Here is a 109,918-nt window from a genome sequence, read left to right on the forward strand (position 1 = left end):
TTATTTAAGAGAAGATGTATAGGAAGAATCCAGAGGACAATGATGGAGAGTTTAAATTTGTAATTTAAGTAACACCATTGTAATTATTTCTTAAAAATAAATAAAAAGAAAATGTCTTCATGGAGATCAGAAAAAAAACAATAGAAAACTTTTTATAGCTTTCCACACTACCACCGTGCCTGGGCCAGAAAGGGCTGCTCCAAAGATGTCATCCCTAGTGTAAGGGACTTTCCCCACTTCTTTTATTCCTCTTTCCAAGTAGAAACTGGAAATGATCTTGTTTCATCTAAATTCCAAGAACAAGGTGGGGGAATCATAGAATCCAAGATGAAACCAGAGAGACTCTTGGAAGAAATCAATTCCAATCCCTCTCATTTTAGAGAAGGCCCAGAGAGATTAAGCAATGGTCCAGGCTCACATAAACAATAAGCATTAGGGATGGCATTCGGACCCAAGTCCTGTCATTCTAGGGCCAGCATTCTTTCCACTGTTAGTCCTACAAGGTATATTGTATTCATTTCTAGGCATCTTTTTTTTTCTTTAAATTTTTTCTTTCTTTTTTGTCTAAAGTATAGGTTTGAGTTAAATATATTCATTCAATAAAGGCGTAATTCCTTGTCCAAGTCTCCTCCCCTCCCAGTCCCGAAGTGATTTAAAACACTGGAACACACAGCTAGGGTCACACAACTAGTAAGTGTCTAAAGTCACCTTTGAACTCAGATTTTCCTGACTCTGAACCACCTAGCTAATAATAATAATAACATTTATGTAGCACTTATTATTAAAAATTGCTTTATAATTATCATTTCATTTTATTCTCACTATAGCCCTCGGAGGGAGATGCTGTTATTAACCCCTTTAGATGAACTCTAAGCTCCCTACTAAACCTCTAAATTTATGCTGCAATGACAAATTCAAGGTTATAAATATGATAACAATAGTTGGCATTTATGCAATATTTAGGGTTTGCTCAGTATTTTACACATAATATTTGATACTTTTAATATGGGAATTACGTGCTATTATTATCCAAATTTATAGTAAGGAAACGGAGGCAAGAATGAAGTGCCTTCTCCGAGGTCATAAAACTACTAAGTGTCTGAGGCTGGATTTGAGTTCAGGTCTTCCTGATTCTACTCCCAGAGAGAGTCCCAGAACTCTATCCACTTTGCCACCTAGTTGCCTGCCTAACAGCCTTAGAGATCATTTTATCCAATTCTCTTATTTTACAAATGAGGAAACTGAGGCAGAGATGTTAAATGACTTGCCTGATGCCCCACAGATAGTAAGTGGCAAGACCAGAATTTGATCTTAAGTCCTGTGACCCCTAAATTCAGTGTTCTTTCTTCTATGTTATAAATTATTTTTATAGATGTCCCAGTAAATAGCATTAAAGAGAGCTAAGTAATAATAGAAATACTTCATGAGTAGAACTAAGAGAACATTGAATACAGCAACACCAAAATTATGTGATGATCAACTCTGATAGATGTGACTTTTTCAATAATGAGGTGATTCAGGCCAGTTCCAATAGACTTGTAATGAAGAGAGCCATCTGCATTCAGAAAGCGAAATCTGGATCACAACATAGTATTTTCACCTTTTGTTGTTGTTGTTGTTTGCTGGCTTTTTTTTCTCATTTTTTCTTTTGAACTGATTTTTCTTGTTCAGTGTGCTAAATGTGCTTATGCTTAGAAGAGTTGCACATGTTTAACCTATATTGGATTACTTGCTGTCTAGAGGAGGGGGGAAGGTGAGGGGGGAGAGAGAAAAATTTGGAACAGAAGGTTTTGCAAGGGTGAATGATGAAAACTATCTTTGCGTGTATTTCAAAAATAAAAAGCTATTATTAAAAAGTTTTAAAGAAATCTTTTACATTTATACAGTGGTTTAAAACATAGGATAGATTAAAATAGCCCTTTATTCAAAGAGGATCTTATAGACTGAATGTACCTTTTGGGTCAGGGTGGATCATGAGGGGCATCTCTTCCCTTAAGGAAGTCAGTGGATAGCTTCATTCACTGGAAGGAAATCACAGTTGGATCAACTGAGTCCCTGGAAACCAATTAACAGTCCATTAAGCAAGGAGAGGACAGTGGCTAGAGAATGGGCACCCTGCTGTAGACAATTACCAGTGTGGACTAGGGACAGAGATGTAGGTCAGTTCTCAGCGAGGGGAGAGGCCATACAAGAGCCAAATGTACCCTTCTGGAGCAATTTCAGCAAAGATTTTTCTTCTATATTTGAACTGAGGGCCACCTGCTTGTCCTGGAATTCTAGTCCAAAAGGCCGCTGAGCTATTTGGCTTTGGTTTCTTTGCTCACCTTCCACTCAAGAAAAGTTCCCTTATAGACTGACCTTCTAATTGAAGTCATAAGGGAGGCTCCTTCTGGTCTCCATTCAGAGGCAATTTATAAGAGTTGAGCTCCCTAACAGATACAATTTTTTTAAAAACTATGAACTTTTATAATGAACATATTAATGAACATAATAACTTGTCCTCTAGTCCCCATTCAGAAGACTAGGATCAGAGTGCTGGTGATTTGTGAGAATTGGGTTCCCTTTTGAGGACATGACTTTTTTTAATTAAAATGCTCATTATGAACATAATAGCTTTCTCAGCAAACACAAATCAATTGAAAATTGGAATAAATCCTCCAACAAAATCTTAAAACTTGAACTATTTAAATATTAATGGATAAATGGAATCATGTGTAGAGAACCATTCTCAGGGTCAGGGAAGTATGGGATCAAGTCCTTTCTCTGACACATCATCTTGGCTGTAGGATGATGGGTAAATTACTTTTCAACCTCCCCAGATGACTCGGGATGCAAATTGTCAGAACAAGTGCCTATCTGCATCAGTAGGAATTTTCTTGTCAGGTATTATCTATACCAGGGAAATCCCAGGTTCAGGTCAATAGTTAGTGGCAGTACACTGGAAAGAGGGCTTAATTTTTAGGCAGAAGAAATTTGAATTTGAATCCCACTTCTGACATTTCTGTCTTCTCTGAATCTTAATTTCCTCCCTATAAAATGGGAACAATTATTCCTCTAGCACTTAATTCACAGGGTTGGTAAGATTCAAATGACATAATTCAGGTAAAACATTTTGCAAACCCTACAGTATGATTTTTATTGTTGTTCAATCATGTCTAACTCTCACTGACCCATTTGAGGTTTTCTTGGTAGAGATACTGAAGTAGTTTACCATTTCCTTCTCTAGATCATTTTAGGGATGAGGAAATTGAGACAAAATAGGATTAAGTGACTTGCCTAAGGTCATACAACCACAAAATTTCTAAAGTCATGTTGAACTCATGAAGATAAATCTTCCTAATTCCAAACACTGCACCAACAATATATTATTTAATTGGTAGTGGGAGTCTCCACATGTCTAGATTCTGAACGTACCTGCCATCATCTGTGGCATCCTTCCTAGAACACATGTAGTATCCTCCATTTAGATCTGGAAGATCATCTAACTAACCCATTTACAGACGAGGAAACTAAGGCTTAGAAAATTTGCCCAAGCCCACCCAGGTCTTGAGTAGCCAATGGTTTCCAGCTAAGTTCTTGGAAGCTGGAATGGCTCACTTTTGGGTGTAAGGTATAATTAGGAGCAAAGACTTAAAGCCTGAGGGGCCTATGGAGCCTAATGCCTTGTCCTGTAAGCAAGCTCATCAGTGCTTTCAACATGAGTATTGAGAGTTGGGTGAGTGCTCTAATGATACACGTAAGACTTCAAGTGAGAGCCCTACAGAGTGAGGCTACCATAAAGTGTAAGAGCCTTTAATGACAGAGCTGCTTAGAACATAGGATGTCAGTGCTAGAAAGGGTATTAGAAGCCAGGATGTCAGAGCTAAGAGGGTCCTTAAAATACTATCAGAGCTGGGAGGGCCCTTAGAACACAGAATGTCAGAGCTGGGAGGGCCCTTAGAACCCAGGAGGTCAGGGCTGGGAGGGCTCTTAGGAACAAGGAGGCCAGAGCTGGGAGGGCCCTTAGAACCCAGGAGATCAGAGCTGGGAGGGCCCTTAGGACACAGGATGTCAGAGCTGGGAGGGCCTTAGAACCCAGGAGGTCAGAGCTGAGAAAAACCGTAGAACATAGAATGTTGGAACTGGAAGAGATCTTAGAATGCATAGTATCAGGGCTAGGAAAGTCCAACTCTCCATTATCTCATTTGGGGTTTTCTAAGCAAATATACTGGAGTAGTTTGCCATTTTTTTGTCCAGCTCATTTTACAGATGAGAAAACTGAAGTAAACTTGGTGAAGTGACTTGCCTGGGATCACAGAACTTGTGACTGTCTGAGGCCAAATTTGAACTCAGATTCTCCTGACTTCAGACCAGCACTCTATCCACTGTGCCACCCAGCTGTTCCACATTTATCCATTTCCTCCCACAAATCCACCATAGGGAGCCTACCCAATATGTTGAGGGCCTTCCTGGAGTTCTCTCAATACTAATGGAGCACAGGGGCTGTCCTTGTAATGCCACAGGACATCTGCCTTCCTCCTCCACTCCCCTCTCCTATATTTCCTTGATGTAATTCTTTCTGCCATTGCTCATAACATCCTGGAGCCTGCCTCATGCCCACCCTAAAGACCTCCATTGTCCTTTGGGAGAGCCATCATTTCAGTGCTTTGCAGCCAGTAATCACAGCTATGAATCACAGCTCCAGAACATCATGAAAAGACTAATCGACCAGGACTGTGTGTGCCTGGCATGTGAACAGTTCCCACCTCTTGGAAGCATCTCATTAGATTATAGAATCACAGATGTGTTGCTGGAAGGGACTTCTCTGAAACCATTTAATTCAACTCATTCACACATGAAAAAGTCACCGCTGTAACATATCCAACAAATGGTCATTGTGTGAGGACCTGAACCCCCACAGGGACAGTGGCTTGCTGAAGTTACACAGCTAATAAATGCTTAGGGCAGTATTTGAACCCAGGTTTCTTATATCTGAGTTCATTGAACCAGGAATAGATCTTTCTGATCTATATCTGGCCTCTGGACTCAGATGGTTCCAAAGGTGACCTTGCAGAGCCCTCCCTCACTTAAATCCAATTCATTTGCATGTTACAGCATTACCTCCCTGATGTCATGGTCCTCTTGTGTAATGGGCCAGAACTCTGGAGAAACATACTGGATTTTTATAACAAGGTGTTAAGTGAGTGGAATTGCTAATACAATGGTTAGCTAGTTCAGGATGGTGATTAATAGTTTTCTAGTTCAGTACATGTACTTAGTACTTAATATAGTTCTACAAGATTCACACCTATGATGATATAATTATAATAGAGTAGATAAGCTGGGACAAACTCAGCCAGAGACACTCATTCCATCTCTCACCTTTGTGGTGGCGGCTGGCCTGTTCTCCTTCACAGTCTGTCTCCTTGCCTGGGGCCCAGCTAGCTTTCTTGTGGCCTTCAGACAGGCCTTAGTCTCAGTGGAGAAATGCAGGAGCCAGCCACCACAATGGTGTGAGATGGAATGAATCCTCTCCTTGGCTCCGAGACTTTGAGCTCCCGCCTCCAGTTCTCTGTTTTCCCCGAATCTGTTTCCCAGCCCTCTGACTCTGACCTCTTAAATACTCTATTATAATTACATCATCATAGGTAAGTACATGTACCGAACTAGAGGATTATTAATCATCATGCTAAACTAGATAACCTTTGTCTTATCAATTCCACTGAGTTAACACCTTTCTCCAGAGTTCTGGTTTATTACACTCTTGGATAACGAAGGACAAGCAACAATAACAAAAACCACTGCACTAATTAAAATACTACTTTTGTCTCTTATTCCTTGTTCCTTATTTTCAGGAAATGAGTGGGTAAAAATAAATGTTTCTCATCACTGCATTTATCAAATTCCTAGTCATTTTTTTTTTTATTTTTTAAAAAGAGAGATGGAGAAATTTGTGTTGATACTGTTTACTTTTATGTCACAGTCAGTAAATTTATTAAGCATTCATTAAGCTCTATTTGTATGCTAAGCACTGTACTAAGTACTGGGGATACCAATGAAAGCAAAAAGACAGTTGATGCCCATATGGATCTTATAATTCCAGTGGGAAAAGACACACATAAAAGGGAAGCTGAAAAGTGAGAAGTGGTAGGGGGAGAGAAGAGCTATCTGCATAGGAATATGGCAGCTAAATCTGGACTATCAGAGATGGCTGGGTTAGGGTCCTTCCCTCAAACAAAGGTGCTCTCATCAAGTTCTCTCATCAATGAGAGAAGGGGTCCACAAAAGAGGCCATTTCAATGAAACATAATAAATATCATCTACACTTTTCATTGCTTCCCCTCCCAGAGAGTCGTCCCTTAAAATAAAGTTGTTGGTTTTTTAAAATAAAGAAACAAAAAACTGTTCAGCAATACTAATCAATATAATGAACAAGTTTGATATTGTATGCGGTGTTTTACACTCACAGTCCCCTACCTCCTCAAAGAAGTGGGGAGAGTATCTTCTCATAGATTTTCTTTGGAGTAATCTTGGTCATTATAATTGCACCACATTCAATTTCTGTTATTTTGTGATTCTCTCCATTCACATAGTTGCGGTCATTGCCCAATGAATAAATGAAAAAGCATGTATTAAGTACTTATTTTTTCCAAGAACAAAGTATGCATGAACAAAAACAAAGACAGTCCCTGTCTTTAAGCAACACATATAGGAGAGTGATGACTAGAGAGGAACATGTTGCTCCAAAAATTTACAAGGCTGGAGAGTGGAATATTAGAGAAGTAAATTGACATGCCCCATCCAGGGACAATGGAAGAGTTGAAATGATTATGATTTATGGTTCCAGAACTGAAAGACTGGGAGGGAAGTATATGTTCACTGTTGTCTAGGAGGAAGCAGCAGTGGATGATGTGGCCAGAGAATAGGAAGCAACAGGAAACATCACTGGGACAATTATGTATATAACATATAATATAGAAGATATATGTCATATCATATATATGTGATAATGTTATTATTCCAGAAATAATGTTCTAGAAGCAATAATCAGTCAGAATATAGGGCCTTGGAGTAGGAGTTCCTCCAGGGTATGGTCTCTGGGATCTATTATTGTCATTCTATGTATATTGTTTTCTTGCCTCCACTTCCTTTATTTCACATCAGCTCATTTAAGTCTCCCTGTGAGTCTTATTTTACTGTTAAAGTATATTTCATGAATGCCTCCCTTGATACCTTGTCATGGCAGATAAGTAACTTATGGTTCTCAAAGACCTCCCCATCAGAGTGCCAATTAATATGACCCAATTATCAATTGTTTGGGGGGAACAGCTCAGTTATTTGGGGCTAGATTATAAACTCCCTGAGAACAAAAATAGTTTATTTTGTCTTTATACCACAGCATGGGGCCTATCACCAAAATGATCCCAAGATGATGAAATTTTTTGGCCACAGCAACAGTCGGAGCTTATCTGAGATGTCATGGAGTTGAGATTGACAGGGTGATGAAGAGAAGACTAGCAAATAAATATCCTTGAAGCATTTTCATATGTGTTATATACTTAATTAATTCATTTCCTTGAAGCAGAAGATTGTGTTTCCATTTATGGATGAATGAAGTAAACAGTAATACAAGTTATTTCTCTTGGTCATCCAAGGCTACTGACACTTGACCATCATTGACAGACAGAATGATCTGGTGAAACCTGACATGTCTGGGTCTAAAAGGGGTAACCCTACAGTAGCCTGTTGGTAGATGGCAAAATGGGCTGAAGTCTTAATCCTTGTTCAGAGGATTCACCACATCACTTTGACTGTCTGGTATTCACCTCATCATGTGCAAAGTCCAGAAATTAATACTGACCTTCAAGATGTGACTGAGAAGGCTTCTGAAACCATGAGGAAGCCTTTACAAAAACAGCCTTGTTTGTTCCTGTGTAGCTTCAAACAGAACTATGACTCATGTATATGGTGCCAACTTCCCCCATAATTCTGGAAGGTTTGGTTGGTTTGATGGACAAAACATATGTTTTTTAAAGGGGAGAGAGAGGCAGAGTGGAAGGGAAGATTTTCTCTCTGACATGAAGCCAGAGAATAAAGTCCCAGGGGCACAAAAGATAACCTGCTTCAATTCAACTCAACAAACATTAGAGCCCTTCTGTATTCAAGGCACCAGTCTAGCCCTACTTCCCTTTCTGCCCTGTTCAAGGTCTCAGTCCTGCAAAGAGGAATGCACTTTAGAGAATCTCCTAGCTGTCTGCCTTCAGTGGATCCTACAAACAGAGGGAATTTAGTGGTCTCTAAAAGTCTTCATTTTCTGCCATTTTCTTTTGTTCTTGTTGTTTTCAATAACATCCGACTTTTCATGATCCCATTTGGGATTTTTTTTTTTGGTCAAAGACACTAGAGTGAATTACCATTTCTTTCTCTATTTCATTTTACAGATGAGGAAACTGAGGCAGAGTTAAGTAGACTTGGCCAGGTCACACAGTGAATGTCTGAGGGCAGATGAGTCTTCCTGACTCTAGATCTGGCATTATGTGCACTATGGCACCCTCCCTTAGCTGCCTTAATTTCCTACCACTCCAATTCCCCACTTCTCCCTCTTACTTCAAGATTCAAATGAATATTCATCTAGCTTGTTTTCTACTGGCTTTGCCTGATAGTGCCCTTTTCTACAAGATGTGGTGAGGAAAAAAGTCATATTGGACACAAAGATCATCAGCTAAAGTAAGGATCATAGACATTAGACACCAATTAAGCAGAGTGATATTTTATACAATGATGGAGTGAAAAAACTCCAAGGCTTCATGGTGACCCAGGTGAGATCAGGCTACTAGCATTTTCCCCACTGAGAGGCTTAAGGTAGTTATTGGCTCCTCACTCAAAGGAGTTCAGCAAGAAAGGAGGAAAAGGATAGGTTTTTGGTGCCTTTGGCATGCATTCTCATTTCTGGCTTCAGAGCCAATGGAAAAAAGCCTTTCATACTACAAAGTGGATGGGAGACACATGTTCATACTCCAAAGTCCTTAAGAAACATCGATCAGGTGGGGCTAATTGTATGTACTCATAAAGATTGGGCTCTGGTTGGACAGCCTTTATGGTTGTTAGCTAGGTTGTTTTTTTTTAGACACATGAACTGAGAGAGGACTAAAGACAATCATGTATCTTTGTGCATGTGACTGTGATTTTGTGATTTCACTTGTGATTTCATAGATGGGGAGAAGTCCTCACGAGTAATTTCCATGTAGATTAGCACTTTCTCAATAATTCCAGAACAACAAAAAGGTGAAAATACTGTGCTTTGATCCACATTCAGTCTCCCTAGTTCTCTCTCTAGATGTGGATGGCACTTTCCATCCCAAGTCTATTGAAATTGCTTTGAATCACCACATTGTTGAAAAGAACCAAGTCCATCACAGTTGATCATCACATAATCTTGTTGTTACTGGGTACAGTGTTCTCTTGGTTCTTCTTACTTTACTTAGCATCAATTCTTGCAAGTCTTTCTCAGCTTTTCTGAAATCAGCCTGCTTATCATTTCTTATAGAACAGTTATATTCTATTCCATTCCTATACCACATCTTGTTCAGCCATTCCCCAATTGATCCATTCAATTTCTTTTCTCTACAAAAAGAGCTGCCACAAACATTTTTGGACATGTGGGTCAAAAGAATTTAATTAAGACAATAAAATGCAAGAAAAGAAAAAATTAAATAGTAGATTCATTTTTCTATGTTTTCCCCATCCCATACCTAATGGGATATGAGCTTCAATACCTCCATGCACTATCTGGAATAGAAACTTTCTATTGGAAACTCACAAAAAGGTATAAAAATTATCCCATAGTGCATAGGCAGATGGCATGAAGAAACTGCCAACTGATTCTCTTTCTCCTCTACAAATATTTGGCCAGCAAGGAAATGCCCTCTTAAGACAGCCTAAAATCTGTTAAAATCTCTCGATATGGCTCTCAGGTCATCAGGTTTCCACCAGCTCTTCTAAGTTTAGAGCCAATATGTCAGCTCCACTGTACACACTTCCCCTTCAATTTCTCCATCAGGACTGCAACCTCCAAGTTGTCTCTCTGTCTCCTGGCAGCCCAGGGACATTCTGGGATTTTGCCCCTATATGTTGTTCCCCATCTCATCTTTTTATTTTCCTCTCTCTTTTTTTAGAAATTTGAACCTTCAGACCCCAATACTTCCACTAAGTACAAAACTCTTCAAAAGTCAAATATCCTGGAGCTTTCTCCAAAGGACAAAAAATCCCCTGATATCCCTGTGAGCTTCAAGAAATCCTGGAGAGGAGTCAATAAGGGCAGGCAACTCCTGACTATATTACATTTTCCCAGAAGAGACCTGTGAGATAGGTATGTAGTATAAGTATTATTTGACCCATTTTAGAGATGAAAAACAGCCTGTGATTCTCTCACATTGTTAATAAGCTGTCAGAGCTGACATATGAATTCGAGTTTCCTGATTCCAAATCCAGCACTATCTTCTCTGTGCTGGAAAAGGAAAATGACATAAACCTAATCTATTTCTTCAGTTTCCTCAACTATAAAATGAAAATAATTATACTTATATCCCCTACTTTACAGGACTGTTGTGAGAAAAACATAAAAAGTTAGAATCAATCAGTCATTGTCCATCTCTATAAAGGAAAAGGAAATAGGTTGTCCTGTGATAATTGGTGGCAGCTGGGGGAGCAGGGTGTCTCTTTATCTTTGCTGGCCAGATTGATCCTTCACTTGGAAGATGGTCATACACCCAAGAACCACTGTGACTTCAAAAAGGACTGAGGAACATTAGATGTGGTGTTTGCTGCCCGACAACTCCAGGAGAAGTGGCTGGAGCAAGAACAAAGTTCTGTACATCCAACCAAAGACTGATACTGTAAGTTGTGGAGGCTTGTGGAAAAATATGGCAAAATTTGGTTGCCCAGAGAAATTCATCGATATTGTATGTCTGTTTCATGATGAAATGCTTAAACAAATTCTGGATAATGGACAATGTTCTCACACTTTCCCAGTCACCAATGGAGTGAAGCAGGACGGTGTCCTTGCTCACATGCCTTTTACATCCCATGATGTTTTCAGCAATGCCATCAGACACTTTCAGTAAGGACAAAAACTGCATTTTACTGATGGTAAAATAATTTACCATGTGGCATGTAAAATTAGGAACATATCTATTCCAAATGTTCATATGGACAATTTGTACTCAATCTTCCAAGTTCATATTGGTCTGATTAGCCACATGTTGGACACTTTGTACCTTGATCCCAACCTAGTGATGTCCTTTTGGAACTGTTCAAGAATGAAAGACAATAACCAATATAATTACATATTACTACCCATCTATTCTTGCTATATGCTATATTATCTATGTCTGACTTTTCATCTCCTCTGTTTATATTATGTATATTTGTATTTTTCTTTTGTTCTTTAGTTGTTTGCTCATGTCTGACTTTTTCTGACCCCACAGACCATAGCTCATCAGGCACTTCCATCCTCTACTATGTCTCTAAGTCTGTCCAAGCTCATGTTCATTGCTTCCATGACACTATCTCACCCTCTGCCATTCTTTTTTTCCTTTTATTTTTAATCTTTTTCAACAGTTCCACCTACTCATTATGTGGCAAAACAATTTAAGCTTCAGCTCCACTATTTGACCTTCCAGTGAATAGCCTGAATAAATTTATTTAAATATTGACTTATTTAACTCTTTGCTGTCAAAAAATCTTTTCTAGCAGCACAATTCAAAAGCATCAATTCTGTAGGACTCAGCCTTACTTATAGTCCAACTCATACCTATACATTGCTACTAGAAAAACCATACCCTTATACAGATCTTTGTTTGCAAGGTAATGCCTCTGCTATTTAATATTCCATCCAGATTTGCCATAGTTTTCCTTCCAAAGAGCAAGTATCTTTAATTTCATGGCTGTAGTCACCATCTATAGTGATCTTTGAGCCCAGGAATATAAACTCTACCACTGTTTCCATTTCCTCTCTATTCACCAAGAAGTAATGGAATAAATTACCAAGATCTTATTTTTTTTTCACATTAAGCTTCAAGCTAGCTTTTACAGTCTCCTCTTTTACCCCCATTTTCTGCCATCAGAGTGATAATCAGCTATATATTTGAGATCACTTATACTTTTTTTTTTTCTGGTGACCTTATTTCTGGCTTTTGATTCTTCCAGGCTGACATTTCACATTATGTATTCTGCATTTAAATTAAATAAATAAGGTGACAACATATAGCTTTATTGTAATCCTTTTCTATTCCTAACCCAATTAGTTGTTCCATGTTTGCTTCTTGCCATATTTATAGGTTCCTCAGGAGACAAGTAAGACAATCTGATATACCCATTTCTTTGAAGACTTATTACATTTTGTTATGATTCACACAATCAAAGACTTTAGTATAATCAATAAAGCAGACATAGAGGTTTTTCTGGAATATCTTTGCATCTTTAAAATCCAGGAAATGTTGGCAATTTGGTCTCTAGTTCCACTGCCTCTTTAAAAACAAACTTACTCTTCTGGTAATTCTTGGTTCACATATTGCTGAAGTTTAGCTTGTAGAATCTTAAGACTAACTTTGCTAGCACATGAAATGAGCTCAATTAACCATTTGAACATTTTTTGGTACTGTTCTTCTTTAGGTTTGGGGTGTAGACTAATATTTTCCAATCCAGCAGTCATTGATGAGTTTTCCAAATTTGCTGACATACTGAGGCCAGCATTTTAACAGCACCCATTTATGAGGATTTAAAATTGTTCATCTGGAATTCCATCACCTCTACTAGGCTTATTGTTAACAATGCTTTTTTAAGGCTCACTTGAATTCACTCTTCATGATGTCTAGCTCTAGATCAGAAACCACACCATCTTGATTATCAATGATGTTGAGATCTTTCTTGAATAGTTCTCTTATGTATTCTTGCTAACTTTTCCTAATGCTCTCTGCTTCTGTTAAATCTTTACCATTTTTTTTTTTACTTTTATAGTACCTTTTATCATTGTTGCACAAAACTTTCCCTTGATGTTTCTAATTTTCTTGGAGATACCTTGTCATTCTTTTTCTCCTTTACTTTTTAATTTTCCTGCTTTCCTCAGGTATTTGGGAAGCCTCATCAGTTCACCATTCTGTTTTCTTGCTCTCCTTTTTCTTTGGACCATACATTATCTCCAAACTACACTGTGTATGCCATATATTACTTTAAATATGAAGATATGTTATCACCCATCTACTCTGTATATGTGACCATATATTATCTCCTATCTATTCTGTATGTCATATATTACTTAAATAAGATAATGCATCTCTGAATGTCTGTGTCTGTGTGTCTGTCTCTCTTTCCATATACAGTGTGTATGTATTTTTTATATAATATTTTATCTCCCATCTACTCCCCATATTTTATGTATTACCTAAATAAAACCATATATTACCTCCCATCTACTTTATATTTGTCATATCTGTGTATGATCATATATTATCAAAATGTACATATTTTCTCTTCCATTAGAATGTGAGCTTCTTGAAGGCCAAGATTATATTTATATATGTATAAACATATGTGTGTATTTTATGAGTATAGGTATAGATATATATGTATGTGTGTGTGTTTACATGCATATTTATACACATTATACATATTTAATCTTTCTTTGTAGCTGAGCCCTTTGTATAGTGTCTAGCACATAGTAAACATGCTTATCAGCGGTCCAAGTGACATATTGACTACAGAATAGATAAAAGATAACTACCAGGTGCCACTGTTGAACAACAAGCAAATCAGCAAGAATTGAGTTTTTCAAGTCTTAAGGATGGAAGGAATGGTTTGGGTGCTGGAAAGGAGCAGGGAAACATTCTTGCCCTATGTGCTACTAAGACCCAAATGGAGCCAAGTCCTCTAACAAAGAAAATATAATTGGCTCAGGAGGAGCTCATTGAGTTCCCTCCTAGAAGTCGGTGCTTCCAGTATAAGTTGGCAACACTGGTTTGGATGCTGCCAAAGATGCTGCATCAGTGAGTGTTGACTCATAGAAGCACAACTGGACCCCATCTGATCCAGCAGTTTCATTGTGCAGTAAAGTGCACTGAGGCTCAGAGAAGGAAAGTAACATGTCCAAGGTAAAATCATTATGAAGATAACAGTGATCTGTCTAGGACATGTGTTTGTTCCTTGAAATATCAAGAGAAAAGAAACTTCACCATAGATCCAAAATGGCCCAGAGACGGTTACCCCCGCTCCAGAAATTGTCAATACTGTTGAGGACATTACTGTCCTTGCAGTCTCTTGGGGTCATGGCTCACCCAGAGGGTCCTTGGCAGCAATACTAACAGTGAGTCTTGGAGGTAGCTATGAAAGTAACTACAGTAGCAACAGCTTCAGAAATTCTCAACCCAGAGATAGTAATGGGGTTAAACAACTAGTCAGAAAGAAAGTACAGGGGATCTTTTGCCAGCAGTAGGTGCAGTTAACACTAATTGGCAACTTTGCTGCTAATACACAGTTTGGGGTGCATTTTCAGGGGAGAAAGTATTTCTGTTTGGTCACAAAAAACAGAAAACCTGATTATAGTTCTAGGACCAACAGAATTGCTAGCACTTATGGTTGCAGGGGACCAGGGGGCTCTTCCTGGGTAAAGACCAGAGAACAGGTCAGGGCAGTAGTGATCAGTCATCTTCTTAAATCACACCACCTTAAAAACACTGAAACCTTGCAGACTCCCAGAATTACTTCTGAAAACAGAAGCATGGAACTAAAACTTGGCATGATGCCTTCTTCTCCAGGAGAACAGAATCCAATTTTAACAAAGAGTTCAAAATTAGCAAATAACAACAACAAAAGAACTCGACTCATAAAAAGTTACTATAAGGTCAAGGAAGACCAAGGCAAACTCAGAAGACAACAATATGAAAACAGTTACAAGAAAAGCCCCCAGAGAAAAATGTTAATTGGAAGCTCAACAAGAACTCCTGGAAGCGTTAAAGAAAAAAAAAATAAGAGAAGTAGAAGAAAAGTTGGGGAATGAATTAACAGAGGTACAAAAAAATAGTGAAAAGAGAATTAACAGCTTAGTAAAAAAAAAAAAAACCACAAAAATTACTGAAGAAAATAATACCTTTGGCCTAGCTGTACCATATCTAAAACTATATTATAAAGCAGTGGTCACCAAAACCATTTGGTACTGGCTAAGAAATAGGTTAGTTGATCAATGGAATAGGTTAGGTTCACAGGACAATAATTATAGTAATGTAGTGTTTGACAAACTCAAAGACCCCAGTTTTGGGGATAATAATTCACTATTTGACAAAAACTACTGAGAAAATTGGAAACTTGTATGGCATTGACCTGTATTTAACACCACATACCAAGATAAGACCAAAATGAGTTCACGATCTAGACATAAAGAATGAGATTATAAACAAATTAGAAAAACATAGGATAGTTTACTTCTCAGACCTGTGGAGGAGAAAGAACTAGAGATCATTATGATCACAAAATAGAAAATTTTGATTATATTAAATTAAAAAGTTTTTGTACAAACAAAACTAATGCAGACAAGATTAGAAGGGAAGCAATAAACTGGGAAAACATTTTTACACTCAAAGGTTCTGATAAAGGCCTCATTTTCAAATATATAGAGAAAATTGACTCTAATTTATAGGAAATCAAGCTATTCTCCAATTGATAAATGGTCAAAGGATATGAACAGACAATTCTCAGATGAAGAAATTGAAACTATTTGTAGCCATATGAAAAGATGCTCCAAGTCATTATTAATCAGAGAAATGCAAATTAAGACAATTCTGAGATACCACTACACACCTGTCAGATAGGCTAGAATGACAGGGAAAGATAACACAGAATGTTGGAGGGGATGTGGGAAAATTGGGGCACTGATACATTGGTCATGGAATTGTGAACAAATCCAACCATTCTGGAGAGCAATCTGGAACTATACTCATAAAGTTATCAAACTGTGCATATTCTTTGACCCAGCAGTGTTACTACTGGGCTTATATCCCAAAGAGATAGTAAAGAAGGGAAAGGGACCACATGTGCAAGAATGTTTGTGGCAGCCCTCTTTGCAGTGGCTAGAAACTAGAAATTGGATGGATGCCCATCAATTGGAGAATGGCTGAGTAAATTGTGGTATATGAATGTTATGGAATATTATTGTTCTGTAAGAAATGACCAACAACATGATTTCAGGGAGGGAGGCCTGGAGAGACTTACATGAATTGATGCTAAGTGAAATAAGCAGAACTAGGAGATCATTATACACGGCAAGAAAAAGATTATACGATGATCAACTCTGAAGGATGTGGCTCTCTTCAACAGCAAGATGATTTAAATCAGTTCCACTTGTTCAGTGATAAAGAGAACCATCTATACCCAAAGAGAGAACCGTGGGAACTGAGTGTGAACAACATAGCATTTTCACTCTTTCTGTTATTGTTTGCTTGCATTTATGTTTTCCTTATCAGGTTTTTTTTTTCTTTCTATCTAGATCTGATTTTTCTTGTGCAGCAAGATAACTGTATAAATATGTATACATATATTGGATTTAACATATACTTTAATTTATTTAACATGTACTGGATTACCTGCCATCTAGGGGAGGGGTGGGGGGAAGGAGGAGAAAAGTTGGAACAGAAGGTTTTGCAAGGGTCAGTGTTGAAAAATTACCCATGCATATGTTCTGTAAATAAAAAGCTATAATAAAAAAGAAAAGAATACCTTAAAAATAGAATTGGTCTAATGGTAAAAGACACACAAAATCTCACTGAAGAAAATAATTTTTTAAAAATTATAATTGGTCAAATGGAAACTAATGACTTCATGAGACACCAATAAACAATAAAGTCAGAAGAATGAAAAAGAATAGAATAAACTGTAAAATACCTCATTGAGAAAAAGACTGACCTGAAAAATAGTTCAAGAAGAGAATTTAAGACTTATTGAACTATCATGATAAAAGAGAGAGGATGGGGGGAATGGGGAGAGAGCAAGAGCAAGAGCGAGAGAGCGAGAGAGCGAGAGCGAGAGCGAGAGCGAGAGAGAGAGAGAGAGAGAGAGAGACATAGGCATCATTATTCAAGAAATTGTTAAGGAAAACTGCTCTAATATCTTAGATCCTAAGAGTAAAATAGAAATTGAATGACTCCACCACTAACCTGAAAGAAATCCAAAAGTGAAAACTCCCAGGAATAGTATAACCAACTCTAGAGTTCCCAGATCAAGGAGAAAATATTGCAAGGAGCTAGAAAGAAACAATTCAAATATTGTGCAGCCACAGTTGGGATCACATAAAATTTAGCAGCTTCCAAGTTAAGGAGTCTTGGAATATCATATTCCACAAGGCAAAAGAGCTAAGATTTCAACCAAGAATATGATATCCCAAAAGGCAAAAGATTTTAACCAAGAATAATCTACCTGGCAAAACTGAGTGTAACTTTTCAAGAGAAAAAAATGAATATTTAATGAAATTAATCAACATTCCTTGATGAAAAGATCAAAGCTGAGCTGAATAGAAAAGTTGGTATTCAAACATGATTTTTAAGACAAGCATAAAAAGGTAAACATGAAAGAGAAATCATAAGAGACTGAAATTAGTTAAATTACTTATGTTATTACATGGGGAGATGATGCATGAAACTCCTAAGAACTTTGTCATTATTAAGACTATTAGAAGGGATATATATTGTCAGAGAGTATGAATGTGAGTCAGTTTTGTTGGGATAATCTCCACACACACACAAAAGTGAAGGGTTAAGTAAGATGGATGATGGACCCACACTTAACACTGTACACCAAGATAAGATCAAAATGGGTTCATGATTTAGGCATAAAGAATGAGATTATACATAAATTAGAAGAACATAGGATAGTTTACCTCTCAGACTTGTGGAGGAAGAAGGAATTTGTGACCAAAGAAGAACTAGAGATCATTACTGATCACAAAATAGATAATTCTGATTATATCAAGTTAAAAAGTTTTTGTACAAACAAAACTAATGCAGACAAGATTAGAAGGGAAGCAATAAACTGGGAAAACATTTTTACAGTTAAAGGTTCTGATAAAGGCCTCATTTCCAAAATATATAGAGAATTGACTCTAATTTATAAGAAATCAAGCTATTCTCCAATTGATAAATAGTCAAAGAATGTGGACAATTTTCAGATGATGAAATTGAAACTATTTCTACTTATATGAAAGGGTGTTCCAAATCACTATTGATCAGAGAAATGCAAATTAAGAAATGCAAACTACATACCTGTCAGATTACCTAAGATGATAGGAAAAGAGAATGTTGGAAGGGATGCAGGAAAACTGGGACACTGATGCATTGTGGAATTGTGAACAGATTCAACCATTCTGGAGAGCAATTTGGAACTATGCTCAAAAAGTTATCAAACTGTGCATACCCTTTGATCCAGCAGTGCTACTACTGGGCTTATATCCCAAAGAGATCTTAAAGGAGGGAAAGGGACCCACATATGCAAGAATGTTTGTGGCAGCCCTTTTTGTAGTGACTAGAAACTGGAAATTGAATGGATGCCCATCAGTTGGAGAATAGCTGAGTAAATTGTGGTATATGAATGTTATGGAATATTGTTGTTCTGTAAGAAATGACCAACAACATGATTTCAGGGAGGCCTGGAGAGACTTACATGAACTGATGCTAAATGAAATGAGCAGAACCAGGAAATCATTATACACTACAATAACAATACTGTATGAGGATGTATTCTGATGGAAGTGGATATCTTCGGCAATGAGAGGATCCAATTCAGTTCCAATTGATCAGTGATGAACAGAACCAGCTACACCCAGGGAAAGAAAACTGGGAAATGAATGTGGACTGCTTGCATTTTTGTTTTTCTTTCTAGGTTATTTTTACCTTTCTAAATCCGATTTTCTTGTGCAACAAGAGAACTGTATAAACATGTACATATATATTGTATTTAAGATATACTTTAACATGCTTGACATGTATGAGACTGCCCGCCATCTAGGGGAGGGAGTGGAGAGAAGGAAGGGAAAAGTTGGAACAGAAGTGATTGCAAGAGTCAATGTTGAAAAATTATCCATGCATATGTTCTGTCAATAAAAAGCTATGATTAAAAAAAAGAAACTTGCAAAAAAGAAAAAGAAAAAAGAAAGATGGATGAACTTGAAGAATAGGGGAGGGAGAGATAGAATGGGAAAATTTTTCAAAGAACTTTTATATTGGAGGGGAAAATTGGGAAAATCAGACAAGCAATGTTTGAATCTCATGCTTATCAGAATTGGTTCAAAGAGGAGAATATTAATCTCACTCAACTGGGTAAAGAAATCTATCTTACCCAACTGGGATAAATAGGAGGGGAAGGATATTGGGGAGGGGAGGGAAGTGATAAAAAGGAGGGCAGATTAAGGGAAACAGTGGTCAGAAGCAAAACAAACTTTTGAGGAGTTCAAGACAGAGAGAAGGAAAAAGAGAAGCAAATAGGATGGAGGGAAATACATAATTATAATTGTGAAAGTGAACAGGATGAGCTCATCCATAAAACAGAAGCAAATAGCAGAATGCATCAGAGACCAGAATCCAACAATACACTATTGACAAGAGACACACTTGAAATGGAAAGAACACACAAAGTTCAAATAAGGGGCTGAAACAGAATCTATTATGCTTCAGCAGAAGTTAAAAAGACAGGGTTTGAAATCATGATCCTCGACAAAGCAAAAGCAAAAATAGAGATAATTGAAAGAGATAATCAGTGAAACTACATTTTGCTAAAAATGTACCATAGACAATGAAGTAATATAAAAAAAATCACAGCAATTTTCTCTGATAAAGGCCTCCTTTCTCAAATATATAGGGAACTAGGTCAAGTTTATAAAAATCAGAGTCATTACCAAATTGATAACCAGTCAGAAAATATGAACAGGTAGTTTTCAGAAGAAAAAACTAAAGCTATAATCAAATGAAAAAAATGCTCTAAATCATTATTAATTAGAGAAAGGCAAATTTAAACAACTCTGAGCTACCACCATCAGAAATAGCATGTCCTAGAATGGATGAAGGGAAAATAGGTGCATTAAAGAATGGTTGGTGGAGTTGTGAACTGGTCCAAGTCATTCTAGAAAATATCTTGGAACAAGATATTTCATACCCCTTAAAAGGTCTATGAAACTGGACATAACCTTTGATTCCGCAATACTATTACTAGAACTATACTCCAAAGATATGAAAGGAAAAGGAAAGGAACCTAAATATTTATTATAACTTTTTTTTGTATAGTGGCAAAGAATTGGAAATTGAGAAATGCCTATCAAATGGGAAATCATTGAACAAGTTGTGCCATATGGTTTGTCATGACCTACTATTTTGTTCTAGGAAATGACAAGGGTATAGTTTTAGGAGAGAAAAAAAAATATATAGCAAGACCTATGTGAACTGATGCAAAGGGAAGTGAGAACTAAGAGATTATTGTACACAGTAACAGCAATTTGGTAAGGATGATCAACTGTGGAAGACTTGGCTGTTCTAATCCATAAAATGATCCAAGACAATCCTAAAGGTCTCCTGATGAAAAAATGCTTTCCACCTGCAGAGAATTGATGAACTCTGAGTACAAAGTGAAGCATAATTTTCTCACTTTTTTTTTTTTGCAATATGGCTAATGTAGAAATATGTTTTGCATGATTTCACATGTATAATTGATATCATTTTGCTTGCCTTCTCAGGGGGTGGAAAAAGGATAGGAGGAATGAAAGGAATTTGGAACTCAATTTTAAAAGAAAAGATTTTTTTAAATAAATAAATAAGTTATTTAGTGTTTTTGTTTTTTTTTTTTTTAAGGAAAGACGACCTAGGAAATAGGTTGCACTTATTAGAGAGGGATCCTGTCCTCTTTAGAAGTCCTCACTCTCAGAGATATAACTAGGATGGAGCATACAGAGTTTTGTTCCAGGGTGCCAGTTTAGAGGGTGCTGGATTTAGGGCACACTGACAGCTCTTTAAGTTGTTCCGCAGAATAGAAACGACAGAATGTAGCCCCAAGCTAGAAAGAATAATTACTTAAAAGAAGAAGCTAGCAGATGGTAGGCTGGGGTGAGCTCCTCTCCTGCCCCATCCTTTTCCACTTCCCAGCCCAAACTGGATGTCTGTGGGTCTCTGTCTCTCCCCTTGTAAGCCTCCCCCTGAATCAGTTCCTACTGACCTTGAACCAACATTTTCCCATCTCCGGCTGTCTAGTTCTTCTATCATGAAAGGGATAGGCCTCTACATGATCCCAGCCTCTGACATTCAAGGATCCCAGCTCTGTTGTTTCTAAAAGAGCTGTCTCACCTACACATGGGACTCCTCCCTGTCCTTCAAAGAAGAAGAAAGTATTCCAAGACCAGGCAGCTGCCCTTCTCCTACAGAACCGCACTAGATTGAGATAATAACAGGATCCTCATTGAACGCTGTGGGTGAGCACCAAAATCAGGTGGATAGAACCAATCAGAGTTTGCCTACCTGTGTCAGAACCCTGTAAGGAGCCTCAGAAATGGCACAAGATGCCACTTCAGATTTCAGATAACCCGAAGACGCCCCCAGTGACCAAAATGACCCTACAAGATTGTCAGTCCTTATCCCACCAACCCCAGTATCTTCAGACTTAAGTTTAATTCCCTCATTTTACAGAGAAGGAAACTGAGTCCCAGACAAAACAATGGATTTGCCTGAATCCCCAGAGGAAGTGAATGGCTGAATTAGGATATAAATCCAGGTCCTGCGGATCCAGTATTTTAGATAGGTTAATGACACAGAGAGTTAGAATTAAAACTCAAGGCAATCTGAGTTCAAATCATCCTTAGATACAAATTGTGTGACTCTAGGCAAATCATCTAAGTTCCCGTGCCTGAGTTTCCTCATCTATAGAATAGATAATAATAGCACCCACCTCCCAGGGTGACTGTAAGGATCATCATAAGTAGAGCAAAATCTTAAATTACTATGTAAATGTGCTAAGTATTATTCTTTTCTTTCCCTCTCCTCCCCCCAGAACAGAGGTTACCTGTTAGCTCCAGCTTTTGCTTCCCTTAGCTCTGGATCAGATTCCTGAGCCATTCTTATGTCAGTCACATGTCTTCAAGGAAGCTAACTTGGATGCCAATGGCAGTGTTTCCTGCAAAAGCTTTCTTTATTAAGCACAACTGACTTTTTAGGCCTGAACCTTGAGTCCAACCTCCACACGTCACCAGAAAACAAAACTCCAGGCCTCATGGCGGGGATGTATCCCTGTACTTGGGTGGTCTAGTTAGTGGAAATGATAGACTTTTGCCTTTCTGATGAGCAGGTTGGTATCTATTGTGTATGAGCTCAAGGTTACTAAATTGTATCTCATCCAAATTCTCCGAAGGCAAAAAAGTCAAAGAGCAGACCTGAAAGGTTCTGCTCTTCTATGAAAGACTGTGTCCCTAATGCTAAGTTCCTTGCCTTCCCTATACTTTTATTTTCTCCTTTGTAAAATAAGAGATTTAAATTGTTATCATTTAGAGGCCCCTCCTGAATCTCACATTCAGTATTCTAGATATTACATTCTACTTTCTAAGGCCCCTACCATCTTTAACTACTTTCTAAGGGCCTTCCCAGTTCTGACATTCTGGGTTTTAAGCCCCCTCCCCACTCTGATATTCTGGGTTCTAAGGACCCTCCCAGCTCTGACATCCTGTGTTCTAAGGACCCTCCCAGCTCTCACATTCTGTGTTCTAAAAGCCTTCCCAACTCTGTGTGTAAAGATAAGTCCTATTTTAAGAAACTAGTATACAAATATGCAAAACTACAAAGTAAAGCTAAACATTTATTTTAAAGAACATTAGTTTACTCTGACAGACCATCCTAGCCAGGTTCTGTCTGAAATACTGTGCTCTGTTCTGGGTGCCATATTTAAAAAGGGCAGGATAAGACTGGGCTCAGAGGAAGGCAGCCTCCTTCAAGCTATGTGAGCATAGATTAAAGGAATATGCATGTTTTGCTTGAAGAAAAAAAGAAGAGAAGGTGGAGGGCCACTTTGGGAGGAGGAAGGAAAAGGAGAAGGCTTGATCACTTCCTAGAGTATGATGGGTTCTTTCTTAAGAATGATGGGTTCAAGCTTTAGCCTGGAAGTCAGGAAAGCCTTTCTGATTGTAAGAGGGATCTAGAAATGGAATGGGCTGCTAGATGGCTTCAAGCTGTGTGTTTTGTTATCAAGGAATCCCTGTGGGGTTGGCCCAGCTAGCTGTTGAGGGCCCTTCCAACTGACACTGCAATTTGGTCAAAGGAGGCTCAGTCTCTATAAATAGTAAACTCCCATAGCATCTATTTAAAATAAAGTTGATTTACACAGAGTTCAAGAGCATGTATTGCAAAAGGAAAGCCCATATGTATCTCTCACGACAAATGTCACCTGAATATAGTCTGCAAATACTGTTGTAAGCCTAGGGGAAATGTGTCTCCTGCTGCCTCCAAGATGGAGCACAGAATATATGAGCTAGCTACCTGGCTTTGGTCTTTTATATTCCTCACTGGTGGATTAAATGAACTCTCACTATTGCATTTTTGAAGTTCCCAGCAAGTTTTCTTTCCCACCTTTGAAAATCTTTTACTCAGTGTCAATTCTCAAATTCTTTGGAAAGCCTTTGCAATTAGATTATAAATATGCATACATATATTGGATTTAACATACATATTTAACATATATTGGATTACCTGCCATCTAGGGGAAGGGGTAGGGGGAAGAGGGGAAAATTTGGAACACAAGGCTGTGCAAGGGTCAGTATTGAAAAGTTCCTCATGCGTATGTTTTGTAAATAAAAAGTTTTAATGAAATAAAGAAAAAAGAAAGTCTTTGCAATTTCAAACAATAGGGTTAACCCCCTGTTCACTCTAAGGCCCAGCTCAATGGCCACCACCTACAGGTTTTTGGTGTTTCCTGCCTTGCCCCCACAGAAATCATTTTGTAGTTAGAGAACCAAGTTGGAGAATAGGAAAAGACCTTAGTGCTCCCTGATTTAGTTTATATTTTGCATTTACTTATCCTGGTACACTCTGTTTCTTCCCAACATAAGTTAAGCCTAGAGAACAGGGACTCTTCTGTTGTTTTATTCTTGTATCCCCAGTGTCTGACACATGGGTAGGTGGTTAATAAATGCCTGTTGAACTAAATGAAACTGTTGAATCAGTTCTAAGGTTCCAGGGCAGCTTAAAATTGTTGCAGTCCTATATAAAGTCATTTTGGAGGCCCCTCTGTCTCCAAGTCCTCCCAGAATAGAGTTCTGTGATAAAGATACCAGGTGGGCATCCCCTTCTAGGAAGAGTGATGCTCTAAATCTGGAGTCCAGCAAGTCCACCCAGAATCTGGATTAACAACAGGGCTTCTTCTGAGCCTTGCACTCTCAGAAGGCTGGTGCTGAATCAAGAAGACTAAGTCGAGGGTGAGTCAGCAGACATGAGCATGGATCTGCTCCAACCTGACTCCCTAAAGCTCCGTTTTTGTTGTTGCTGCTGTTTTAAATGGCAGCTGTTTGGATATAGCAGCTTTGACCCATGTTGGGCTAAAATGCTTAGGTGGTCCTGAGCAAGCACTACCATGCTGCCCTAGTCAAGAGCAGCACTAATTGTGCCCTCACAGACATTCAGAATGCATCCAGGGTGCTTTGGCAGCAGCCATTCCCTATCATGCCTTTTAATTTAGAAAAAGAGGAGGGAGGAACCCCTCTTTACTAATGAGATCCTGACATCCCTTAAGTACCTGTAACCTAGATCTTGAGTGTCATCCGCTTGTCTTTGCACCTTAAACACAGGCCTTTTCCCAAATGCTCTGCCAAAATTAAAGTGGCAGACGCTGTGTCTGGGAGTGTTTTTCTTAATGCACCCCTCTTAATTTTCTCAATGTGCTTGTCTGTCTGCTTCTCTCCCTTTCATTTCCCTGTGTTCTCCTTTTCGCTCCTCTCTCCAACCCATATGCTTCTCTGAAGCAATAATCATCTATCTTGACGTCCCAGGGACCAAGGACAGCGAATTTGGGGAAGGAGAGAGCTTCATGGGGTGTTTTGGCTCCTAGCACCAGCCACTGGACACTGGGCAGAGCATAGGAAACAAAAGCCAAGAATACTGCAAGTAAGTAATTTCTCCTTTGTATCTTTTCCAGTGAAAGTGGAACCCCAACCTTGACCTCAGAGAGGTTCAATTCCCCAAGCTCCAGAGACAGGCTGCTATTTGCAAACCATCTTTTCCCTTTTTCTTTGTTTAAATTAAAAGTCGTCCCAGGTCACTGTGAACTGAACTGTTAGATGGGGAGGCCCAGCATTCCCTGGTTCTGGATTAATTGCTCCAGATCTGGCACTATTTACTTCAGATCTTTCATCAAATGCGATGTGAATGGCTTTAATGTTCCACGTCAGGGAGCTGTGACTAGGACGGTTAGTGAAAAGGAACACCTCCTGAGCATTTGCCATAGGAAGAGTGAATAACAGCAATCTTCACAACTCCCTCTTGTGTGGTTCTTTCTACTTTAGAGAGGGTTTATAGACCTAGGAAATAAAGTGCTGGATGGAGTCAGGAAGAACTGAATTCATAAACATTTACTAGTTGTGTGATCTTGGGCAAGCCACTTAACTTCTGTTTGCCTCAGTTTCCTCAACTGTAACTGGGGAAAATAATAGGGTCTACTTCCTATGGTTGTTGCAAGGATCAAATAAGCCAAAATTTGTGTAAAAAAAAAAGTGCTTAGCATGATGCCTTGGCACATAGTTGTATTTATTAAAGTATATTACCTTCCCTTCCTTTCCCTTTTCTTTCCTTCCCTTCCTTTCCCTTTTCTTTCCTTCTCTTCCCTTTTTCCCCTTCCTTCCTCTTCTAACCCTACCCCTTTTTTTCCATCCCCTTCCCTTCCCTCCCCTAACCTCCCTTCCTTTTTCTCCCTTTGTATTCCCTCCCTTCCCCTTCTGTTCCATTTCTTTCCCTCCTGTGATTTTTCCCCAACCAGAACCCACTGATATTCAGATTTTCAACTGACCACAATGAGTTGGGGATGAATATACAGCATCTTTTAAACTGATGGGGCTGTTCTTCATTAGCCTTTGGAGAGTGATTTTTTTTTACTTGCTTCTTAAAAAAAGTTCCATGTTTAACTTATATTGGATTGCTTGCTATCTTGAAGAGGGGGATGGGGAGACAGAGGGAGAAAATTTTGGGACCCAAGGTTTTGCAAGGTTGAATGTTGAAAACAATCTTTGCATGTTTGGAAAAATAAAATACTATTAAAAATAAAAAATACCCCCCAAATCTCATTGGGCTATTTTCTGCTAATGACTAGATAGCAGTTTATCATTTCACAGAGACATCCTTGGGCCAAAGTGATCAGAGATATATGACCAATGGTCTGAGCTGAGTACTGATTAAAACATCGTGATGAAATAAGATTGTTTTTTAATTTCCCCTTGTTTTAATTAAAGTTGATGGTGTCTATGATTCCACATTTCTCATGTAAAAATCACTGATTCAAAGACTTTCATGAACTTCCTTCTTATGTTTTTGTTCCTCACTTTTTCAAGCAGATCATATTACTGACTGTAAAATTGTACTAGTTGGAAGGGCCTTTGCATCTAGAACTCGGAACACAGAATGACAGTTAGTAAAGAGTTTAAAACACATGATCAGAACTGAGAGGAAATCTAAGCTCTGACTGGCTACTGAGAGTTGTGTCGAAGTTTGAGTGTGAGCAAAGTTACACCTCAGAATGCAAATTCTACAAATTAGACGTTCATTTATTGTGGGTTTTTTTGTTGTTTTTTTTTTTTTTTTTGGATTACCTATATTTGAGAAAGTGATAGAGATAATGTAAATAAGGTAGATTAAGTTGAAAAGTATGTCATGGGTAAATTCCACCACCCTATGACCCCAAACAAAATTATCAAATATTTATTAGCATGCCCTGTTTAGAACATTAAATGTAAGAGTTGGGAAGAAACTTTAGAATGAGAGAGCAAGAAAAAAAAGTTCTAGGATCATGGATTGTCAGAGGTGGGAGGGCCTTCAGAAGACAGAATATTCAAATTAGAAAGAACCTTTGACATCATCTCTGCTAAACCTTTCATTTTAAAAATAAGTAAATTATTGGTCAGACGATAGGTCATAATACTAAAATGAGATCTCTTTGAAAGGAGAAAGTATATATTGTCATTTGTCAAAAAAATAACCTTGATTTTAGACCACGTTCAATTTTCATACAAATTGTATTTTGGGAGAAATCATGGCCTTTATTTGAATTAATACAGCAATACTTGGAAATTACATTGGCAAAATTGGTCATGCTTCATGACACCTGACCAAATTATCATAGAAATGGGAGCTACTTCTATTTCCCCATTGGGAGGAGGACTTTCCCAAAGTTTTTCTGACTTCTGGGAGATGGGTAAGATTGATTACATGTTAGTATAAAAGGTAAGCTGATGACATCTCCAAATGGATGTTCCTTTCTGACCGAGTCCGGCAGAGGTCTTCAAACTACGGCCCTCGAGCCAGATGCGGCAGCTGAGGACATTTATCCCCTTCCCCCAGGGCTATGAAGTTTCTTTATTTAAAGGCCCACAAAACAAAGTTTTTGTTTTTACTATAGTCCGGCCCTCCAACAGTCTGAGGGAGTTGGAGGCACTCCAACAGTGAACTGGCCCCCTATTTAAAAAGTTTGAGGACCCCTGCCTTAGAGGGTTTTTAACACAGCTGCAAAGAACAACACATTTATGGTAAACTGGAATGGGGGCCAGATTTGGAAGCTGAGGACCTGGGTTCCAATGGCAATTCTATTATAAGAACTTGGCCAAGACAATTCCTTTTTCTGGGACTCAGTAAAAATGAAAGTGGTTGTATAATGTGTAATCCCTACTAATGTGTAATAAAGTGTAATCCCTAAAATCTAGATGAGTATTTTAGGTGTTTGGAGGGAGGAGGCACAAGAATTAAAATATTTAATAGGCACCTACTCTGTGCCAGGTACCACATTAGGCACTTTACAAATATCTCATTTGATCCCCATAACCCTAGGAGGTAGGTGCTATTACTATTTCCATTTTACAGACCTGGAAACTGAGGCTGAGTGAAATTTAGTGGCTTGCCTGCTGGTATCTGAGGACAGATTTGACTTTGGGTCTTCCTGATTCCATTCTATACATTGGACCAAATAGCTGCCATGGGTCAGAATTCCATGAACTTCCCAGTTAGTAAAGAAAAATCGATCTGCGTGCAATCAGGTGAAAAATAGTGATGTCTAAATTAACCAGACTATAAAGTATCTCATTTGCTTAGAGGTGTATGGCCCTGTCATTTTGCAGGTTTTTGAACTCTTCCTAGAAATTGTGGCTTGGGAGGGAATTGCTGGGGTTTGGGAGCAGGAGATGGACCAAGAGCCGTGGTTTGACTGGGATCCTCCTCCGTAGTAAGACTACAGGGTGTTAGCAGACACTCACATAAACCCGGGCAAAACACTTCATTGCTGAGCCTCAGTTCAGTGATCTGGAAAATGACCGTAAGTGCTTGAGCCTCCTGCCCCTTGGGTCTGTGTAGGGATGGGGTTTGTCGATACCAGGCACTCTAAAGATGGGAGTCATTACTGTTGTATACTAGGTCCTCAATATCATATGTCGTGGGGGACTGCAGGCTGTCAGAGTGCAGGAAGACAAGTGTCCCTGTCCCTTACAGCACAACAAGTTCTTTGGGAAGCACACAAATTGGCATCTTTGCCACATGGCCCTCATTTTGTTGGAGAACAGGAAAACGTAGCTGGTGAATTAGAGGAATCAGAGATACTGCCTCCCTCCCCCAGCCTCTTTATCTCAATTTGGATAAAGCTGCTGAAATGGAATCTTTGTATTCTGGGGAATCAGTCTCCAGCATCTGGAAATCCTGTTGGAGATGGAAACCCCTAGGCTATGTGGGCAAGGGGTGACCTCAGGGGCACGGCAGGGGATGATCTGTGCCCAGCCTCCTGGCACTGCTCCTCTCAGCTCTGAATTGGGACAGAATGCCTTCCCTCGCAGGGAACTCCACAGCTCCCATTCACAGTCAGAGGGAGAGCTCGGGACAGGGAGGGTACAGATAGGACCCAGTGCTATTGGCCGGGAGCTTTGGACTGGGGGGTAGGGTGAGACAAGGAATGGGCTGAAATGACCACCATCTTTTGGTGGAGAACTTTTTGGGTCCTAAATGATGTCACTTCTGCGCCCTGCTGTTCCTTCTGCTGCCAGTCTGTGGCTGCTTCCTGTTACACTCCACCTGAGTGTGCACTGGGAGTCTGAGGGGCCACTGGGTCATACTGAGACACACCTCTAGAGGGTGCCATGGCCCCCACATAGTGGGAACATGGACGATCCCGAGAAGGGCGGGCTCGCCAAAGGCTCACATCCACCCTGTGGGCCCAGCTGTGGGAGCACAGACAATCTCGATGGCGGGTAGACTGCCAGGCTGGCTTGCCAAAGGATGGCCCGTTCCCATCCACCCTGTGGGCCCAGGGTCACCGGCTCTCACCTCCCTGCAGTCAGCTGGGGGCCCGGCCTCACCACTGACCTCACCTGCTGAAGACGACCGAGTGAAAATGCACAAGATGCGAACCCTGGCTCTGGTTGCGAGTGAGGACTCTCCCATCCCGCCTCTCACATCCATCTCCACCATCAGCAGGATCGCTTCTCTGCCCAGTCACCATCCTCTCTTTGCTCCCATTCTTGCCCACTTCTCACAGGGCCTCATTCAGTCCCTCTGACCCCCCTCAGAGGGTAAATGGCACAAAGGTAAATGGCCTCGGAGGAGGGGAGGGGCTCATCCCACCTCCCCTCGGTAGCTTCTTGGTCCAACTGGTGAACCGAGTACCAAGCTCTGTTTCTCCCTGGCTGAAGCATGCTTGCTTTGGCACCCGAGGATGAATCCCAGCTCTTCCCTTCCCCCAGACTCCAAGGGTTGCTGTGTAAACTCAAGGCCCTCATAGAAACGGGAGCTATCTAGTCTAACTGACAGTAGCACACACAGCCAAGTTTCCGGCCAGCTTGGCACACAGTAAGTGCTCCATAAATGCTTGCTGATCCACTCTCTACTCTCGGGGTCCTGACCTTGTTATCACCGAGCCCTGGGAACGTTATGCAATCAGTGACCAGCAAGGGGATCATCAGTCGCCTTCAGCAGTAAAACCCTAGCTGCTAGCTCTGCCCCGGCCCACACTGGGGACCTTAGAGATTGACTAACCCAGCCCTCCTCATTTCAGGGAGAAGGACCAGGGTCACACGGCTGTAAGCAGAAGGAAGCAGTTTCAAACCAGTCCTCCGACTTCAGTCAGTGCCAGTACTCAGAATGATGGGGGAGAATCAGCAGAAACTTAATCCCAAAAAGCACTTTCCCATCTGCTTGGAAAAGCAAGTCCTAGTCCAGAGCATGTGTGTGCATCTGTGTGTGGGGGGGATCCCATTAACAGACTGGCTTCCAGCAGATCCAAAACAAGGGGCTGTAGACAGCTGGGGGACTCAGCTAGAGCCAAGCCCAACTCGGAGCTCTGGATGCCCAGCAGGCTAACGCACAACATGGCCTTCTCCATGCCCGCCAGTTCGCGCAGGAAACATCACCTTATGTTTAAAATTTTTAAAAAGTTTATTGAATGGTTCCACCATGACTCCACAACACATCTCCAGCACGCCTGGGGAAGGGCTGCCCGCCTTCTGTCCAGGAGAACGCTGCCAGAGTCGGCGCTGTCCCTCCACTTGGCCGGAGCTTTCTCGCGGGACTTTCTTACCACTGAGTAGGTGGGATGCTGTCGCCCAGCAGAAGAAAGTGTCTGATCCTTGGGGGGCCAAGCGAGGACTGGTCTCTGGAAGCCAGAGCCAGGGGCTGCCGGCATTACTTGGCCCGGCCTCCCCGGCAAGGTAGAAGAAGAGGAAGCCCAAGCGTTCCGGCCTGGCCAGGGTCCAGTAGGCTCAAGCCCACATTTCCCTCTGACAGAGCGGCTCGCTGGGCCAGGCCAGGCTAAGAACAGCCCTGCAAAGCTCTCGAAGTGGCTTGTTCTGGTATGGAATGCCGCCCCGTGGTCCAGCCTTCTGAAGACAAGTCCGGGCTTTACTTGGAGTGTGGCTAAGGAGAAGAAAAGTTATCTTCTGCATCCAAGAGCTCTAAGCGTAAGCCTCTGTCACTCTGCCGGGCTCCATCCCTTCTCTGGTGCAAGGTGCAGCGCGCGCCGACCTGGCTGCGTCGGAGGGCTCCTAGGCTGTCTTGTGGCTGGGCCCCCGCCTCTTCAACAGTCACCCGCCGGTGAGCACTGAGGCTAACTGGGAAGGGAGAAGAAGTAGGGAGAACCTCCCCCTTTCCTTGTTTCAGAGCGGCTCTCTGTGTGGGAACATGGCAGCTGGGGCCCAATGCTCCCTCCCCACAGAGGTTTGGCCATGAACAGGGTCCAAAGAACTGGTGGGTTTGAAGGGAAGTTATAATAATACAAAAGGGCTTTGGCAAACTGTCTGTATTCATCATTTTGTTTGGGTAGTTATGAAAACAAGACCCTCCTCCAGTCTCAAATCCTGCTCCTGAGTTGAGGGAGTGAACATCTTCTGCCCACCCAGAAGTCTAGAGACCAGTTTTTAGCACATGCACCATGGCTTAACCTCCCCTCTCTCGGGGGAAGGAGAGAACTGAACAGAGCAGTTCCAAGAGGCATCCTGCTTAAGTGGAAATACTGAGCAGGTGGGACCATGGACACTGTGAGTGGGTTAGAGGTTACAGGGGAGCTAGAAAGGGAGCCGGTTCCAACCCATTCCTTTGAAGGCAGGTAATGGGGGGGAAAGCAATGGGAATAAAAAGGAGGCATCCCAGCAAGTGAACCCACTAGCTTTTAAAAGGAGCCCTACCTCCAAAGAGTGGCTGCCCAAGAAGGGGTTCACATCTGGGAATTCTCAACTGAAAAGCAGCTTGCTTTGTGTCTCAGGAGCCACGCTTAGAAGTGTGTGAATACTTGGGATGCTAGGCTCAAAGAAAAGAGCGAGTCCTCTCTCTGACCCCCTAGCATAACAAGTAGGATTCCCCTGGATAGTGCCCCCCTCCCCGGGAGAGGAAGAATTCCCACAGCCATCTCCAGACAGGTAAGGCAGGCTTTGAATTGGTACAATCCACTGCAAAGACAGAGCAGTGCTCCCAAGAGGCCTGCCCCTGGAGGGGGGCCAGGGATCCCAGGAGAACAAGACCCGGAGCAGCTTTGTTAACTTGCCCGCTCACCTCTGAGATGGAGGGAAGGCTTGGAAAGGATTGGAAAGATGTCTTTCAACACACTCAACTTATATACACATCTTACTACTTCAAAAGGAGGCTCTCTGGAGACAGAAGTGCTGAGAACTCCAGGCCACTCCAGGCCCGTTTACTTCCTGGGACCTCCATGGCTGACAAGTCCACAGTGCTCGGAGGAGCAGGAGGCCGGCAAGCCGTGGGGCCCTCAGGGCTGGCCCTCTCGCTCTTCCTGGAGGATGCCCAGCACGGACTTGTGAGGGATCCTGCACTCTTCCAAGGACTTACTGAGGTCAGAGAAGCTCCTCCGGGGAACCTCCATGGTTTCGATGCTACAATGGTGATACGTCGTCAGGTTCTTCTGCTCGGCCACCGCCACCACCGTCTGCAGGTTGTCAGTCGGCCTGAAATGTCGGACGAACCTCTGTCCCGAAGGAGACCGGACGGCCAGCAGCAGCCGGGGCTCCCCGTCGGACGGCTCGTCCAGGTTCCCGGCCCTCGATAAGCTGCGTTCTTTGGTTCTGCTGCAGGGCTTGCTCTCCAGGGGAGGGGCGGCAGAGCGCAGACACCCCTCCCTCGACTTCCCGCTGCGGACCTCCTCCCGGCAAAGGGCCTTGAGCTCCTGCAAGCTGCCCAGTTTGAGAGTGCCGGCCTGCTTGGCCACCGTCTCCACAGCCACCTCTTCCAAGTTCTTTTTGTTAATGGAAGGGAGCACCCGGTACTTGTTGAGAGAGGAAGAGGACCCTACGGGGACCTGCTGGAGCAGCTCGGGGATCTCATCGGGAGTTCCCTGGCTGGGAGGTTTGGGAGTGGAGCCCACTGACTTCTGGCTGCTGGGCACCTCGCAGGGAACGACGGGCGCTGGAGAAGGAGGCTTGCGGTAAGAGGAGGACTCCGAACTATGGGAGTAGTTCAGGTTTGTTCGTGTGCGTCCCTTGGCAGACTTGGGCCTCGTGACGTGCATCTTGACAGGGTTTCGCCGCCAAAAGAAAGCTGCTTCTGGGTCCAGAGGAGGGCTGCATTCAGACGGGGCTATGTTCAGAGACGCTTCCGTGGCCATTGCTTCTCCAGGCACCTGTGACAAATTAGAAACAAGTCATCCATCAGGTCTCCCAGGGTCCTGTGGGGCAGAGCCTGTAGGCTGTGGAGCCTCGTCCAACCCCTCCAGTTTATAGAAGAACCGGAGGTCCCCAGGGGAAAAGGGATTTGTCCAGATCACCCAGGAAGGAGGCGGCTGAGATCAGCTTCAAGTGCAGAGTGGGCGTTCTCCTTCCCACCACAGCAGGAGGCAGAGGCTCTGCATTTGGGTCCCAGGCCACCTGCCACCCGGCCACCTGCCTGTCCTTCTCTCAGCCGCCGACTCCCTCTGCAAAGCGCTCCGTGAGCTCCCAGCTCCTTCTGCAGCCCCAGAGTATTACAGATGCTGCCACCCCCTTTCCCAGCCCCAAGAGTCCCCCTTCATGAGCTGAGGTTCTAGGGCTCGGGGCTGTAGGCTGTGCTTTCTGGCTCATGGGCAGGAAGAGCTGGTGCACAGACAAATTGGCTCAAAAGCACCTCCAGCCACTGCAGAGGGACCCGGTCATTTTGGCACCTGTGAGGCTGTGGGCTAAGGAAGTCTGGCTCACTGTCCCCTCTGAGGACAACAAGGACCATTTTAAATGCCCAGAATATTGCAGAGGCAGCCCCTGGAGCCCAGAACTCCAGTTGGACCCAAGCTCCAGGGGATGCGTCCATCCGGTCCACTTTCCTGCAGCCCCCTCCTTCAATCTCTCCTCTCTCAGATTCCTCCCTCTACACCAATTTCCATCCCACTCCTCCAGTTTTCCTTCCCTCCTTCCTCCTTCTTCATCGTTTCCAGGTGGTTTTAACATCTCTGTGCCTCCATTTTCTCAGTATGTCCCCACTATCACATGCATGGTACCTCACTAAGGCGTTCCAGAGTATTTTAGGCAGGATGAATAGCACTCTCTTACCTGAAAGAGAAATGGGTCTGCAGACCAAGAGTGACTTTAGGGAATTTAAAGTTTGACTCTCAGGGGGTGGAGTCACTAACTAGTTTACTATCACTATGGGCAACCTGGCCGGCCCATGAATGGCCGAGTCGTGTTAGCTTGTCTCTTTATACTTACCCTTTGAAAATGGGGAGGGAGGAGACTAGATGGCATCTGATAATTCATTCCAAGGTCCCTTCTCATGCTAACCTTCAATGACTGACTTCTGTCAGCACCTGGACCACCTCCTTTATTTCCACTACCATGGGCCAGGACCCAATGATCCTGACGGGGCAGCATCACTCCAACCCTTCTCCATGCCCCTCAGAGCATTTCCTGCCTGCCCTTGTTTCCTCTTCCCCTCCTCCCCCCGAAATCTATTAGGGGTTGAAACACTTTCCAAGTCTTAATCTCCTCCCTCTCCCATTCAAAAGACTTTCCTCAGTATCTCCACCTCCTGCCCATCATCAGCACTAACAATAATTGACCTGTGTTAGGGTAAAATCTCAAATTCATAGTATAGGCAGATGGGGGAAAATGCACAGAGTTAATGTGTACAAAATGCCCAGTTAAAAGTAAGTAAGCAGAATGGCTCTCAAGTCAGGAAGTCCTGATCTCAGATACCAACTAGCTGTGTGACTCTTAGTCACTTAGCCTGTTACCTCAACTTCCTCATCTATAAAATGGGGATAATAATCATGGCACCCATCCCACCCAAGGTAGTTGTGAGAATCAAATGAAAGTTATGAATGAATGGCAAAGAGATATATAGAAGTAAACTGTTAGAAATTTAAGTTGGTTTACAAAGCACTTTGCTTAATACAACCCTGTGGTATAACTGAAAAGCTTAATCAATGCTTTTTGACTTAATCAATGCTTGTTGATTGAGACTAAGAGAAGCAAAGGGACTTCTGGGGTAGATCAGCTTCAGGTCAGAACCAGGTGGGCAAGCAGAGAACCCTTCCAAAGGGCCCCTGTGGTCTCAGGGTGTCCTTCTACTGAGGTCACTGAACCCAGCTCCAATCTCCACTCAAGCCTCAGCATTGTCCAGCTGGGACCTAAGAAGGTAGCTCATTCCCCTTTGGAAACGCCCTTCCATGGAGCACCGGAAGTGACCCCCTAACTTTCCCCTCCTGCTCTAGTTCTCTAGAGCTGAGCAGACAGACTTCCGAGTCAGTCTTCAGGTATTGGAAGACCCTTCCTGCCAGTCCCTCCTGGCTCTTGCTGCTCTGACCAAAGCCCTCATGACACCCACCTGCCTTCCTCTCTGATGCCCTGTAGCCTGCCCACCCTCAGGGATGTAAGCACAGCTCTTCAGATGTGAATGGCCTGGGCAGCAGCCCATGAGAGGAGCAGAATCTGGTTCTGCTCACCTTCCCAAGCTCCTGCTAACACACCTGGGCGTGCCCTCTCTAGCTACCAGAGGACTGGGGCTTAAGCCGAAGCCTGTGGTCAGTGACACACACTGAGCCATCCCAAGGCAATCCTCCATTCCCCCCCCCCCCCCCAAAGCTCCCACAGAGAGCGACTAATACGTCCAAATTTATCCCTTCTAGATTTACAAAGACTTTTCCATACAGAGTGCAAGGGAAAGAACTACACCTCAACTGGGAAAAGGATCTGGTAACCCAGAGCAAACCCCATTCTTGTAATGCGTATAATCTAGGGCAGGTCACTTAACTCTCCCAGTCTTACCATCTCTGAGATGAATAATACCAAAGAGTTGTGGCTCCTACAATACAACACGAGTGTTTATTTTCATAACCTCACTGGGTGGTCACAACTCTGGAAGCAGGAAATGTAAGATAAGGCTTACATCTCTGAAAGCACTCGCCCAACGGAACTGCTTAGCTGCAAAGGCCTGAGCTGGGACTCGAACCCCATCTCCTAACTCCTAACCCAAAGCTGCGTGTACATCTCCGGTTTCTGGACAAGTTGAAAAGCTCCGGCTGCTCCGATGTACTCCCCCCACCTTCTTTTTCCAGCCTTTCCCACACCATCCAGCTACAGGGGGCAAGGGAGCACCCCCATGGGCAACGCCCTGGCTTCGGACCTCTCCCATCTATTAACTTGCCCTCTCACACAACCATCCACGGGTGGTTTGGGGAGTTTGGGCTTCTTTCTTTGTAAGTTTTAGTTTGCCAAAGTCCTCCCATCTGAGTTTGAGAGCTTCCCACTCAGACTCAGCGCGGCTTTGGAGGGTCAGGGTTGCTGTGCAGCTGTGTTAAATATAAGCTCTGTAACTGGGGAAGCTGACAGTTTTCTGCTTTTCTGTCATGGCCATTAGTTTGCTGCATCTCCTGCTGGATGATCAGAGGCTTGGCTCGAACCTCCCACTCCTGCCGCAAGGAGTTTGGTAACTTAGAAACCTCTTCGTTAATAACTTTGACAAGGAAGAGTCATGCATACCCACATCCCTGCCCCGGAATATTTTTAACAGTGGGATCTGAACATGTACGTGCCCGTACTTGCCATACCTTTTCGGTGTTCTGTAATTAGCTTTGCTCAGGGGGTGTCTTATTCAAGACACCCTGGTCATAAGATAACATGACAGAGAGCCCCCTCTGAGCCAGAGTCCCGCGGTGACTAATGCTGAAGCCCACTCAGAGTTATTTAGAGACTAACACCTCCTTCAGGTAAAACAGCTTCATCTAACCTTCTTTCATAATCTCCTGCCGCCTCCTGCCTTCGGCGACCATCTGTTACTTGGAGGGAACACTAACTTTCTGTGGCATCCATCAAATTGGCAAGAGGTAGGAAACCAGGTGTTTCAAGAGCCCAGCCATCACACCTTGGCGCTCCGGGCCTCCGCTGCTGGTGGGTTTCCTTTTTTGTTTTGTTTTGATTTGTTGTTTTTCCCATTGCTCGGGCAAAGGAAGGCGTCCGCAGCCACTGTTTATTATTCCAGCCCAACTCATTTCAAAACATCAAGGCCTGGCAGGCTTTCAACACCCAGCCACTCTGCAGGATCTGGGCGTGGGCACCTATCAAGCTGCCACCGAATCGGCAAGTGGCCTGTTTACTTAAACACCAGGACTGCACAATAGAGGCTCGCCAGCCATCGGCACACAAACACTGACGCCTGTTTCCAAGGAGTTATGAAAAGGGCAGTTATGTACTTCTTGGGTCTGCTGCAACAAATGGAGGAGATAAAGAAGGCAGGAGGGCTTTTAAATGCCTTTCAAGGAAGCCCCTCTAGTTGGAAGGCACTTCTGTCGGCCCCTGCCCCAATTCCTCCTTTTACAGATACGTCAAAAGACAAGAAGTGACCCGACCAGTCCCACATCTGGAAGTGGCAAAAGCCTAGGCTGTTAACTCCAAATGCCCTTTCCACAACATTGTGCTGCCTATTTATAATTCACTTCATCCTGGGTCGAGGCAAGAAACATAAACACAACCACACACATGGGAGGACATGGATAGAAGCTGGTCTCCTTAAACCTTTTGGATCGGCTCACGGGGGGATGACTGGGCAGAACCAACAGATACAGGACAGTGGGCCTGAGACTCAGACACTGTGGTTCTCTTCCCAATTTTATTTATGACCTGCTACCTTTTTGATGAGGGTGGGTCATCTGTAGGAAGCTGCCCATTTTAAAAGGGATATGGGGAAACTGGACCATATCACCAAATGAATAAACAATGAAAAAGGGAATTTGGGGAAATTTTATCTGCAAAAGTGGAGATCGAGGGGGTTGTTTAGCCCACTCTGGGAAACAAAAGGAAATCTCAATCTACTGTCTTTCACGGGAGTTCTTACTGGAGAAAAAGGGTTTGAACAATAGTAAAAAAAAAAAAAAAAAAAAAAAAAAAAATGTAGGTTAGATAGAAGAGGAAACTTAGATTCCCAGAATGTTGGAGTGGGAAGGGAGCTTAAAACATAAAAAGTTCCAGTTAGAGAGGAACAAAGATAATTGAATTCAGCCCCCTCATTTTACAGAGGAAGAAGCAGAAGCCCAAGGGACTAGTTAAGTCAGTTAGTGGAAAAGCTAAGAAGAAGAACCGGTAAACATCCAGCCCAGGGCTCTTTCCCAGGCAGGTTTTTTTCTCCCTCTGACATGTGAATGTGAGAGCTGTTCAACACACCAGTAATCCTCAATTCTTTATAAGCCTAAATTGGCTCATTTACCGATCAGAAGCATCCAGTCCGCTCTGCAAAGGAACTGGGAATGCTACCATCCATTTCCTCTTGCTTCGAAATCCTGGCTCAACAACTGAACAAGTCGCAGCCCACAAAGCCCTGGATCCCAAGCTTGCAGCCAAACAGTGCCCCCGTGTGCGTCTGAGGACTTTTGTCCTAAAACTAAGTGGCAAGTCCTTAGACACCCTCCTCTGCAGGACTCAGTCTCTTCGTCTGTAAGATTGAGGGGAAGGGGGAAAGCTGAAGTCGGAGCTATCAGATCTGTCTAAAATTCCCATAAGGAGCAGGGAAAGGACCTGGAAAAGAGAGGACAGAGGAGCCGCCTTCCAGGAGCGGAAGATCTGTGACCTGGAGAAAAGTCTGACTGTGCAAGAAGGCGGGAGCGGTCCCAAAGCTCAAGAAACGATGGGTTCCCCCTTTTTGGAAGAATTCAAGGCCATTGCTGTGGCTGCAGGTGCCTCCCCCTTGGGAGCACAGACAGATGGGACCGGGGTCTCCGAAGCCCAAAACCCGTCCCCCATCTCTGTTCCCTTCCTGGAACTACTTCGGATCACAAGTTTTTTTTTAGCACTGAAAAAGAACTTGAAGGGTCAGTCAATCCAAAGCCGCCTTTTACAAAGAAGGAAACTGAGGGCTGAAAGAAAAAAAAAAAAAAACCTGGATGTAAAAGAAGCTAAAATAAAAGCCGAAACATTGCAATAAAGGAAGCCAAAGTAAAATTCCTAAACTTTGCAATAAAGGAAAACAAAGTAAAAGTCTAAACTTTGCACTAAAAGGAAGACAAAGTAAAAGTCTAAACTTTGCACTAAAAGGAAGACAAAGTAAAAGTCTAAACTTTGCACTAAAAGGAAGACAAAGTAAAAGTCTAATTTGCACTAAAAAGGAAGACAAAAGTCTAAACTTTGACTAAAAGGAAGACAAAGTAAAAGTCTAAACTTTGCACTAAAAGGAAGACAAAGTAAAAGCCTAAACTTTGCACTAAAAGGAAGAAAAAGTAAAAGTCTAAACTTTGCACTAAAAGGAAGACAAAGTAAAAGTCTAAACTTTGCACTAAAAGGAAGACAAAGTAAAAGTCTAAACTTTGCACTAAAAGGAAGACAAAGTTAAAGTCTAAACTTTGCACTAAAAGGAAGACAAAGTAAAAGTCTAAACTTTGCACTGAAAGGAAGACAAAGTAAAAGTCTAAACTTTGCACTAAAAGGAAGACAAAGTAAAAGTCTAAACTTTGCACTAAAAGGAAGACAAAGTAAAAGTCTAAACTTTGCACTAAAAGGAAGACAAAGTAAAAGTCTAAACTTTGCACTAAAAGGAAGACAAAGTAAAGGTCCTAAACTTTGCACGGAAAGGAAGACAAAGTAAAAGCCTAAACTTTGCACTGAAAGGAAGACAAAGTAAAGTATAAAACTTTAAAAAGGAAGACAAAGTAAAAAGTCTAAACTTTTATGAAGGAAGACAAAGTAAAAGTCCAACTTTATAAAAAGGAAGACAAAGAAAGTAAACTTTGAATTTAAAAAGGAAGAAAAGTAAAAAGTCTAAACTTTGTAAAGGAAAAAAGTAAAAGCTAAACTTTGACTAAAAGGAAGACAAAGAAAAGTCTAAACTTTGCATAAAAGGAAGACAAAGTAAAAAGTCTAAACTTGACTAAAAGGAAGACAAAGTAAAAGTCCAAACTTTGCAAAAGGGAAAAGTAAAAGCTAAACTTTGCACTGAAAGGAAAAAAGTTAAAGTCTAAACTTTATTTGGGAAGACAAAGTAAAAGCCTAAACTTTGCACTAAAAGGAAGACAAAGTAAAAGCCTAAACTTTGCACTAAAAGGAAGACAAAGTAAAAGTCCAAATTTGAATTAAAAAAGGAAGACAAAGTAAAAGTTAAACTTTTGATGAAAGGGAAGACAAAGTAAAAAGTCTAAATTTTGCATGAAAGGAAGACAAAGTAAAAGTCAAACTTTGCATAAAGGAAGACAAAGTTAAAGTCTAAACTTTACTAAAAGGAAGACAAAGTAAAGCCTAAACTTTGCATGGGAAGACAAAGTAAAAAGCCTAAATTTGCACTAAAAGGAAGACAAAGTAAAAGCCTAAACTTTGCAATGAAAGGAAAACAAAGTAAAAGTCTAAACTTTGCACTAAAAGGAAGACAAAGTAAAAGTCCTAAACTTTGCACTAAAAGGAAGACAAAGTAAAAGTCTAAACTTTGCACTGAAAGGAAGACAAAGTAAAAGTCTAAACTTTGCACTGAAAGGAAGACAAAGTAAAAGTCTAAACTTTGCACTAAAAGGAAGACAAAGTAAAAGTCTAAACTTTGCACTAAAAGGAAGACAAAGTAAAAGCCTAAACTTTGCACTAAAAGGAAGACAAAGTAAAAGCCTAAACTTTGCACTAAAAGGAAGACAAAGTAAAAGCCTAAACTTTGCAATGAAAGGAAAACAAAGTAAAAGTCTAAACTTTGCACTAAAAGGAAGACAAAGTAAAAGCCTAAACTTCGCAAAAGGAAGCCAAAGTAAAAGCCTAAACTTTGCACTAAAAGGAAGACAAAGTAAAAGCCTAAACTTTGCACTAAAAGGAAGACAAAAGAAAAGCCTAAACTTCGCACTAAAGGAAGCCAAAGTAACTGAGCCTTGCAAGGAAGGGGCTAGAGCGCCGCGCCAGCAGGGCAACGTCCGGCTCAGAGGCTGCCCCCGCCGCAGAAGGACAGCCCCCCGACTTTGCGATCTCAGAACGCGGCTTCAGTGACGGGCTCTGGGTCTCCCAGCAGGCGGTCTCAGAGGGAGCCCCCGAACTCAGGCCTTCCTGACCGTCCCGCCCCCTGCCTCTCTGGCCGCCAGCAGGGAAGAACTAGGTGCGACTTTGAGAGCGTTTTAAAGCGAGGCCCGCCACACCCAGGGCCGCAGGTGCTTTACCCGGCGCGGGTTCCCGGGAGAAGCAGATGGGTGCTGGATGAGAGGCCTCAGTTTCCCCCTCTGGAAAATGGGCTCGCCAAGGTCTCCGTGGCGGAGTCGGACTCCGTCTGCAGGGGAGGGAGCGGGTCCCAGGACCGGGCAGGAAGGGGAAAGGGGCCCCCCAGGGGTGGGGGCCGCGATGACTCTCACCTCGCCCCAGCTCCATCCGCCGTCTCCGGCCACAACGCAGAGCTGCGTGTAAACAGCGCCCGTTCCCACGGCAACCACCGCGCGGGTCACGTGCTTCCGGTTTGGACCGGAACCAGCTAGGTTCCCCCGGCCCTCCTCTCCGCTTCCCCCTTCAAAACTTCCGCGACCATTGAGAAAGGGCGGCGTCGTGCTAGAGCGCCCCCTCCTGGCCCGCCCGGAGGCAGCCTTACTCTCCCCCGTCCATTCTAGTCCCATCCCAAGTGCTTTCTGACTGACCACGTGCTTTCTCCTGGAAAAAGAGCCTGCGGTCCCAGGGGCTTTCTCCCCGCCAACCACCTTCCGATTCATTTCTCCTTCCCCCGCTGGGGTATCTGTCTCTTTCCGGTTCTGGAGCGAGCGCGGAAACCTTTGCCCAGAGCCAAACGCGGAGTGACGGTCAGCGTTCCCGTCTGGGATCCGGGACTGGCTTAGGTGCGAACCCTGACTCTTCCACCATCCCTGGACCTCCCTCCCCCTCACTTCCGCCTCTGAAACCGCCCTCGGTGACCTCTCAGATCGCTCGCGACTCTACACCTGGGATCCTACCTCCCCTCCCCCCCCCCAGCTCGGAATCGAGGACCCGGGTTCAAATCCAGCCTCAGGCACTCGCTGTGGGGTCCCGGGCCAGCCGCTCTTCCGGCAGCGTTCATCCCTCCTAGAACTAACACTCACTCTCAGGACGGTCTCCAAGGGGCGTGGTGTGAATGCTGGGAACTCCCCGAGGGCTTCATAGCCCTGAAACACTTGCTCTTTCTGCTGCCCGCCGTCTATGGCCTGGGAAGTTGGGCCGGAAGCAGCTCTTCAGCCCTCCCCGCACCAGAGCGCTGCTGGACGTCTGTGTGGCCCGGGATTCCGCCGGTCTCGGGGTGCCCCGGAGGGCACGGCCGTCTCCAGCAGCAGCGCGAGAAGGGAAGGAACATCGCGCCACAAGCTGCCCCGCGGAAGGCCGGGGAATAGATGGCCATGGTCGGTGGGGGAGGGGAGTGCCGTCTAGGAGAATGGAAGTGGAGAGTGATGGTAGGTCCAAGTGGACCACTTCCCGCTCAGGCTCCCTCTGCCCCCCAGCCCCAACAAAGCACTCTGTGTTATTCCTTGTGCCTTCGTTCAGAGGGACACAGCGGTGTGAGCAAGCTCTTGTGAAGAGAAAGCAAGGATGTAAATGCTCATTCATCTGAATACCAAGTAGAACCCGGGAGGTCAGAGCTGGGAGGGCCCTTAGAACACGGGAGGTCAGAGCTGGGAGGGCCTTAGAACCCGGGAGGTCAGAGCTGGGAGGGCCCTTAGAACCTGGGATGTCAGAGCTGGGAAGGACCTTAGAACAGAGAATGTCAGAGGTAGGAAAAAAAAAAACATTAGAACACACATCATATCAGAGCCATAGTAGCTTTGGAGATGAGAGGTAGCACGGTGGACTGGATTTAGATTCAGGAAGACCTGGGTTCAAGTCCTACCCGGACACTTAGCACTCCTGTGACCTTACACAAATCAGTTAAGTGCTTTGTGCTTCTGTTTCCTCATCTATAAAAAGAGGAGGCTGGACTTGATGGTCTATAAGGCCTTCTCTATGAACCAATTCTTTTGTGTTGCATATGAGGAAAATGGAACACAGGGAGAGTGACTTAGCCAAGGTCACACAGAAAATTCTTTTAAAATGTTAGGGTAGTGCTCTGGAACCCCTCATAAGTTACTTCTCAGACATAAGTGGCTTCTTCATCCACATTCTACTGGCATGAGAATGATAAAGTAATTTTTCCAATTAAATTGACTTTCTGAGCTCTGTGTAGTTTCTTAGATTAGGAGACTAAAGATACAGACTCCCACTTTTTAATATTTAGGAGGATCTTCCTATTCCAATCTCCATCTTCAAAATATGCATATACTCAGAGTGCAGAGAAGCAAGGAGAGAGGATCCTATGCAGCCAAGGTGACTTAACAAGTGTGTTTTAAAAGGAGAATCCATTTCCCTTTTTGTCTTGACTTTTCTGTAATGGGTATATTTGAGGATTCTTATCGTTGGAGCTCTAGTTGACTTCCATTAAATACTGACATAATGGAATGAGTATTAATTCTAATGTCAGAGGTTATTGTTGTTCAATCATTGACAATTCAATCAGTTGTTCAATCATGGCAGTCATGACCAACTCTTCACGATCCCATATGGGGTTTTCTTGGCAAACATACTAGATTGACTTGCCACTTTCTTCTCCAGCTCATTTTAGAAATATTGAATTGGAGACAAACAGGGTGAAGTGACTTGCCTAAGATCACCCAGAGTAGGTATTTGAGGCTGGATTTGAATTCAGGAAGATGAGTTTCCCTGACTCAAGGCAGCCGCTAACTGTCATTATCAGAGGATTTAGTTTCAAATCTCACTTCTAATGCTTACTAATATAACCTTGGCTTGCTGATATGATCTTGAGCAAATCCCTGAGACTACTCCCTTATCAAAAAATAAGTGGCTAAGCTCACTGGTCTCTGAGGTCCCTTAAAGTTCTAGATTTATGATATGATAATGAAGATGAGGATGAGGATGAGGATGAGATCAATTAGATAAAATAGAAAAAATAATGGACATGGAGCTGGCGATACAGTTTTGGATGCCGTCACCTCTGTGACTTTAGACAACTTAGAACTTTTCTGAGCCTCAAAATTCTCACCAGTTAAGTAAAAGGGTTGGACTCTAATTTTGAAATATTATGTGATCTTTCATCTAAGATTGATAACGATAACAGTAATATTGACTGTGATGACAATCATGGTTGTAGTGATGATGGTGAAGGAGATTGATAATAATGGGATTGAAGGATGATAGTAATGGGGATTACCAAGATATGATTGATGGTGATGATGACGGTGATATTAATTGAAATGTTGTTGACAATTATAGTGCTTGTTTCTATCGCTATGATAATGGTGACAGGGGCAGTACTAGTCATGAAGTGGGGATGGTGATGACACTGGTGGCCACAGTGCTAATACATGGATGGTGATATTAATGATGATGATAAAGGCAGTAGTAGGGATAAAAGTGGGAAAGATGGTAAAGATGATGTCAATGGCATACATGAGAATGGTGATGATGATGGGGTTTATAACAGTCATAATGATGTCAATAAAGTTGATGATGGTCATGATAACAGTGATGAAGATAAAGATAAGGATAAGGATAGCTGACAATTCTACTGAGAGATCTGGATTGAAACACAAGTGATTTCATTCAGTCTTAGGTTGGAATGCACAGCACCAGTTTCATATTCACAGCAGCCATTTAGTGGGAACATTTGTTTTGGTTTGACAAGTGACTTCCATATCCCAGGAATCAGCACCCAATTTCCTGAACCATCTGTCCTCATTCTTTTTATAGAAATGTCTGCAATAAGTAATTACCTTTTCACCATTAGATGAACTGGTCAGACCACTTGGGATAGTGGGCTGAGAAGGAAGGTCAAAGACAGGAAAGCCTCGTATATTCAACTTCTTTGGAGTAATGGTCTGGTTTACAGGAGCTAAATTTCTAGATATCTGTAATTCATGTCTTTAAACTATCCAACTTTTAAAATCTTCCATTACTTCTATGGAAACTTTTTTCTTAAAAGTTTATTATGCAAAGCATAAAACAGATTATAATAATATAAGTGATATTGTAATGAGTTTCTCTACCAGCTTAAAGTTTATAAAACACTTTATTTACAACAACCCTACGAATGTACTTGGAAACTGAAGCTCAAATGATCATGGGTTCAAATCCCAGATCTGCTATTTACTTGATGTGTGACTTGGAGCAAATCAGTTCCCTTCCAAAGGCCTTAGTTCCCAAATCAGCAAAATGAGGACTCAGGATTTGGTCAAAAAAAAAAAAAATTAAAAAGTTAAATCTAGCTAGTGTGTGTGTGTATATGTGTGTGTGTGTGCACATGTGTGCGTGCACATTTGTGTGAGTGTGCATGTTCTGACTTGCTAAATAGGTGCCTTGTTGACTATTAAGTGCCACGTGAGGGTGAGTTCCCTTCTATTGTCATCTACTGGGGAAACAGGCTTATTAGAACACTGTGTAAAATAAAGATCAAATGGGTTCTGAGTGACAGCCTCCCTTTTGAGGAAAATCTGCCTTCAAAGCCATTTCTTGGTCTCACCCTAAAATATTTTCTTCTAAGAAGTATCTCATGTCCTTTATCCTGAAGAAATTCAATGCACCTGATCCAATCCAACAAACATTTATTAAGGACTAAGTCCTTCAGTTCTCTCTTCCATAAAATGAGAGGGTTAAAATGAGAGGATCTTTAAAAGACCTTCCAGCTCTAAAGCCTATGACTACATTATGTGGGAAATGCTGTGCCAGAATGATAAGCCCAGTGCATTGCTCTGCTGGGTCCTCTGATTGACCTGCCTAAGTCCCCAAAACTGCCTTTATCGGGTTTAACAGGCTCTATTACTCTAACTACCTGAAAGCCAGATTCTGCTCAGGGAAGTGGACAGCCAGGTTCTCTGTGCTCCCCTGGCACCTTCCAGATCTTCTCTGCACACTGCTGTCCCTGAACCAGAGACCCTGACAATTCCCAGCTAACCACATTGCAGCTGACCCTTGTCCAAAGTGCTGAATATAGCACATGGTCTTTCTCTATTGAGGAGAGGACAAAGATCAAGAATGAACTACCTTAGAAATGAAACAGAATTGGATTGTTTCCCCTCGAGGAGAGGGGGGTGGGGGAAAGGAAGGGAGAAAAAATTGAAACCTAAGATTTTGCAAGGGAGAATATTGAAAATTATTTTTGCATGTATTTTGAAAATTAAAAGCTGTTATTAAAATAAAAAAATAAAATAAACACCTTGTTAGAACTTGTAATTGTCTAAAATTTGAGTCATTAAATCCTGAAAATTAAAATCCCAGGCTCAGAGATCATATTATAGATGTGTAGAGAAATCCGTTATAGGCAAATCATTTCCCTTTTTATGGGACTCAATTCTTTCACTTATAGAAATGAAAGGGTCGAACTAGGTGACATTTAAGGAACTATCAAATTCTAACATTCTGTTTTAACATCTGATGTTCTAAAGTTCCTTCCAAATCTACCAGTCGATGTTTTAAAATTCCTCCCAGCTCTAACATTCTGTATTCCTAGGGCTTTCCCAGCTCTGACATTCTGTATTCTATGGAACTTCTCAGTTCTAAATTCTTTGTTCTAAGTCTCGTCTCAGTTCTGACATTCTCTGTTCAAAGGAACCTCTCAGCTATGACATTCTGTTTTAAGGACCCTCCTAATTCTGATATTCTACATTCTAAGGCCCCCTCAGCTTTGACACTATATTCTGAGTCCTTTCCTAATCTGACATTATGTAGTTCTATGAATAGATTTGAAAAGACTTCTCCATTCCACTAATCCTCCCCACATATTTCTGCTTGTTCTGTTGACAGGACCTTTCTTCACTGTGACATGAATTAACAGATCCATTTCCCAGCTTGCTCATACTTCACCCCCGACTGTTCTACTTGACTAGATCTACCACTCTTGAAGAAGAAGTGTGGCATTCTTCCCTTGACCCCATCTTGGCTTCTGGGTAATGAAGGTTGTCTTGATCTTTGCGGTCCTCCTCTGTAAGTCTCTAAATGTTCTGAAATAACTTCAGTGCCTTGTTCTGTCTGTGTTTGCATCTGTATTTATAGGACTGGGCTCCGCTGGGAGGTAGGAAGAGAGGGAGTGGGAGGGAACCCAGTCAACAGTGGAGAGTGGGGGAGAAATGGATGGAATATTCTTCTGCCTGAGTCCTCTAAGGACTGCATTTCATAGCCTGGTTGGTTCCTTGGACAGTTAGCAATTCACATGATGAAGGGAAGAGTTCCATAAAAATATTTTGCCGCAAGCAATTTTTAGTCCTAAAAATGGAGGCAGCTAGATGGCTCAGGAGATAATGGGCTGGATTTGGGGGTTAGATTCCATGGCCCCTGCCCAACTCTGAAACTATGATGATGTGTACCAAAATTCTTTGTGTGTACAACACAAATATATCTCAAGCTTGGTTTATTTTTCTCTCACTCCAAAATTTTCTCAACCCCTCTTTTATCATGATGTAGTAAAAAGAGAACTAGATTTGGGTTGAGAAAAGCAGGAATCTGAATCCTCAATGGACCTGTGTGACTTGTAGTAAATCTTCCCTGGTCATTGTTGGCTCCTTTGTAAAAGGAAGAATTTGGACCAGATTTCTAAGATCTCTCCCAGCTTTAAGGTTCATGACCCTAACTTAAAGGATAGACCCATACCTACCTCTCCTAGTCATCTTCAGTTTGTACTGACAAAGTCCTCTAATACCTTTCTTAGCCCTAAGTGCTCATGGTCAGTTCACTTGCCATCAGTCCAAGGGGGGATAAATAGGTCCTTATGATTGTGCTGAGCTTGTTTCTCCACTTTTGGAATGGACTAAGGCTGCCAGACTTGCTGTGCTGGAGATCTGCAAAGTTCCTAGGCATTGCTATTAATGCTAGTCACTAATGCTATTCAGTAGCAAGAAGGAGGGGGCTTTTCTCTCCCAGATTTCATTTTCCCTTGGAAAATATTCTTCTTTATTTAGACTCCTACAGACTCCTGGTCACATGTAATTAAAAGAGAAACATCTGGTTTGCTCATTAAAGAAAGAGCACATCGTTGTTTCCTCAATTCACAGCCAAAACAGATAACTTTTGTACAGCAACTCTGGAGATTTACAGGGAACTTTTGCCTCCATAAATTCATTGGAGCCTAATGGAGCAGGGCAGGAATTATTGGCTATATTTTGCACAGCAGGAAACTGAGATCCAGACAGAAGAAGGAGCTCACCCAAAGTCCCATGGCTAGTAAACAGCTCTTTCCAATATGTGCTGGAACTCTCTTCTAAATTTAAGTTGTGATAGACAATTCTCAAGAAACTGATTCTCAAAGACTTTCACTCTATGTCTGTCTCTCTCTCTTTGTCTCTCTGGATGTGTCTCCCTCTGTCTCTCTCTTTGTCTCTATGTCTCTGCTCTGTCTCTATCTCTTTGTCTCTCTCTTACTCTGTCTCTGTTTCTGTGCATATCTGTGTTTTTTAAAGTTATATATGTATATATACATATATGTTCATTGTGTATATTTTTGTGCATTGCCTTCTCACTGACTTTGCTGCTCATATTTAGGAATCTGGAGACTTTGATCTCAAGATAATTTCTTGGTTCTAGTCACTAACTAGCTGGGTGATCTTGGTCAAGTTCTTTTCCATCACCATCTAGCATTCTCTTTTATCTCTAACATTCTGTGTTCTAAGGTTCTACTCCAGTCCTGACATTTTAATGATCTAAGGTCTTTTTCATATATGATATTCTCTTTTGCAAGGGCCCTTCTACCCTCCTCTGTTCTAAAGTTCCTTCCAATTGTTCTAAGCAAGGCTCCTTCCAGATCTAAACCTCTGAGTTCTAAACTCCTTTCCTGGGTCTAAGATTCTGTGATTATGAATATCTTGACAAGTTCCTTACCTTGTGATTTCTCAGTTATATATTGCTATGGAAACTTTGTCCCTGCTTGCCTTCTCCCAATGAGGTCCCAGATTCCCCATTTTCTCTCTGACAGTACCCACACTGACCCATAGTAACTTCTGGCAGTTTGGAAGGATGATCAAGCTCATGACTGGGAAGAGTGCCTTATTCTCATACTATGGCTACGGCTGTTACTGTGGCCTAGGGGGCAGAGGAAATGCAGTAGATGACACTGACAGGTAACTATAGACCAACCATAGTCTTCATAGCCTTCTCAGGGGATTTTGCTTAAGCACAAAGGGAAAAAGGAAATCAGATGATTTTTAAATGTCTTTTCAAAACAGATCAATGAATTGGGCATGAAGTTAAAAAAAATCGAAGAGCACTAATTTTGCCTCCTCCAATTAAATATCATACTAGAAATGTTGTGAACTATATGTACACAAAATATTCACAGAAGCTCTCTTCTCAGAGCAAAAAAAAAAAAAAGGAAATTGAGGTGATACTCATCAATTGGGGAATGGCTCAATAAACTGTGGTATGTGTTTGTGATGGAATATTATTGTTCTTTGGGAAATGATGAGCAGAATGCTCTCAGAAGGAAAAAAACCTGGGAAAGTCCTCCATGAACTCAAGCAAAGTGAAATATACTGTATATAAAGTTAACAGCAACATTCTGGGATGACCAGATATAAATGACTTTGCTATTCTCAGTATAGTACAATCATCCATGACTATTTGAAAGACTCATGATGAAAAATCCTATCCATCCAAATAACAGAAATTTATTGTGTCTGAATACAAATTGAAACATTCTCTCTTATCTCTCTCTTTTTTTAAACTTAATTTTTCTTGAGGATTTTTATTTTTATAGGGTAGGAGATCTATGTTTTCTTTAATAACTTGAATTTTGTGGAAATGTTTTGCATAACTTCTTAATTGTGGGTGCGGATAAGGGAGAAAACCTAGAACTCCAAAATTTTAAAAACAAATGTAAACAAATCTGTTTTGAATGTAACTGGAGAAAAAAAAATTTTTAAAGGGAAAAGAACCTTTAAAAGTAGAAATTTTGAAAAACAAAGATTAACAAAATTGAAATTTTAAAATTCTAATATTTAACTGATAAATACAACTGAGTTTTATTTTTTAAAGTTAAAAAAAAATGTTTTTTCAGAATGTTGAATTTTGAGTTGGCTTGTCCCCAGTATATTTCTTGCAAGGGATGGTCACTTTGAAAGAGTGGGATATTTTTGGATCTATCTACCAAGAACTGAGAGCATCTCCTGAATAACTGCCACAGCAACAACTCATATTCTCTTAACTTAATTAATAAATCTTTATTGAGCACCTTCTTCTGGGCTTCACTTGCTAAGCTTACAGAGTTCTATATCTTCTACAGTCATGCCCTTTTAACTATGATGTTCCAGGATCATAAAAGGCTAAGCTCTATTAGTTTCCATTCTGCCAATGGCCATGACAAGACTAGTAAGATGAATTGGAGGATCAGTGGGTAATATTTATCTTCATATCTTGAGTCTTAGCACAAAATCCAGACTTTTATCTCTTCTATCATCAAATTCCAAAATTTTTGTCTTGACCCTGGTTACCTCAAGGGAGAGTATCAGGAGGGATGCAACAGATTGGTCTCTTGCAAAAAGAGTGTAGTGATAAATAACCACTATTTCCATGGCACTCTGGTTGCAAAATGCTTTACTAATCTTATTTCATCTTCATGATAGTCCTGGTTGCTAAATAGAACAGGTTTGATTATCCTCAATGAGGATGTAAAATAGGAAATACAAAGCCAAGAGAGATTTTCAGAATCAAAATCTAAATTCAAAGCCCTCTCAGTGGCTAGCCTTTCCCCAAGAGCTTTGTTATTTGCATCTAAAGCTTTTCAGCTGTCTTTCTGTGGATTTTTAGGCCAGCAGCATGCTCTTTCCCTTGCCTATCCCGTCTCCAATCTCCCAGGTGCTGTCAGGACCATGATTGCTGCTATGCTGAGCTGAAGACCTGCTGTGGCTGTCAGCCAATGTTTAGCAGCTATCAATTCCACGTTGTCAATGGAAGTGTGATCTGCTGTGAGTAGACACAACACGGGTTAGGGAGGAGTCACTAGGTTCTCTCCTATAAGGTTTCTCTTCCACTTCTTCCTGCTTCTTTTCTTTCCTTGGTCACCTAGGAAGTCTCTAAGAAGAAAGATTTAGGATCTGAAAAACAAAAATCTTAGATTTGCTGAAAGAGCTCTTGGAACACAGAGTGTCAGATCTAGAAGGGCCCACAGAACATAGAATATCAGATCTGGAAAGGCCCTTAGAACTTAGAATGCCAGAGCTGGGAGGGCCCTTAGAACTGAGAATGTCAGATGTAGGAAAACTTTAGAACAGAGTGTTAGAACTAGGAGAGCCCTTAGAAAATAGAATGCTTGAGGTAGGAGGGCCCTTAGAACATAGGATAACAGAATTGGAAAAGCCCTAAGAATATAGAATATTCAAACACACACACACAAGACGAATCAAAAGGAATATTGCAAAATTATAAAGAACAAGAAAGAACATGAGAAGTCACTCCCACTCACTCATTTGTAGAGGTGAGAGGTCTACAAGTGTTATACACTGTATATATTTTCAGACTTTTCAATGCATTAAGTTATGCTGATTTTTTCTCTTTAATCTTTTTGTCATTTAAAAAACATTACTTTTTATATATTCATTGGGAGTAGGAGATATGGGGCACTGTGTGGAGCTCTGGTGATATAAAAAGAAAAACAAAATACATCAAAGCGAAAAGAACACAGATGGTCAGAGTGAGAAGGGAGTTTCAAACATCCAGTGTCATACCTGGGAAGGAACTTAGGACAAAGGAATGTCAATGAAAGAAAGGATCTCAGGATGTAGAATTGGAAGGGACCAGAAGAGTCCTTAAAAATCATCTAAACTACCCTCTTCATTTTATGCAAAAGAAACTAAGGGTCTGAAAGAGAACTGACCTGCCTACATACAATGAGCCAGTGGCAGTCAGGACTGGAACCCAGGACTCCTACTCCTGAACTGTTTGTCCTGTACCCTCCTGGCTATTCAAATTCACTCTTTGTAGAGCTGATTCCCTGACTTCACAGGCTTTCCAAAGTACTGATCAGCTTATAACTCTCTAGTCTTCATTCGGAGGTGAATCAACAGAGCAGCCCTGCTGGTCCCTGAAATCCTGTACCCAGGACCCAGCTGCCAATGTCTCGTTGGTCCGGTTTTATCCTGCCCCTGGTTGCTTAGCAACCAGCAGAGTCTTGGGAGGCAGTGGAGGGGAATGAGAAAAACAATTCTGTGTCTGTCCACATTTCTAAATGTCATTGGATAATCCAGATTTTTAAAAAAGAACATAACCTGACTCCCAAAGCTAGTCTCTGTGATGAAGGCTGCTGAAACGGAGTAGCAAACTATTGTCTCTCAGTATGGGGGCGGTTTATATAACTACTGATGGCTCATAGATCACTAGTGCCAGAGGGAATCTTAGTATGTGGAATGTTAGAAAATAGAATGTTAACGAGAAGGGACCCTAGAAACAACACACTCATATAACAGGGGAAGAAACTGAGATCTAGAATTAAATACTACAGAGTGGTCACGGAAAATGAGAAGAGAGGAAAGGTCATCAGAGAGAGGTGATGTGATGGAAGTCACCTGGGCAGCAGAGGCAGCCTCCAACTCTCAGGTTCCTGGAAAACAGAGATCCAATATTGTCTTAAACTCACTTAGTTGTCAGTGAAAGGGAGTGAAGGTAGGCAAGAATGTCGCACTGAATTTTTTTAAAGAATTTTTTCCCTAAAATTCGATAAATTTCATAAAATAAACACTTAATTAAGTACCTACTGTTTGCAGAACACTCACAGGTACTGGGGGTGGTACAAGTTTAGATAAAATATGGGCCCCAACTGCCTATTGATGAGAGATGACCTATGTATAGTTCCATAAAGTTTATAAAGCTTTTGCCACCCCAATTTTAAGTGGCAGGTAGTACAGTGTATGCATTTTATGAGGAAATTGAGCCTCAGCGATTTGCCCAAGTCCACATGGCTAGGAGAAGTAGAACTGGTTTTTGAGCCCGACTGATATTACTCCTACTTTTTATAACAAGCATTGCTGGGTATTGGAGGAACCAAGCTTGTATAATTTTCCAGATCCTCCAAGGACCTGGCCCTGTCCTTAGCCAAGATTTTAATGATAATAACTTACTTGCTGAATGCTCAGTTAGTTGGAGATGCTCAGTATATGGGAGAGTGAAGCAGAAAGATGGTTTAGAAAGGATTGTAAGACAATTACCATAACAGTCCTTTACAGCCTATTATTATCCCAATTCTTCAGATGAGAAAGCTGAGATTAGAGAGGTTGTCATTTGGATCATGGATCTCTCCTAACTTTAGTTCTAGCACTCATCCAACTCTAACACATTATCTCCAAGGCTGTCAATATGAATATATGTGTGTGTGCATATAATTATATATGTATTCATATAATGTGTGCTTATGTAGGTATATATTACAAACATATGTATATAATTGCCCATAAAAGCAAAGCACTTAGTCCCCTCTCCAAAAATCCTTACCCCATACTCCTCTCTGATGAAATATCACACTACTGGTAGAAGGTGTCCAAAACACAAGCTCTAAGATGGAGGAGGTAAGGAGAGGAATAAGGATTTTTATAGAGCATAACTGTCCTGTTGTAAGTATTTTACAAATATGATCCTATTTAAGATGGAAGACCTACTCGAGAGAAAAGAAAGTCCTGAGCTTCAGAGCCAACTGTTGTCTTTGAATCACAGAATCTCCAAGATGGGAAGGATTTTCAAGGACCCTCTATATTGAACCCATATATGGGTGCTATAAGGATCCCTATATGATTAAAAATCCCTTCTATAATGTACTTAACAAGATCAAGATAGAAACTTCACAAAGAAAAACTACAGTCTCTTTTCTCCACTTTCATCTTTTTCTGGTGTTAGCACCTGCAGTGTTTCCCTTTGCCATCTGTAAAATGGGCAGAAAATTTCAGCATCTACTTCACAGATTGCTGTGGGAGGGATAGGGAAGTGGAAGTGGGCGTCATCCTTATGTAGCGCCGGCATGGGATCCAGACATCATATCACCTCAACCTCACCTTTGCGGTATTTTCTTTCCTCTAATAGATGGTGGCGGGAGCCTCTGTGGGTCACTGGCCTGTGAGTGTGACAAGAGATCTGTTCACTGCTTCAAAGAGAGTCTTCTCACCTATAAGAAGAATTATCAGTTCTATAGTCAGTCTCGATGTGGCGTGAACAAGGTTATGTGCTAAGGAAGAGGCCAGGACATAGTGATTCCCCACAGCCACAGATGAGAGATTTCCTCTTCTCTTAAAACTCTGTGCAAGACTCACCTCCAAGAAAATTTCCCAGATTGAGCTCAGCACACTTAGATTCATGGGCCCACACAGACTGATAGAGCTTTGAACTTGGACCTAGAATTTTAGAGCCAGAAGAACCTTAGAATCTAGAATGTCAAACCTAAAAGGGACCTTCCTGATTTCTTCATTTTACATTAGGATTTATGTTTGAGGCACTCTTAGATCAGCATCCCATTGTAACTGTAGGTGTTTACTTTTGCCACACAGAGGATACATTAATATCAAGCAAAAAACACTGCAACAAAGAGTATTGCAAGTAAAGTGAAAAGAAAGCATCCTCAAAAACTACACAAATAAAATCCTCCCACTTACAAATTACCTACAGTACTAATGGGGTGGGCACACATACAGAGAACACATGAACCTAGGGAATATACATGGAAGGTATACTTCTAAGGTCACATGGCTGCAATGGTTTATATCTGCAACATTGCAGAACTGCTAATGTCCACTGGTGATATGATCAACTTGGGTGTTAAATCCCATCACTCAATCACCATCTTTCTGCTGGACATTGTATCGATGGCTATTTTCTGTTGGATTATCTCAGCTGTGAATCTCTATTGGTCTCTTGGCTTGTTGGGCTACTTTCTGGTACAATCTGCTGGGCCTTAGATAGTTAATCTCTTCAGGAACATCTGTTGACATTTACTGAGGTGTTATGACTGGAAAACCTCTCACTGTCAGGGAAAGCTACAATTCTCTAATGTATAATTTGAAAGTTATGAACCATTAGATCCATGTAGGCAGTCAACAAAAGTCAGCAAATGTCCCACATTAAATGTATTCTTTTGATTTTTTTTCTCCTAGTATGAACTCAGGGTATTTGATCCCAGGAACCATCTGATTTAGAGTTAGAAAATTTCTTTTAATGTCTATTAAATCCTTGATTATAGTCTATATCTCCCTAAACCATTTTGGAAATTCTGCTCTGCTTCTTCCCTTTCCAAAAAATGTACAGGTGTTGTACAAAAAGCATGAGCTATAAGGGCCTCTTATTCCCTTAATCTTTGATTCATGCGCAAATGAAACTAAAGATGAGAACAACTTTTAGTTGAAGGGAGCAGGGCCATGGGATCCACCATGTTTCATTCTGCTGCTTCTGTTATGAATGTCTCCTGTTTATAAAAGTGTTGTTCTATTTTTTTCATTTCTCCTCTTACAAATGAGGAAGGTGAGGACCAGAGCCATGAAGTCACTTGGTAAATCATGGTTAAAGCTAGGATTTATATCCAGGTCTCCTTACTCCCGGCCCTCCCATTACATTCCAGGACTCCATCATCCATGGAACATCCGGAAGATGTTCTAAAAATGTCTCCTTAGACATTTCAGAGTGTTCATGATTCAATGAAGCATTCATGGATGATGAAGAATCTTTTATTCTCCTCTATCAGGCTTTTCTATCTACCCCTTCAGTTTTACAGCCACCATTGGGATGAAGAGATCCCCTCCATCCTAAAACTTAAACCTTTTTGAGGTTAAAACAGATAGTCAGCCTTCACTCAGAGGTTGCAGAAAGGGGAAAGAGGTCCACCGATCACTCGATATCATAATACTCAAAGCCAAAAGAGACTTTTAAAGATCATCAATTCCAAATTTATCATGTTACAGATAAGACTGTAACTTAGAAGTTAGATTTCAATAAGATGAAGTTCAGAAAATAGAAATGACTTGTTCATATAAATAATAAGATCAGGGAGTCTAATTCCAAATCTAGTGTTCTTTCCAGTGCACAATGTAACTGCCTTTCCTAAAAACAGGACTGGTGGAAGACACCAGGACCATCCCCACAATGGCAAGCAATGCCCTAGAAGGGTTGGGAGAAGGACAAAAAAGCAAGATATAGAGGTGTTGCTATGACTCTCAAATCTTTAAGAAGCAGACACAGAATTTCCTTTCATCTCCTTGAGTTTTGTCCTCCATGGAAACAAGGGAGAGAAAAACAAACAGAAAAACAACTAAGCTTCTCTCTTACCTCCCAGGTGACAGAAAAACACCATGAAAATGTCAATAACTAAGAGAAAAAAAGGTGTCAGGAGGAAGAGTTTTCCTGGAAGGGAAGTAACTGCTATTGACTGCTGGTGGAAAAAAGCCAAGTTTAGCTGGAGGCAGAGGAGAACTTATAATGAGAGACAAGAACACCAGGAGGGAGGGAAAGAGGGAGCCAAGAAAAGATACACCAAGGAGAAAGGTAGCCATGAAAAGAAAAATTCATACTGTGTCAAGAGAGAGCACATCTAGGAAGATACCCAGTCTCCTGGTTCTTCTTTCAATCTCTAATGTCCCAAATTGTAAATGACTGCTTCCTGATCTTCCCTGTCACCACTCAGAAATTTTACCTCTCCCCTCAAGGGAAGTAATAAAGATTTTAGATAAGCATAGGATAGAGATCAACTACTATCTCCTTTCTGTGATTTCTGATCAATAAGCAAACTCATTAACCCAGAAACTAAAGACACATTTGGATCATATCATTGTAGTCTAGGACACTGGGAACCCTATTCCCTCACCTTTTAGAGAGGGGTCTGATGCTGGGCACCAGTGGACCCAGATTGATCATAGTGGTAACCAGGCCCTAAAGAGAAGAGATCAAGTTTTTCTATAACTCTTTGACTCTTTGTGCCCCACCTTGGAGTAAACCTCTGGGGAAAATCTCTGAAATGAAGCCTATTATGGCTTGTGTCTGGGATTTCCCCAAAACTGAACTATCAGGGTTCCTTCTAGAAAAAGATGAATGAAATATAGACAGACATATATCTATGTATATTCATGGAAATAGACAAAGACACAGAAGATTTAGGGATATAGGGATGTCCTATACCTATATTTCATAGGAAAGCTATACATATATATAAAAGTATATAGGACATGGTTATATGGGCTAAATCTACATCTATATAAGTATCTCCTGTACCTATCTAGCATTGGATAGCTATATTCTGTCATGAAATGAGCACTTAAAATGTAAGGGATTCATAAGAGCACACTAACAAACTCAAAACATAAAACAATAAACCCTCACACCTATTAAATTTTCCTAAAAGGTAAAGGCACTTTGGGGGATTATTGAATAGAGTAGGGGTCTTCAAACTACGGCCCGCGGGCCAGATGTGGCAGCTGAGGACGATTATCCCCCTCACCCAGGGCTATGAAGTTTTTTTATTTAAAGGCCCACAAAACAAAGTTTTTGTTTTTACTATAGTCTGGCCCTCCAACAGTCTGAGGGACAGTGAACTGGCCCCCTATTTAAAAAGTTTGAGGTCCCCTGGAATAGAGCCTTCACTTTCATTTTAAGCCTTTACTTTCTAAATAACTGAAAAGGCACTACTACCTACCCAGTCATAGCTCCTTTCAAGTTCAAAATGATCTTCTTGGTGGTTTGATTGTAAGAATCTGTCTCGTCTGGCAGCTAGAACCAACTCAGGAACTCACAAATTCTTGACCTTGAGATCCGCTGAAGTTAGAAATGCCCATTTCTCATGATGGTGATTTTGTGGGGGAAAAACATAAAGCAACAAGGCAGCCAGAGATGTGAGAGCCAGTCTTAGCCTCATGTGTTCTCATGTACTTGTAGCCAACATTGTCTCATGGAGAAGGGAGAGAAATTCCCTAATCCCTCCCCCCAGAATAGCAAAGGAGAATGAGCAGAATCCCAAAGGAATATCCCAAAAGAAAAAGGGAAATGGAATTTAGCTCTTATAGCCCCCTGAGTGTGGTGATTCTTCCTGGCTCAATTGCTTGTCATTTTTGATACCATCCAAGTCATAGATATTAATGAGGAGTTAGTTAACTTGTGTCTTAAAGAAAGGAGCCAGATACATGCCCTACAGAAAAGAACCAGATTACGTGTCCAGTTCCATGGGAAATGCTCCAGCTCAGCAGATAAAGAGATTAGATGTGGGGTCCAGTGATACAATGGTTATCCTTGTTAAGCTATTCTTGTCAAATGGCAGGTGCAGAGAATGCTCATAATTTTGGGTCAGTTTAATATTGTAAAGGAGATATTGTAAAGACAGAGACTTTAATTTCTTAACTGCTTTTCAAACTTCTAGACTCTACCCTTTTCAAATTCACTTGCTCATAGGTGTCAACATCACTCCCCTGCTTCAAAGTCCTCAGTGGCTCCCTATTACTTGTCAAATTAAGTATAGGCTTCTTAGCCTGGCATTCAAGGCTTTCCTACCTTTCCTACCTGATCCTAGATTTAGAAGGAAAAGTCACCTAAAAACTATTTAGATCAATGCCCTGATGTTGCAGATGAGGAAACTGAGGCTGGTAGAGATTAAGTGTCTTGCTTAAGGTAGAAAACAGCAGATCTTGAATTCAAATCTACTTCTGCTAACTTCCTATCAGACTTGCTTTCTGCTCTATTATACTATCTCTCACTCTAATCCCTATTATGTAGTCTATGTTTCAATGGAGCTAGAAAGTTGCCATTCCCTCATTCTTGTCCTACCCGTTACTCTATTCAGACCTTTAAAAATATGTAACAATTACTATCATAATTAGGCTTTATATAGTTTCTAAAGTTTGTAATATATTCTACATATATTATCTCATTTGATCCTCTGAACAATTCTGTCAGATGGGTGCTATTATTATCCTCATTTTATAGATGGGAAAACTTGGGTTGAAAGAAAAGTCATTGACTTACCCAAGATCACCCATACACATACACATATCTGAGGTCAAATCTGAACTCTCGGCTTTCTGACTGCAAGCTCTATATTCTGTGCACTATGGCACCACCTAGCTGCCTCCTGGCAACTCTAAAAGACTATAAATGGAGAAGATGGCAACTTGCATCCTTGGATGAAGTTGATATATTAGGAGATCCCTCTTATCAATTAAATCAAAGCTTCAGTCCCTATCCTGATTATGAGCTTACCTACCCTTAACAAACACAAATATTCCAGGGTATTTAGAACAGAAAAAGGAGATTTATGGAATCATGAACTCTGTTCATCCACAAATCTCTAAGCCTACTGCTTTCTCTAAGAAGAAGAGCAGCCTTTAATTTATTCCAAATTTAGATACTCTAAAACCTTTGTTCATGACCCCCCCTATGCCTGGAATGGACTCCACTGTACTCCCAATATCCACCTGCTGGAATCTTCCCATCCTTTAAAGCCCACATCAGTCACCACCCTCCCAAACTGTAAATAATCTCTTCCTAAAATTCCTTCAAGGATTTTTCTTATAGCATTGTCTCTGTCTTTGGCCCTTACCATAATCCATTTATTCTGTTTTTCCTGTGTGCATATCTAATCTTCCCAACTAGATTATAAACCTCTAGGAGGAAATAACTGTGCTTTCTTCAGCTAAACCCAGAGCAAAGGGGGCCTTTCATGATGTAAGTGCATGGTAAGTAAGTAAGTTTTGAATTCTGTTGAAATTCAAAAGAAATTAGCTTCAGTTCTTTATGGACTTTGTCCATGGGTTCTAAAGGCCATCTCCAGAGGGGAGCCTTAAACTCTTCCGAACAATAATTGAGTTGCTAGAATATGTGGGTAGTCTCCCAAGGAGATGACTTTGGGGGAAAAAAGCATCACTAGTTTAATCTCTCAGTGCTCTAGGTAACTCTCTAAGATTATAAACTGCAAAGAAGATACCAATCTCCATTGGTAGAAGGAATCTCCTCACTTTGGAATAATCTCTCTCAATGACATCCAGCTGCTATCCGACTTTGTTTTTAATAGCACCTTAATTCCAAACTTTAGCCTTCAACCTACTCCTGTACCCAGCATATCATCCCTGTAACAAAGACCAAAAAAATCAGTTCAGCAAATAAACCAACATATCAACGGTGTCTGGTAATATGTGCAATACACCATTTCCATAGTGCCACAGCTCTGTAAAGAAGGAAGGGATATACATCCTTGGAACTATTCTCTGGTTCAAGCTTGGTCATTATAATTACTCATATCCTGTGTATTTTGCTGTCTATATATTAGTATATATAGTAATACTTATATGTTATATATAGTATATAATATCTATATATTAGCTATCTCTATATATTAGTGCTCTTGTAAGTTCCAGAAAGTCCCAACTGAGTTGTACTTATACTTTGTGTCTCCCTCAGTGCCTAGTTTGGACAGATAGGTGATGCAGTGAATAAAGTGCCAGAGAAGTCAAGAAGATCTGAGTTCAAATCCAGCCTTAGATACAAGCTAGCTGTGTGACACTGAGCAAGTCACTTTACTCTGTTGGCCTCAGGTTCCTCATCTATAAAATGAGTGGGAGAAGGAAGTAGCAAACCATTCCAGGAGCTTTGTCAAGAAAACACTTCAGATATGACTAGAATGAAATAACAATAACTATATCTAGCACAATATTCTGCATACAGTAGGTGCTTAATAAGTGCTTGCTGAAGGGATGAATGGAAGAGTGAGTGGATGTTATCTCTCCCTAATATCTCTTTCAGGAAGAATTGGTACTGGGATCCAAACCCAAAGTATATGTGTATTTGGGGCTGAAGGAGAGGAGGTTAAAAGAGGGAGAGAAAACTTTTCCTCCATTTTCATATATCAAGTTGTCTTAGAATGTGTGAAAACTACCAAGTGGAGGAGTAACAGATGTATGTGAATGTAATGGTGCTGTGATATGTGTATGTGTATTAGTGTGGGTGTATTGCAAAGGGAAGGGGGAGTGTTGCCACCACTCAGCTGGGTGTGAAGTAGGATGACTGGTCTGCCGTGTCCAAGCTGGATATCTGGCTCAGGTGGCTAGGAGGTTGTGGTTCAGCACCATGGATTGCCTAGTCTTCTTAAATAGCCTTCCTTTCCTGGTTTGACCTCTAGATGATATGTGTAATTGGTCTCAGTTTGGAACAGCTAAGAGGCTATTTGGAGGACAAAGAAAGTGAAGCATTTTAAGGAACTTGATAAAATCTAGAAAACTGTGGGAAAAGAGGACACAAGAAAAAAGAGCCCAATGAAAGCTTAGAGGAGCTAAATTTGGAATAAATTAAAGTCTGTTCTTCATATAGAAAGAAGTAGGCTTAGAGATTTGTGGATGAACCTAGTTCTCTTTGACTTTTTTCTCTTCCTTATTCTCCATATCCAAAAGGATGCTAACTGGCTGTCTGTTCTACCCTTCCAGTAGAATGTAAGCTTCTTGAAGGCAGGATTTTTTAAAATTTTTCTTTCCTTGGTTGTCTGACATACAGCAGGCATTTAATAAATGTTTGTTGAACTGAATTCTGCTTTTAAAAATTCTTGCATTTGTGCCCTCTTACCTTTCCTACAACGGCTACATAGTTAAGTCTCTTATTGTTATTGTTGGCAGTTGGATCTGATTCTTTGTGATGTCATTTTTTGGGGTTCTCTTGGCAAGGGTACTGGAATGATTGGCCATTTTCTTCTCAAGTTCATTTGAGAGATGAAGAAACTGAAGCAAATAGGGTTAAGTAACTTGCCCAGGGTGGCAAAGCTAATAAATGTCTCAGGTAGGATTTGAATTCAGGAAGACTAGTCTCTCTGACTCTAGCTCAGTGTTGTATCCACTATGGCGCCACCTGGCTGCCCAGTCTCTTATTATCTCTCCCATGAATTATCCCTATAAGTTTCCTAACTGGTTCCCTCTTGCTTCCTTCCATTATCTCCCTTCTCCAATCCATCTTCCTTAGAGCTACCAAAAGAATCTTCCTGAGGCATAGATCTGACCACATTGCTGTCCTACTCAACGATCCTAGCAGATCATTATTACCTACAGGATAAAAAAAAATACTAACTCCTAAATTGGGTTTTTAAGACCCTACACAACTTGACTTCCACCTGGCTTTCCAAACATTTCATTCTAATTTTTTGTTCTCTATATTCTAGCCAAATGTTGCTATTAGCTTTTCCTTAATCTAATCCTGCTTCCTCCTTCACTGAAGCGGTTCCCCAGTCCCCCCTTCTCTCCCAAGATATATCATCTTCCTACAAGGCTCATTCATCTGAGCAATAGCCACAGGCTTAGCCTTTAAAAGAAGGCTGAATGTGACTTCTAAAGGTGGAAGAACTGAAGAGAGAGAGAGAGAGAGGTCAGTCAGAAGGGAGGAAAGGGCCACATGCAAATATAGACTCACTTCCTTGGAAAGAGGCCTATGATAGGGACCATGATGGAGTAGTTCCTGGACCAAGGCTAAGACCTGGTTCAAACCAGGAAACTCACTAGCAGTGATCAAGGGTAAGATGCAGGTTTGCTCATCAGAGCCTGTATATATAGCTTGGTTTACATAACTGCATAAACTTTTGCCTATTTTTGTATATCCTCAATACTTAGCAAGGTGCCTAAAACACAGTAGCTTTTTAATAAATGTTTACTGACTTAAATTATTGTACATTATATGCTCTGATGGGGCAGCTAGGTAGCACAGTGGATAGAGTCAGCCCAAGTCGGAAAAGCTGAGTTGAAATCTGACCTCAGACACTTATTAACTGTGTGACAAGTACTTTACCCTGTTTGTTTTCATTTCCTAATCTGTAAAATTAGCTGGAGAAAGAAATGGAAAACCACTCAAGTATCTTGGCCAAGAAAATCCCAAATGGGGCTCCAAGAGTCAGATAAAACTGCATAACAATAAAAAATATGGATTGTATAGCTCTGGGGAGGAAAAAGAATGACAATTGTCTAGTAAGCCAAGGTCCTTTCCTTGATTAGAGAAGAGGGTGTTCCCATTGTGGCAGTATAAGTTCAAGACAAATGCTTAGGACATCAAAGGTTGTGGGTCTTGCTGGGAGTGGGACTCAGGGTTCCATTGTAAGTTGGGAAGATGATATTGGTACATGAGGAAGGCAGAGACCCATTTTGCTGAGGGGGATTGCTTGATTCTCTAGCAACCCTGAGTGTTTTCCTTTTAAGGGAGATAGTACTAGAAATCTGGAGGCTAAGAAGAGAGGGAAGAAGTGTCTTAACTCTTCAGGGGCTTGGGTATAAATCCATTTTATCTTGGGTTAAATAGAAATCCTATTCTATATTCAAATGTAGGTAACTATGCAAAGCATTCTGGGAACCTTAAAGGTAAACTATTAATAAATATTTGTTGAGTCCAATTGAATTCAGGACTTCAGTAAAGAGCCTCAAGTTACATTATACTCTAATTATTTGTAGCCTTTTCTTAACCCCACCTATTAGAATATAAGCTCCTTGTGGTCAGGACTGTGTCCCTTTTTCATCCTTATATCCACTAGTGCCAGGTGGAGGCTGTGCGCCATATTCTATGAACACATGCAACAAACCAATTGAATGGAGGGAGACCAAACACAAAACCAGAACATTGTGATTCTGTATTCAAGGAGGCTTTTATTTGGTTCAGACCCAGGCACAACTGTTAAGAGAAGCTCATGATAGTTAGAAGATGCACCCTTCAATGCCTTCACCCTTACTGCCAGCACACTTTGAGACTAATGTCACAGAAATTAAACTGATCATCTTCTCGTGCCAGAATCCTAGGCTAGAGAAACAGAGGGGCTGACCCAAGGGAACAGCACTTGGGATGCTTGAGAAATAGTTGCTAAGGTGGCTTTTCTTGTTGTTCATCATGACTGATTCTTCATATTCCCATTTGGGATTTTCTTGGCAAAAATACTGTAGTATTTTGTAATTTCCTTCTCCAACTCATCTTTTAGATGAGCACATAAGGTTAAGTGACTTGCCCAAGATCACACAGCTAACAAGTATCTGCGGTCAGATTTGAACTCATGAAGATGAGTTTTCCTGACTCCGGCCCTGTGCTCTATCTATTCTACCACTTACACTAAAAATAGTACAACAGAATGAAGGCATAACTTGGAAATCAGAAAGCCTGGGTTCAAATCCCAGCTCTGCCACTTATTACCTGGATAACCTTGGTAAAAGAAGTAAATTAAGTAAGTCACTTAATTTCTCTGGACTTCCATTTCCTCATCCTTAACATGAGAGGGTTAGAATAATCCCTTTTAGGACTAGTGCCTTCCTTCTGGTATTTCTCTGTGTATCTCATTTGTCTGTTGTCTGCTATATTAAACTGTAAACTCCATGAGGGCAGGGCTGTCTTTATGTCCTCAGTGCCTCACACATAGTAGGCGCTTAATAAATGCTTATTGTCTAAGTCCATAACTTACGTATGTTTTGTCCAATTCAATTCAGCAGATATTTATTTGTGTGCAGAGCTAGTCACAGAGCTGGCTGATGAAAATTCAAAGCTGAGATCATATCATGGCATGGTATGTAGTCCTCTTGCCTAGAGCTAGGCTTTGTATTTCAAAGAGTTGGAAGCAGCATTTTAACAGGAAAACAAAACCTTTGCTAATTCCTTGTCTTCTCCAGTTGAATACTGTCTTCATTTGCTTCAGATGCCCCAAGTCAGACCCAACAGCTTTCTCTCCCTGGAATTCTTACTGAGCTCCAATCCAAGGGGTGCTCTCTCTCTGGTCCTCTGCCAATGTATACATATTTGGTGCCATATTTTCTAAGGAGAACACCTTTCCCAAAGAATGATTCTCCTTCAAACCTGCTCCAGACTGTTAGTTAGGCTATCCCAAAGATGAATGGAACATAAACTTAGAGCAGGAAAGATCCTCTGAAGCATTTGGTCCCAACTCATTTTACAGATGAGAAAACTAAGATCCAGAGAGGGCAGGTGGATTGTTGAGGGTTACACAGACAGCAAGAAGTAGAGCTGAGATTTGAATCCAGGTCTCTGACCCCAAATCTGTGGCTTTTTTCAAGATACCAAGTTGCTTCTTATCATATCTAAGTATCTGAGTGCTGGAAACCTATTCCATGTTTCCCTGAAGCACGCAGCTTGTTGTCACAGTTAGGGAAGTCAGCTGCTTGTTAAACACCCACAACTGGGGAAAGTGACAGTATTTCGGTGCCAACTCTGCTGCTGCTGCTAAAAAGCACAGCCGTCTTCTGCATTTAGAGTCACGGCTGCACCAAGGCCATGCTGGCTGCAAGGGAGCAGAGTGGAGCCGAGAGCCATCTGTCAGGGTTGGCCATCTGCCCGGGCTTGGACCGCTGAGTAACAGGTAGAGGGCCGCCCAAGGTAACAGGTGGCTCTGCTTCCTCCCTGGCCTGGAAAAGTTACCAGGTGAGTCCCATGCTGGGTCGGCCCTTCCCTAGATCCTAGAATTCAGAGCCAAAAGAGACAATCCAGTCCAACAGGGACTGGATTAAAAAGGGAAAAACTGAGGTCTAGTAAGAAGCGATTGGATTAAAATCATAGAGGTACTTTTGGAATCCAGGTTTTTTGACTCCTAATCTTTGCTTTTTCCTCTACTCTTTATTGTTGCTCACCTTCTTTTGGGGAGCAACCAAGTCCCCAAAGAGGGCCCACTGACAAGGAGCAAAAAGGGACCCAAAAGCCATTGCATCCAATCTCATTATTTTACAGTAGAGGTAACTGAGCATAAGGAGTTGTGCCTTGGCCAGGGTCACATGACATGGTCAATGTCTGAGTCAGGATTTGAACTCAGGCCTTCCTGAGGTTAAGCCCAGTCTCCTATCCACTGGGCTGTCTGAAAGACTACACCATAAACTAGAAGAGATAGAAGGTCATAGTAGACACTGCTAGACATGGAGTCAGAAAGACCTGAACCTCAGATATTTTACTTAGTATTATCTCTGCTTCCATTCTTTATCTTTTATTATTATTTTGTTATTTATTATTAAATAAATAATTGAAATTCCTTATTATTTATTACTCCTAAAGTACTGACCTATCTCCCAGGCTTGTTGTGAGGATCGAATTAGATATTTGTAAAATTTCTGCAAACTTTATTAACATTATGGAAGAGGCTGAGTAAACCTGCCTTCTGTCTGCCCCAATGGGTCTCAGGATGACCTGTGCCCTGACCCCAGGTTCTATCATCAGGGATAACTGGAAAGATCTTCTATCTCCTATCCACCAAATCTTTACCCTTTCCTTTATTCAAGACCTTCCCCATAAACAGACAGGGTTAGTGCTAGTCCCAGGGTTCAGATTTAAAAAAAAAAAAAAAAAAACCAGCAAAAATAGTCCCTGCTTTGAAGAGACTCTTCAATCAGGAAACTGATTCTTTAAAGCTCAGGGATCAAAGGAACAGCCCTGCCACACCAGGAAACCCCTCTGTGGCTTCCTGAGGGCAGTGGGGAGGGAGATCAAATAGAAATAGAGACACCTAGAAACCAGCTGCATCCACCCACTTGTTTTGTTTTCAATATTGTAATTAATAATAGAACTGAATATATAGAATAGAATATATGAATATATAGAATATATTCATAGAGAATATATGAATATATGAAAAATTGTTTACCTCAAAACTTACAGGAATCATTGGATTCCTGGCACATGAACTAATGGACAATGTGTAAATGTGTAAATTCTCATGTTAATTCATGTTGTTTGTTACATCACTACTAGCCTGTGTTATATTGCTATGTGCTTATGTAACTGTGTGTAATGCCTCCCATACTGATGGATTTATGTACACCTTGTTTCAAGTTTCAGTATAATTATAATCTTTTGTATTTTATTTGCTGCTTTCAAAAACATTATTCTAAGGAAGGGTTCCTGGATTTCACCACACTGACAAAAGGGACACAGCACCAGAAAGGTCAAGAATCCCTAATTTAGCCCAATTTCCTTTTTACAGAACCAGCATCACGTCCCCAACTCACAACAGAGCCAGGGCTTGAATATGGCCTCTCTTCGCCACTTGCACCACACTGTCTGGGGCGGGGCTATGGAAAAAACGGCTTTAAGCTCAGAGTGGGCTATTACAAGAAGAGAGTTGGACTGTGACTCCTTGAAACTCCCAGAAAGCAGCCTCCATCAGTCTTCAGACTAGAGGTTGTATGCTGTGAGGGAAGATGATGTCACTGGGCTGGGGAAGAGGCCAAGCTATGACCCAGGCCGGCCACTAGATGGTAGCCAAGTGCTGGAAAACTTGCACAACCTTGCTTTTTTCTCTCTCTCTCTCTCTTTTTTTCTTCTTTTTTAAAAATAATTATAACGTTTAATTGACAGAACCCATGCCTGGATAATTTTTTACAACACTATCCCTTGCACTGACTTCTGTTCCGATTTTTCCCCTCCTTCCCTCCATTCCCTCCCTGAGATGACAAGCAGTCTTATGTATGTTATTTTTTTTTATTATTATAGTAACTTTTTATTGACAGAATCCATGCCAGGATAATTTTTTTTTACAACATTATCCCTTGCACTCACTTCTGTTCCGATTTTTCCCTCCCACGCTCCACCCCCTCCCCTAGATGGCAAGCAGTCCTATGTATGTTAAATATGTCGCAGTATATCCTATATACAATGTATGTGTGCAGAACCGAACAGTTTTCTTGTTGCACAGGAAGAATTGGATTCAGAAGGTAAAAATAACCCAGGAAGAAAAACAAAAATGCAAACAGTTTACATTCATTTCCCAGTGTTCTTTCTTTGGGTGTAGCTGCTTCTGTCCATCGTTGATCAATTGGAACTGAGTTAGGTCTCTTTGTCAAAGAAATCCACTTCCATCAGATTACATCCTCATACATTATCGTTGTTGAAGTGTATAATGATCTCCTGGTTCTGCTCATTTCACTTGGCATTAGTTCATGTAACTCTCCAAGCCTCTCTGTATTCATCCTGCTGGTCATTTCTTACAGAACAATAATATTCCATAGCATTCATATACCACAATTTACCCAACCATTCTCCAACTGATGGGCATCCATTCATTTTCCAGCTTCTGGCTACTACAAACAGGGCTGCCACAAACATTTTAGCACTACAGGTCCCTTTCCCTTCTTTAGTATCTCCTTGGGGTATAAGCCCAGTAGAAACACTGCTGGATCAAAGGGTATGCACAGTTTGATAACTTTTTGGGCATAAGTCCAGATTGCTCTCCAGAATGGCTAGATTTGTTCACAACTCCACCAACAATGCACCAGTGTCCCTGTTTTCCTACATCCCCTCCAACATTCATCATTATTTTTTCCTGTCATCTTAGCCAATCTGACAGGTGTGTAGTGGTATTTCAGAGTTGTCTTAATTTGCATTTCTCTGATCAATAGTGATTCGGAACACTCTTTCATATGAGTGGAAATAGTTTTAATTTCATCATCTGAGAATTGTCTGTTTATATCCTTTGACCATTTATCAATTGGAGAATGGCTTGATTTTTTATAAATTAGAGTCAATTTTCTATATATTTTGGAAATGAGGCCTTTATAAGAACCTTTAACTGTGAAAATATTTTCCCAGTTTGTTGCTTCCCTTCTAATCTTGTTTGCATTAGTTTTGCTTGTACAAAGCCTTTTTAATTTGATGTAATCAAAATTGTCTATTTTATGATCAATAATGGTCTCTAGTTCATCTTTGGTCATAAATTCCTTCCTCCTCCACAAGTCTGAGAGGTAAACTATCCTATGCTCCTCTAATTTATTTATAATCTCGCTCTTTATGCCTAAATCATAGACCCATTTTGATCTTATCTTGGTATACGGTGTTAAGTGTGGGTCCATGCCTAATTTCTGCATACTAATTTCCAGTTTTCCCAGAAGTTTTTATCAAATAATGAATTTTTATCCCAAAAGGTAGGATCTTTGGGTTTGTCAAACACTGGATTGCTATAGTTGACTATTTTGTCTTGTGAACCTAACCTGTTCCACTGATCAACTAGTCTATTTCTTAGCCAATACCAAATGGTTTTGGTGACTGCTGCTTTATAATATAGTTTTAGATCAGGTACAGCTAGGCCACCTTCATTTGATTTTTTTTTTCATTAATTCCCTTGAGATTCTCGACCTTTTGTTCTTCCATATCAATTTCAATGTTATTTTTTCTAAATCATTAAAATATTTTCTTGGGAGTCTGATTGGTATAGCACTAAATAAACAGGTTAGTTTAGGGAGTATGGACAGCCTTGCTTTGGAGGATCCTTTCTGTATCAGGGTGACCTTTTACCCTGATGCTATGAAGATTTGAAAAATCCTTCCAATTTCACAAATTATCTTTTCTCTAAGGAGAACACTAAGGTGTCACAGACATGAAGTTCTCACCATTTGGGGAAAGAAGAAAGAGAGAGAGAGAGAGAGAGAGAGAGAGAGAAGGGAGGAAAGAAAGAAGGAAAGAAGGAAGGAAGGAAGGAAGGAAGGAAGGAAGGAAGGAAGGAAGGAAGGAAGGAAGGAAGGAAGGAAGGAAGGAAGGGAAGGAGGGAGGGAGAGAGGAAGGAAGGGAGGAAGGAAAGAAGGAAGGAAGGAAGGAGGGAGGGAGGAAGGAAGGGAGGAAGGAAAGAAGGAAGGAAGGAAGGAAGGAGGGAGGGAGGGAGGAAGGAAGGAAGGAAGGAAGAAAATCATCCATCTGGCTAAAACTGCATGCCACCATTGAAAAGCAAATCTGGTGACATCACTAAATGATATCAGCAGCATGAGCTACCTATTCATGAATGTGCAATGGGCATTTGTTTTTTCTTTGTGTGTCCACTGACGGAGTGTGTACTTATATGCCCCAAAATGATAGAGAAGATATTTTATCTCTATTTTAAAAACAAACAAACTATGATTCTTAATTAAATGTGCTTTGGGGTGGATGAGCCTTCACACGGCACTTTGAATCTGGAGGTTCTGCGAGGGGAACATTAGCGTGAGCTCTCGGTTGCTGCATTTACTGATCTCCTTATCTGTTGTTTGTCCTTCATTCTCCAAGAGACCCCAGCATCAGGGAGGGGATCCCATGACACACAAGTGTGCTGGGTTTAAGTGCGGGTGCGATGTGTACAATCATCCAAAGCCTTTTGGGTCCTGTGGCAAAATGTAGATAAAGCAACTGGATCTCTTTGATTTCCCCGTGGAATGTGAGGTGGGGCAGGGATTGCTTTGGTTTGTTCTCTCTGTAACCTCAGTTACCTGGGTTTCTTGCCGAGCCTGGGAGCAACTTGTAAGAGACTCTGCGAAACCTCAGAGAAAATGCTGACACAAGACTGCATTTCTGCTTGAGATGTGGGTGGATGTTAGCGCTATGTAAGACAAAGACATTCTTCTTTCTTTCTTTGAGAGAAGACAGGCATAGTTCCTTGCATTCTCTTTAGGACCAGCTCCTTGAACGTGGATAGACAGATAGACAGACAGGCAGGCTGTGGAAGTTTGTACACATGTAAGAATATTGACAGCTAGGGGGCGCCATAGTGGATAGAGTACTGGGCCTGGAATCGGGAAGACTCATCTTCCCAAGTTCAAATCTGGCCTCAGATACTTACTAGCTGTGGGAATTTGGGCAAGTCACTTAACCCCACTTGCCTCAGTTTTCTCATCTGTAAAATAAACTGGAGAAGGAAATAGCAAATCACTCTAATATCTTTGCCAAGAAAATCCCCAATGGAGTCAATTGAAATGACTCAACAACACCACATGTAAGAGAAGACATATCCTCAAGATTGATATCTTCCCTCCCTAGAAACTAAGGGGAATTGCCCTTAGGATGAGTATGCACTTTGCACCTGGAGTGTAGCACAGAACCTTATATACAGTAGGCACTTAATAAAGGTACTCAATTGAAGTGATTTTCATACCTCTTCCCTTCTCCTTCTCTTTGCCTTTTCTGTATTTGTTACCATCCCCTTCCTCTTTTTATATTCTTTCCCCACTACGATGTAAATGAGCAATTTGCAAAAACATTAGCAAACCTTAAAACACTATATACATAATAACTATTATTACTATTTACATTTATCTGTCTCTTTCCTATTCATTGTCCCTTTCCCCTTCTTTCAGCCTCCTTCCCTTTCTTCTGCCTCACCCCTCTGCCTCCTTTGTTCCTCCTTCCCATCCCTCTATTCCCTCATTCCCTTCCCTTGAGACCACCCATTGAATTCTAATCTACCCCAGCCTAACTTGGGTTTAACAGAGAGTGGATGGGTAGGGAGACGGCATTTTGAAATACTGTATTCTGGGACGATCAAGGCAGGAAGGTGACACAGAGGCCGATCGGGCCTCAGTGAGGCTGAAGGACAGAATGGGTTTATTGGGGAGGGGAGAGTGATATGGTCAGAAATACTCGATGACTCTGAAGAGATTGAGATGAGAAAAAGGAGGAGGGTGGGATTCAGAGATGGCCAGGTATCCTGTGCACTGGCATCTCCTCTCCCACTCTCTCCCTGCATTTGTATCCTCGACAGGATGTCCATGGAGGTAGCGGCATCCACCAAAGAAGACAAGCCATCCTTTGGGTACACAGCGGCTGACACTGTTGGTCCCTGAGTCTGTCTCCTCATCAACATGCACTGTTTGAAGGACTCCTTATCTTCAAGATGTCTAGCAGATGACAGGAATTCTTCACTTTGGGGGGGAGGGGCAGTTCTTAGGATGATATCAGGAAGTCAATGATGTTCCTCCTAAAAATGACACTCCCCAGACCATCTTTCCAATCTCCCCATCCAGGACCCCTTTCATTCAAAAAAGGGAGCTTAGAAACCTCTTGGCTGGCTGACCAACTGTGGAGTTTGGATGAAATAAATACTGCCCCCAAAGCATCCTTCACCATCTTAACCAGAATTCCTTGCTGTCTCCTCCCATTCTGATTCCACATTACTGATCCATACGTTGTAGTTTGAGCGAAAGTATTTACATTCTCCCAAAGAGCTCAGGATGATTCTCTCTCTGCAGAGTCCAGCTCAGTCCTCCAGGTTATGTGACTTTCTTAGAGGCTTCTGCCACTGAGGAATTGTCCTGGATGATTCCATTTCTAGGTTTAACCTTCTCCAAAGGGAAGATGAGAGAGTAGACACTGATCTTTCTCCAAGGACCGTTGTTCCTGCTCAGGAAGCCCCGACCCCACCTGTCTTGGAGCATTCCCAATTTAATCTGGCTGAAGGCAGGAGGCTGAGCCTGTTGACCTCTTCAGCTTCTTCTTAAGGCCTTATGCTGGACACACAAGAGAGGTGGCAATCCTGGCTTTATAAGACTAAGAAAGAAGGGGCCGAAGAGCCAGGCTTCACATGGATGGAAGACGAGGGCTGCCATATGAAGAGATGGTGTGCTGGTATGAGGGTCAAGAAAAAAAATCAGAGATTTGGTCTAAACCCCAAGCTCTCTTCTTACCTCCCTGGTCTTGCATGTACTTGACTCACCTCAACTCAAAACTCTAACAGGGGTCCTCAAACTACAGCCTGAGGGCCAGATGTGGCAACTGAGGATTGTTTATCCCCCTCACCCAGAGCTATGAAGTTTCCTTATTTAAAGGCCCACAAAACAAAGTTTTTGTTTTTACTATAGTCCGGCCCTCCAACAGTCTGAGGGACTGTGAACTGACCCCCTATTTAAAAAGTTTGAGGACCCCTCCGTAGGAGACTTGCTGTCTCCCCTGTCATGGCCTATCCCCTTCCCCACTGTTTCCTTCTCTCCTTTATATCTTCTCTCCATTGCCCCTTCCCTTTTTTCTTTCTTCCCCTCTCCCATTAACCCATTTTTAAATTTTATCCTTCTTCCCTCTCCACTGCCCCTTTCCCATTCTCCCTAACCCCCTGTTCTTCATTTCTCATTATCCCTCCTCTTGTTTCTGCCCAAATCCCTTCCCAATGCCCCTTTCCCTTTTTCTATCCCTCTATGTCCCTCATTTCCCCACTACCCCTCTCTTCTTCTTCCTCTCTCCTCCTTTCCACATGAAACCTTTGTGATCCCCACAAGGGTCACTCAGTCTCATACTGAAGATGTCTCAGTTTCTATGGCTTCTCCCAGATTGCTTTGTGGGAGGCAGAAGAGGTCCAAGAGGGACCTGATGAAGAGGAACAGCCCTCAGAGTTACCTGCCAATTTCTCTTGCCCATTTCCTGGAGTACTATCCATTCTAACCCCAGTAGTTTAAAGTTCTCGGCCTTATATTAAGATAAGGGGCAGTGTCTGGCTATGCCAATAGGGTCAGGAGTAGACTACAAGTATTTGTTGGTGGACCATATGTGCCCTAAGGAGTGCAGATGCACATGTGGTCATGTGTTTGAGCTCGGGACCAAGGTGCTAAGGGCCCCAAGAGAGATGTCGATATGAGAGAGTCAGGATATGTGTCTGCAGTTTCAAAACGCTGAGTCCCAATGAATGTGCCTGGTATTAAGGGAAGCAGAAATCTAAGTGTAAATGGGAGAGTCTGTAGATTATATATGTCTGTCTAAGTCACTGTCTGTGCCTACAGTGGGTGAGTGCCAGTGTAGTGTGTGAACAGAAACCAATGTATACTCAGGTGAGCACATCAGTGAGGGTGAGTGCCTTCTGAAGGATGGGCATGGAATAGCCACTTCTTAGTATTCATTGATTAAAAGAACAGATGTATTATTAGGTGACCATGTTGGTGAGGGTGAGTGCCTACTGGAGGACCGGGCATGGAGGAGGCACTAATTACTGTCTGTTGATTAAGAGATTGATTGATAAGAAGTGTCAGTGTATATGTGAGTCACTGTATATGAGGCAGACGTGTACAGGTCGATGAGTGTCACCAAGCAGGTGCCATGATTGGACATATCTAGGAAACACAGACCTCTCACTTGGAGAGACCTTAGGTCCCATCTTGTCCAGTCTCTTCCTTTTACAGATAAGAAAACTGAGAGAAGTTCACTGAGCTCTCTAAGATTACAAAGCAACAGATTTAAACCCAACCCATTGCTCTCTCCATTGGGTCATTGTATCAGAAGGAAGGAAGAGAGGGGATCAATATTTGGGTGAGAATGTCACTGGTATGCTCGTGTAGACTGATGGGTAAACTAGTGTATGGGTGATATGTGGACTGGGTTAAGGGTGCTGAAGGCCAGGGTTCAGAGGAAAGGAGAAAGACAGAAGGGTTATCTGGACAAGACCATAAGAAAACAGAGATGATAAAAAGAAACTGGATGGTACATGTGCCTAGACTGGGTGAGCTAGGGCCAGAGGCCAGTGGGATGGTGACTAGTATCCAGAGCAGCGAGGAAGATCCACGCCAGTAGGTTCTGCTCTAAAGGGCTCCCAGAAGCATTCAAGGCCCCAAAGATAGAGGATGTCAAGAGATCATGAGCCAAGGGGTGGCCAGGAAAATAGCAGCCAAGGTCCTGGCCAATAAGTAAACCTGTATAATATTTATAGGCCCAGGAAAGAGTCAAACCTGTTTCATTTGTCTTTGAACTTCTCCTGTGGCCTTTGAATCCCAAAGGTCTGTGTCATGGAGAGCCCTCAAAGAGACCTGGCACAAAGACACCCCAGGAAAGCCCCATACCTACATTTCTTCTCAGACCTCTTTTGGGGGACCCATTATAACCTGCTGTGCTGTGTCTCTCCTCCCACCCCCAAGAGTGTTATGCCAGGAAGGCACCAGGACTGAGAATCAGGGCCCTCCCCAGCCTAGCTTTCTCCCTGAGGCTCAAGGGAGGGAGCACAGCTTAGGGAGGTGGAGGAGGCATCTTAGGGATGTGTCTACACTCAATCTCCACAGGTAGAGGGTCATAGATGCTGCAGGACGGAGTATTTCCTTTGCAGTAGATGTTGAGGTAATTGCGGAACTCCTCATGGTATGTTTGGTTGTTGAGGCACAAGACAACTTTCTTGTCACATTCACAGGTCTGCTTGTCACACTCTGTCTTGTTCTTCTCACCTGCAGGGGCAAAGGCAGTGATATTGGGACTGGTACCTGGAGGTGCAGAGGGAATCTAAGAATCATATATGGTCCAAGCCAAGAGGATCTTAGAATCCAGGATGTCAGAGCTGGGAAGACCCTTAGAACACAGAATGTCAGACATGGGAAGGCCCTTAGAACCCAGGATGTCAGAACTGGGAGGGCCCTTATAACATGGGATGTCAGAGCTGGGAGGGCCCTTAGAACTCAGGATGTCAGAGCTGCGGAGGGATCTTAAAACAGAGGATATCAGAGACTAGAAGTAATGTAAAGGTAATCTAAACAGATCCTTTATCATACATGAAAGGAAAGTGAGAGCCAGGGAAAGAGTGCCCTGAGCCAGGAAGTGGCCGAACAGGTGCTGGAACCTAGGACTCATTTGTATTTCCTCCCTACCCCTATCCCTCCTTGGAGGCAGTAACTGCCCTCTTATTGTCCCTGCATCTCTGGTGTCTTAAGAAGTTCCAGGTTCATCCCAAGCATTTGATAGATGATTGTATAAAGAACCTCTCCATCAATACCCATCAGTGACTCTCTGTAATTTATAGTCTCGGGAGTTAGTCGGGACATTGAGAGGTTAAGTGGACTTGCCCAGAGTGAGGAAGCCATGAGAAGCTGACTCCTGGGCTAGCCTCTCCCCACCAACCGCCATGATAGGCCCCCAAAAACTCTTTGTCTTGTTATAGACCCCTGGGGAGTTGAGGGGTGGGGGCAGGACAGGGGAGGGATAGGTGAATGAAGTAGGTAACATGGTAGAGATGGAATCAGGTAGACCTGAGTTCAAATCCTACCTCGGACTTGTATAATCATCAGTGAGTCTCTTAATCTTAGTCTGTTTCAGCTTCCTCACTTGTACAATGGGAATAATCATTGTACCTGCTTCTCCAGGTTGTTTGAGGAGCAAATGAAATGATGTTTGTAAAGCACCCGGCAGACTTTGAAGGGCCTTGTGAATGTCGGCCACCATCATTGGCACTGGTATCAACATTGCCCTTGTTGTTATTATTATTATCCTGCCTTGTCCGAGCTGGGGAAGCTCAGATCACCAGCTCCCAGCCTGAACGCTCTAGCAGTGGGAGATGGCTGCCCCAAGCCCACCCTCGGGAGGAAGCCGTACTCACTGCAGGTGATGGTCTGGGTCCTGTTATCAATGGAGAATTCATAACGGTCAAGAAAGGGGTGGCAGCCCTGTTCAAACAACCTCTGGTAGCAGCAGTCATGGGCGTGGCAGCACCTGGGGGACAAAGAGGTAGACAAAGGAAAAAGGGACTGCAGTGAGACTGCCTCAGCTCCTGCCTTCCTTTTATAGACTCCTAAATTTGTAGACTTAGAGCTGGAAGAAACTTTAGCAGCATTAGAGACCATTAAGTCTAGTTCCCCCTTTTACAGATGAAGAAACTGAGGCACAAGGTTATGACTTGACCAAGATAACAAACAACAGAGCCGGGTCCTCTATTTATGGAATCAGTGCTCTCCCATGGCCCCGCATAGGTTCCTGAGCATAAGTCACTGGAATGAGGACATAGATGGCAGTTCTTTGAATGGAATTATTCTTTTTCTCAGAGCACCTGGAAGCTCACCCTCATTCATAGAACCCTCCATGAATTCCCTTCCTCTCCCAGCTACATCAAGATAGTTATTATTGATTCTTTTGTTTTTCAGAGTCAACTGACTCTTGTTATCCCATTAGGATTTCTTTCCTAATTGAGAAAACTGAGGCAAACAGGGTGAAGTGACTTGCTCAGGGTCACATAGCTAGTAAGTGTCTGAAATCAGATTTGAATTCAGTTCAGGCCCTGTGCTCTCTGAACTGTGACATCGCTCAGCCACCTAAGCTAAAAACGACCTTCATGAAATCATAGAGCTAGAAGAGGTCTTCATCACCTAGTTCAAAGTCCCCCATTTCAAAGATGAGAAAACTGAGGGCCAAAGAAGGGCTGTGACATTCAAAGACACTTCAGTAATTAAGCATCTACAGGAGGCAACACAAGGACAGTGGAAGGAGCAGGGCCTGAATTCAAATCCTACCTCTGCTATTACCTGTGAGACTTCAGGCAAGTCATTTAGTCTGGGTTTTTCGAATGAAAAGAATGAAAGTTGGAGAAGACCAATGGTGGATAATGTTTAGTATTATCTGACAGAAAGGAAAGGTGGGGGCCTCCAGGAGCTGAATGCAAGGTGCATGTTCAGATGTGGCCAGTTTGGGAATTTATTTGGTTAGGCAAGACTTTTTTGTTATAAGGGAAAAGTTTTTGTTAGGAGGGAAAGAGTGGAAATGGGGATGTAAAAAAAAAAGAAAAGAAAAGAAAAAAAAAACAAGAGTTACTGTAGCACTTTTTTAAAATGCCCAGAGGAAAACAGAAGGATAATTTATTGTATTCTTTTAAAATGTTGCCAGATGTAACAGACTTTCTGTCTCATCTTCCTCTCCTGTTCTTTGTGCATATGAAATATGCGTTTTTGTGTTCTGTGACTTTTGTCACTTATGAAATAACCAAAAAAAATTGAAATTAGAGGAAAATGGAGGCGTTAACCTCAGAGGTCTCTGAGGCCCATTCTGGCTCTCCATCTGAGAATCTCTGAAGTTGGTGCTTTAGGGATTATTCTGCCCATTTCACAGAACAACCTGAGGTCTATAGAAACTTTGTCACTGCTTGTGTAAATAAGTGACAGAACTAAAATTTGTACCCAGGTACAAATCTATCGCTCCACTCTGGCTCTCTCTTGATAGTACTTGGACATGGAGTGAGGAAGACCCAACTCTACACAGAATTTTATTTAGTCATTTTTTCAATAGTATCTGGCTCTTCATGAGCCCTTTTGGGGTTCTCTGAGATAGTGAAGTATTTGCCCTTTTCTTCTCCAGCTCATTTTATAGATGAGGAAACTGAGGCAAAAATAGTTACATGACTTGTATTACACAGCTAATAAGTATCTAAGACCAGATTGGACTCAAGAAAATAAATCTCTCTTACTCTCTATCCATTACATGATCTCCCTGCAATCTACACAGAATAGGATTTTAATAAATGCTGGAATTAATTGATCAATCTCAGAACTGAGTCCTGAATCCATACTTCCTCCCCTCCTAGTACAATGGATTTTTCCTCAAGTCACCTTGTCTCAAAATCCCTCAGTTTCTTCATTCTTTCTCCACCTTTTTCCCATTCTTTTTTTTTTTAATTTAATAGCCTTTTATTTACAGGATATATACATGGGTAACTTTACAGCATTAACAACTGCCAAACCTCTTGTTCCAATTTTTCACCTCTTACCCCCCCCCCCCCTAGATGGCAGGATGACCATTAAATGTTAAATATATTAAAATATAAATTAGATACACAATAAGTATACCTGACCAAAACGTTATTTTGCTGTAGAAAAAGAATCAGACTCTGAAATATTGTACAATTAGCTTGTGAAGGAAATAAAAAATGCAGGTGTGCATAAATACAGGGATTGGGAATTCAATGTAATGTTTTTTAGTCATCTACCAGAGTTCTTTTTCTGGGCATAGCTAGTTCAGTTCATTACTGCTCCATTAGAAATGATTTGGTTGATCTCGTTGCTGAGGATGGCCTGATCCATCAGAACTGGTCATCATATAGTATTGTTGTTGAAGTATATAATGATCTCCTGGTCTTGCTCATTTCACTCAGCATCAGTTCATGTAAGTCTCTCCAGGCCTTTCTGAAATTATCCTGTTGGTCATTTCTTACAGAACAGTAATATTCCATAATTTTCATATACCACAATTTATTCAACCATTCTCCAACTGATGGACATCCATTCAGTTTCCAGTTTTTAGCCATTCTTAATCCCTTTCCCTCTCCCTTAATATGTGACTTACATCCTGATGTAAAAACCAAAGCAGGAGGGAGGTCAGGGTTCAGGCAAGGGCTTTTTGTAATATTTAACATGACCAAGGAACCTGGATTGCATTCAGATCCCAAGACAGTGCCATGTGCTCTGTCAGAACCCTGGAAGAGGTCCTAAGTATGATGAATAAAAGAATCATTTTTTGAGTGGATGGGAGGGGGCCAGGGCAAGGAGAAAGAAGGCCTAAGAGAGCTCAGTGGTCTCTGGGAGCCAGATAAAGGGCTATGGCATAAGGATGCAGACATGTGAGAAGGATGTCCCCCAGTCCTGGTGAGCAGAGTAGTCTGTTTTTATCACTTCCACTTAGACAAGAGCTAGAGAGAATATAGAAGGAGGGCTTTTGGTCTTTACCCTTGGGGAGATCCTATTATGGGTATGGGATATATAGAAACATAGCTCCTATACGTAGGAAGACCCCAGTCTGAGAGGAAACGCATAGTCAGTCCCCAGCCTCTGGGAGTGCCCATGATGCTCTTGGTCTTAATCATACATCTTGTGGTTTCTGGGTTCTGTTCTGGACAACATGTTTTAGAAATAACAATTTCAATTCAGGAACTGAAAAAAATTACACATTCAGAGAAAGGAAATTGGGATGATAAAGAGACAGATGTAAGAATTAACTAAAGAAACGAGGTACATTTATCCTGAGAAGAGAAGGCTCAGGGAGGATATGATGGCTGTTTTCAGGAATCTGGAAGGCTGTCATGGAGCATCCTATCTGATAGGGAAGACAACCCATCTATGCCAGTATGGGGAGCCTGGTGGCCAACACAGCCATGAGGATAAGCCACCCATGGAAAATCAGAAGCCTGGCTCTATTTTCAGTGTGTACCAAGAGAATGGATCTTGAGCCTGGGAGAACAGGGGAACTTACCAGTCCACTTCATCCATGGGTAGACCCCGACCACCTAGTCCACAGTAGCAGCCATAGCCCACAAAGGAGAGGATGGCATTTTTCCCTGTGATGGTTTCTACCATTGACTTCAAGTTCAGTAGACCTCCATGGACCATAGGCAAGACTGAAAAAAAGATCAAAGGGTATGGTATTGATTTGTGTTGCTTAATTGTTCTTTATTATAAGGGAGAAATTGACTATGACATGAGGCTGGAGAGGAGCCACTGGAAAATGACAGATTATAAAAATAAGAAAAGAGAATCAAACCATTTTGTAAAAGAGAGAGAAAACATTTATTTACAAAGCTGAGAGAATGTGTGTGGGGGGGAGAGAGAGAGAGAGAGTAGGAGGGAAAGAGTAAAGGAAGAAAGGAAAAAAGAGAGATAGATGGAGAGACAGAAAGACATAAAGAGACAGAGAGAGACAGAGAGGGGGGAGGGAGAGGGACAAACAACTAGGGTACTCGGGTATCATCTAACAGCATCACTGGGGTACAGCAATATGGCATCCAGTGACCTGGGTGAATTCCCCACCTCCCTCATTGGTGGCAATTACTAGAACTCTGAGCTCTCTTCTGGGTTCATGAGCCAAATTATTTGATGGTCTGCTCTTTTCCACCCAGTAGGTCACCTGCACAGCCACCCACATAGGCCAACCTTCCTAAGGGCAGCAGCAATGATTTTTTTAAAGAGGTCTGAAGGCAGAAAAGAAACTAGACAGTGGAAAGAGCATAGACTCTGAAGTGAGAGGTCCTGGGTCCAAGTCCCACTTACTAACTGTGTTACCTTCTAAGCTTTCTTCTCTACCTCTACAAAATGTGGAAGTTGGCCTGAATGGCCTCTTAGGTCCTTTCCAACTCTAGATAATCCAATCATAGATGTAGAACCCATCTCACAACAACACATTCAATCAACTACCAAATCTTCTTGGATCCCACTCCTCATTTCGCAAATCTGTCTTCTCCTTTCAACTCTCGCAGCAAGATCAAGAGGTAACCTCTGACTTGGACTATTGCAATAGCCCACTAATAGGTCTTTCTCTTGTCTAATGCCGCCTCCATATTCTCCTATTCAATAATCTCCTTCCTTCCTCTCCCCGCCACACCTGACTCTCTGGACTTCTTTCTCCATCACGTACCAGCAGCCTTCTCACCCTGGAAAATCCCTGCAACCCTTCAGTCCCTTCCCCTTATTGATCCTGAGAAACTTCCATTTCAAGGAAGGATCCACTGTCCACCCCTTCATTCCTCTCTGGGTCCCACTCCAGACCCTCTGAGCTTCTTTCTTCACTATGTATTGATAATTCTTCCCTCCCCTACTTTTACTTTCTTGTTTTGTATACTCTTCCCCATTAGAATGTGAGCTCCTTGAAGGCAGGATTGCTCTCTCTTTTTGCTTCTATTTGTATCCCCAGTGATCAGCACAGTGCCTGGCACATAATCAGCGGTTAATAAATACTTGTTGACCTGTTTTGACGCTGATAGATCTCGTTTGACCAAAGTATCAAATATCGATACAATGAACAGAACATTGGGCCTGCAAGTGAGAATGACCTGAGTTCAAATTTGACCTAACGTTCTTGACCCTAAGCAATCTCAAATTCCTCATCTGTAAAATGGAAATAATAGTAGCAGATATCTATCTCCAAAGGTTGTTATAAGGATCTAACGAGACAATAATTGTAAAGTCCCTGGTATATCATGCTATATGAAAGTTATCATTATTATTAGTATCACTTTTTGAAATTTCTATAACATAACAAAATTTATAATATAATGTTATATTAATTATTATACAATGAATAATACTGTATGAGTATATAATTAACAAATAAGGAAATATACCATAATAGAGGTGTATGTTCACAATATATTTTACGATTGGGCATTAACAACCAAAAATTCAGAGCCTCCCTTCTCTAGACCACATTCTCTAGCCCAGAAGCAGAATGACCTTGATCTGACCTAGAAATTATTGGGAAATCCCATTGTTAGCATGCCTCCATTGAGCAGCCCAAGTCAAGGCTTGTTAATTGATTGACTGACTGTTTCCTGAGAAGTCTGTATTCTCTCTGTTTTAGGACTGAGCTTCCCTCTCTAGCTACCTTAAAAGCTTCTATTCTAACCAGTTCCAGTTTTCTTCTGAATGGAAATCTTTCCCCTTTCTCTCTCTTTTCTCCATTCTCCCTGAAGCCCAACTCCTAGGTTCTCAATGATATTATTTTCTAAGTTCAAAACTGCTTTATTACTCTTGGAAAAGACAGGGGGAGGGATAGCTGGCTTTCTCTGCATTCCCTCTCCTTTCTAAAATCAAACTTAACAAAATTTTATTAAGTACCTGCTTGTTATGTGCAAGGCTCAGCACTAAAGGCTATGGAAAGGGGTCTCATAAAATGCTGTCTTGGACTTGCATTGGAAGGGAACCATCCAGCAAGTACCTTTTCTTCACTATGGATTCTTCCCTCCTCTCTCCCCCTTCCCCTCTTCTTCCCCCCCTCCCCCCCGCCCCCAGGCCCTGAGATCGGCTCCTTCCCTAAAAGGAAGCAAAGCTGGCTAGGACAAAGTTTTGCCTCGGACAATAAAGTCTTCTTGCTTCTGGACTTATGAGTTCTTAGCCTTTTATTTCCTTAAATATTTATTCCCGGGAATCTCTTACTTCTTGACTTCCTTCATAGAATCACAAATTCTCAGTGTCGAAAAGAACTTCAAAGGCCAAAGGTTCATCTCAACAATCCCTTGGGGAAGCTGATGATGCCATGGAGAAAGCAAAGGATTTTTATTCAAAGCTGACTTTAAATTCCAGTTTGGCTACTTACTACTTGTGTGAGTCTATGCAATTCACTTTTCTGGGCCTCAATTTCCAAGGGCATTGGATTTAATGATGTCTAAAGTCTCTTCTACCTCTCAATCTATGATCCTATGGAGCATGCCTTTCATTTTTATTTGAATAGCCAGCACTAACTGAGGAGGCTAAGTGGCACAGTGGATAAAGCTCTGAACCTAGAGTCAGGAAGCCCTGAGTTCAAATCCATCCTCAGATACTTATTAGCTGTGTGATCTTGGGCAAATCCCTTCACCTTTTTTACCTCAGTTTCCTCATCTGTACAATAATCTAGAAAAGGAAATGCTAAACCACTCCATATCTTTACCAAGAAAACCTACGAGTCTAAAACAATTTAATAATAATATTCAACTTGTCATGCTTTAGGATTTGTTAAGTGCTTTACAAATATTATCTCATTTAATCTTCAAAGCAACCCTGGGAGCTAGGTGCTATTAATGTCTCCATTTTGTAGTGGAGGATACTGAGGCAAATTACTTATCCAGGGTCACAGGGCTAGTAAGCTTCTGATAGGTCTGTCCACTAAGCTACTTTGCCGTTCTTCCTGTACCTTTGACTCTCTGCATTGTCAAAACCCAGACTGACATTCCTCAATTTTGCAGAAATAACCACAGGAGTAATTTTGATATTCACCCGGCCTTCTGTAAAAGCTGCCCAACTGATCTCCTGTCTCCCAGACTCCCCTTTCTGATCCATTCTTTTCAGAGCTGCCAAAATAAGCTTCATAAGACATTTTTGACCAAGTAATTCCCTCGCTCAGAAAGCTTGACTGCCTCCCTATTGAGGAAAAAGTTCAAACTCTTTCCCCTACCATTTAAATACCTCCCCAATATGCTGCAAGTTAAGTTTCTAGGTCTATTTCACGTTATTCCTTTTCCTATATTCTAAAACTCAGCTTAAAAATGCCACTAAACTGTAAGCTCCTTGAGGGCAGGAATTATTTTGTTTCTATTTCTGTGTCCAAGTACCAAGTGCCATGCTTGGCACATATTCAGTGCTTAACAAATTCTTGCTAAATTGACATATTGCCTAATGAAGCTCTCCATAGTCACTTAGGCCCTTCCCTTGATTGGGGGATGCTCCATCTTCTCTGCCTTTCAACTTCTCTTCCCTCAAGCCCCAGCTCAATTGCCACCTTCTTTCTCCTTGGAGCCTTCCCTCATCATGCCCACGACACCAGAGTTCTCTTTCCCTCTTCACATTTTGTTTTATCTGTCTCTGAAATCTGACCCAGGCCAACCAACAAATGTTATTGTTATGTATCATGTCTGACTCTTTGTGACTCCATGGAACCATAACACTCCAATACTGTCTGTCCAGATTTTTCTTGGCCAAGGTACTGGAGTGGTTTGTCATCTCCTTCTCCAGCGGATTAAGGCCAACAGGTTCAATGACTTGCTCAGGGTCATGCAGCTGGTAAGTACTGAGGGTGGATTTGACCTCAGGTTTTCCTGAACACCACAAAGAGTCAGACAGAATGGAAATGACTGAGTGACAACAACAACTTCCTGACTCCAAGCCCTGGTATCCATGAAGCCACCCTACCTCTGGACCGGCCTCATCTCAGATGTGGCCGTGAGTCCCTCTAGTTTTATATTTATAAACTTACTAAAAACAAGCCCTGCCCTCAAATAGCTTCCATGCACCTGGATGAAATAACACGTAACACAGATAAGAAAATATGTTTTCATTTAAGGAGGAGGGAGCAGCTCTGATACACTCTTCCTTTGATCATACTGACTGGCTTGTGTCCCTCAGCCAATAAATGGAAGCTTCTTGAGGTTAGGGCTTACTTGGTTTGGTTCTTTGCACACATTGCACATTTAATTAGTAGGCATTTAATAAATATTTGTTCAACTAAATCGAGGGCATCAAGGGAGGCACCATAGTGCATAACAAAGTCAGGAAAATCTAATCAGGAAAGTGGGGGAAGCTAGGGGTTGCCTCACCATAGTGGATAAAGTGCTGGGCCTGAAAAAGATTCATCTTTCTGAGTTCAAATCCAGCCTTCATTTCACTCTGTTTGCCTCAGTTTCCTAATCTGTAAAATGACCTGCAGAAAGAAATGGTGAACTACTCTAGTGTCTCTGCCAAGAAAAGCATAAATAGGGTGATGGAGAGTCAGACGTGACTGAAAAATATCTAAACAACCCCAATAACAAACTAAATCAGATCACCGACTTGCTCAAAGAAAACTCAAAACTATCATGTTGTCCACTCCTCACTTTATAAAGAAAAGTACTGAAACATTGAGATGTAAACAAAAGGATCAGGAATCAAACTTAAGGGTCTATGATATTTAGAGCTTGTACCTCCCCTCTTCAGTGACAGATATGAGGAAACTGAGTTCTTAAGAAATTAAGTACTTTAAAAATAGAATCAGGATCAAACTCAGATTTTCTCAACCAGTACCAATACTCTTTCTTTCTTTTTTTTTTTTTTGGAGTGGGGGATGGGGAATTCAGATTTTTTATTTATTTGTTTGTTTGTTTGGAGTGGCTCTTTTTAAAATTGTTAAGAATATTTTAGTTTTCCAAATTCAAGCAAAGATAGTTTTCAACATTCACCTTTGCAAAATCTTACGTTTTAAATTTTTCTCCCTCTTTTTCTCCCAAGACAGCAAGCAATCCAATGTAGGTTAAACAAATACAATTCTTCTAAACATATTTCCATATTTGTCAGGTTGCATAAGAAAAATCAGATCAAAAGGGAGAAAAACATAAGGGAAAAAAAACAAGCAAACATAAGAACAACAACCAAAAACAGGGAAAATATCATGCTTTGATCCACATTCAGTCTCCATAGTTCTCTCTCTGGATGTGGATGGGACTTGCTATCACAAGTCTATTGAAATTGCATTGAATCACCTCATTATTGAAAAGAGCCAATCTTTTTTCTTAAAAAAAAAATCTAATATGCCCCCTCCCCAATCCACCATTCTCCCAGGAATTATAAAGAAAAACAATGCAATGGCTGCCTCTCGTGATGTATGCAACTGTTCTGGCAAGCAGATCCCCACCCTCAGTGGAAGAGATGGAGATTTCCTTTGTTATCATTCTCTAACATCATTATTCATAAAAATTAATATTCATTCCAGGGTGTTACATAACTTTCCATCTCCTGGTGTTGTCAATTCCCTTTCTGCTAAATTTAACATAATGCACCTCAAGTTTAACATTTCCAAGAGATTACACACTTAACCATGTTTGTGGGCAGAAGACAATTTACACACACACACACACACACACACACACACACATCTGCACATGTACGCATCTGCACAAACACATATTTACCACATCTCAGCATGGTATTGGTAGAAAGCATTTACTCTGTAGGCAAGGTCTGGGGTCAAATCCAGTTTCCATTACTTACTACCTACTTTATTAGTGCTGTTCAGTCATGTCTGACTTTTTGTAAGCCCGTTTGGAGTTTTCTCAGCAAAGACACTAGAGTGGTTTGCCATTTCTTTCTCCAGTTCATTTTACAAATGAGGAAACTGAGACTCAGAGATTAAGTTATAAATAGCAGAGACAGGATTTGAACTCGCATCCTCTGACTCTGAAGTCAGGACTCTTTGCCAGTGTGCTGTTCTCCTCTTCCCCACCCAGTCCCAAGGCCTACAGCCAACTCTTCCAGTTTGGGCACATCTTCCTCACCCAGCCACCTGCGCCTCCAGGACACAGAGTACTGCTATGCTGACAAGCATATCACTTAAGCTCTCTTTCCCCCTTTCCTCCCTCAGAAGCTTCTTTCTGTTCTGCCCTCAGCCCTCTTCTGGGCCAATCACTTGGTCCCCAACAACTTCAGGGCAGCAGGGAGTGCATGGGGACAGGAGACGCACCATAAACACCACCATAAACATGAGGCTCGGGCCTCATAAATGCCAGGTGACAGGGTGCCCGGTGTTTGTACACAGGCAGTCTGGAGTTAAGTCTGGGAGGAAGGAGGAAGGTGGGATGGATGCAGTACTCACAAATGACAAGAGGGCACTTGAGGACAAACCCAGGGGAGAGGGGAGGGAGGAAGGGACTTCTCCAGGAAACCCCAGGGAAGGAGCCCTTACTCACCACTGCCTGCTAGAATGGTGATTGTGAACAGCTTCCTGATGCCCGGGATGCACCTGGGAGACAGAGAAATCGACATCCCCCATCAGGTTCCCTTCTATCTTCACGCCACATGCTCAGGCCTGCTACAACCTGCTCAGCCCTGGCTTCAAGTCCCCATAAACACCTGTTAGATAATGTGGCTTCCCCAGCTTCCCTGCCCTCAGCCCCTACTAAGGTCTGTTATTAACATCTGGCAGCAGAAAGAGACTGGCAAACTCCCTGATGCTTTCGCTACCCCCTCCCCACCTCAAGGATCTGTTACCCCCTTGTTGCAGAGGGGAGGGAGACTGACAGAGGATCTGTAAGAAGTCCAAGGGTAATCGATCAAAGCAGCGGTCAGGGAGGGAGTTGGAGAGGAGTCCAAAAATGGGGAGGAAAATCATAGGATTCAGAGTTGGAATGGGCAAGTAAAGATAGTCTAGGCCAAGTCCTCCATGTTACAATGATGGAAACTGAGTCCTAGATTAGTGAAAGGACTTGGCCAAAGTCATACAAGCATGAAAGAGCAAGGCCAAGGACCAAATCTGGACCTATCAGGAGACCAGCTTTGCTATGGTTATTTGACCCTAACCTTTCCCATCCAGAAAATCAGAATGGTGGGAGAAGTATTGGATTAGACAACCATTCAATTAGACATTTCTATGAGTCTAGAGAGTTTCTCAGACCAAGATTTGAGGAACCAGAGATCCCTTCTCCGAGAAACACTAATATCTAGAAAAAGCCCACCCTACTTCCCTAAGGACATCCATAAAATTGGATCTTCTTCTCTTACCCAAGGGCTTGGCACTTACCTGGTGGCATTCCAAAAAGAGGCAGCCCTGGGGAAGAGTATCTGCTCCATGGACATCTTCCAGGATAGGAGTCTAACCAGCCCCTTCTTCCTGAACTCTTTGGGGTTGGCCTGAGCCCCATTTTCCATCTTCTGAGGTCTGGGGGGCCAACAACATAGGGTTTGTTCTGTCCACAATGCACAGGGAAGGCTCCAGGGAACAGGCCCCAGTTTTACTCTACCTCTCACACTGGTGAGAGGCCGTCCTAGAACAAGGGCCAAGTGCCCAGAGGAATAGGGTGACACATACCCCACTCCTCCTCCTCCTCTCAGGTAAGGAAGCACCACCCACATCTGGCTGGGGAATCCCCACCCACATCTGGCTAAGTGTCCATCTATCAGGGATATACTCCATCAAGTCTAGCAGGGTCAGACCCCCACCTCTGAGGTAAGAGGGGATGTGGGATCACAAGTCCAAGACTGGAAAGGTTTCCCAAAACCTTTGAGTCTACCATATTCCCTAAGAAGTTCAGTAAACATAAAGATAGAGTATGGGAAGGGAGCAATATTGTTCTCCCCTCTGGATAGTGGCTCTGAGCCCCTGAGCACTCTACTCAATGGCCAGACTTCCCAGAGATAGAGCTGGGCCTGAAAATTTCACCCTCACATCTCACAGCACCTCTGGGTACATCTAATGGGAAAGACAACACATCTGGGAGTATATAGTACTCACAGGATTCTGGAGCTGGAAGGGATCTTAGAAATCATCACATCCATTTTATAGAGGGAGAAACTGAGGCTCAGAAAAGGGAAGTATCCCACAACTAGCTAACAGGACAACCAAGCCTAGTTCCTAGTACTTCAATTAAACCTTTATTGGGCACCTACTATGTACAAGACCTGGTTGTTAAGCATCTCCAGAATCAAATATAACATCATTTATTTGGCACTTAAAGCTCTCTACAACATGTGGTCTTAGGACCTTCCTAAGTCTTTATATACTTTTCTCCCCTCCAGGAATTCTACATCTGGCTACTCCGGCCACCATTGTTGATCTCCCCATTGGAAGCAGGCTGCTCCCCATTCCTAGCATTGTCTCCCTTCTTTGTAGCAGTGAACTGCATTAGAGTCAAATAAGAAGTTTGATCTACCTAGAATAACCAAAGGTCCCAACGACTGGGGCAAGAACTGTTCAACAAACTGTTGGGAAGACTGGAAAGTGAGCAGACAGAAACTAGAGATAGACCGTATCTCACACTGTATATCAAGATAAGCTCAAAATGGGGACATGATTCAGACAGAAAGGGTGATATAAGCAGATTGGTGGAGCACAGAAGAAACTACCAGTCAGATCTATGGATAGAAACATTCACAAGCAAACAAGAGACAGAGAGGTTTCCAGGAGATAAATAAAATGGATAATTTTGACTACGTAAAATTGATTTTTTTCACAAACCCTAATTATGTGCCAGATATTGAACTAACAACTGAAGAAACAGAAGGAAAAAAGCAAAAAGCAGTCCCCATTCTTAAGGAGTTTTGAATCTAATAGGGTAGAAAACATGCATGAAGATAGGTGAATACAAGATTCATGTAGAGGAGGTAGAACAAAAGCTGGGAATGGGGGCGGAACAGGGAAAAGCCTCCTGTAGAAGGTGGGGTTCAAGCTGTGTCTTGCTGAAAGCCAGAGAAATAGAGCCAGAGGTAAGGAAAAAGATAAAGCTTGGAAAACTCTGATCCCACCTTTTGCAAGAGGGCTTCCTCGTCTACTCAGCTATTTGTCCTTTCCCATCTGAGATTACCTCCTCTCTATTCTGAATAAAGCTGATAATTCATATTGCCTCTTTCCATTAGAATGTAAACTCCTTGAGGACAGGGCTAGTATTTTTGTCTTTATGGTTTCACAGAAACACAATATGTGGCACATAGTCGGGACTTAATAAATGCTTTTTGCTTGATTGGTTGATCGATGAAGACAACGCAGAGGTTCTTAATCTGGAGTCCATGAACTTTTAAAAAAATTTTCCTGTATAATTGCATTTCAGTATAGTTTCCTTCCTTTGTAAATATCATATATTTTATTTTATACATTTAAGAATATTCTTTTGAGAAAGGGTCTCTAGGCTTTGCCCCTAGAGTGGCAAAGAAAGGGTCTGTGATGTGCATAAAGAAAGTGAAGAAGCAAGTGTATCTGGAGACAAAAGGGTGTTAAGGACCCTGCCTAGGTGAAGGGACAGGTCAATTCTCTGAGAGCCTCCACAACTGTGAATCATAAACTTGAAGGAGCTGCAAAGCAGCTTTTACTTCCGCAGATGTTCCTTGTGGATTGGGAATGAAATAAATTGGAGGCAAGAGGGAAGAGGAGAGAGGTCAGACAATGAAACTGCCTCTCAGGGGAAAGGTCAGAGAAGTTAACTGCCTCTCAGTCTCCTTGTATCATCATCATCCTCTCACATGAAGAGATCCATGCTACATTCTGACCTCCAGCAGCCACTGGCAGATGGCTCCCCATCACAATAGGTGGGCTCCCACCTTTGACATTTACCAGCTGATCGACCCAAAGCAAGTCACATCCTTTTTAAATCCCAGGTTTCTGATCTGTAAAATTGAAACAACAACCAATAATAACAATATTATTGAGATACTATCATTTGCTACCTGAAAACTACTATGAATGTCAACTATGATTCAAAATGAATGAAATAGAGTTTCTGCCTTCAAATAACTCAAATTCTAATGCAGGAGAAGTGAGACATTCACACAGAGAGCTCTAATACAAGGTAAAATGTTACTAACCTAGAATTTAGACACTAACTAGGGGTCATCAATTGGAAAGAAACTGGGAACCATACCATACAAAGATCTGTTGAAGGAATTAGAAATCTTTAGCTCAGAGAAAGAAAGGAATGGGGCCAGTTCTGATAGCTTTCTTCAAGTATTAAAAAAGCTATCAGATTGGAAGAGGGGTTGGACTCACTGGCTCTGGTCCTAGAGGGCAGAACAAGAAACTGGATCAAAGTTCTAGAAGATAGATTTAAGCTTGGGTCGGAAAAGGGAGAAAAACTGCCTTATAATCAAAGCTGTTCAAAAGCAAAATGAATTATTTGAAGAGGAGTGATCTCCCCAACACCAGAGGTCATCAATTAGTCAAGGATTTTGTAGAGAGAATTGCTATTTACAATTAACTTGGACTAGCTTGTCTGTGAAGCCTCTCTCAATCTTGAGTTTCTGGGATCATTGCTCTATGAGTATAAGAATCAAAGGGAGAGACTGACTCAGGAGCAGAAGTCTAGAGTTAGCCAGCAAAAGTTTAGAGGCAATCTGATCCAATTCCTCAATGTGCAGGGGAGTTTGCAGAGGGCCAAGGAAGTTCAATCACCTGTCCAGAATTGTGTGAAAATCGTAAGTCTCATAATCAGTTTTTGAACCAATTCTTCTGAGCCATACTTCCCACTGCTCTGAGAATATATAACTGAAGTGTACAACTAGAGTGTCAGTCATGTAGAAAGAGTGATCAATGAACAGGTCGTGTGATCCCCGAATATCCACAAAGCCTGCTCAACCTGTCATGAGCACATGAGGAAGGACTCCAAGCAGTACAGTGAGCCCTGCCCCCATAGATTTGACCTAGATCTAGAAAAATGGAAGGATCTCCTAGATTATCCATTAATCCTAGAGTCACAGATCTAAAATTGGAAATAACTTAAAGATGATTTCATTCATTCCCTCTCATTTTAAATAAGGAAACATGGGCTCAAGAAGGCTGAATAATCTGGATAAGTTCACACAGAGAGTAAATATTAGAGGTAAGATTTGACCAGGTCATCTGACCCAGGGCTAGTGTTCTTCCCACTGTACTGCATTAAATCTCTTACTACCTGTGGGACTTTGGAATGTGTTTCTCTTTCTTAGGACTTCACTTTCTCATTTGCAAAATGAGGGGAGGGGATGGGACTATATGGCTTCTGAGGTTGCCTAAACCTATCCTCCTGTGAGGCAACAAAACATGGACTCAAGAAGACCTGAGTTCAAATTCAGCCTCAGACACTAATATGTGGACCTGAGTAAGCCACTTATCCTCTATTTACCTCAGTTTCCTCAACTGTAAGATGGGGATAATAATAGCACCTAATTCTTAGGGTTGTTGTAAGGTTCAAGTGAGATAATATTTATAAAGTGCTTTGCACATAGTAGGCACTTTATAAATTTTAGCTATTGCTACTTTTCACGATGATATACTTAGGACTAGATCCACACTGAAGGATGGAGGGAATTGTCCATGTTGCTGGGATCACAGTTGCACTGAAATGCAAAAGAGGAAAAAAAAAATCTCTCCAAGCCAGAAAATTGGGAAGAATTTGAAGGTCCTCCATCTAGTTGTCCCAACAGCCCCTTAGCGGCTGTGCTAGTCTGATGGAGGGGGAGTCGAGGAGGGCTGGACCCTCGTGTCTTTAAAACAGCAAACAGGAAATGGACAATCAGCATCCAGGATTCTAGAACAAACATGGAAAGATAAAGAAGCCTGGAGTTCCTGTCACAGTTCTCCAACCTGGCTGCTGGAATAAGGAATGAGCATAGGGGGAAGGATAAGTCCAATCTATCATTATTAATCGGGGCTGGAGTTTCACTAAATCAAACTCCTTCCAGGATCCTAGCATCGCACAATCTGAGAGCTAGAAAAGACTTCATTGGCCATCTGGTCTAACTCAGACCTGAAAAGTAATGCCTGTGAGCCCTTCCCTAAATGCTGGTGTGAGATATTGCCATATGCAAGGAGATGCACCGGTGAATAGAGAAGCCAGATGTCTGTCAGGAGATGTGAAGTTTGCTTGAGAGGATGCTCCTATTTAAACATCTTGCTTCTCCTCCGACTGTCACAAATTTAAAGAACAAAAAATAAACAAACCAAGTGCTCTTAGATCTTACCAACTCTTATGGTGTTTAATCATCATCCCTTTGTAAAAGATTCTCAGAAATCTTTAACCAACCCTAACCTCTCACCTCATCTCCAGTTCCATATCACCAACTTCCTTTTGACTCTGTGGTACAGTGGATAGAGTGTCAGACCTGGAGTTAGGAAGAGATTTTTCCTGAGGTGAACTCTAATTTCTAACACTTACTAGTTGTGTGATTCTGGGCAAGTCCCTTCTGCCACAGTTTCCTTCTCTGTACAATGGGATAACAATAGCACTTACCTTCCAGGGTTGCTGGGAAGATCAAATGAGATATTTATACTGCACTTGGCACAGTTCCCGGCACATAGCAGGTGCTGTCTAAATGTTAATAATCAACAATAGTTGATCTCAAACTGTATGTCTTGTAAACATGAATTCATTGTCTTTTCCCCTAAGTCCCCTTTCCTCTTACTGTTGAGATCACCACTATCCTCCTTATCACCCAAGTTCTCATTGTATGTGTCATCCATGGCTTCTAATTCACACACCTTACAAACCGCTGCCAAATCTTATCAACATTTCTCATATATGTCTCCTGCTCTTCTCTCACTCTGCCTCCACCCTGTGGCACAGAAGCTTTCCTTGTCTAAAGTCTCTGCCCATTCTGGTTCATTCTCCACTTAGCTCTTGTGAGCTTCTTCTTCTTCTTCTTTTTTTTTTTTTTAATAAAAATAGCCTTTTATTTTTTCAAATATATGCAAAGATAGTTTTCAACATTCACTCTTACAAAACCTCATGTTCCAAATTTTTCTTTCTCCTTTCCCCCCTTCCCCCTCCCCTAGACAGCAAGTAATCCAATATAGGTCAAACATGTGCAATTCTTCTAAACATTTCCACATTTATCATGCTGAATAAGAAAAATCAGATCAGAAGGGGGTAAAATGAAAAAAAGATCAAGCAAGCAAACAACAACCACCACAAAAAAGTGAAATTGCTATCTTGTGTTGCACATTCAGTCTCCACAGTTCTCTCTCTGGATGCAGATGGCTCTCTCCATCACAAGTCTATTGGAATTGACCTGAATCATATCATTGTTGAAAAGACTCTTCAGAGTTGATCATCACATAATCTTGTAGCTGCTGTACACAATATTCTCTTGGTTCTACTCGTGAGCTTCTTAAAGCAAGGTCTAACTATGTCATCTTACCCTCTTAATTCTCTACTATCTCCCTATTACCTCTAGGACCAAATTAAAATCCTCTATTTGTCTTTTAAAGCCCTTCACAACTTGGCCCCCTTTTTCCTTTCTAGGTTCCTTATATTTTACTTTCCTCTAAATACCCTACAATTCATTGCCATCCATCTTCTTAATAATGTTTATCTCCCATTCCTGGACCTTGCAACATCCTGTGCCCCTTGTTTGGAATTCTCTTCCTTTCTTCCTTATCTGTGCTTTGGAGTTTCCCTGAATTCTTCTAAAATTCATTTCTAGCAGCTTTTTCTGCAGGATGCCTTTCTCAGCCCTCAGAGCTACAGCTCTAGACCCTCCAAGACCAGACTCTGATTCGATCTTGTGTGTGTCCATCCATGAGCATCTTGTTTCCACATTAGTCTTTGGGTTCTGTGAGGGCAGAGACCATGTTTTGCTTTTCTTTGAATCCCCAGCACATAGCACAGTACCTGACACACAGGAAGTGCTTAGTGAATGCTTATTGTCTGACTGATGTTTGTTAATGTGATTTATTTTCAATAAATTTAGATCTAGAAAGATCTTAGATTTCATGTAATACAATCCTTTTACTTTATAGACAAAGAAGGACACCAAGGTCCAAGAAGTTCAAATGATTTGTCTAAAGTCCCACTGAGTCTCAGAGACAGACTTGAATCCAGGTTCTTTTTCAATTGAATTGAATTGTTGTGATTCAGTCAGCCTGAGTTTCTGTGAGTCTACTTGGAGTTTTCCTGGGCAAAGATACTAAAGCAGTTTGCCATTTTCTTCTCCAACTCATTTTACAGATGAGGAAACAGAGGCAAACAGGGTTAAGTGACTTACCCAGGGCCATATAGCTAGTAGGTGTCTGAGGCTGGATTTGAATTTGGGTCCTCTTAATACCAGGGCTGACGTTCTATCCATTGTACCACCTGGTCATCCTGAATTGAATTGCTGTATGCAAAATATTGGGTAAAGCTTAAAATGCCAGATAAATGTCTTGTGACTATTAGTATTAAAAAGTTTAGATTCAAGTTTTTGTCCATTCAATTCAACTCTATATTCTATGTTTTATGGTTCTTCCCAGCTTAGTTATTTTATGTCCTAAGCTGAATCAACTAATCAGTAGGCAAGTCTTTATTTATCTCCTATATTCTAAGGACCCTCTTAGCTCTGACACTGTAGGTTCCAAGACTACTCTCATTGACCATTCTTGGAAGACTTTTTTCTTGATTACTGTCTCTTAGACTTCCCAGGGTTCTCCAAGTGCAACTCCAATGTCTCCTCCTGTATGATACTTTCCTGAATGCACAATGCTATTCCCTAAAATCACTTTCTATTCCTTTTGTGCTTATTTATCTCCTCCATGTAATTTTCCTCTCAATAGAATGTAAACTCTTAGATGGCAGAAACTATTTTGTGTTTGTACCCAAAACATCTAGCATTGTAAACAAGCACATTGTAGGAACATGATACAGTAGTGCTAATTGAATTAAGGTCTCTCCCTGAAGTCTAGGAAGTAATTAACCCTATAAATCCCAGCAAGTTCTTCTGACTTCTTCACTAGGGTTGGTCTGTTTCCCAAACATTTCCCAATCATTAAGCTGTTATTCTAGAACAAATAGGCATCAATTATTGTTATTCCCATTTTATGGAAGTCACATGAGTCAAAGAAGGTGGGGAGAGGGTAGCCAGACACAAAAAGAAGTCTCATCTCAGCCTCAGAGACTTTCCATACTCCCTCCCACAGGGATGTGTGGTGGCAATAAGTAATGGAATTGGAATTTGAACCCACATGAAATCTAACTCCAAACCAAATACTCTTTGATATTATACTGCCTCTGCCTAGAAAATGAAAGAGTAGGAATCTCTTCCCTCCCTATTCTCTCCACCACAACCACCTTCAGCCCTAAATCCAGGATGTTCTAGGAACAACATGGTATATTTTTCTATGTTGGGGGACCTGAGGCCCAATCTTAGAATTCAGTCTGAATTGTGATTGCGTAGTCCAAACTTCTCATTTGACAAATAAGGAACCTGAGACTCACAGAGGTCACCCAAAGACATACAACAGAGCTGGAACTAGATAATAATTAAGGATGATGATAATGATAGTGGTGGTGGTGATACAGCATTTTAAGGTTTACAAAATACAAATATTATCTCATTTTATCCTCAAAACAACTCTGGAATAAGCATGATTATTATTCCCATTGAAGAGACATACTAGCCCAAGGAAAAGAGTGCTGAATTTCAAGTTTAAAGACTTAGGTTTAAATTTCAGATCTTGTCCTTACTATATGTGCAACTTCATAAAATCGAATGTCTCTAGTCATCATTTTCCACATGAGCAACATGAAGGAACTAGATCATCTCCGAAAGCCCATCCAGTTCTAAATCTTGTTGCCAATTTCAGTGTTCTCTCTAGTATACCATGTTGCAGAGAAGATGATGCAATTTCAAAACATAATTGGCTAGTTTCCTCTCCTAACCTTCCTATTCTCTAGCTTCCAAACAAAGAACACTCAATAGGATCTGAAGGGCCAAAGTAAACTTGGGGATGGATATTTTGAGCAAGATGTCTCTTTGCTGTAGGTAGTTTATGCTTTTCCTTGACCTGCCCAACCTAGAACTTCTCAGAATCAGAGGAAAGCATTCAGGAACTTGACTTCACTATCATTGCTTGAGTGGGGTTCTCCCACATTGGATTCTGACTATCCCTGAGGTGCCAAGACCCCAAGGACATATGGCCATCTCAGGATCTTCTCTGGGACTGTCCCTTTTGCATGCCAATAGGTCTTTTGGCCTCTATTCCACCAATATGTATATTACAGAATTACAGATTCTGTGAGTTGGAAAAGAGCTCAAAGATCTGAAATTCATCACCCTGATCAAGAATCCCAACAAGTGGGCATCCAACCTTCAAACTAAGCAAACTTTAAGCTTAAGTTTTTCCCTCTAAGCCCTCACTTTCCACTTTGGGACAGTTCTTGTTAAGAATGTGGTGATTGTGGTTATTGCTGTTCTTCTTATATGGGATCTCTGTCTACTTCCTGTTTAACGTCCATCTATTGTTACTGGTTCCATTCTCTGGAGCCAAGCAGAATGGATCTAATATCTCTTCTATATAAAGAGGTATAACTTTGCAAAGAATTGAAAACCTTAATTATGTCTCCCCCAGATTGTTCTTCTCAAGCCTAAATGGTCCATTTCTTTCAAGTAAAATTTATATACTCTCCCAGTAACCTCATTAGCTCCCATGGGTTCCATGATCATCTCTATTTTGATAACTTCCAGATTTATGTATCCCTCTACAGTTTCTCTCAAGTCACACATAAACAATTTCCTGTTGGATATTTTGGATTGTAGATATATCAAACGCAATATATCCCAAGCCAAAATCTGTTTTATTATCCCCAAACCCAGTCTTTTTCTGAGTTTCCTTCTAAAGAGGGTTTGACCACTTTCCCAGTAATCCAGATTTGCATCCTTGAAATCATTCTTGATTCACCTGTTCCCATATCTATTCATTTGCCTGTTCTTGCTAATTTTACTCCCACAACATCTCTCTAAAGTTTCCATATCTCTAATCTTTTCACAACCATTATCATTTGTTGCCTGGCCTATTGCAATAGCATCCTAAATGGCTTTCCTGCCCCAAATTTCTCCCCTCTCCAATCTATCCTTTGTATAGCTACTAACGTGATTTTTTTTTAAGTAAAGGTTTGTCTTTGTCACTTCCCTACTTACCAGACAGTTGTGTAATTTTTGCCACCTTCATTCAGCAGCACCTGTGTAGGAGCAAAGGTGGCAAATAGTGGGAGTGATCCAATGTTCTGAGATTTGCCAGGGCAAGATCAGTGAGAAGCTGAGTTAGCTCCTATTGCCTATATGATCAAATACAAATTTCTCATTTTGACTTTGAGAGCTCTTCACAGTTAAATGCCAATCTGTCTTTCTAATCTAATTATACTTTTCTCCCTTTCATGCACTCCGTGATTCAACTAAATGGTCTTCTTATGAATCCTCATAGAGGATATTCCATTGTCTATTTCCAAACTTTGAACATGCTAACTCCTATAACACGTCTGTACTCCCTCCTCACCTCTGCCTTTTAGAATTCTGAGTTCTTTTAAAGGTTAGGTCAAATCACCTTCTACTTAAATCTTTCATTATTCTTGTGCTAGGGATTCTTCCTCAAAAGTACCTTGCACTTATTTTATATAATATGTATAATATCATATATATGTATTCATATAATATTTGCATAACTTATAGATGTTATATCCTCCTGATAGAATGCAAAGTCTTTGAGGACAAAAACTGTTCCATTTTTATATTCATAAACTTAGTGCAGTGTCTGGCACATTGTAAACACCTAATAAATGTTTATTGATCTACTGATTGATTTGGCACTATCTCCAGTTGTCTTATCATTTAGGTGAGTAGAGGATGATTATCCTCTTCTGGATGACCATTAGCTTGCTAGTGTCTTTCCTAAAATGTGGGCTCAGAACAGAACATATCAATCTGGATACAATCTGAACTGGACACCTTTGTCAGCAGATGGGTGGGGCCCATCTGGGATGGATGGTGGGTGGTTAAAATAGTCCAGCCAAATTCTTTCTTAGATATTCATGCCATCTGGTTCCCAGTACCAGGAATGTTTTCCCTCTTCACCCTCCTCACCTCTTTTCCAATAACTTCTTTCAAGACTCAACACAAGTCTCATCTACCAGTCAGCCTTTCCTGTTCACCACACTTGTTACTCTTCTACTCTCTGTCTCAAAATTTGCATCTGCTTTGCAAATACATTTTTTATCGGTGTATATGTCTCCATCTGGGACAACCTAAACTCCTTGAAGGCAGGGACTGTGTGGTTTTTGTTTTTATATTGCCACCATAGTACTTGGCACAAACCAGACACTTTTAAAATGCTGATAGATTTGAATTGGGCAAGACTTCATATCCCTTACCAAGGAGTAGGATGGCGAACCATCCTGTTCCCATGACTCATGAATGGGTCACACAGAGATTGTCCTGCCTCCTACATACAAATAATAATAGCTAATGATTATGTGATGCTCTGTGATTACAAAATGTTTTATGTGTATGATCTCAACTGATATTTATAACACCTTGTGATGTGGGTCAAGGGAGTCTTATCATCCTTGTTTTATAGGGGAAGAGATTGGTTCTTAGAGATGAGGTCCTCAGAGATAACACTGAAGGTTCCAGCTGGGCTTTAGGGTCGAGTCTTCAGGAACCAAATGTAGTTTCCACTACACTGATGAGAAGTAGGGAAGGAAGAAACAGAAAAGGAGCCAGAGATACAAACAAGAAAAAGATTTTCTTGTGTGGCTCAGGGAAATGCATCTTTGAATATAAATACTATTTCCCTAATAGACTATATTGGCAGAAATGATACCATTTTTGTCCTTGTAACCCCAAAAGTAGGCAGATGTAGGTTCCAAATAAATACTTAACTGATTTCATTGGATAGTAAGACCATGGATTCAAAGCTGTAAGGGACCACAGATGGCAGTTAGTTTGACCCCCTCATTTTTCATATGAGAAAACTGAGGCTCAAAAAGAAGGGATTTGCTCGAGGTCACAAAAACATTAAACAGTAGAACCAGGTTCCAAATCCAGCATTATTTCTATTCTAGCATGCTGCTTTCCCCTCCTTTTTTAAATCTTGTATGATAATGTCCTATCTATGTTTCCAAGGAGGCAACATAGAATAGTCACGGGCTTGGAATTCTGGGGTTGGAAAAAGTGAGTCCAGATTCCTGATTGGACTCTTACTAATCATGTGACTATAGACAAGTCATTGAACTTCCTGAACCTCAATCAATTACCTAGTTCTTCCTTTGAGTACCTTGCCACCTTATCTTATGACTGATCTGGCTACATCAAGCCTCAACTTTGCATCACTCCCACAACTTTCCACCTTCAGTCCTACATGAGTACTGCTAAATGAAGGTGGAGAAAAATCATTCAACATTTCTGGAGCTACTATAAATTTATGTTATGCAACCCCAATTGGGCCCTCACTGCTGCTAAGCAATTCTATTGAATCTTCCTTATCAAATCACTATCCCACTCTTTATAGAGGCTCTTCCAAACTTTTTCATCCCTGCTCACACCTCCATGTCATCCACTATCCTCATTCTCTTGGATAAGAACCTTTCTTCATATTTTACAGGAAAAAAAATTAAGGACATTTCACTGTGAGCTCCTTTTTCTCCCATTCTCATCTCATGCGACTCATATCACAGATGCCTTCTGCCAATGTCTCCTCCTTCTCCCCTGATTCACATGAAGAGGTGATCCTTTTCCTGGTCAAGACTAAATAGTCTACCTGCATACACAATCCCATTATATCCCATCTTCTCCAGATCACCTCTTCTATCATCCTTACACTTACCTACAGTCTCTCCCTAGCTGCTTCCCTAATTCTGCCAATCTTCTTCTCATATCTCTTCTGCATTTTGTGGCTAAAGTCCTTGAAAAGGCCATCAGTAATTGGTATCTCCATCGCTTCTCCTCTCGCTCTTCTTATTTCTCTATAGTCTAACTTTTGACCTTATCATTGAACCAAAACTTCTCTCTCCAAAGTTACCAGTGATTTCTTAATTGCCAAACCTACTGATCTTTTCTTAATCCTCATCCTTCCTGAGCTTTCTGTTGCCTTTGACACTATTAATCATTCCTTTATTTTTGATAGTGTTCAGAGTACTTTCATACTTCTTGCCTCAAATATTAAGCACTTACTGTATATAGATAATTATACTTAATGTTGAAGAAGATACAAAGCTGATTTAAAGCTTTGATTTTGGTTTTCATGGACCTACAGTTTTGGTCTGACTAGTCTTATTGGGTGGGTTCCATATTATTTTAAAAAAAAAAAAAGGTTCCAATGGGATCTTTGAATCACACAAACTTAATTTCATCAACCCTTGGCTTGGGAAAGGCATGGCCCAGACAGAGCAAAATTAAAACCCTATTAGAATGGGGGATTTTCTGGTGCTGACCTTTGAAATGTGTTGCCTCCACCCCTTAGCTTGGGATGGTGCCATTCTGATGTCAGTGGCTATTAAGCCAAAGGTGGAAATCCCCCTAAGGTCAGTGTGACTAGGTCTATGTCAGGAAAAAAAAGTAGATTCTCAGAGTCCTAGAAGGGAAGAGATATTCTGCTCAATTACCCTCCTTCAGTCAGTTCTGTCAGCATGCCAGAGTATGGAGCTTGCTTTAGCTTAGCATTTGGCACTGTATGTGGTTTTAAATAAAAGTATACCCTACTTTCCTAACAAGAACCCTATGTAAGGAGGCATGGTAAGTGTTATTATTATCATTCTTATTAAACAAGTGACTTGAGGATCTGAATTCAAATCTGGTCTGAGACAATAATTCCTAGGTATATGACCCGGGGCAAGTCACTTAACTCCAGTTGCCACAGCAAAAAAAAAAAAAAAAAAAAAAAAAGGCAAATAAATAAAATAAACAAGTGACTTACTTAAAGTCACATGGTTAAGAAAGCAACATAGCTGGGGTTTGAGCCCAGTTCTCATCCTATTGTCATTTTGGCTCATTTAATTTAGTTCAGAAGGGGGAAAAAACAGTCAGCTTGGCTTAACCCCATAAAGATTAATAGTAGTTAACATTTATACAGTGCTTTAAGGTTTATAAATCACTTTACAAATATTATCTCAATTTATACTGACTGACTGAAACCTTGGGAGCTATTCTTATTCCCATTTTACAGATGAGGAAATAGAGGTTACATGCTTTATTCAGTCATATAACTATTAAGTATCTAGATAGAATTTGAACTCAGTTTTTCCTAACTCAACAGAAAGTGGTCTATTCAATGTACCTTTAAACTGCTTAAATTATCTGAGTAATTAAAATCCTTTTGACTAGTTCACCTACAGGAGGTTAAGGAGAAAAATATAACTTTTAAGTTCATAAGCTATTCCTTAGTCTGAAGTCAGTACAAAAACAAAGAAAAAGATCATCCAAAATTGTAGGACAAAAGAGGGAGAGTGACTGAGATTTTGTCCTAGGGCACCAACATTTAGATCAAGAATCATAGTCTGGGATTTGTGGATAGATTTCAGGGAATCTGTGAATTTTGATGGGGGATGGGAGGGAGTGACATTTTATCTTCATTAACCTTGAACTAAAATTTAGCATTTCCTTCAATTATGAATTTAGGCAAAATATATGATCCTAAGAAACTCTTGGAATCATCTTCACCAGACACCAAGGGATACAAACAAAGTGAAGACTCCCTGAGTTAAAAGATGCTGACCGACTTTGGTAGTTCTTCAGGTATATAAACACTCCTGGAGTTAACACCTAGTTAGCAAAAATAAGTAGTCCAACTAGAAACCTACCAGGGGACAAACTGACAGTTATAGCCCAATCAAACTCTTTCCCATTCCCTCCTTCCCCACAATATAATATCCTCCCCAAAATGTATTTCATTGCATATATGGAAAAATCTAGTCATGGCTCCAAGTTCTGAATCTCCTAGGGATTGAAACCAGTCCTATCTCACGTCATGATCTTTATTCCCCCTTTCATTTATGAATTCTTCTTTCATACACATTGACCCATTTAATCCTGAGCACATGTTGGTGAAAGATGGGTGGGGCAGGAATGACAGGAGCTAGCATTTATGTAGCATTTTAAAGGTTTGTAAATGCAGTTTATATAAGTTATCTCACTTGGTCCTGACAACTGGTGAGATAGGTATTATTATTATCATTATTATTATTATTTTACAGATGAGGGAACTGAAGGTAAGAGAGGTTGAATGGTTTGTCCATGATAGTTATCATTTATTCCTTTTAGTCAAGTCTAACTCTTCCTAACCTCATTTGGAATCTTCTTAGCAGAGATACTGAAGTGCTCTTTCTCTCTCCAGCTCATTTTACAGGTAAAGAAACTGAAGCAAACAGTAGTGACTTACTCAGGTTCACATAGCCAGTATCTGAGGTCAAATTTGAACTCAGGTCTTCTTGACGCCATTGTGTCACCTATCTTATATATCCTATTCCCCATATCATCTCTTTGATCCATTCCTTGCATCTATCCCCTTCTGTCTATTTCTACAGTCAATTCAGTATAGGTCTCCCTAGTCACGTCTTCATAATAGTAGCAATAGCAGTGTCTCTTTAAACAAAAAATAGTTATTGATCTCTTTCATTTCTGCATCATCTGCATTCTGTAATGTATTCTTTTCTCCCAGACTAATCTCTTATAACAAAGAAGAAAAAGCAAGGGAGCAAGACCACAAGGAGGGGAATAAGTTAAGGAAAACTAACTAACATTGAAAAAGTCTTGTGATATGGGAGCCATCTGCCAGTAGCTGCTGGAGGTCAGAATGTAGAATGGATCTCTTCATGTGAGAGGATGATGATGATGATGATACAAGGAGACTGAGAGGCAGTTACATTCTCTGACCTCTCTCCTCTTCCCTCTTGCCTCCAATTTATTTCATTCCCAATCCACAAGGAACATCTATGTCAGTAAAGGCCGACACAAGCCTTCTTCAAGTTTACAATCCACAGTTGTGGAGGTGCTCACAGAATTGACCTGGCCCTTCACCTAGGCATGGTCCTTAACAATTTCCCGTTTTTTGTTTTATGGAAACGAGATTATTTTTCCCCCAGAGGATCATCAGTAAGTTTATGCATTAGCTGTTATCTAAATCCAGATGCTAAGATATCTGAGTCTGCATGCTAGGAAGTGCAAACAGCACTATGACCTCTGGATGGTTGTAGGGTGAGATATATAACAGGTGTTAAATCTTGTGAGATGTCATGGAGGCAAATCAAACAGAGAAGAGGACTGTAGTCAGAACTTTTCATAAGTCTCCTGGCCTGGCCCTTTGATGTGTTGGCCCATTTAATTAGCCCGACTAAAAATGTCTTACCAGGTCTCTTCTCCCTTTCCTTTCCCGCAGTTTGTTGAAGGAACTCACTCTGGGAGGATCCTACTCACAAACATCTCTCAAGTGCTGCTGCTCCTTTGTTTCTTGTGTTTTTTATGTCCCGAGTTCAAGGGCCATATATTGCAATATGGGAGTCACCTGCCAGTGGCTGCTGGAGGTCTAACCCAGATCTGTAGAAAGTCTGACATTCTCTGCAGCATTTCACATCCATTCTTTCTTTGGCCTCTACAGAAAAATGAAAGTAGGCTTTTTTTTCTATCATTTTTTTTGGGGAGTCAAGCTTCTTCACTATAATTTCTTAGCATTAGATTGTGATTTTGGTCTTGCTATTCTTCCCATTTATATATGGTAGCCATTATGTATGTTTCTTTCCTGATTCTGCTTTACATTATTTTGCCTCAATTCATATGTCTTCTCCTGCTTCTCTTTATTCAGCATATTCATCGCTTCTTAATGCACAAGAATATTCCATTGTACTCATATACCATAGCTTGTTGAGTTATTATCTAATTAATAAGCTTTGTTTGCTACCACAAAAAAAAGTACTATAAATACTTGGGTATTTATGAGGGCTTTCTTTTTTTTTTTTTTAAATCAATCTATTTGAAGTATATACCTCACAACGGACCCGCTAGCTCCAAGAATATGGTCATTTTGTGTGGCTCTCTTCAACAATGAGATGATTCAGGCCAGTTCCAATGATCTCATGATGATTAGAGCCATCTATATCTAGAGAAAGGACTGTGGGAACTGAGTATGGTTCACAATAGCATTTTCACTCTTTTTGTTGTTGTTTGTATTTTTTCTCATTTTTTCTAGTTGGATTAGATTTTTCTCATGCAGCAAGATGATTGTATAAATATGTATGCATATAAAATTTTTTAAAAAAATAAAACAAACTCATAATTGATTTGCAAAAAAAAAGAGTATGGTCATTTTGGTCACTTTCTTTGCTTAATTTCAAGATGCTTTTCACAATTTTTGCACTAATTCATAGTTTTTACCAACAATGAATTGGTGTGTGCCTACTCTCCACAATGCCTCCATCATTAATTATTCTCATTTTGGGTCATTATTGGGTTGCATTTTTTTTTAACAGGAGTTCCTGTCTCCACTCTCACTCCCATTCTATCTACCTTTAACAAACCTCCAGAATTATCTTTATAGGATGCTGTAGATCTAGTTGTCAGTTGTCATTCCTCTGTTCAGAACCCTTTGATGACTATCTATTGACTCCTTAGCAAAATCCAAACTCCTTTCCCTAGTATTCAAGGCCACTGTATCAACCACTGTATCAAAAACCAGTTTTATTTTTTCTTATCCATATTTTCTATTTCAGCAATATATGAACTTCCCACAGAAAAGCTCCCTCCATCAATGTAGATAACTAGTATTCTACAACTGATAGTCTTAAAGAACTTTCTGTGGCAAAATGGATAATTTAAATTACACTAAATTTAAGAAAGTTTTGCCCAAATAAAACCACACATACATACATACATACATACATACATTGAAGTTGAGAAAGGGTGACCCCAAAAGTTTGGGGTCTCAGACCAGTGTCACAAGGTGTCTCAAAAAGAATTTGCAGGCTTGAACCCATCTCCTAGTTAAAGGGCAAAGTTTTATTGCAATGGTAATTATAATGCCATTACAAAGTGGGCTTGAATTTCTAAAAAGAAATTAGCAGAGAAACAGAAGCAAGAAGAGACATTTATCAAGTTTTCAATCATTGATATGCTAATTCTATGGCTCATAGGTAGGAAAGAATTGGTTCTCATTGACCAGATTACTACTGACCAGATTATCAGTCAGCAATGAATTGAAGAGTGGTCTTATTCACTATTGTCTCAGGAGTTTGATCTGGGACAAGATCTTAAAGCTAGAAGCTATCTGATTAAGGAGTGGTCAGAATCAGACATTTTGGGTGTGGGAGCTTCCTAAGGCAGACTTCAAAGCCAGAAAATCTAGAATCACTGAACTATTGCAAGAATAGAAGCCTCCCAAAGTCAGGGGACTCCAAAACCACTGCTATATTTCCCTAGAAGCTATATTATATCATATATACATATATATATATATATATATATATATATATATCCCTAGAAGTTATATCATATATATGACATATATAATATAATATATAATTATATAATATATAATATGTAATTTTATTTATATATATATGAGTCAATTTTATAAAAAATAAGAACCATTCCCCAGTTGATATATGGTCAAAGGATATGAATAGGTAGTTTTCAGAAGAAATCAAGTCTATCAATAAGTCATGTAAAAATGCTCTAAGTCTCTATTGGAGAAATGCAAATTAAAACAACTTTCAAGCACTACCTCATACCTATCAGATTGACTAACAAGACAGAAAAAGAAAATGACAAATGCTGAAGGAATTGTGGGAAAATAGGAATATTCATGCATTGTTGGTGGATCTGTGAATTGATCCAATCATTCCAGAGAACAATTTGGAAATATGCTGAAAGAGCAATCAAATTACACATACCCTTTGTTCCACCAAGATCACTACTAGGTCTGTACCTCAAAGATTTGGGGAAAAAAAAAAAGGGGGGGAGATCCATTTATCCCAAAAATATTTATAGCAACTCTTTGTGGTGGCAAAATATTGGAAACTTAGGGGATGCCAGATGAAAATTGTTTATATAATTGTTTATATGATAGAAATTGTAAATAGCAAATGTAATGTGGACTGCCACTCCCTTAAATAATTTTTGTAATGCCAGAATTTCAGTAAGATCCTTACATACACACTCAGATATTTATTCTTGATTAGGCTGAGATGAACTACAACCTAAATCCCTCCACCCAGATATATTGCCTTGTGGGGAGCTCAAGCTGGGCTTCTGATGTCCTTGTCCTCACCCATTCAGATTCATGGTATGAAAGGCAAAATAGCTAGAATGAAGTTATTTTTTGGCCTGTATTGCCAAGGGCCACTGGGATCTCATGATCAGGTCTTTCTACTTCATACTGTCTCCTCCCCTTCTTCTTCTAACAGTATAAGAAATTTTGCATATGTCTTAGAATTGGGGAATCCATTGGTTATCCCCAGTGAAACAGATTTGCTACTACGTTATCTCAATTAAAGACACTTTATTTTTCAACTCATGACTGATTTATTGAGGACTTGAAATGCCCATCAGTTGAATCAATTGAGGAATGGCTGAACAACTTGAGGCATGTGATTATAATGGAATAGTATTGTTTTATAAGAAATAATGAAGGGGATGATTTCAGAAAAACCTGAGATTTATGTGAACTCGTGCAAAGTGAAGTGAGTTGAACTGGAAGAACATTGTCTATAAACAGCAATATTGTGACAATAACTACTCTGATCAATACATTGATCCACAACAATTCCAAAGGACCCATGATAGAAAATGCTATCCACCTCCAGAAGGAGAGCTGATGAATTCTGAGTGCAAGTTTTTTTTATTTTCTTTTTTTTCCTCATTTGCTATTGTTGTTTGGTTTGGGGGAGAAAGGGGTCTTTTATTTTTGTTTTTTGTAACATAGCTAATGTGAATGACTTTATACACACAATAAATATAGTATTTCTTACCTTCTCATTGGGTGGGGGAGAGGTAGGTAGAAGGTGAGAAAAAATTAGAACTGAAAAATAAAAAAGTTGCTTTTTAAATAAAGAACTCTTTAGGAGGAACTGGGTGATCAGTCTTCCTGACTCCAAATCTAGATCTCACTTTCCAACCTTATACTCTTTTCCACACAATCTCTGCCCCAAACTATACTGTTCTAAGGCAAGAAAACGTGTTCACTTTCTCATCTCAATGCCTTTGGTTGCATTGTTTTCCTCTGCCTAGAATATTTTCCCATCCTTCTCTTCAACTGTCAAATTCCTCTTTATCCCATAAAACCCAATTCAAATGCCACCTTCTCCCAGGAAGCCTTTTCTGGTTGTCCCAGCCAATAACAACCTTTTCCTCATATGACACTTTCTAATATCCCCATTTCTCTGATACCTGTGTGCCTGATTCTTCCCCCAGTTATATTGTAATCTGTTGTGTCTACTTTAAACTTTGTTTCTCTCTCGGGACTCAGCACAGTGTTGTGCATACAATAGGCATTCAAAAAAAAATTAATGAATGTATCCCCATTTTGCAGAAGAGTAAACTAAGACTGAGAGAATGTAAGTATTTTATCTGGGGTCATGGATCCACCAATTCATGAAGACAGTACTCAAGCCCAGCTCTACTGACTCCAAATATTTTAATATAATCTCTGATAAAAAAAAAAAAAAAAAAAAAAAAAAAAAGCATGTTTGCACACATTGACCATGATAGTGAGTCATTATTTTTGAGCTGATTTGCCCCAAGCTCCCTGTTTCTCAAACACACACACACACACACACACACACAACACACACACACACACAAAGTGTGTCTTTCTGGCTGGCCACTGGGGCTTGGTACTCTGAGACATGAAAGATTTACCATCTTCCCAGGATTCACAGCGATCCTTCAGGGATTTGTCAGAGAGATCTCAATTCCCAGGCATGCTTTTTTGTTTGTTTTTTGTTTTGTTTTTTGATTTTTGACTTTTTTTTTTTTTTTACAGATATCAGGGTTGTCCATATGCAGAAGATGAGAATAAAAAGGTTGGAGAACACCTGGATATCATCACCATGCTCACCACTCTCTGCCCTATCTATAAGACATCCCTAAACCGGGAGAAATGTGTTTAGGAGAGCAAGGAAAAAAGAAAGTAGAAATGGCTTCAAGAGTAAGAAAAGAGAGTGTAGACTCATTTGCAATGATGCTGAAACTGATTCCTCTCTCAGTGGAACAGAATTTTGGGAAAAATTGTAAAATGTTGGAGGAAAAATGCTGGGATTATAATCAAGAAAAGTAGCTTCTGATCCCAGTCCTGACACTTCCAAACAACTTTTTGACTCCAAGCAAATCAGTTTCCATATTCTTCTATAAAAATTAAGTGGTCAGATTCTGGAAAGCAATTTGGAAATTGTGTGTGTGTGTGCACAGACATGCACATGTGTGTATGCATGTACATGGGTGTATATATATGTATATATATATATATATATATACAATACTTTGCAAATTTAGAAATGTTATATAAATGTTATTATTATTATGGTAAAAATTTAGCAAAAAAATTCATATTTTTTTATTCAGAAATTTCCTCAGCTAAGTATATACACTGAGGAGATCAAATGATCAAAAGAAAGATAACCATATACACCAAAATATTTATAGCAACACTTTCCCTATGTTGCAAAGAACTTGAAACAAATTAGATTCCTGTGGTTTGGTTGGATGGCTAAATAAATTGTTGTATGGGATTACAATGGAATATTTCTACACCATACAAAATAAAGAATATACAGAATTCAGAGAAGGCTGGCAAAATCTGTGACCTGGCGCAAGATAAAATAAGAAGGGAAACCAATACCTAAAATGATTCAAGCAATATTGCTGTTAAAATAAATAAATAAATAAACATACACATAAAACTGAAATTGATAAGGAACAAGCTTGGCCCTGAAAAGAACTGAGTCAGAACACCTCCCTTTACTCTTCATAGAGATGTGGGACCATGGGTGTGGAATATGGCAAAAACTCTCAGTCACAGTCGATAATCTGGTTGGATTTGCTGACCTTTTTTTTTTCTTTTATCATCTTTCTTATAAAACATGGCTTGCTGATTAAGGGAACAAGAAAGATACATTCGAATGAAGGTGATCTAAAAACAAAAAATACCAATGAAAAAGAAGATTCACAAAATAACAAAAGAAAATTTAAATGAGAGGTATGAACTAGACAATCTCTCACCAGCTTTGACATCCTATGTTCTAAAGTCCCTTCTGGCTCTGACCTTCTACCTCACAATATCCTTTTCAGTTCTGACATCCTATGTTCCAAGGGCCATCTCAGCACTGACATTCCAAGTTCTAAGGGCCCTCCCATCTCAGACATCCTATGTTTTAAGGACCCTCCCAGCTCTGACATCCTGTGTTCTAAGAGCCCTCCCAGCTCTGACAAACTCGTGGTTAAAGGGCCCTCCCAGCTCTGACATCCTGGGTTCTAAGTTCCCTCCCAGCTCTGACATCCTGTGTTCAAAGGATCCTCCCAGCTCTGACATCTTGGGTTCTAAGGGCCCTCCCAGCTCTGACATCCTGTGTTCTAAGGGCCCTCCCAGCTCTGCCATCCTGGGTTCTAAGGGCCCTCCCAGCTCTGACCTCCTGGGTTCTAAGGGCCCTCCCAGCTCTGACCTCCTGGGTTCTAAGGGTCCTCTCAGCTCTGATGTTCTGGGTTCTAAAGGCCCTCCCAGCACTGA

General features: G+C 41.2%; 3 protein-coding genes across 3 annotated transcripts; 1 reads left to right on the plus strand and 2 right to left on the minus strand.

Moving 5' to 3' along the window:
- Positions 1–30,112: 30,112 nt before the first annotated feature.
- On the minus strand, positions 30,113–41,674 carry UBXN10 (UBX domain protein 10). The gene is made up of 2 exons (XM_031962723.1): positions 41,482–41,674; positions 30,113–33,339 (listed from the first exon to the last, which is right to left on the minus strand). The coding sequence occupies exon 2, from the start codon at positions 33,322–33,324 to the stop codon at positions 32,473–32,475; it is 852 nt and encodes a 283-aa protein (XP_031818583.1). The 5' UTR covers positions 33,325–33,339; positions 41,482–41,674; the 3' UTR covers positions 30,113–32,472.
- Positions 41,675–42,518: 844 nt separating this feature from the next.
- PLA2G2C (phospholipase A2 group IIC) lies at positions 42,519–57,219 on the plus strand. Its single transcript, XM_031961541.1, has 5 exons — positions 42,519–42,537; positions 49,065–49,239; positions 50,972–51,081; positions 53,665–53,673; positions 54,182–57,219. The coding sequence occupies exons 1-5, from the start codon at positions 42,519–42,521 to the stop codon at positions 54,325–54,327; spliced, it is 459 nt and encodes a 152-aa protein (XP_031817401.1). The 3' UTR covers positions 54,328–57,219.
- A 17,116-nt stretch (positions 57,220–74,335) lies between these two features.
- On the minus strand, positions 74,336–87,828 carry PLA2G2F (phospholipase A2 group IIF). The gene is made up of 5 exons (XM_003764922.2): positions 87,524–87,828; positions 86,694–86,746; positions 79,763–79,907; positions 76,131–76,243; positions 74,336–74,988 (listed from the first exon to the last, which is right to left on the minus strand). Exons 1-5 carry the CDS (start codon positions 87,649–87,651, stop codon positions 74,777–74,779), a joined length of 651 nt encoding a protein of 216 aa, XP_003764970.1. The 5' UTR covers positions 87,652–87,828; the 3' UTR covers positions 74,336–74,776.
- Positions 87,829–109,918: the final 22,090 nt, after the last annotated feature.

This window comes from Sarcophilus harrisii, chromosome 3, assembly GCF_902635505.1.
Source record: "Sarcophilus harrisii chromosome 3, mSarHar1.11, whole genome shotgun sequence".
NCBI classification, from domain to species: Eukaryota; Metazoa; Chordata; class Mammalia; order Dasyuromorphia; family Dasyuridae; genus Sarcophilus; species Sarcophilus harrisii.

What these genes read in the sequence shown, in the direction of transcription:
- UBXN10 (XM_031962723.1), bottom strand. Translation starts at nt 33,324, where the DNA reads ATGGCCACGGAAGCGTCTCTGAACATAGCCCCGTCTGAATGCAGCCCT.
- PLA2G2C (XM_031961541.1), top strand. An exon ending in GCAGTAGATGACACTGACAG is followed by an intron (nt 49,240 to 50,971) that starts GTAACTATAGAC and finishes CCAATCTCCCAG; the next exon opens with GTGCTGTCAGGACCATGATT.
- PLA2G2F (XM_003764922.2), bottom strand. Translation starts at nt 87,651, where the DNA reads ATGGAAAATGGGGCTCAGGCCAACCCCAAAGAGTTCAGGAAGAAGGGG. An exon ending in TCTTTTTGGAATGCCACCAG is followed by an intron (nt 86,747 to 87,523) that starts GTAAGTGCCAAG and finishes TCTGTCTCCCAG; the next exon opens with GTGCATCCCGGGCATCAGGA. An exon ending in CCCATGGATGAAGTGGACTG is followed by an intron (nt 76,244 to 79,762) that starts GTAAGTTCCCCT and finishes TTTGTCCCCCAG; the next exon opens with GTGCTGCCACGCCCATGACT.